Here is a 144,179-nt window from a genome sequence, read left to right as displayed (position 1 = left end):
TGTGATAAAGCGGACTCAGTACTGCGTAACTGAAGAAGGAGACCCACTGGAACACGTCCTCTAGGCAGCAGCTGGCGTTCGACGGCGTTTTCGAATTCATGGATAATAAGGACATACTGAAATCTGATGTTCTTTTTGTTTTGTTTTGTTTTTTATGCAGACGTCCTGATTGTCAGTTGGGCTTATCTAGAAGTGCTATACTCGAGGAGAGTGTGTTGGGAGGCTTGTTGGTAAGACATTATTTCGTGAACTTAAACTGCGCTGGGGACGAGACGCCGAGGTAGAGGAAGACAGGACGAATGCAGACTAACAATTCGTTTATTCAAATCACACAAGCTGCCTGTTTGAACTATGCACATGCCTAAGTTATATCATGACTGCGTGACCATAAAAGGCTCCCTCGCCAAACCCCTATCTACGCCAAAAAGTCGAGGTCTTTCTTGAAAAGATTGATTGATGGTTCGCTGCCGCACCTATCTGGGCCATATCTTGCTATCAAAAAAGCTTCGAAGGTTTCACGTGCCCTTTGGTCGTTTGTTCGCCCTAACACCTTCGTTTTCTCAAACATCGGCTTGCATTTCTTCGCACATGACCTACAATGAACTGGCAAACGCTTTCCGCTGCCATTATGTAATCAGGTAGAGTGCTCCATTCAACGATTTTTAATACATCTTCCGGTTTGCCGGACATAGAACATTCCACAGGTCAGCGGAAACTCCTACACCACCTCTGCACTACATGGTACATGCGTGTGTCTGTGTTTTATACCACATCCATCACTCTTGGCTTTATCTACGTTAGAAAGAGTGCATGAACCCTACAACTTGCACTGCGCTCAAAAAATGACATCAACACCAAATTTTCCGGCCACCCTCTTGGACATATTACTTTACCTCAAATTTTCGCCGTTGCATCTTTTCTCCTAACTCAACCCCAGTGTCGATGGCATGGTGGCATGTGGCTCTCAACAGCGGCTCAGCTATGGCCTGAAGTAGGGCCTGCGGAAACCCTGCATTGCGGAGACGTTTCACTTGGGAGAAAAAGCTAGATTGGACCTTATGATGACACGACTTGGCAAGGAATGACCTCACGCATGACACCGCAATGCCCTTTTTGCCCAGCTTAGATCGACATAAATCGAACGGCAGAAGTGCTTTATTTGAACGAGGCGAGTACCTCCAACATAGGTGATCCTTATCATCAAAGAGCAGCCTTATGTCTAAAAACTGCAAAGAAGTATTCTCGGGCAATTCAAAGGTGAAATTCAACTTGATGGCTGTGGATTTGAAAGACTGAAGATTTTATTTCGCTACCTGTTCATGATCATCATAAAAGTTAGTATTTAGATGGATTAAAAAGTCGTCTACGTATCTAAAGACATGAGCTATGCGGTCGTCAACAAACATTCGGCTAAAAAGATCTCAGTGAGTACCAGTGCCACACTTGATCCAATGCATAAGCCTCATTTTTGTAGATAAAAGTTGTTCTGAAACCTCACGATGGTTGAGGCAAGGTACACTTCCAACAACTCTAGGAACCCCCCTACATAGACACCCCTGTGTTCCATGGTAACACAGTTCGAAGAGGCACCTTGTGGGATTTCGATAAAACTGCGGACGGCGCTGACGACACGAAACTCAAGAATGAGCTAAGAAAAGCCGACGCTTTAAAATGCCCTGTGTATCTCGTCCTCCGTAAGCAGTCTGTCGTCCTATCGGCTTGAGGTAACCGGACAGCCCGACACTCAGCAAACGTCCCTTCTCGCCAGAAAAAGTGCAGTTGCGGTGAATATGTTTAATAGCCTCTACAAAATCGCGAAATTTGCCTACCGTTTTAAATGCATGAGCGCTTCAATGCCTACCTAACGAAGAAACCCGTCCCGTAAGACGATCGCCTTTAAGATAAGGTCCACAGCAGCGAGGTAATTAATTCACCTTCACGCTGTCTCTCGCTTCAGCGCGAACTACGCGGCAACATTGCAGGTCCGCGCAGCTGCGCCATACGCAGCCGCCGCCAGAGTATGGGGGCTTTCATGTGCCAAAGCTACGATTATGAGGTACGCCGTAGTTGAGGCAACCGGAAATGTGGACCACTTGGGGTTTTTAACATTCATCTAAACCTAAGTACACGGTTGTTTTCGCCTTTCGCCCCTTCGAAATGCGGTCGCCGTGGCCGGGATTCGATCCCGCGACCTCGTTCTTGGCAGCCCAACACCATGCATAGCCATAAGCAACCACGGCGGGTCCGCCAGAGTATGGTTAATCATGGTTGATAATGGTTCGACGCGGATGCATGAGGCGTTAAAGAGCGATAACAGCTTATAATGATCGGAGATTCATCAGTGCACCTGGCGCATCCACTTGAAGAAGTTTGCTTGCTCCATAATTTCACATTGCGCCGCCGTCCACCGCAGCTCGTGTCGCCGCAGCGCCGTCGTTTATACTGCTCGGATCAAGTTTCATAACATTGATAATGACACCGGGCTCCGTGGAAGTATAAGTAATCAAGTCAGTATAAGTACTACACAAAATTTCATTTTTGCAAAGCGTGAAGCGCTTTATAATTGGAGTTGCGGTTCTTTATTTGAATAGAATGCCGTGCTGCCCCCGCTAGGAACCGTAATGCTTGTTTGCAGTGTAATTTATGTATATGAAAACTACTACTTACTCTAAAGATTCATGTCGCCGAACTTTGTGAAACAAAGTGAGTGCAGCTAGCTTATGCGGACTCTTATTTTGGGAAATTTCAGCCCGGAGCTCTACATTGGGACTATCGAGAGACGCCGTAGTGAAGGACTTGCGATTATTTGGATCGCCATTGGTTCTACAATTCGTACCTAGGCCTGGCTGCGCGTGCGTTCTTGTAATTGGTTCAATGCGGATTACGGCCGTTGCGGCCGAGAACAGAATTCTCGAGCTCGTGCTCAACAACAGAACACCACATGCATTATAGTTTAGGCCATCGGTATGGCGTAGTGATTAGCACATCCAGGAGTTCTTGGTTACGCATCGGAGCATACAGCGTCAGTTCCATTCCAAATGCCGCATATGTGGCGAGAAAAAAAACTTTTCTTTGATGCTGCCCAGTGGATGGGGGACAGATATCGGGCAAAACCACAAAGGGGCGGGGGGGGGGGGGGGCGCTGAAGGAGTCAACAAAAGCTAAAGCCCATGGGTAATGAAGTTCTTTTCGTGGCGCGTTTTTGGAAACTACTATAACCGCGTGTGTTTGAAATCACAGTTGCTGCGATGGGTGCACGTGAAACAGGATTGGATCTATTCGTGCTCCTATTTCAAGTGCATCAGTTGCGGCGACTGCGATTTCAAACTCTGTTATTTTGAGCAAGGCTAATTCTGCCTGTCCGGGGTTGAAAAAGAGAAAGAAAGGAAGGAAAATGTCAGTTCGTTTTGTAAAACTTTTAAATGCTGTAAACCGTTATTCAGTCAAGAGCATTTAGACATTACTTCCCTCCTGAGAGCATCAGATTGGTCAGCATGGCATCTGACGTGCTTGATGAATGTCCACGCATATCTCAGTGACCGTGTTTCGTGATGCTGCCAGGGTCATGGCGTCTCTTTTATCCTTCACAAGAGCTGCTTACGTGGCTTCCTGTTTGTGGGTTATGGATTGCGATTAAAAAATATTTTATTCTTCGCAGTTGTCCTCTCCATTCAGTGAATAACGAGACCTCTTTTGTTGTGGGAATGCTCTTTCTTCTGTATTCATATTGCGTGCAGAACGCCTTTCTTTCATCTTTATTAGTTGCGGTGGTGTTACCCATGCGAACGAAACTTTCCGCTTACTAACGGTACGTGTTGCGAGTGGAAGAAGTTGAGCAGAGTAACTGGTTGGCCTTGTTGGTTAAACATAGTGAAAAGCTACATCGTGAGGACCGACAAAGACAAAGGAGGCACACAAAGTACAGAGACACAGCGCTGACTTTGGTGAAAAATATTTATTTTTCCCGGTGCGCAGCTTTTTATAGAGAGAATACTTGACAAAAAAATGAACAAGAACATCACGCATGCACACAAAACCTGCTCGTACAGCTGTCGCATCCTGGCATTTGAATCAAGGTAGGTCAGCTAATTTTCACACAAGGCTATCGAGTGACACCTGACGGAGTTATTTCCCGTGCGTGAAATTGCGACAGACTGTATAATTTGTCTAGTACGGCTTGATTTGTTCTTAGATATAATCTTACATTTGTCGAAGACAGGTTTACACACCCAGTCGCGACAGTGCACAACTAGATCACCTTGAATAGTGTTGTTAACATTGTTGTGGTGTTCCCTAAGCCGACCATTATTGCATCGGCCGGATCGCCCAATGTACATTTTGCCACATGAGATAGGCATCTCATATACGACACATTGGGCACACTGTGTGAAGCGCTGTCTGTGATTAGTTTTACACTGGGCCTTTCCTTGGAAGACAGCGCAAGTGTGCTTCCTCGGTGACCCCAGTTTTCTATGCGCGGAAAAAACATCAACATTTGCACTCCGGCCAAACTTCTTAAGGTTGTGCGAGATTCCATGAAGATATGGAATAACTGCCTTCTTTACGTTGTCACGACTTTATCCTTCTGCGAACTGTGTCCTTGCGTGACCAGCTCTTCTAACTTTCTTAAGTATGCCTTCCGCGACACTAACCTGCAAACATAAGACATATCCAGCTGCACTGAGGCGCGATACTTGTGACCGAAAGCTTTCTTCCGCCTTGTGCACACAGGATTGTTTCAAAGCATTAGCCAGGCAAGAAACTACAATGTAGAGTACCCAGAGGACTCAGGAGTACTCTATTCGAAACAATCATGAACAGCATACATAAACTCCTCCTATAACTATATATGAGATCAGAATGACTTTGCAAGGTATAAAACGGGGAAAAGCGGCAGGAGATGATGGAATAACAGTGGATTTAATATAAGAAAGAGGAGACATAATGCTAGGAAAACTGGCGGCTCTCTGTATGAAGTATCTATCGACTGCAAGGGTCCCAGAAAACTGGAATAATGCAATCTTTGCATTTTACCGGTGCTGACATATGGGGCAGAGACTTGGAGACTGACAAAGAATCTTCAGAACAAGTTAAGGACTGCGCAAAAAGCGATGGAACGAAGAATGCTAGGCATAACTTCAAGAGACAGAAAGATAGCGGTTTGGATCAGAGAGCATACTGGTTTAGACGATATTCTAATAGACATTAAGAGATAAAAATGGTGCTGGGCAGGTCATCTAATGTGCAGATTAGATAACCGTTGGACCATTAGGGTGACAGAATGGGTACCAAGAGAAGGGAATCACAGTAGAGGAAGGCAGAAGACTAGGTGGTGCGACGAAATGAGAAAATTTGCGGGTGCTAGTTGGAATCGGTTGACGTAGGGCAGGGGAAATTGTGTATCGCAGGGACAGGCCTTCGTCCTGCAGAGGACATAATATAGGCTGATGATGTTGATGATGAGACAACCACACTTCTTTAACGAGAAACTCGTGAAGTAGTGAGAAATAAGTGTGATGCGGCGAGCAAGTGATTAAGTTGGCCCGCAGCATTCGTCCTTGAGAGGGATACAGGCATCCCCTGATGTTTTTTATGAGCCAGCGAGTAGCTTCATTTGCGTGGCGTTGCCGAAAATTCCGCAGTCGCTCGGCAGCCATTGACATGCAATGTCATGAATACAGAGAAAATATCTAAAACAGATAGGCAATATGCTAGACCGCAATGTACCGCACGTAGTCTAACTTAAGTAGCACAAGTAGACCATAGATGACTATTTCTCGCCGGCCCCGTTTTGAATGGGAGGTCAATATCATCACCGTCCGCCATCTACGTCTCCGCTAACCCGGTAATGCCAAAATGGTAAGATGCTTGCGGGCAAGGCTGTCGTCGTCGTCGACTTGATGCTGTCGTCACACACACTCTTGCCTCAGACAAACACGCCGATACATGTGGTAACACTTTGCGGAAACCCAAACAATATTGGATAGCCACGCAACTTGCTGCGAAACGCTTTGCGTGACATTTCGCCATGCGGGAGCTCTACATAATTTTTTATTGCGATTAGTATTCTGAGGATACTTTGCCCCTTTCCGATTACCGCGTCCATGTTTGTCTGTGTCTCTGGCATCTGACCCGACCATTAAAGAAAGAAAAGAATTAAACATTGTTTGGTGCTGGGTCGAATTAACCTCGCGCCACACGGCTTCCAAAAGTGCAACAAATGGATGTTATAGCGGGGAGTGCCACAGTGTTTCAGTTTTCCTTATTGGATTTTTTCTGAACAAGCAGTTACACAACGCTAAAATGCATCTGCCTTAACGTGACTGCTGACACGTATTAAAACTTCCTGAGCACTACAAAATGTTCAAACAGGGTGATCCACTCTGCCGGATGGGGTTGATTACCGAACACCTCTCTAACAAGAACAGCATTCTACTACGTCCAGGGCGCTCGCAGGGAATGAGAGATTAATGGCTTCTTTTTCCGAACGTACACTTAGGCGCCCGTTCCTGCGTTGAACGTCGGCGTAACCGAGCGAACGAGCACTGCGAAGCATAAAAGAGCGAACGCGGAGCGTATCGAGGGAAGAAAGACGGCGAGAGAGAAGAGAGCGCGAGGAGGAAAGCGGATGAAAAGAGTGTGGTGTGAGGGTTAGGAGGAAACGAAGGGTGATAGCATCTCTAAAAAGTGAGGAGGAAACGTAGTGTCGCATAAGACGTGCTACACGGCGGCGACTAGGCATGCGGCGAGCACGTCCAGCAATACCATCTATGGAAGCAAAGTACTGACGTGGACTTTGGACCCACTGCGCATGCGCTATTTCACCTGCGAAACAGCCACTATGGACTGCGCTACGCGCGTACCACGCGTTACCGCGTTCACGGTTTCTTTCTGAACAATGTGCGGCGCAACCAGTGGAAATGCTTCTTCGGCTGCTGCTGCTAAAGAAGCTGCACGAGCGCAGGCAGACCCGCGGCCGAGAGGACCCTGTCATTCGGAATAAAATTCTTTGACTCAATATATTGCGAGTTCAAAATACCTAAACAGGTGCGCTCAGAACTCGTATTAGGGAGTGTCGTAATCGTCAGTGAACTTTTTCTAACTTCCATTAACTTGCTGCGAACGCATTCCACAAGTGCATGTCCGACTGATAAAGTGAGAATGCCCGCTCTTCTAGCCGACAATGAATAAGAGTTGTAACCCTGAAAAACACGCCTATGCAATCGCGCCGCCATTGATTTGTCTGATATGCTGAACCCTAATTATAGAGTGCCAGGGGGATAAAACTGGCTGTGGTTATGAGACCACGTTTAGGGAACATTTCATTGTGGTATAGCAAGGAGTATATGATGTGGTCCGTGGTGGCGCTGTGGTGCATGTATGTAATAATGCGATTATCATTCGTAGGCTACTTCGTCTGTAACTGATTGCGATTAAAGGTGTGTTTAACAATGCGGCTTGTTTCTACATTGTTTCTATGCTGATCGCCTTAACGTCAACAGCGATCATGAGATGGACTATGTTCGGATTTTTTTATAGTATATATATATATATATATATATATATATATATATATATATATATATATATATATATATATATATATATCTTCTGTACCTGTATCTTCTTATATATATATATATATATATATATATATATACATATATATATATATATATATATATATATATATATATATATATATATATATATATATATATATATATACATATATCTTCTCTACGATCTACGTATGCAATGATGTCACTTAAACAAATAGATATCTCTATTCGGTCGCGATATTCGCAAACACTTCGGCCAAAAATAATCGCATTCTATTAAACTCGAAAAACACACCATTCGAGTTTCGTAGATAAATGTTCTGAATATGGTTTTTTCCGCCCTGCACTTACATAACCTGCAGCTATCAGGTATAGTATTTACCCACTGAATTCTGCTCGAGCTGCCGTGATACTTTGCTTTTTTACATGATTGTGAAGGTCCCTTGCGCGAATCTCTGAGTGAGGCACACTTTGGCTCCACGTCGCGAGCGAGCGAAGCTGTGCGATGCGCCCTAGGGGAATGAGTGGCAGAATTCAAACTCATTGTGCTCACCGGCATGGAAGCGGTTGAGTGGAATGAAGCGCTGTTTCTATGACCGATCGTGATAACAGATCGGTCTTCATAATAAATTTCATTATATTTATTGCGCAGACCAATTACACCTGATTTGGCTCATTTCGGCATAATAAATGCACCCATCGCGAAGCGTCTATCCGCGTACATATAGCCCGCATCAGTCCGCGAAGCATCCGTTCATTTCGGAAGCAAGCATTTTTAAGCAAGTTTATTACCGTGGCTTCCGATTGTCGATGAGTAATCGCGACACCCGACTTCTAATCTCTACACGTGCAGGTGCGTGTCGCAGTGCTGTGGGTCGTGGCTGTCGCGATCACAACACTGGTGTGCTTGTTTCCCTACGCGTGGGATTCGGCGGCGATTCCTTACGACCCTGCCCTGGCGGCCCTGTACGCCTGCCTCTATCCCCTGCTCTGGAGTGTCTCGGTCACCTGGATGCTGCACTCTTGCATCACAGGGACGGCAGGTATGACGCGCGCGTTGCTGCGCAATTTGAATTCCCGCAGTAATAGTGAAACAGCAGAATTGATCTCGGAATAGGCTATTCATTTCGTTATGAGCGAACGTTCTCGGCGCAAGGAACACGAGTACATCGGATCCGCTGTCAGTCAGCACTGGTTCTGCCTTCGTGTGTGAGTACTTGTGTGGTCGTCTTGTCTGCGCTGAAAATATTCCTTCACGAAGCGAGAATCTCTGCTCTGAGGCCGCCCGCTTTGACCAAGAACACATGAGCGGGAGAGCTGGCAAGGCGACTAGGCAGGCTTCGTGCAGTTTGTCGACAAGTGAAGGGCTAGCGACTTTCACCGTGCCTGTAAGCGAACATATCGACCGTTGTGCTGTATTATACTTCGATTAGTACATATGTAAGCTTTCTTCCTTCTATTGCATAGCCAATGAGTTAAACACTCGTTGCTTATTTCTACCATGTTATCATTAACATTATTACTTCTAGTAGTAAAGTGATTTATTAAAGCAAACCAGCATTCACTGAAGCCAAGGACAAAATGGGGAAATTGAAATGTTTTCAAGTTACAAAGATGTTCCCAATTTACGTGTTTCGTTAAGTTTTAGTGAAAGTGAAGAAAGAGAGAAAACACGTCACCTAAGAAACCTAGCTCTCATATGCTTGTCGCGCACCATACCATGTCATTTTATGTATGCGCTGGCTCCATTGCTCTAAGTTATTGTGTGCTTCATATACAGGATGTCTAACTATCATGCACAAAGATTTAAATATATGCAGATGCTACGTAGCTGGACACAACCAAGGCAATGCTGTTTCCCGTCGGTTGGAGATACAGAGATTATTTTTTACATTTAGCATAATTACATAATTACCCTTAATTAACATTTCAACTCCTGAAATATTATAAATAGATGAAAAGTGTCAATGAGAAAATTGTAGAGCAACATGGGAAACCTTAATGCAGCTTTCTCTTGCTCAAAACATGGTACAGATGTGTTTTTTGAGCCTGAAAGAAACTCGCGAACACAGGCAAAATGCCTCGAGCGGCCAGTCACGCGTCAATTTTGCGTGCATTGCCGAGTTTCTTTCACGCTCAGAAAAACTTTTTTTTCAGAAAGTATTAAGCAACAGAAAGCTGTATCGGGAGGTTTCCCATGTTCTTGTACAATTTTCTGGTTGACGCTGCCTTTCTATGCGATTTTCCTTTTTCTGTTAAGTCTCCAGGGCCCAGGGGTATCTATTTCTGCTAGACAATCGTGCAGCGCTGTGTTCTGTTACTGCGTCTCCCATGGCCAGATCTCGTGAATCGGTTCCTGAGCATGGGAGCCTTCATGCCGTTGGGCAAGCTGAGCTTCTCCCTCTACCTCGTCCACCCTTACGTGCTGTACACCAAGTTGATCACCACGAGGCAATTCAGAGCCCTGGACCAGTGGACAATGGTGAGACATGCGAACATAAAACGAGGTGCTTTCGGAGCTTAATTAATTCACTTGTGCGGAAATTTTACACACCTCATAACGGGAGAATACACAAAAAACTGATTCGACGACACTTACTTCACTTTTCCGCTAAATAGATTATGCAGGTCTCGACAAATTCATGAGCAGGTTCCAGGTACTTTGTTCGATATTCAATTAACCAATATCGGGAAAATCAAGCGATAGACATTCTGCGGCAGTCTACCATCGTATACTGCACTGCGTGTGCGAACCTCGATAGGCATGCAACTATTTAAAAGTATTTTACGGTTAGAGATGAGTGGGCGATGAGACGCAGTGGCTTACGCGCAGGGAAAGTCTACGAGGCGCTCAGCCATGCATTTAGTGGCCAGGCAACATGTGCTCGCATCTGATTCTACCACTCTCTACTTCCCTACTTGAATTAAGATCGTGGCGTCGTTTTGTGCTGTAATTATTCAGCTATCAGGAGAATCACTAAGAGCGTAAAAAAGCAAATTCATCTTACAAAATTGTTCGTTTGGGCGCTGTATCCAAGCGCGAATGCCCACGACCATGAAGAATGACGTTCAGATGAGCCAGGTGTCGAAGAGAGCGGAGTGTTTCCTCAGGAGTAGCCGGACAGCTAGCGAATGGGATCATCTGTACCAAATATATTAGAGCGCAGCTTTTAGGCGCCAATTCCTGCGGCGAGCGTCGGCGTTGTCCCTCGTAATCGAGTGAACGAGTGCCGTTGTCAGATGGGAAGAGGACTTGGCACTCGGAGGTGCCGCGTCTCAGAGCTTTTATGTACTCATCAACCCAGCATCATTCGGTACATTGATCCCGGCGCTCCCCCTCTACTCGGGCTGACTGGGCGGGGGGCTTTGGTTCGGGCCAACGGTCCATCCCGAAAAAGGGGGCTGCTGGGGTTCAGCACAATTGAGTTACTGTACTCAACGCACAAACAGCGCTGTTTGTGCGTTTGTGCGTTTGTGCGTCCTGTAAGACCGACACGGCGCGCCGTGTCGGTCTTACAGGACGCAAGACTGACTGACCCTCGTGCTGGCTTGACACGAAAGAGGTCAAGGCATACAACCATGGAGACCACCAAAGCCATCCGCGGAGCAGCGCGACCACATAAGGGTGCGCCACGACCGGTTGTGGCTCGGATTTCCACTGAGTGAAACAAAACTCCGTGCATCGATGCACACACGGTCGAGTCGAGTGACCTTAGGAACATGCATCATAACTTAATGGAGTGCTTTCCAGCTGACTCATCAAAAATCATGGGAGGACGAGCCCACACTTCGAGAAACTTTTTTTTCGGCCAAGCGATGCCGCTCCCGCGTGAGATGAAGCCAGACCTCCTTCCGTGCTTTCGCAACTACTTCATGAAGGCCCGGCGCCCGTTCCCCGAAAACTGCATCACAGCATGCCAACCAAACTTGGTATCAGCACTCGACAAGACGAAGCACGAACTGGTTGATCGCCTGTTTAGGCAAAGGGTGCAAAAATCGAACAGTCTGATATGGAAAACCTGGGAGCTTAAAGAGACTAGCAATCCTTTGGAGAAGAGCTGCAGGAAGCAAACAGTGCGTAAAGATATCAACCGAGTCCTCGCGACCGCCACAAAGAGGGCACACTCCACGAGCCGGGACGGTTGTGAAGGGCCTGTAACTCAACGGCAGGCACCCTCGCACCAGGCGGTACATGAACCTGGCTCGCCTAGCATCGAGGAAACTGGCCTTAATGAGCTTCCAGGTTGGCTTGTGGATGGACAGATCGTACCTTTGGCAATGCGGGGTGAGACCTGGGGTGAGGATATCGACTAGTTCTTGGAATGGAGTTGAAACTAGGTCGATGGCGTGGTGAACCTTGTGGAAGCCTACCAGAGAATTGGCAGCCATCGCCTAAATGGTGAACGGTCAATCTGAGCGCGGCACTCAGTGAGAAATGTGTTCTGCGAAAATAAACGGAGTTGGGTTCTAAGAAAAAAGGAAGTAAAGCTTCTAGTCCGAGTGAAGAGTTACCTAGGTTCACCTGACGTGTAGTGCAGTAGCCACGATGCCCAGGTCAGGAATTCCGAGTACTCCCTTATGCTTGGGCAACTTGAGCACCTGCCGAGCTACTCAGACAGTTGTCCCTTTCCAGAGGAAGCGAAAAAGGACCCTCTCCAAGAAAAGCAGAGAGACCATCTGGTTCGAATTGGGAAACCTAGAATGCGCAACCGCGCTTTCAACCGCAATTCGAGCCGTCATGCTTTCATGACGTCATGTGCACATTTGTTGATAGGTGTGATATTCCACGTTTATTATTATGTGGCGTTTTCTTGTTTTTCTGCCTTTTTTGCTTTCTTCAAACAATTTTATGTCCTCATCCTTCGCCTTTACACTGGTTATTTGTTAAGTGCCATATCCGTTTTCTTCACATATTGGTGGTGTCTTCCTGTTTATTTTTTATTTTTTTGTCATCTCTCTCTCTGTGAAGATGCTGTAAAAATGGCTCATGGTTATTTTGGTGATCGCCTGTTGCAATCCTGTGTACACTGTTACCCAGCAGATAATATTTTACGTTATTATGCTTATCGGTACATGTGAGAGTGATAATGCGGACCACTGCACAGGTTCCGGAATGAAATATATGTATGCTGCTTCCTTTCCAAAAATAAACAGTGGCAGTCTTCGCTCATGGTGTGGTGTGCGCTTCTTATATCCTAGTTTTTTCGCGTATTTATAAGAAACGTATAACTGCTTTGAAGCGCCTGCTCTCTGCTACACGATGGTGCACTGATCATGACACGCGTGGAAGTAGTCATCTGCCAACATAAATTCAGTTGAAATCGTCACATTGCCCAGCTCCACACACTGTGGGTTGCGTCGACCAGCCAACGTAACAGGAATGTGTGAAGACCGCCTGTAAAATTGTGCAATCACCATGTAATATTGAATATGTCATCGCGCCACGTTTTCACGACAGAACAAAAGAGCTCAGCGCGCCTGCAACTAAACCCCCATTGATGGCCAGTACGAGTGAGACTTCGCGCGATACGGCGTCGATGGGAACGGACATGCAGACGGACCAAATCACTATTAAACGTCGCTGCGACTCGTCGGGCTCAACGTCATGCCCTACGGCACCTTGACAAGCTCCACAAACAACGGTGGAGAAAATACTGTGGCTCTCTCAACCCGAGAAAATCTCTCTCTAGAATTAGGCGAATTGTGCGAAGCCTTCCACTACCCAAACAGCTGCACCTGTTCAGTGCTATCACCATATGGCAAAGCCGCCGTGAAATTGAGGTAGCCGAAGACTTCTGCAAAATACTTCTGAGTGTCTCCAGCACTTTCTCTGAAACTGTGGACGAAGGTACAGCTGAATTATTTAGTGCCTATTTTGCCTCCATAGGGCCTAAGGTGGGTGGACAGGTACATGCTGATGCTCCTTCGGTGAAGATGCCAGGGTGTGTGAACAACACTTTTGCATTGGATGACAGAGAAATTGAAGAAATAATTACAGCAGTTAGCAACCTTTCATTCGGTAAGGCGGCAGGACTTGATGCAATATCTGTTAGGTTGATGAAATACAACATTGATATGCTGGGAATCCATCTACAGTGTAACTTTATCTATTCGCTGGAAAATGGAGTGTATCTTGATGAACTGAAGGTGGCGAAGATCATGCCTATCTTCAAAAGCGATCAGCGATCCGGCATACAAAACTACAGGCTTATATCTGTACTAAAGGCAATTAAAACAGTTTTTGTAAGGGTGCTTCGTATACAACATTTTTTAAATAGATAGAACATCATGTGTCCTAATCATCATGGCTTCAGGCCCAAAAGATGAACGTGTTACGCAGTTCTTGTTCTTACACAACTCATAAATACTGCACTTCATAATAAGAAACTAGCCATTGAAGTTTACTCAGATATATCCAAAGCTTTCGATACGGTTGGTCACACAATCCTGCACCTGAAATTGGAAACTTGTGGTCTGAGAGGAAAAACTTATGATGTAATTAAAAGCTATTTTTGAAATAGGAAACAATATGTTGTCGGAAACAACCTAACCTCACTGCCAGAAAGCATTATTCTGGATGTTACCCTTACTGCGCTTAGGGCTAAATTAAACATGTTACTGCGCCCCTTAGGGCTAAACTGATAGGCTTCATACACGTTGTTTGTGTTATATCTGGACTGTGATAGGTTCATCTGAACGAAGTTTGCTCCAAATGCACCAGGTACTTTTCGAGGGCTGCACAGGCTACAGCATGCCTATGCTAGCCAACATGGGGTCATCTTGTATGCGCACACTGGAGAGCCTTCACGCAAAAGTACTGCAAAAGTACTTGCCTAGATGCACGTCAACTGAGGGCACAATATTGGAAGCACGGGCTTGCCCAATCGATTTATGGAAGTCTTGTGAACCTGTGTGAACTAATCACCTACTGAACAGACACTCACGCCATCCTTTGTCATCACTTCCAACAACCAACCCTGAATATGCTTTGTTCAAAAGCAATTGCATGTCACGCATGCATAATACCTTCAAGGTTCCAGGCCACCAACATCCCCGAGACGTGTCTGTGCATGCTAACGAGGCCACTAGTGAGGTACCAAATACCTGGAATGACGAAAAAATTTCGTGTTTCTTCCATTGGCTTGAAACAGCTCACCCAGTCCTATATATTTACGTTATGTAGGGGGCCTGTACAAGCATATACCGATGGTTTGGTCACACCATATGCCACAACGGCCGCATTTGTTATCCCACAACTTGGCATTAGTCGGCAATTTAAATCAAACCACAAATCGAGATCTACGGCTGCAGAACTGGTCCTCAAATCGAGATCTACGGCTGCGAACGTGGTGGCAATACGGGAGGCTGTCCGTTTTATGAGAACGCAGACACCTCATAAATGGTCGGTGTTCTGCGATGGCAAACGAGCGTTGCAGGCGCTAAAATGTGTTTTAAAGAAAGGACCATATTACCTGCTCGCGCGGCTAATTGCTGAACTTCATCACAGTGCCAAACAAGGTGACCATTTGATCACCTTTCAATGGGATCGTGGTCATTGTATGCGACTAGTAATGAGCTTGCTGACAGTGAGGCAATATCGGCATTCTCTTCCTCTGATGAAGTACGGATTGCCTACTCGCCACTTGACACCAACTCAGTGATCAAGCCACTCATGCAGGACTTTACAAAGACATACATAGCCAACTCTGACAGCATCGAGAGACGCCTACATGTGATCGACCCAGAAGGTAGTTTTGTTTGCCTCCGATGGTTACGCGGAGCAAAGCATCATTGTTATGAAGGATTCAGCTGGGCGTTGCTTTCACCCGCCGCTACGCACACCTTACTGGCCACTCGAACATCCCTGATAGCGAACAATGTCAGACGCTAGAAACGTTGGAACACATATTGTCCGAATGCCCAGCGTATATGCTGGAGCGAAGGACGTTGGATAATTGCCTAGCCAATATTGGCAGGAAACCACTGTCGGAGCACACTGTTCTCAACCCGTGGTCTGACACTGAAACTTCAACGCGGACGACTACAGCGCTGTTAAAATTTCTGCATGACAGAAATCTAGACGAGCGGCTGTAGTAGGGCCACCATCTAATTTATACTTAAGCACTCACTACTTCTCTTATCATCATCATTCATCCCTGTACTTTCACTGTCCTTCCCTCTTCCCTAGTGCAGAGTAGCAGACTAGCGCGCACTAACTCAGGTTGACCTCTCTGCCTTTCTTATAAGTAAAATATATCTATCTACCTTCTATCTGAGTTCAACTATTTGAAGAAGGGAACATTTTAAACGTAGGAGGTATCGAAATGCGCCATAAGCAAATTACGAAGTTTCTGGCCATAACATGTTATTGAAATATTTTACTGCTGTGGTTGCAGCTCATTTCCAGAAAATTTACCGTTCCATTTATCCGAAGCACATTCTAGGGACGTCTTCAAAAATCAAGTTCGGACCGCGTAATTTGTCTATAGAAACAAGCAGTCTGTTGCAATGAAAACCTTGGAAGCCTGATCACGCGGCAAATGTTTTTCTTGAAACATGGCCTTTTAACTGTGACCTACGTACCTATACGACCTTGAGCTCGCTATACACTTAGAAGGTGAAATTCAGGAAAATTAAGGCTCAAACATTTTGCTAAGCGTACATTTCAATTATCGCGTAATGCAATTTCAGGCCTCTGCGTTGCAGAGTTTCTTTTTGCAGGACGAGGTATGGTGTAGAAAACAACTAATATAGTTATTCCCAACCCTCATAAATGCCTAATCAAATGCGACCACTATTCTGACAAACTTGATTGAAGTGCAAAAAAAATGTTATGACCATATGTTTTGCTTGCTTTGTCTGAAATTATATGAATAAGGTATGTTGTTTCACTTCTGTTTTCATTTATTTGCATTATTATCATTGTTTATTTTAGGTCAGAGTGACCCATTTGTACATTTTTGTCCATAATACATATCTTACTGTGTTGGACCTACACTGTTTGGATCTTAAAACAGATAATTATGTTTGTATTTCTTGTATGTATGCGTAATGCCTGTATGCATGGAATGACTACTACCTCATTGTTGTACGATGTACGAGTGGCAGGGCCTACGAAAAGCAGAATACTCTCTGCCGTTACCCTTGCCATCCGACATCTTTACTGAGTCTAAAGCAACGACAAAAACACAATTAATACTTAAAACGTTATCTACAATAGTAAAGTTTTTCGGCAATTAGAAAGCTGCGATATTAATTGCTAAAAACGCATACAGTCGCAACTGGGTGATTAACTCAGGTTCCGGAGCAGGCCTGGAGACAGTAATATAATGCTGTTTCATGGTGAGAACTTCTGAGTTTGTTACGAAGCAAAGAAAACGTTGGCGATCGCATCATATTCTGAAAATTCGTCTGCAGTCTATCCCAAGCCATGCTGAAATTGCCGGAAATGAAGTAGCGGGAAAAGTGGCTGCAGCAAAACATAATTGGAATGAAATGGCACCCATAGCGTTTTCTCCGTGAGACGTCAAATGGGCAGTTGTAAATTATCAAGTACATCATGGTACAATGAGTGGTCGAAATGGTACCTCGTGTACGACATGGACTCGAGGCCTTTGGGGCGCTTCTCGCCAAACGTGAAGTTTGTACGGGCTATCGACACAATATTACATCGCCTATGTCTTGACTTCGAGTGCACGACCAACTTTCTACGCAGTGCTTAGATAACTTGTGCTAAGCCTTCCTCATCACGCAAAGTACATCCCCATCGAATGTTCAGGATTTTACCACCATCGCGATACAGTTTGTGGGAGTCTTGATGTCTTAGACGTCTTAGATAGAAGTCTATTATCTGTAAAGAGAGGGCTTGTATCCTGGACGTGTCCCGACAAATAGACGTTATGAAACACCTACGCAATTTTCTTGCACAGTGACCTGATTATTTATTTGTGACTTCTGCTGCACAATTTGTGTGACGTAGTTTATACGGCAACATAACTTAATGATGACCTTTTTGGCAATAAATTTTTGTGTTTTCGTGGCGCGATTTGCTTTTATGAAAATGTAATGCAATGATAACTTTTTGGATTTGTCAACTTTTATGTCTTGCTGTGAACTCTACATGTCAGTATGATCAGGTACGGTGCTATTGCCTGTCATAGTTAACGCTGTGGCTTTACAATACGATTCATATGAGTATAGTACTTGCAACTTCGGTAATGTTCTTGGTATAATCGTTTTGATTATTTCTGTTCCTTTCCACATAGTCACACTGAAGATTGCTTTTATATCTATCTAGTGTGGCAATTTTGCTCACTTTTATTTTTTAGCTACGATGTTAGTATAACCAAGCTTTCCAATTTGTCATAGCTGATACACAAGAACAAAAGTACAGCAATGTCTTTACGTGCGAATGATAATGACCCTGCTCTGCCACGCAGCTCACAGATGCCATTGGACTGCTGTTCTTCAGCTTGTTATTCGCCTTCGTCTTCTACATCATGTGCGAATGTCCCATAACCAATATAGACAAGATCGCACTGGACGCCATCTTGAAGGGACGGAGGCGGGACGGAAAGAACAAGCTACCTCCGGCGAATGTCCGTCCGAACAGCATTGAGATTTCTGACTGCACAAGTCCCTGAATTAGAGATCATATAATTGTGCATCCTGCATGCGCGGCATATCTTGTGAATGCTGCTTTTTATTGACATCCTACGGATCGGTTTAAAGCATTTGTCAAAGTAGTTGTAAGCTTGCTATCATTGTCGACTTTCAATTGATCAGCCCGTACTGCACACGTTGTAAGCGTTGGTCTTCATTAAGCGTGCCTGTCTTCGCTGACTCTCGCGTGATTAAAGCCACATCTTAATTTTTATTTTATTTTGTCACTTGAGCCATCTCTCTGTTTTCTGGCACGCATTTTGCCATGTTTTGATGGGGTTGAGGGTTTTCCAGCCGTGTTTCTGGCAGCTTTGTCCTCGCCCTCTTCTATATGTTCAGTGGGAGAAAATAAAGAAACAAATGCACTGAGCATACTGCCCTTATAAATTACAACTCACTCGAACGCTCCGAAAATTTCTTTTGTGGTCGTGCTAAAAATTTTACTCAAAATGTATTGGAAGTTCGTTTATCAACAATGTGGAACCCAGTATTTAAAAAAAACGATATTTCGCTCCTCACCTACGGTTTGGTTCAAGTTAGTCGATTTTACTTTATAGTCACTATCTCAGAATTGATGTCGGAACAGCGTGTTCGTCATTTTTGAATTAATAAATTTCCTTACCTTGAAGTGCATTCGTATGTCATTCCTTTTTCTGTGACGCTTTCATACTTCTACAAGAGCCACTACAAATTGTCTTCACTTTTTTTTTTTCAAGTGTCACTTAACTGAAACACCGCTCTGAAACTTCACACGTATAAGGATGCTTGAATAAATCAGGCTTCGAAGCGAGAGAAGATGCAGGCAGCTTCAGTCTGGAATATCAATGCGGTCTGCCTTAAAGTTTGAATAATCAAACCTCTCTTTGCTTTTATGCCACATGGTTGAGATCAAAATGAAGGATTTGTAATTTTGATTAACTTTAAACATGGTCACCGTGCAGCATCGCAGTAACTGTAAAAAGATCTATGCACGAATCCCACAACAACGATTAGACAGTTTTAGTTTTACGTGCGTAGGAGCTATGCGTATGCATGCAGATGATTTCGCTTGTGTGGCATCACCGCACCACCATGAAAAATTGCGCAAAAAGAGCGCACCACTTTTGGAGAAGGAATACACACGTCCACCAGGGGGAGGAGGAAAGAGAAAAGCAGAAGGCAGGGAGGTTAACCAGAAAAACGTTTGGTTGGCTACCCTACACCGGAGGAATGGGAAAGAGGAACTCACCGCTAATATCCTTCTTTCCTTCCCTCCTCTCTTCCTGTCAAGTACACCGGGGGCACAAGGGAAAAGTAGGGAAAGGTATGCGGAGTGCGGGTGGCCAGTTTTAGACAAGCTTCAAAAATGTTGTACGCTTGCGCGCGAGAAGTATTTCCCAGGCAAAATATTCCCGACAACAGACTAGCAGAAGAAAGCAGTGTTTCTTATCAACAGCTTCAAACTCCCTTACGAACGCCAAGCCCCTCGGCGGTGGTAAATGGTTTTCAGTGAAAACACATTCCTTCTTAGTGGCCAGGTCTGGAGCATGGGAGAACTATGACATGCAACATTATGCGGCCTAATACGTTTGAAGAGACAAACACACACACAAACTATATATATATATACATATTCTTGTGATATGATAATATGATATATATATTCTTCTTGTGATATGACTATATATATATATATATATATATATATATATATATATATAACATTCACGACGCATATATCCCTAGAAAAAAACAAGACACTATTCAATTTTCATGTTTCTGCGGCAAAAGTCTGTGCAAGCATGGGTGCCCTTTGGTGCTGGAGGGCCATGTCGCCCACAAGCTTCAAGCTGCTCTCTTGGGTACTCAGCTTGCTCACACTGACCTTTCAAAGCCCTTAAAATGTGCCCGGCTTCTAGAGCCAGGAAAGTAGCCCTGGACCAGCGCTGACATTTTATTTTTCAGTATACTAATAAAGGCTACAGCACTAGCTCTCACATACTGCTCACCAATGGCTCTGTCATATCTACATAATCTGCCATTTTTATGTGGTCTCCGTCACAATGTGTTACCATCCCTGCCCCACTTGTAGAGAGGAATTCAGCCGCAGCCACAAAACTAGCTGCACTGGGGGCACCTTTTTATTTATATTCAAGATTAACGAACTCCAGCATCAGTCATCTGCACCTACTCAAGAGCGGCGCCGCAGTTGCCTAAATCGCATTGTACACGGCAGGCTCATCAACGGCATCAGACGCTTGTGCGCATAAGGTAAAAGCACTGAACTAGCTGCGCTGTGAGCACCTTTTGTTTATATTCAAGATTAATGAGCTCCAGCATAAGTCATTTGCACCTACTTGCCAACACATTTGGCGAGGAAGTGAGCGACATTTAATGAGCGAATATATTTAACACTGCATTTTCATCCGACTTCACAAACGAAACTGATATGCCACCATCTGTCCCAAATGGCCAACCGAGATCACTCATGCCACCAGTCACATTCGTTGTGCACGGCATCACCTGTATCATTGAAAATATTCATATGTCATCGTCTGCAGGTAATGACGACGTCACCAGCAAACTTTAAAAAAAAACACTCTGCATGCTTCTTCAGTCTATTTATCATTACTGTTCAGACAATCTCTCTGCATGGGCAGCATACCTAGCGATTGGAAGGGGGGGAAGGTCGTTCCGGTCTTCAAATCAGGTATGAAAGAATCACGCCGTAGTTACCACCGCATCTCTTTAACAAGTGTGCCATTCAAAATTATGGAACATGTAATCTATTCTTGCATAATGAATTTTCTTGACTCCTTACTTCATTCATCCTTCTCAACACGGCTTCCGTAAGAACCTATCTTGGGAAACAGAAGTACCTTTTTTTGTCCATGACTTGCACATGACCCTTGATTCTGACCTTCAAATTGACTCAATCTTCCTAAATTTCGCGAAATCCTTCGGCAAGGTTCCTCACAAGCGCTTGCTGCTAAAACTTTCTTGGTTAAACTTGCATCATAACATACTGCAGTAGATGAAAGAATTTCTGGCAAACCGTACCCAATTTGTTCACGTTGATGATCAAGCCTCTAGGTCTCTTCCAGTAACATGAGGCGTCCCGCAAAGGTCAGTCCTTGTCCCCTCCTATCTTTAGTATATATTAACGACCTACCAACACATGTTTCCTCTAAGGTACACATCTTTGCCGATGACTGTGTTATCTATCGCACAGTCAGTAACCCCTCTGATCAACTAACTCTCCAAAGTGATTTAACTTGCGTCCAGGACTGGTGTAACCAATGGCTCATGGAACTAAAGTACGATAAATGCAAACTCATGTCATTTCATCAAAAACGTAATCCTCTCCTGTTCCCTTATACAATCTTGCACGTCACGATAGCAATAACACAGTCTTACAAATACCTAGGTGTAATGTTGTCGAACCATCTAGCGTGGAACGCGCATGTCACTAGAGTGATAACATCTGATAACAGAAGCCTTGGATTATTAAAACGTGATCTACGTCAAGCACCACCAAACCTAAAATAGCTTGCCTACAAGCCACTCGTGCACTCTAAGCTGGAATATGCCTCTGCCATCTGGAGCCCTAACCAAAAATATCTAACGAACAGCCTCGAATCAATACAGACCCATGCCACAAGATTCATTCATTCATGCTATTCATATAATGCCAATGTATCAGTGTTAAAAGCAGAATCCGGCCTAGCATCTCTGGCTTGTTGGCACCGTATCGCTGCTATGTACTTGTTCCATAGGTTCTTTTACAGTTCACTTCATCATCCTCCCTACATGAGTCCTGATGCACGCATTTCACTCCGCATTGGTCAATCCCTTCAAGTCACCCGGCCACGTGCGCAGACTACCCCTCCTGCCTTGTCATTCTTTCCACGCTTAGCCTCGTACTGGAACGGCCTTCCAAACGACATCGCCGCAATCACCTGCTCATCCACGTTTTCGAACTGTACAATTAACATATTTGACACTGAGCACACTGGTACCTATTCATCTTGTCCTTGTGTATTTAATTGCTTTTACTTGCTACCCACCCCTTATGTAATTAATACCCCAGTCCTGGGGGTCTTTAAGATAATAAAGTGAAGTGAAGTGAAGTACGTGCAGGCTCCTGTTCAAAGCTTCCTCACGGCACAGCAGAGTAAGACCCATATATTTAAGCAAATGTAGAAAGCCAGAGTTGTTATTAATTTGTGAAGAGCTGGAAATTGAGACCGGGAAAAGTCAGAGAAAGTCACAGCTTATTAAGGTGATTGAGAAGTGCGGCGCTCTTGAGGACGAACTTTCAGAAGCATGGAAAGAGATACAGAAACGCGCTGAGAAAGCAGAAAAAGCTGAACAAAAGCGCTGCAGGAGAAAAACAGATAGCTCGCGAAATAAAGCTAAAGGAACTAGACGTGCAGTGGGATCTGGCCATGCAATCGGTAAATAACATTTGAATAAATGAAGGACGTTGAGGTCAAGCAGGAGAAAAAATAGCGGATCTCATGCCGTCGTACAAGGGAAACGATGACATTGGATTGTTTCTCGTTACTTTTGAACGAACGTGCGCGAAAAAAATGTTGGCACGGGAGAGTTGGCCACAACAGATTCTGACCGTTCTTCGTGGCGAAGCAACCGAAATAATTGCAAGGCTAACGAGAGGCGACGCAGATGACTATCAGAAAGTCAAAGCAGTGTTGCCAACGAAACATCGGCTCTCAGTCGAGGCTTTTTGTCGTTGTTTTCGGGAGGCAGAGCGGGCGAATCTTTTCAAGATTTCACTTCCATGTTGAAAGGTAATTTAATTGAGTCGCTAAAAGGGGAAAGTGTGTTCGGTTGTCACGACAAGGTTATTGAGTGAATCTGCATAGAGCAGTTCTATGGATCCTTCAGCGAAGAGATTCGCCTGTGGATTCAAGATATGTCGGGCGCAAAGGACTTGGAACGTGCTGCAGTGCTAGCCAATGAATTCGCTGCACGTCGCGAATCCAGGAAGACGCGTTTCAGACCATTCACTAAATTCAGTAAAGAGGCAAACAGGCGCCCCATTCACCACGAGAAGGCAGGAGGAGGGACAAAAGACATGTAGCCCGATAATTAAGGAGAGAATAACGCCACAGTAAAAGACGACAAAAAAAACAGAAAAAGCGTTTCATGCAAGAAAACCAGTCGTCTGTTTCCGTTGCCAGGATCCTGGGCACCTGGCGATCGGATGTCTAGAATTGTTTTTTTTTTTTTCGTGAAAGGCGGTGATGACAACTTGGCCGCCTTAGAACCCTAACTTCGCGACCTAGTATTGAATGGAATGCCATTTTTAGAGACTCAGCTGCGACAATAGACATTGTCCACCCTGCGTTTGTGAAACCTGAGGATTTCACTGGGGAATATGCGTGGATCCGGCATGTAGTCGAGAAGAATAGTGTTTGCTTGCCCATAACCAGCGGAAAAATTGAAGGGTCATTTGGACTATTGCTGACTGAAGCAGCCGTATCGCTAAATCTGTCGAAGCATTAACCCTAGATATTTTAAAATCCCTCCGGAATGGTGTTGCAGAAAAGAGCCTAAGTTTTGGTGACCTTATGGTCCAAGGTATCACGCGTTCAAAACCTCAAGCGATCACGGCAGAGATAAATCACAGCAGCGAAGCCAAAAATATGCCTCGTGACAGTGACATTCAGGAAGCACAGCACATAGCTAGTAGAATAATTGAAAAATGCGCTAGTCAGGAGGCATCCGGATCAGTGAGAATATCGCACTCAGGGCTAGCAGAGGAGTTAGAGATTAATTTGGCACTAACACATTCGGAAAGCTTTCCAGACGTACTGAAGGTTGTTGAAGAAATCGCGACGGAAGAAGGGAGCGATTACGTCGCGAAAGTAAAAACAATGACTATCCCAGAGGGCGTTCCTTCGGGAAACGAGACCAGTTTAAACAGTCCCAAAAGGTTCATGGAGGCACTGGAAAACTCCCTCGTACCTCCGCACTTGGGCTACTTTCCATAGTCGTCATAAGGGCAGGAGAATGGCAGGGTAGTCCAGCAGGGCAGGAACCCAATGCTCTGGAACTTCAGAGGTGCATTTGGCGATTGCCTGGCATGGCAAAAATTGGTTAAACAGCGCAAGATCAAGCGAGCCAAGTACTGGGCTTAACAAAAAAAAATAGCTAAAGTCGCCACACTGCAGCCCGTAAGACAAGCGAACAGGCTATCACGCAGAACTTAAAAGGGCTAGTTGTGGCGGGTGAGAAAACAAAGAAGTCACCCAACAATAAATCAAAACCCGTCTCCGCGAGTAGGGGTGTGGCTGAAAGATGCCACTGGGCGCAGATATGCGTGTGCGAACAGGACCAGGCAGACTGTCACTGCGGTAGAATGCGCCGCGAGAGTGAGGGAAAATGGAGGCTGGCAATTCCTCCCGCGTTTACGGCCTCGATTTCAGGGACGAAAATCAAGCCGCGGGCGCACAAAATGGCAGATCCGGCAAAAAGTGAAAGCATTTCCCTAGAAGGTGCCTGAGTACTCTATGTAGATTGCGTACCACACTGATAGCAATAATGCAATATTGCCGCGACGCCATCTGTGCCCAACCACGCTGACGACGAAGACGACGACCTCGAGGGTGTAAGCGAAGTGCTAGAGAAGAAGATGTCTGAACTGAGCGCTTGTTCTAGTTGTCTCGATTAAATGAATGCCGCTCTCCGCTCTTGTCTCAAGTGAGCCGTGACATTGGTGGAGGTGTTGGGTATCGCATCATTGCCTAATGATAGGGATGACTCCTGCGAGTCGCCCTGCATCCAGCCCTTCAAGACATCAATCATGCGTCGAGACACCTGTGCACTGAGCAAACCGCCGCCGCAACGTTTGTGCCCGGAATTCGGTCTCTTGCAATGAACTTTGTCAGCGACCTCCCCGACTCAGGAAATGAAGCTTGCAAGTCCAACACAGGTGATTGTCCAAAACAATCTGGTCCCCACAAGCTTCCACGGTGACACGTATGAAGACGCCGAAGGCTGACGGGACCAGTATGAACGCGTAGCTAAGGTCAATCAGTGGCATCCGGACCAGAAGCTTTCAAATGTGTACTTCGATCTTGAAGGTAGCGCATGGACGCGGTTTCCAAACGGGGAACCACATTTGACAACGTGGGACGAATTTTGTCGTCGGCTACTTGATACATTCGGAAGCACTAATCGCCGAAATAATTCACAACGCCTTCGTGAGTTGCGCATTCAGAAGCCCAGCGAAAGCGTCTCCATGTTTGCCGATGACATGTCTCCTTTATTTTGCCGCGCGGAGACTAACATGCCTGATCCCGAAGAAGCTGAGCCATCTCATGCGCGGCGTCGAAGAACAGCTATTCGCTGGTCTCGTGCGTAACCTGCCTAGAACAGTGGAAGGATTCATTAAGCCATAGCAATCGAGCGGGCGCTCAAGCAGCAGTGCCGGCAATACGAACGCCTGAATAACGATGCGCCTGCAGGCGCCGCAGTACTGACAGTGACAGACGAGACCTCGCTGCGTCAACTGATAGGAGACATTGTGCGCGAGGATATGGCGAAGCAAACTGCCACACCGAAGGAGTTTACTGTTGCTTCGGCCGCTGAAGTTGCTCGCCAAGAAATCTGGCAAGCATTTGCATCTTCTGAGCCCCTGCCTGAACCGTGTCTCGAGCCGCGCTTCGAGCCTCGCGCATATAGCTACGCAGACGCTGTCCGTCACCCGCTTTCTACCGTGCCGGTACAGAAGTACTACGAGCGGCCATCTATTGCTGCCTGGATACAAAAGGAGCCTTTCAGCTGACCCCAGCTTCGCAGGAGTGACGTATGGCGCACTGCTGATCGCCGACAATTGTGCTTTCACTGTGGCGAACCAGGGCACATTTATCGTTTTTGCCCTCATCGCCAGGGTGGCATCCAGGAAATGTAGCTTGCCACTCCGCGACAGTTTCCGAAGAGCGCTAAAGTAAATTATTACGTGTCGCCGACGACGACGTCCGCATACCACCACTATCATGCAGTCTTGTCTCCGTCAGTTGCGGATAACAGCTTAACAAGGACGATGTAGCCTAACAACTAACTGCACTTCTGTTCCATCAAGGCGTTGCCATCGCTCGGGGTATCGTCAGCCTAATCGGTGGACGCACAGAGGTACTACTGACAAATTTTACCCATGAACGCCGGCACATCAGTAAAGGCAACACTGTGGCATACTTTGACGAAATTGGCCCCGTCCAACACTGCTGCTTTGCTGTAAAAGAGGAATCAACCACCGATACGACGCCACCTGCACCCGTCATCGACGATGACCCAGGTTTAGCGCGACAACATAAACAGTGTCTCAGGGAACTGCTTGAACATCTTAAGGACTGCTTCTATACAACGTCCTGAGTCCGTGAAACACCACTGACGAAACACAGCATCAGTGCGGAGGAAATAGCAATAATCATCCGACAGCAGCCGTATCGCGTGGGTGAGAAACATCGTGAAGCAATACACCAGCAATTCAAGAAAATGCTGTGAAGATGTCATTCAGCCGTCAAAAAGTCCTTGGGCATCGGCCGTGGTACTCGTTAAGAAGAAGGATGGTAGCCTGCAGTTTTGTATCGATTATCGCAAGCTCAATTGGGTTACAAAAAAAAATGTGTGTATCCCTTACCACGCATCGACGATTCCCTCGACAGGCTACGGCATGCACGTTACTTCTCATCGATGGACTTAAAAAGCGGATCATCATCATCAGCCTGGCTACGCCCACTGCAGGGCATAGGCCTGTACCATACTTCTCCAATTACCCCGGTCATGTACTAATTGTGACCATGTCGTCCCTGCAAACTTCTTAATCTCATCCACCCACATAACTTTCTGCCGCCCCCTGCTACGCTTCCCTTCCCTTTGAATCCAGTCCGTAACCCTTAATGACCATCGGTTATATTCCCTCCTAATTACATGTCCTTCCCATGGCCATTTCTTTTTCTTGATTTCGACTAAGCTGTCATTAACTCGCGTTGGTTCCCTCACCCAATCTGCTCTTTTTTTATCCCTTAACGTTACACCCATAATTCTTCTTTCCATAGCTCACTGCGTCGTCCTCAATTTGAGTAGAACCCCTTTCGTAAGCCTCCAGATTTCTGCCCCGTACGTGAGTACTGGTAAGACACAGCTGTTATACACTTTTCTCCTGAGGGATAATGGCAACCTTGCTGTTTATGATCTGAGAGTGTCTGCTAAACGCGCCTCAGCCCATTCTTATTCTTCTGATTATTTCAGTCTCATGATCCGGATCCGTGGTCACTACCTGTCCTAAGTAGATAAATTCTCTTACCACTTTCAATGCCTGGCTACCTATCGTAAACTGTTGTTCTCTTCCCCCCTCCCCCCGACACTGTTAAACATTAATTTAATTTTTCTGCAGAATAATTTTTAGACCCACCCTTCTGCTTTGCCTTTCAGGTGAGTGAGCATGCATTGCACTTGGTCCCCTGAGTTGCTAAGCAAGGCAATATCATCAGCGAATAACAAGTTACTAAGGTATTCTCCATTAACTCTTATCCCCAGTTCTTCCCAATCCAGGTCTCTGAATATCTCCTGTAAACACGCTGTGAATAGCATTGCAGAGATAGTATGTTCCTTCCTGAATGCTTTGTTTATTGAGATTTTGTTGCTTTCTTTATAAAGGACTACGGTGCCTGTGGAGCCATTGTAGGTATCTTTCAGTATTTTTACATACGGCTCGTCTACACCCCGATTCTGTAATGCCTCCATGATTGCTGAGGTTTCGACTGAATCAAACACTTTGTCGTAATCAATGAAAGCTATATATAAGGGTTGGTTATATTCCGCACATTTCTCTATCACCTGATTGATATTGTGAATATGATCTAGTGTTGAGTAGCTTTCACGAAATCCTGCCTGGGCCTATGGTTGACGGAAGTCTAAGGCGTTCCTGATTCTATTTACAATTAACTTAGTAAATACTTTATAGGCAACGGACAGTAAGCTGATCGGTCTATAATTTTTCAAGTCTTTGGCGTCCCCTTTCTTATGGATTAGGATTATGTTAGCGTTCTTCCAAGATTCCGGTGCGCTCGAAGTCATGAGGCATTGCGTATACAGGTTAGCCAGTTTTTCTAGAACAATCTGCCCACCATTCTTCATCAAATATGCTGTTACCTGATCCTCACCAGCTGCCTTCCCCCTTTGCATAGCTCCCAAGGCTTTCTTTACTTCTTCCGGCGTTACTTGTGGGATTTCAAATTCCTCTAGACTATTCTCTCTTCCATTATCGTCGTAAGTGCTACTGGTACTGTATAAATCTCTATAGAACTCCTCTGCCACTTTAACTATCCCATCGATATTAGTAATGATATTGCCGGCTTTGTCTCTTAACGCATACATATGATTCTTGCCTATTCCTAGTTTCTTCTTCACTGTTCTTAGGGTTCCTCCGTTCCTGAGAGCATGTTCAATTCTATCCATATTATACTTCCTTATGTCAGCTGTATTACGCTTGTTGATGAACATGGAAAGTTCTGCCAGTTCTATTCCAGCTGTAGGGTTAAAGGCTTTCATACACTGCCGTTTTTTGATCAGATCTTTCGTCTCTTGCCATAGCTTACTCGCATCCTGTCTAACGGAGTTACCGCCGTCTTCTATTGCACAAAAAGTGGATGCTGGCAAATAAAGGTCGATGAGCGGTATCGCGAAAAGACTGCTTTTGTGACGCCTGATGGGCTCTATGAAATCAAAGTTTTCCCTTTTGGTTTGTGCTCCGCCACAGCCCCTTTACAAAGGCTAATGGGTACTGTTCTCTCAGACCTTGAGTGGAAGACTTGCTTGGTGTACCTCGAGGATGTGACTGTTTATTCTGCCACATTTGATGAACATCTCAGATGGCTACGGGCAGTTCTTCAAGCCATACGGTCTACAGGGCTTACCTTAAAACCTGAAAAGTGCCACGTTGGCTATGAAGAACTAGTCCCATAGGTGTCAGACCTGATCCTGAGAAAATTTCAGACGTCGGAAAGTTTCCAAGGCCTACGGACAAAAAGGCAGTCAGACGCTTCCTGGGCCTATGAGCATATTACTGGCGATTTATTGCAGGTTTTGCACGCATCGCCTCACCGCTCACCTGCCTAACCAAAGATGTCATGTTTATGTGGGGCGAGGAGCAGGAGGCGTCATTTAACGAGTTGTGGCTCCCTCTACAAGCTCCGCCTGTTCTTAGCCTCTTTGACGTGGATGCGCCGACAATAGATAGCTTTAGTACTGCGTACGTAAGATCACTACGTTCTGCAAAGTGCGCATGTGCAGAACGCAACACGAACGGTACGTGACGCGTACGTGGCCGTTGCGTACGAACGCATCCGATTCTTGCGTGCGTACGTAGGGAGCCTTGCGTGCTGCTCTCGTGGTTCTCGTTTGTTCCGGAGAGCGCGAGACAGAAGAGTTTCCCAAAATGGCAGCGTCAACCAGCGGAAGGCTGTACGATTCATGGCGTACGATTTGGCTTTGCTGCATGAAGTGAACGCGCAGAAGCCATTCACAGATCCTGCACGGTGCGAATCCATAGCAAAAATAGTAACTTTGTTTTTGAGAAAGTATTCAGTCTGTGCTGTTTGCAGTTCGTCGCAAATCACCGTGCGAGCCTCAGAAAGCAAGTACTCGGTGTTTATTTTTCTCGATATGATTCATGCATTTCATCCGTATTAACAGCATAAACGTAAAGGCTCTTAAAGGCCTAAATATATCTCGACGAAACGAGAACGCGCCCACACGTTACATCACGTTAGCGAGATCAACAGCGTCAAGTTCGACCAACGGTTCGACGTACTGGCGGACACGGCCAACGCGCTCCAACGCGCCCGGCGTCTAACGCTCGCCCTCTTATGTACGTAGGCATGTCGCAGTACTAAAAGCCCTAACGCGACACGCGTACCTATGTTCCACAAAGGACTTGCGTGCTGCTTACGTATCGTCATGACGCAGTAGTAAAACTATCTAATGATCCACACCGACGCCAGCAATGTGAGTCTAGGCGCCGTCCTTGTTCAGCGGCAAGACGGCGCTGAGCGAGTAATCGGTTACGCGAGTAGAACACTGTCACGTTCCGAGTCTAATTACTCGACCACAGACAATGAATGCTTGGCTGTAGTATGGGTATGCTTACCATGTTCCGCCCATACATATATGGCCGCCCATTTCAAGTCATAAGTGACCACCATTCTATCTGCTGGTTGACCAATATGAAAGATCTATCTGAACGTTTGGCATGCTGGAGCCTACGGCTTCAAGAGTACGACATGATAGTGGTCTATAAATCGGAAAGGCAGCACTTAGACGCTGACAGCATTTCCGAGTCACCGATCGAGTCGTCAGGCAGAGATGACGACGAATCCGCAGTCTTTCTAGGAGTTGTTGATGCGGCCACCATCTTTCAACAAGAGCAAGAGAACCTAGAGCTCGTTTCGCTAATTGATTTCTTAGAAGGCCGCAGGACAAACAAGCCCGGATTGTTCTCAAAAGATCTTTCATCATTCTGCGTACGCAGTAGTCACAGTGCTCTTTTTAGGAGGAACTTCTCTTCAACAGTGAAGAGATATCTACTGGTCGTCCCTAAAACTCTCCGCAGTGAAATCTTCCAGGCTTGTCACAATGAAGCTACCTCAAGCCACTTAGGCTACACAAGAACATTAGCACGTATCAAAGAGAAGTACTACTGGCCATGGCTCGCAGCACAGGTGAAGCACTACGTTCGAACGTGCCTTGACTGTCAGTGACGAAATGTGCCACCTGCGAAACCTGCAGCACTATTACATCCCGTTCCAGTGCCGGAAATGCCGTTTGCACAAATTGGGATGGACCTTTTGGGCCAATTCCCAGTATATGCTGCCGGAAATAAGTGGATTACAGTTGCGACAAATTACCTCACGCGATATGCAGAAACCAAGGCACTTCAGAGCAGCACAGCAGCCGAAGCCGCACAGTTCTTCACCGAAAACGTCGTCCTGAGGCACGGTGCTCCAGCGGCCATCGTAACAGACAGGGGAACCGCGTTCACGGCTGAACTTTTGTGAACTGTACTCACGCTCAGTGGCACAGCACACAGAAGGACGACAGCCTATCACCCGCAAAGCCGTGGACTTACGGAGCATCTCAACAAAACTCTCGCAGACATGCGCATCTACGTTGATGGGGAACACAAGAACAGGGAGCAAATATGACCCTACGTAACGTCTGCTTATAATACGGCTCGGCAAGAAACAACAAGAATGACGTCATTCAGTCTCCTCCACGGCGCAGAAGTGACTACAATGCTGGATGCTATGCTTCCTCACGATTCCAGCGACTCAGAGACTGACGCCGCAGATTTTAAAGAGCGCGCAGCAGAAGCAAGACAGCTAGCACGCGTTCGCATCACTAGCCAGCAAGACCGTGATGCCCGACTTTACAATCAAACCCATCGATGCGCCGTCTAACAGCCCGGCCAAAAAGTCTGGGTTTGGGCTCGAGTACACCACCGCGGCCTCGCGGAGAAACTTCCACGCCGATATTTTGGACCACACAAGGTTTTTCGACGCCTTAGCGACGTAAACTATGAAGTAGTTCCTGACAGCCCATCCTGCTCGAGGCGCCGTCAGAACCTGCCTGAGATTGTGCACGTGGTGCGCATGAAACCTTATTTTTCTGAATGACATGGACACTCTATGGTTGGCTGGACGTCGGCTGCTACCTGCCCAGCATCGGGACGATGCTCCTTCTGGAGAGGGGCAAATGCTGTGACGCCATCTGTTCCCAACAACGATCTAGAGTGTGCAAGCGAGGTGCTAGAGAAGAAGCCTGAACTAAGCGCTTGTTCAAATTGTCTCGGTAAAATACCACTCTCCGCTCTTGTCTCAAGTGAGCCGTGACAATATCATTAGAGAATATATTTCGAGAGCAGGTTTGCTTATTATTGCTGTGTAGTAGAAAGGAAGTATCTCCACAGTATAGCTGTGGAGGTCGCAAATAATGAACAGCTGAAAAAAAAGCAGTCCTGTAGGTCTGTACTAAACTGGATAGAACATTCGCGTTTTGGCAACATGGTAAGGTTGCTCTTGAAGGCGGAAAGTCTAGAGGGCAAGTCGGCCGGTTGGCTCTCGCCGCTTAGAAATCCCGTAAAGGACGCCTTGACGCCATGAGGATACGCCACTGGACGCCAACAAATAAAGACAACTTTTTTAAATTGAAATTTTCTTTGTGTCTTCCTTCGACTTTTCCACTGACGCTGTTGCAATCTTGCTTGCCGTGTCGGAGGGGTTTCAGAGCGTGCATATACATGGAAAGAGAATGGAAAAGAGGAAAATTGGTGCAAGAAACTCGTTTGCACTTTTCCATCGCGTCACATGTGCATAGTGCCTTCTGGAGCTCCCTTGGCGTCATCACATTAGCCTCTTGACAGCATTAATTATCCATGACCTCCCGGAAAAACATTGCGGAAACTGCAGCGCTTACCCTTATCCTAAAATTCAAGTCCTGAGGAAAAATACATAGAATGGTAGAGAGGGGGCAGAGAGAAGGCGGCAGACGATGGGTAGAATCGGGGGTAGTCGCGAAACGAGTGAATAACAGCTTTGCCATTTTTCTCTCGCACATCCCATACAAAGGGGAAGGACGGGACAGGGAAAAGGCGACGTGAGAAGAGAAAAAAACGTTACTACTATAGACGCGACAGCGGTTGCGGGCAAACTGAAGGCACGGTACTGTACGTTTCTGCTATTTATCAAAATTAAGCACCATGCAAATGTGTCAATTGGACAACTGACGCAGGACGCTGTTACGACTCGGGGTTCGAAGACGTCGGATCTTCTTTACTCGTGGGGGAGTGATTGAGCGTGAGGCTGGGTATGGTACTGAGGACGTTGGACAAGCACGTATATATTTAAATAAGTACAAGAAAATTCAAAGAAATATGCCGATCGTACTCTGAGGGTTGGTGGCCGGGCTATACTGAACGCATATCTCGCTTCGACACGCCATACTCTTAGGGGTGGCCGGGTCATACTGAGCGCATCTCTGTATTGGACACGCAAGTTTGTGCTGCTGACAGGTGACAACCGTATTATTGCTAATCACTGAACCCTCTCATGAACAAGGTATTCCCGGGCTGGTCATAATTCATCCCTGTCGAGAAACATCCCGACGAAGCCGTCGACCCGTACCCCACAATCGTGCGAACCATGACCGTGGGTTGTCGCGGGGTGAACGGCCGCTCACAACATCGTGCAGAGGCAAAGTCGCATTAAATCACCGTATGGTAAAAGCGGCACCACTGAAGCGGTCTCATGTCAAATCAACACTTCTGTGCCCGCCGGGCTACGGCGGGCACACAAGAGAGGGCTGGAGAGGGCTACGGAGTGGGAACCTGGAGAGGGCTACGGTATTGCTCGAGGTCGCGGGTTCGGTTGCCGCCGCGGGAGCCGGATTTCATCGGGATCGAAATAAAAAGTGGTCGTCCACTTTCATTTGGCACCATGTTAAAAAACAGGGTATCAAAGTCATTCCAGAGTGCGCCACCACGGCTTGCCCCTTGCTCCGATCGTGGTTTTGCACGTAGAGCCCCATAATTGTGCCAGCACGTCTGCCTCTATGCGATGTGCAATGTGAAGCAATGACAATGCTTAACCCTCTCATAGGTTGCAAATAAGGGCGCGCAACAACGCCTCCATCGAACACGGCTCGCTTTATGTTGTGTACTACGCAGACAAACAGCAGTAGTGCACGCAAGGTAACATTTGCATCAACTCACTACTCTCGCATTGCACTAAACGCTGAAATAATTATAGATTCGCAGCCAGCATTATTGCTAATTGTCGTCACTCAAAGCAAGCAACACCGAAAGCTTCGCTTACATCAATTCACACAGTGCGTAGGATCCACATAACTTTTTAGACTGTGAATTTATATGGTTAAGAAGTGCGCACATTTAATGTAATATTTTCATTGGCAGTCAGAAAAAGCGGCTGTCGTGTCCACGGTATAATTGATTTAAATGACTTCAATCCCATGTCTATTATATTGTCGCGGGCATCAAACCATTTACACGACGTATCTACAAGGCGTACATAAACAGCAGCTGAGAATCCCGACAGGCTGTTGCCAATTCGTCCTCTTTTCCCACCGTAACACGACCCCCTGCAGAGAAAGCACCGGGACGGGGCCGTTGGTAGGGACATAGTAAGGCTTAAGCCGAGAGACGTGTACGATGTCAGGTGATGTGGAACGGGTTGGCATGACGGAAGTCACGCGATTATCTCGTGACATTGGTCACTTGGCATAGAACGCGGTCAGGGCCTTTGTAGCCCGGAAGGAGCTTCTCGGAGAGCCCCACTCGGCAGCAAGGGGACCAAAGTAGCCCGAGAGAGCCTGGTGAAAAATATCTGTCACGATGGCGGGGATTGGTAAGCGCGCCGTTAAGATTCCCGCGGTGCCAACAAGCTAGTACTGGCAAACTAGCGCGCATGGTCAGCGTGGGCGATGGCATCGCGGGCATACTCGGTTCTCGAAGCTTGTATCAAGGGGAGTGAAGTGTCCAAGGGTAATACAGTCCCGACCGAAGAGTAAGTAAAAGGGGGAATACTCAGCAGTATCGTGGCGGGATGACTAATAGGCGAACGTGACATAGGGGAGCGCCACATGCCATTCCTTGTGGTCGGGTGAAACGTATTTCGATAGCATGTCAATAATGGTCCGATGAAGTCGCTCAGTAAGGCCGTTGTTCTGGGGGTGATAAAAGGTAGCAAGTTTGTACTTGGTAGAGCATCGGCGTAGGATATCGGCGATGCCTTGGGAGAGGAAAGTGTTGCCGCGGTCAGTAAAGAGTTGTCGGGGGGCGCCATGTACTAAAATGATAACCCGGAGTAGGAAATCTGTGTCGTCGGTTGCACACCTTGTGGGAAGTGCCCGAGTGATGGCACAGCGCGTAGCGTAACCAGTAGCGACAGCGATCCACCTGTTGCAGGAGCTGGACTCGGGAAATGGGCCAAGGAGATCCAAACCCACGCGAAAGAATGGTTCAAGTGGAATGTCTATCGGTTGTAAGTATCTGGCAGGAAGTGTTGCCGGCTTTTTGCGATGTTGACACGGCTTGCAAGCAGCTACATAGCGCCGTACGGAGCGTGCGAGGCAGGGCCAGAAGAAACGGCGGCGCACGCGGTCGTAAATGCATGCAAACCCAAGGTGTCCGGCAGTTGGGGCGTCATGAAGCTCCTGAAGCACGGTTGGGCGGAGGTGTGAAACGACAAAGAGAAGTGGAGGGCCGTCAGGATGAAAACTGCGTCGGCACAATATCCCGTCGTTGAGGACGAACCACTGTAGCGGTAGATCAATAGGAGCAGATTCCATTCGGTCAATGAGGGTCTTGAAGGTGGTGTCATTGCATTGCTCGTTGGCCATTTCCAAAAGCTGGGAAATGGAAAGAACACTTGCGGAAGCATCCGTGTCGGCGTTAGCGGGCGTGTGTGCAGGGTAACGGAACAAGCAGTCGGCGTCCTAGTGTGGGCGACCAGACCTATACACCACCGAATACGAGTACTCTTGTAGCTGCAAAGCCAATCGTCCAAGCCTCCCTCTGGGATCTTTAAAAGGATGAAATCCAACAGAGGGCGCGGTGGTTCGTTACAATAGAAAAGGGCGTGCCGTATAAATAGAATTTCGCTACTACCCACATAACGGCCAAACATTCGCACTCGGTAATAGAGTTGTTCCACTCCGCAGGTCACAAAAGACAGCTATCGTACGCCATGACACGTTCATGGCCGTGTTGAGCTTGTGTTGATGATGTGGCGCTCCGAAGCTGAAACTAGGTAGAGTCGGCGTTGAATGGGTGGATTATCGCCGGTATGTATACTATGTTTTACGAGTGACGTCTGGCCTAAGGGTCGGTTGTTCAGGTCGAATATGTCCTTGTAGTAAAGCAATAGACTGCAGAGCTGTTCAATTTCCGCATGGGTGAGATTCAGCCGATCATTTTCTTAATGTCGCAGTCAGTACATTTGGCAGACCGGAAAGGCTCACAGGAAGCGTCGATGCCAAAAGTCTCAACGCAACTAACTTCTAAAACAGTGATTGTAGCAAGGTGATATCTTGAGAGAGAATTTGCTTAGCGAGCCTGAAATTCACCACAGAGAGATACGTGCGATTGTCTGTGACCATCAGTATTGTATGCGGGGCAGTAGCGTTGTGGGTGGGCCGATGGCAGTTATGGAAGCGGAGATGTAATCACCATCGGGAACTGGCGTAGAAGGCGACAATTTGATGTATGTCAAGGCGTGTGGTGGAACGTGAACAAAATCAGTCAGTCTTAGGTGAATTTCGTGTAGTGTTGGAGAAACGTCCCGCAGAGGCTGGTCAAGACGCACAGAACTTGAGCAACAATCGATCATCCTTGAAAGGCCGGCGAGGACGTCTAGGCCTAGTATGAGGTCATGTGGGCATTGGTCGAGCACAGTGAAAAGGAAGACAGTATGGCGGCCGCAAATGCTCAGACGTGCAGTACACATTCCGACCACGCTCACCATGATACCATCGGCGATGCGTACTAACCGAGTAACAGCAGGCGAAACAATTTTCTTTAAATGGTGGCGTAGGCGGCTGGTTATAACTGATATGTGTGCGCCGGTATATATGAGCGCTGTGACGGGTGTGCCATTAACTTCGACGTCAAGAAGGTTATGTCTCATAAACAGCGTCAAATGAGGATTTTGTGACGAATCCGACATTGCAGCACCACCTCGAGGTGCCTGTTGTGATGGTCCTGGGTAGATTCGTGACGGCGAGTGGTGAAGCTGGGGCGGACATTGCTGGCGACGTTGAGGCGAGGGCGAGCGAGCATAGCGGCTAGTCGAAGTAGTGGCGTCGGAAGCGTCGTAGAAGCGACGGGGTGAAGAACTTTGGGGCGAACTTGAATTTTAGAAGGTGTTTCGAGGGGGGCGGCCAACGGCTCCGGCAGTGACGGGAAACGTGACTGACTCGGCCGCAGCAGAAACAGACCGGCCAGTCGTCAGGTGTACACCAGTCCGATGGAGCCCTGGTCGTGTAGTGATAACGAACACTGGGAGTTGGACTGCGACAGGACCGAGGCATAGGAGCAGGGCGGGTGTCAGTGTGACTCAATGAGCAGGCGCTGGGAAGACCCATACAAGCGATTTCCTGGCGAGCCACGGACTGGATCAGCGATCTCGTCTCATCAGTGTTGTTCCTAGACGTCTGTTGAGGCGAGGCAGTAAACGCTGCTTTGTGTTCGCGGCGTACAATTCGTGTCACGTTGTCGCTTGGTGGTGGCGAGCTAGATTGGTCGATGGAGTCGGTACAAGGAGAGGTCGCTGCAGTATATGGAAGCCATGCAAACTGATTGTATATACGGCGATTCTTCGGTTGCTCGCAACGGCGGCATTCCTTCATGATGGCGTGAACAGTCGATAAGTTTCTAAAAGACCAGAAGGTTGACTGCATCGTCCGCGATGCCTTTGACAATGTGTCCATCTTTGCCCGCTTCTGGCATGGACGTGTACAATTTATGACAGAGGGCTAGGACGTCCTGAATGTAGGAGACATATGACTCGGTCGCAGTTTGGGCACGCGTGGTGAGTTGTTGCTTGGCGGCTAGTTGACGACCGGTTGGATTGCCAAAAACGTCGGACAGCTTTTCTTTGAACAAGTCCCAGCTAGTTAGCTCTTCCTCCTGTGTGTAAAACCACGTTCGCGGTGTTCCTTCGAGGTAGAACATGACAATAGCCAGCATTATAATCGGATCCCACCTGCTCACCTTGCTGACGTGCTCATACATCTTCAACCATTCTTTTACGTCAACGCCATCGAGGCCGGTGAACTTGCCGGGGTCTTGCGGCTGAGGTAGAGCAACGTACTGGCTATGCGTAGCTGGCACTGCAGCTGCAGACGCGGTGCCTTCCACGTCCGCCGCGGTGCTTCTGGGCGAGGACGCGTACCCAGCACCCCCACCAAAGTGTCAGGGCTATAAAAGTATTTATACGATGTACTTACAAGGCGTACGTAAACAGCAGTTGAGAATCCCGAGAAACTGTTACGACTTCGTCGTGTTCACCATCGGCGACATTGTCTTCTTTTCCCACCATAACAATGTCATTGCCGACTTTCGTCCAATCGTAGTCGTAAAAATGGGATACAAGTGACCGGGAAATCAGGAGGTTCATGGGCATCAAGAAGGCAGAAGCTTGCACAAGACATCAGGAAGTTAAAATGCTTTTTGAGCAGCACGGTCTGGCGGCCATGCTAAGGTTTCAACATCTACTAAAAATCCCCCAATATATGAACAGAGGCCGACAAAAATCCGGGCATTTTAGGAAAGGCGAAGTCGCTGGAAATCACAGGACAGCATCAGCCTAAATGTAAAAGATGACCTAAAAATAAAAATAACATAACGCTGACAGGGTGGGCAAATTTTGGCACACATAAATTGGCCTTTGAAGAAGTTCAGCTCAAACCCAATGGTATGAAATAAGGCGAGAATGTCGGCATGCGTTGGAGAGGTCAGGCACGTGTCGAAAAAAGGTCAAGTAGGTCCTGTGGCCGACGCCAGCGCCCGGCAGCTGTCACGCGACTGCATGTATAAGTAAGATGCCTGGTCGTCAGTCGTTACAGGGTGAGTAGGGTGTGCAATTTTGGTCGCGGACTCCACCACAATAAATACAATGCAATCTGCGGTGTCATGCTTCGGCAGCTCGGGCTGATTGTCGTGCACTGAGGATGGGAACAAATTGTCACACGTACCGACTGTCACCTTCTCCGAACTGCCAAAATTCCTTAGCCGCCGCAGTTGCTTACTGGATATGGTGTTCGGCTGCTAAGCACGAAGTCACAGGATCGAATCCTAGCCACGGCAGCCGTATTTTGATGATGACGAATTGTGAAAACACCCATGTACTTACCAGAATAAAAACAGGAACAGCATAACCCAGGACGAGCTAGTAAACAGCACAGGACAGAGCGCTGACTAGGAACCAAATGCTTTATTCGCAGAAGCAGCATATAAAGGCATCACTCAATGCGACATAAAGAACAAAAACAGGCATAAGAACGATAAGCGTCAGCCACGGAGATAATCTAGTTCTTTTGTTGCGAGCCTGAGGGACCCAGAACTGACGCACGCGTCGCCACTTGTGAATATGCAAAATGCCTCAAAAGTTTCCCGCGCACGTTTTTCACTATCTCTGCCAATTATTTCACACTTCTTAAATATTGGTGTGAAACCACACGTGTTACAGTGGGCAGCAAGATGACTGTACGGGTTTCCTTTTAGTGAAGCGGCATGTTCGCGCAGGCGATCATTAATGCACTATGCCTCGTTCTATGAGTTTCGAGTGTGCAGACGAAGTACAGACGAGTTTGGAGTGTGCAGACATCTGCACACTCCAAACTCATGAAACGAGGTATCCCTAAGGCATGTTTGCAAACTGCTCTAAATCGTTCGTGTGAGCATTCTGTTCAAAAGAGCTTTTCAGCACAAGTCAACAAATTAACATCAGCAGGCTACCCGACGAGCGTGTTCTGCAGTGTTGCTCGTGGCCTTGTAAAAGAGTTAAAGAACGCCGGAAAACAAACTATGAAGTGTTACGGTTGTCGTGTAACACCTCGGGCAAAAAGGATGCTCGAAAGACCCTGCTCAACCAAAACGGAGGATGGATTCCTAATTTGCTATGGTTGGCTCGGGTGGTTGCCGGTCTGGCAGGCGCCCCGCAGTGATGTCAGGCCCCTTTGTATGTGCGTCCAAGGAAAGAACCCTTTCCACGAACTGTCCAATGCCAGTGGAGAACAATTTCCGCGAACCAAACAGGACCTGCGGGTTGCTGCCAGAGCAGACAAGACCATGCCAACTCACCTGGGAGAAGGGATCCGCCGCCTATCACCGCCCAGACCACATGGGTTGCCGCCAGAGGAGGCAAGCCCGTGCAAACTCACCTGGAAACAGGGATCAGCCACCTAACCAGACCAGACTCAGTGCAGGTCACGTGAAGTTGACGTAAGCAAGATCCCGCCTACATGTACTATTTTAGTGGGCCTAATTAAGACATGTCCAGGAATTCCAGACATTCTCCTTCGGAACTTCACAGCAACGCACAAGTATAACTCAATGGGAATTTTTTTTTTTTCAAAATTGTTTCAGAATATCGGCTGAGGATCAAAAGGTTTCAACTGACTACAACAAGAGCGTAGCTCCTTTTAACAAGATGTGTATTTTGGCCCTAAGTCAGAACATTGGTGGTGCGTTAAAGCAATTCAGACAGGGGCGGTGAAGTCCCACTACAGGAGGAAATCGTTTTGCACCCTCTCTTCAGAGGGCACATTGACTTGAAGTGCCAAATTTAAGCCATGAAACGGTTTATTACAGTTGGCATTGAGAAGGCAATGGTAGAGGGAGTGTTATGCAGCCTGTTAGCACGCGCAGGTGTTTGAGAAGCAGCCGAGATGGTACAGAGTTATGCGTGTGCATGTCTTGAGCATGCCTGGGTATGGTTGTATGCGCGTGTGCGCTGTGTGTATGGGTGGGCGGGTATGTGCCTCCGTATTTGTGTTTGCATGCACGCGAGTGCGTGTATGCGTGTGTGAGCGTTCGCGGTGTGTGTGCGCGCCTGTGTGCGCGTGTGCTTGCGATGCATGCGTGGGCACGTGTGAACGCGTACACATGCCAACGTGTTTTCGAATTTAAGCATGCACAATTGCGAACAAATGTGTGCGTGTTTGCGTGCGCATGGATGCATGTGCGTGCGTATATATATATATATATATATATATATATATATATATATATATAGTGTGTGTGTCTGTGTGTTTGTGTGTGTGTGTGCATGCGTATGACGCATGGATAGAGAGTACGTGCGTGTGAGGGAGAGTGCGTTTATGTACGGGGGAGACAGATAGTGTGTGTGTGTGTGCGAGGGAGAGAGAGCGTGTGTATGCGCGAGGGAGAGAGAGATTATGCGTGTGTGTGCGTGCGAGGGGAGAGTGTGCGCGCGTGCCAGTGCCTCCGTATCTGCATATGCTTGCACGCGAGTGCGTGTATGCGTGTGTGAGCGTTCGCGGCGTGTGTGAATGCCTGCATCTGCGTGTTAGTGCATGTGTGTGTGCGCTTGCGTGCTCGTGGCCTTGACTGGTAACAGTGATAAGAGGAGAGGGGCACCGACTGTGAGGTATTTTGTGCCGTACAAGCGAAAGACGGAATTATGATATTCACTGTCTATTTATATTCAGGTACACCCAACTGTGGTATTAAGAAGTTCATGACCACGCACTTCGCCTTTGTTAGCCGCATTGACATTGCCCTTGTGATCACCATGGGAGACTTCAATGTGGGCATTTCAAAACCAGAAAAGAAATGGTTCACTGAGCTTGTGCAAGAAGAATTTGGTTTGAATGGCGAGACCAATCGAAGCGCAAAACGTGAACAAGGTGAATGCAGGCTCCTGCATTCACCTTGTTCACGTTTTGCTCATCGTCTTGAATTTCCATCTCCCGCATTCCCCGTCTTTTCCCTAGACCAATCGAAGTAACTCAATTAAGTAACAACGGTTGTGCATAGATTCTACTTTGGCCAAGATTCTGTCTAAGGTTGTAACCGGGCCAACCCGTATATATCACACTAATCACAAGGCTATCATCACTACCCTTACCAACTCTACATGCAGGTGATTCTCTCGGGCAATCTGTGCCATCTGAATAGTAAGCTGTCTCCAGGCTCCTTGAAAGATTACTACGAAATGAGATAACCTACAGAAGAATTAACAATCGAAAGAACATACTCGCCGTAAATGTCGTGCATTCAACCGCTTTTGACATCTTGCATACAGCAACCGATTTCAACGGGATCAGAGTGCGCTCTCACATTCCAGTCGACAAGAATACAGCAACAGGCGTAATATACGATGTAGTTGTTGCAATATCGAATGAAGACTTGCCTATCCTAGTTAAGACAGCCACTCCGCATGCTACCATCATGCAGGTATGTCGGATTGGCAATTCACGGTGTGTGAAGATAGTCATTCAAGGGCGACACCATACTATCTAATGTCAAGGTGGGCCATTTTCGGCATCTCATAAATTCATTCATTCCGAAACCTCTGCAGTGGCACAAGTGCTTTCAGTTGGATAACGTCAGAGGTATTTCTAATAGCAGGACAGTACAGGCACGCTGCGCTGAGTCCCACACGAAGGAGCCCTGCCAAACAACTGTTTTTAATTGCTGCAAAGGATCGCATGAAGCCGCGTCAAAAAATTGCCCCCGAATTTAAGAAAAAGTAAAGTATGTTTAAGGAGATGGTAAAGGAAGGCTGTACGCACCGGGAAGCAGCCGACTCTGTTATAAAAACCATGCTCCCGCCACCACCACCGATGTTCGCCAAAGAACGCGAAAGGCCCCCCACAGAGTGAACCTAGTCAAGCGGCATCACCACCTTTAATTGTGGACAGTAGCCCTTGCGCGAGACCAGATGTGAAGTTATGAATGACAAAGAAGTCCAGAGAAGCGCTTATGACGCAGCCTTTCCAGCACTGTCAAATGCACGCCCACATGCTGAGCTTGAGCGGCGTACAGAACCTTCATCGAAGGTGCCGCTTGCTTCCGACAAGTTGCCTGAAAAGGATGTGCAGGTGGTTATATTGCTGAAGTGTCTAATGGCTAGAATTCGCACACTTTGGGTAATGCACGAACTTCGACAACTCTATGCGCTTTACAAGTACTGGATGCTCTCGTTCCTGTGCTTGAAAGCTTGCTTTAGAAACATGGCTCGTCCACTTCTGCAGAAGCGACCTTTTCAAGAAGTCAAGAATGCCTCAACTCTTAAGTGGAATGTGAGAGACCTGAAATCACGTATTTTCGATTTTCGTCAATTTGTATAAGTAACTCGGTTCCCGATATTGGTCATCTGTCAACCAAACGGGGAAAAAATCCTAACACTATCACGATATGGAGCTTTTGTTTCCGCCACGTCTAAAAAAAGCGGCTAGGTCCTCGTTTATGTTCGCAAGGAGCTTCCCTGCGTGACCCAGGCCGTGCCTCCCCATGACGATAACTCGTACCTGCGCCTTAGCATAATGAAGAACGGGCTTTCGTTCATGCTCGTAGCAAGCTACATTTCCCGATGAAGTCGCTTAGACTGCAAAAGGTTCGAAAATGTTTTGACGACTATCTCCAGTCCATGGATAGTCACAGGTGATTTTAATGCTCCTCGTCCAATTTGGGGACGTACAAGAACGAATTTGGGAGACAGGATGCTTGTATCTTTTGCTTCTGGCTGACCTCTGCGTTTTGAACGACGGCAGCCCAGCAATCTTGAAAGGGTCGTCATAGAGCAGATGCCATGGCCTGACTTTAGTATCACGATACCTTACTTCGAGCATCTACTGCTTTAATAACTTGGAAACACTTGGAGGTGACCATATTCCTACTTACGTTGCCATCAAAGGTCTAAACGGTACGTCTTCGCGGTTTCATGCACAGTTGATTGGCCCGCATTTCAAGCCTATGTGAACGCCGAATGCAAGGGCGGCTCTTTTCACTCACACATTTCGCATTCTGAACTTCTTGTCTTGCCGATGGGGAAGGAGTAAGCCTTAGTGAATACTACTCTAACTGGTTTGTAAAGTTTGCCGAAATCGAATGAACCAATGTAGGCTCGCTTGCAAGCGCGCAGGGCTTTTACGCTCCATCTTTTCTGCTCAAATAATTTTGTGCGTAAGCTACGTAAGCACGTCGTCTCAAGATATGTGGCTGAACCAAGCCGTCATACCGTTATCGAGTAGGGCATACCCTAGAGTCTGCTGTAAACACGAAAAAGTCTCTTGCGTTGTATACACGTCAGCACAGCTTATGAATCAACGTGACATACACAAGCTTCTTTGCCTCCCATGGGAAAAAAGACATCCTCCAAACTTGCCCTACTCATCCAAAAATTGCAATTCAGGTAAATTTATGCTTTATGTTTCGTGTAAAAGTAATACTATCAATAAATTTTAGCGTTAATATTCTCATTGATACCATTACTACTGTTCGACCCATCCCCCTCACCCCCATATTTCATTGTTCTACAGCCCGCTTCTTGTGCGATTCCCTGTGAGGGATATGTGCCATTATCTGGGATCAGTCATGGTTTGACAGAATATGTGATTTTATTGTGCAGAGCAAGCTGACTGATTTGATTTGATTGCAGACACTCGTAATTTCTCCTTAGATTGAGTGTTCACTTTAAGGACTACTTGAAAAATGACCTTTGTGGGCGCGAGTTAAAGTGGTCTTAACGCACAGTTCACATAAACCTTTCTTACTCAGCACGAGTGCATATGCGTCAATTTAACTGAATTTTTTCCTTCAGTTCAGCTATTTTGGTAGCCTTAGTACGTTTGTGTGTTTGGAATAAAGGTGCGCGCGTTAGATAGGGAAAGGGCTATCCTCCGTTTCTGAACCATGTCTTGAGATTGCCGGCTCTCCAATGTAGTTTACATTCCCATCTATATACAGGTATTACACAAACAACACATTTTTTAAAGATGCTGGTTGTATTTACTTCGCCATATTGCTAGGAAGGGTGGGGGGGGGGGGGGCTGTGGTGCACTGCTGTGCCGGGAAGGCTTCTTCGGCGCCGTGTACGCAGTAAACACGGTATGCGAGTGATAGCGGGATTTTTCATTCAAGCTCGTTGTTCCCTGCTTGGCCACATTTACGCAAGTAAGAATTCTTCAGATCTTGTCGCCGGTCTTTACCGCTGCCGCTCCCAGTATGAGGGATGCTCTCCACGAATTCTACACCCCCATAAAGGTGTTTGTGGTGAGACAGCTTCCCTGAAAAAAAAAATGAAAAAAAGAATTCGTCGCCGAGTGAGAACGGTGCGGAAAAGTTTTCTTTTGCAAACAGTGCGTCGTTAAGCTCGTTGTTTATTGTCTTGGAGGTTAGATAGATTGTCAAAGAAAGCATCATGCATTGTAGTTGCCGCAAGAACTTATGCATTCGTTCACATCTCATTTCTGTCCTATGAGCAGTATGAACAGTATAGATATATAGAAAGAAATGTTTAATGAACGAAAATACAACGAGGTTGGCCTGAGGTATATTTCTCTAAACAGCTACCTAATAATGGAGAAAGGGGAAGAGGGAAAGAACAAGCCGCATAACGGGTGATGATGTGGAGCGAAGGGAGACGCAAAACACGCAATGGGCACGGTGCCTCAAGGTCTAGAGGGCGGACCCGTACTGTTCAGAAAGTCTAATAAGGTCTGGATGGCCTGAGGACTGAATCTGCCGCAATGCTAAGGGCCCAATATCCCTTTCTCCGATACAAGTAGGCTGTCGAGGCGGGCAAGATCATGAATCGATATGGTGCGTGTAGTTATTATTTTAGTTTAGAAGTTTGTCGGGAATGACAGGAAAACTCCGAAAGTCTCTACAAAAAGTTGCGTTTTCGCCCATTCGTTTCAGTACAGCCATTCAGACCTAACTGCACAAGCAGCAAGCGGCGTACTGCCAACCGCCAAATTCATCACATCCTAACAAAGCTGCATCTACAAGTCTCACTTTGTAGCTCTCTCTACTGTACGCTGTTCCTCATAACCCACTCTGCAGTTCTGGGACGGCAAACCTCACAATTTAGGTTCACTTGTGTTGCGTTTACTTACCGGGGAGTTCTGTGTGACTTTTCTATACACGCATGTTTAGCTTCACCCTGTTTTAAACTCAGTAATTAGCTGGTGTTTCTGCGTTAGCCCTGTGATTGGCAACTAATCTTTTTCTCTTCGTCCTTATTGGCTCTACATTAACGTCCTGCCAGTATTTATTCTCTCACGACACAGCTTGCTACGTCAGTTGTCATCAACGACATTGCGCATCAGCAACTCCGACTAGGAACGTTTTAGACACTGCGATGATACGCTGCGGCAGCGTACATGTTAAGAAACGTCATAAATTTTTGGGACTCGTGTTCTAACAATAATTGCCATTTATCTTCCGCGCCGTTTCCTTTCTTTAAAACAGCCCTCCCGGTGTAAGCACCGGCGGCCGTCGTAAGGCACCAGCTGCGCCACTGCAAACAGCGCTTCAAACAGCGGCAGTGAGAGCACTGGCATGTGATGCAGACGACGCGGCAGAGGCGCGGAGCGTACCCATGGCACTTAGAGTAACTTTGCATTGCGGTTTTCAAGGGCTGAACAACTGGAAAGCGTCTTTTCGTGCATCTGCTCTCGAGAAAGGTCGGCGCTTGCACGAAGCGGGTCACGTACACGACATCAGGCAGTATAATTAAGAAAACGAGTGCTAACTGCGTTGCAAGTGCACGCTACAAACAAAGCTCAATGCGACAAGCTACGATGAGCAGCTAGATGTAAGTAACACTGAACTTAACGTTACAGCGCAAACACCTAAGACGATCCTCAAAAAGAAAGACACGACACGCATCAGCGCCAGTGTGTGTCGTGTATTTTTTTGTGTGTGTGTGGATCGTCTTAGGTGTTTGCGCTGCAACGTTAAGTTCAGAATTATGTACCAACTAGGCCCAAATGAAGTGGTAATGTAAGTAACAGCTTCTCTATTCCTACTCCAATTTCACTGTTCACAATAATACTGTCTCCTGAAAATGAAAAAAAAAATGAATGAACGTGCCTCACTTCTTTTCTTTCTTTATCTTTTTTTTGCACTGCTTCGCCGATTGCAGGTGTTGTACCTCGATTGTACTCCTTGCATGTTCCCGTTGCCTGTCCGTTTTTCTTTTCTTTTCGATGCTTCGAGATCCTAATACTTTGCCAACTGTTGTAGTCCTCAGTTTTCGCGTATTTCACGCAGCTTGACGCGACGAGAACCGTCGTTGGCGGCCAGTGCACGTGTAAAGCCGGCATCGCCGCGATGGTAAACATGCCACTGCGTTGGTGTTCGCCGTGGATGCTGAGCCAACAAACTCGTGTACCAGCAGCAGGCAGAGCTGGGGAGCCCCAGGAAAAGAAGTGTGCCCCAAAGGAAAAGGGCTCAGCCTCCGAAAAGACGGTACGTCACGTCAACATATTAGCGACTATACAACACTTTCTTGTTTCACCAGGGCCCAACGCGATATTTTAAGCCTTTGTGTGCATGCGTTTTTGATGTGACAAATGTTTTCTTACTTTTCTCTAGAAACCGATATGCCAGATAGTCTATCCTCCACGTATGTTCTGGGAAAATGTGATATCAGCTCTCCAATGGCGCAACTATCAAAAACAGAACGAAAGCGTGAGGAGCAAGGAGATAGCGAGTCAGTACTTTCTTCATGTGTCCCTGCCTATACGGCAATTATTTAGACCCGATTGCTTTTCCCATGTTGCAGACACCTCAATGTGTTCATTATAAGTGGTAGAAAAGAAACGATGTCTGGAAGTTCCACAGAGCCCAGTATCAAATTTAGTAGTGAGGTGGATGCCTTTGACAATGTACAGGCTACTTCTGTGGTCACATATAAGACACAGTGCACAACAGAGTGACACAAGGCAAGGTAGGTGAAACAGTTATTTCGAGCCCTGTAAGTTGTCTCTATATCAGTATTTTTAGTCTGGTTTTGTTAAGAGTTGATATAATGTGCGAAACAAGACAGTCGTTGGTACAGAGATGGGCAAGCCTACAGTAAACGCACTAGCCTGTAATGTTTCAATGCTTTCTCAGAGCTTGCAGAATAAACTTAATCCGGGCTAACAGAATCCTGAGCCACCGAGATCTATCGAAGACCTTGCTGAAAAGATGATCACGCAGAAGCGCATTACCACAGCTGCCATGATATTCGCATAAATCTAGAATCCTCAGGACGGCCATGGTTTGCTTATCATGAAAACGTTAATGTTCATGAGTTAGGATTTGTTCTGAAGGGCGGCCAACCAAGGCCAGGGTGTAGTCCTGATGGAGCTATTCAATGTCCTCACTTGGAAACTCAGCTGCTTGAGATAAAATGCCCTACTCGAGAAGGAGCGGGGAAGTCCCTCAAGGAAAAAAGTCTTGCTTACATTACGACGCATGTCACCTTAAGACATCCCACGAGGCCTACACGCAATTGCAGGTGGCTCTTTATACTCTCGGTATAAAAATGTGTAAATTCTTAGTGTATAGTCCCAAAGAGCTACTTCTTATCGTTGTGAAGCGCTTTCATCAGTTGTTGAGCCAAGACCCCACGATTACCTGGCAGCCTGAGCTAAGGATGGAAGGCGGGAAACAACGACGGCGACCTGGGAGTCGCATTTATTTAGACGATTGCCATGAGGCAAACGATCGCCCATCCATCAGTGCCTATCCAGAGGTCAACGCAGCGTGGACACCTACTCTTGACGGGTCGACAAAAGGTCACCAACTGCACCATTACCTGACAGCCTGAACTAAGGATGAATGCTACCGAACAACGACGTCGACCTTGCATTCACAGGTTGCCTTCTTGCCACATATTCCAAACCATAGGGCTTCGGAGGCGGGATTACTACAGAGTATTGCGAGCATGTGCGTGACATCACAACAGACCTGACGATTGTGATTTGCTGCTGGACAGTCTTCAGATTCCCTAGTCGACTCGCCTAGGGAAGACGACGGTAATAAAAGCGGAGACTTTTCGAGCAGTGGGACAGAGGGTCCTGATATAAACTCGGACGTTTAACTTGCCCCATCATGAAGAGGGCTTCCGTAACTGGAGCCGTGTAACTCGCCAATAAAGCCTTCTTCCTTCATTCCTACAACGTGACGTAGCAGTCGATGATCTTCGTGGATTCCTTGCCCTAAACGCCACCGTATAAGCCGCCACAAGCTGGTTTACAGCGGTGAGATCAAGAAGGCAGTCCTCAAGGCCTGGGATCGGTGGACCTGGGTACGTGGCTCCAAGAGACACGAACTTGTAAGATTGAGGGAAACTACGGATGGAATCGCGGATCCTGTGGATTCGGGATCAGCAGACCTCCTCTTCATAGCTCAGGGAGGCACGACCGTCACAGTAACTACGTGGAGTGTTGGATGACTCGAGGAAACTCGAAGGAAGAGCAGCAGAAGGGAAGTTCCATCATCTAGGATTGGCGGACGTGGGAACGTGGCTTCGGGAGACATGACCTTCGTAAGCTCTACGTTGGGTGGGTGCTTGAGCTACTACACTAAAGACATAAAGACAGGGTTCTATTGGGCAATAAGCTGAGCTTGATCGCCACCGTGAGTGCACCACCGGGGAATACAGGGCAAGTGGTAGTCAGCTCTTCAAAAGCATGGATATTACAGAGCTCGCTATAGAGATTAACCGTAGGTTGAAGAAGCGAGAAATTCGTACGGCGATTGACGAAATTGGTTTCGATGAGCACGAGCTGACCGAGGCCTAGAGAAAGATATGTCGCAAAAAGAAAGAAAAGGAGCGCGAGAGGAAAGAAAGGGTGGGAGAAATTGAGCTTGAGAGGGAACAGAGGAAACTGAGCATGAATTTGAGCTCTCATTCTGGCGCCGCCACAAACGGAAAGCGTGAAAATGACGAGTTTTCTTCAGCAGTACAAAGCAGGCGATGAAATCGGTCTCTACCTGATTAATTTTGAACGTAGTTGTGAGAAACAATCATTTCACCATGACACATGGCTGGAACGGTTCCTGGCATTGTTGCCGGGAGAAGTCTCGCAAGTCGTAGCCCGACTGATCGCAGCCGAGTCTGGCGCGTACAGTTCGCGAAGTGGAGTTTGCTCGCAAAATACGAGATTTCCACCGAGGAATTTCGGAGGATATTTTGGCAGGAAAGAAAGAAGCCTAACGAAAGCTTCATTGAATTTGAATGTAACCTGAAGGATAATTTTGCAGAGCGGGTGAAAGGAGCAGGGACGGATAACGTCAGTAAACTGTCAGATTTAGTCTGCTAAGAGCAGTTTTACGAGACCCTGTGGGATAACGACCGCCTTTGGGCGAAAAACACGCAGGAACGTGCATCTGTAAAGAGTGCAGCACAGCTGGCCCATGAGTGCGTGGTAAGCCATAGCTTCATGCTACAGAGCAGTACTACACTCAAATCGAAAGCCTTCCGCACGGCCACAATATTGCCCTTGAGGGCAGCAAACCACCCAAAAGGAACGAGATGCCACTAGTCGCAGTTCGGCGCGCACCGAAGGTATAGAGAAAGCATTTGAATGGGGTAGAAAGGAATCCGCAAATCAATCGGAAGAGCTCGAACTTAGACTTCAGTTGGCATTGTTACGTTTCGCCTACGACCCGTGATAAAGCCGGCGCGGATGCAACGTACGCCGGAGCTTCGTTCAAAGCGGTGGACATTTTGGCCCGTTCGGAGCGGCCGCGACGCATCCCCGCCGAGCGCGTCCCGGCATGTTCAGTGCCACGTGTCTTTGTGTGTGCGTGTGTGTGTGTGTGTGCCCACGCTTGTCAAAGCGCGGCAGCCGGGGAGAGGAGCTCCCCAAGTGTGAAGCGAGGAGGTCTGACCGGCGCCGGCCCGGCTGATGCGTCACTACACTCGTCTCTACATGTCTCAGTCCGTCCGTGCCTCGCTGTCACGTGGTGTCGTCCCGTGACCTTCCTTCTTGCCCGCGACGCCAAGAGTATAAGAGCAGCTGCCCCCGGACGCCTGGAGAGAGGCTCCGATTTCTTCTGTTGAGTAACGTGCTCTCCCGTCTCTCTACTTCGGTCGACCTGACCGCCCGCTCTTTGCGATGCTAGAATAAACAAGTTGTTCTGTTAGCAGTCGACTCATGCTTTGCTGGGACCTTCGGATGCTTCCAGTGTGCCCCAGGCCGCCAGGCCAACGCTACCCTTGGGGCTTGCGACCCATTTGCAACAACGGGCGCCAACGGTCCGATTGCAACAACGGGTGTCAGCACTGAGATTCCAACAGCCGGTGCCATCGGTGGGATTCCAATAGCCGGTGCCATCGGTGAGGTTCCAACAGCTGGTGGCAGCGGTGGGATTAAAACAGCCGGTGCCATCGGTGAGGTTCAAACAGCTGGTTGCCAGCGGTGAGATCGCGACAACGGAGGCCAGCAGCGAAGATATGCGGTTGACTGTATGCTGAGCAGCACAACGACCATCCGGGAGCAGTGCAGCGAGCCCTGTGTGATGACTGGTTGCCTGCAGCGGAACGACTGCGCTGAATTCTTGGCTGCGAGGTTTGGTGAGTGCGGGACTTTCTTGTTCTGAGTTTTGCCAGGCTTTTGTTAGTGTCAGAAACAGAGCTGGTAATTGTGGTTGTCGTTGCTGCCGGGTTAGTTTGCGGCAAGACAATAGCAGGCAGTAGAGAAAGCAGCATTCAGAGCAGCCATGGATTTGAAGTCGTTGCGCAAACCGAAATAGTTGGAGCTTGCAAGAGAGTTGGGTCTGGATGTCTCAGACAAACTCAGAAAACCAGAACTGCTAAGGGCTATTCTTGAGTTAGAAGCTGAGGATGACGAGCTGTCGGAATGTCTTGAGACCATTGAGGAGAGGGCAAAAAGACAGGAGCGTGAACTTAAAGAACAGAAAGAGCGAGAGCAACAAGAGAAAGAAAAAGAGCGTGACCGTCAACACGCTTTGGAAATGAAGCGTCTCGAGGTGGAGATGGAACGCGCTCGTAATGGAAGTCAGGCACACAGTGCAGGAGAACGAGTATTGTTCAAAATGACTGACCTAATGCGGCCGTTTAAACTTGGAGAGGACATTGGTTTTTTCCTGGTTAACTTTGAGCGAACGTGCGAGAAGCAGGGGTTCTCTCGGGAAACGTGGCCACAGCGCTTGCTCACTTTGTTACCCGGCGAGGCGGCCGACGTAGTCGCTCGCTTGGAGAGAGAGGAGGCAGAGGATTTCGACAAAGTGAAATCGAGTCTGCTAAAAGTGTACAGGCTGTCAGCGGAGGCGTTCCGTCGGAAGTTTCGAGAAAATGAGAAGGGCAAAAGTGAGTCATATACAGAGTTTGCCTACAGGCTAATGTCAAACAAGCAGGAGTGGCTCAAAGAAGAGAAAGCGTTTAGTGACCACGAGAAAGTTCTGCAGTGTTTCGGGCTAGAACAGTTTTATAGTCGGTTACCTGAGAACGTGCGGTACTGGGTCTTGGATAGGCCAGACGTTAGTACGGTGGCTAGAGCCGCTGAGCTAGCCGAAGAGTTTGTGACGCGTCGGGCTCGCGGAGCTAAGTACGGTCAAAAGGGTGAATTTGGCTCCAAGTTTGAGAGGCCGAAGTTCACGCCCATGAGAGCAAAGGGGGACACACATAGTGTGGACGCGAGTGAAAGCAGTCCGACCGAACGTTAGGAGACGGCGGCAGCTGAAGCCGAACGCAGAAAGCGGTTCGAGGCGAGGCAAGCGCGCGTGTGTTATACGTGCCAGAAGCCGGGTCACTTTTCGGCGCAGTGTCCGGAAACAAAAACAAAAGTCGTGTTTTGGTCATTATGCAGCACTGACGAGAACATGAAGCTTCTCGAGCCTTACATGCGAGACCTCCTCGTGAACGGGAAAGAGTGCCGAGTGCTTCGCGATTCCGCAGCTACGATGGATGTAGTTCACCCCTCTTACGTAGAACCCGATATGTTCACGGGCGAGTGCGCATGGATCAAACAAGGCGTGGAAGCTCATAGCGTGTGTCTGCCCGTAGCAAAAGTGCTTATTGAAGGTCCTTTCGGAGCACTTGAGACGGAGGCGGCAGTGTCATCTATGCTGCCCCCCAAGTACCCGTACCTATTTTCGAACAGGTCCGATCACCTCCTGCGCGAGAAGGGGCTTTTGTTTGGTGAGGCTAGCGTTCAGGCCTTAACCAGATCGAAGGTTCGGGAGCTCGCTGCAAAGGCGGTAGTTGCGGGGCCGACGTTGTCGAACGATGAGAAAGGGTCAGAGGCGCAGCAAGCTGATATTCAGAGCACGCCCGAACTGAATAAAATTGAGCCTGTAGCGTTAAAGGCACCAGATACTGGAGAAGAAATTCCCGATGCGGGAAAGTTAGAAGAGCTATCTGCAGATTTGCTCATCGTGCCTACGTCAGACGGACTTAATAGGTTGCTAAAAGTCAGCCGGTCGGCTTTGATAGCCGAGCAAAAGAAGGATGGCAGCCTAGAAAACATACGCTGCATTGTCAAGGAAGGTGTCGCCAAGAAAAATGCTCGCTTTGTGGAAAGAGGTGGGGTCCTGTACCGGAAGTATCTAGACCGCAGGGGAGTGGAGTTTGATCAGCTGATCGTGCCTCAGTGCTACCGTCAGGATCTGTTGCGCTTGTCGCATGGGGGTTCGTGGTCCGGACACCTAGGAGTTAAGAAAACTAAGGACCGTCTCTTGCAAGAGTACTATTGGCCAGGGTGTTTTCGGGACGCAGACCACTTTGTGAAGACATGCGACACCTGTGAGCAGGTGGGCAAACCAGGGGACAAATCGAGGGCGCCGTTGAAGTTGGTACCTATCATTACGGAGCCTTTTAGACGGCTCGTTATTGATACAGTGGGACCTCTGCCGGTAACAGCCACGGGGTACTGACACATTTTGACTGTGATCTGCCCAGCGATAAAGTTCCCTGAAGCAGTGCCGCTTAAAGAACTCAGCTCAGTTGAGATAGTCAATGCACTACTGTCCATATTTGCGCGAGTTGGTTTTCCTGCGGAAATCCAATCAGATCAGGGCACAGTGTTTACTAGCGCTTTGACGACAGCCTTTCTCGAAAGGTGCGGGGTAAAGCTGCTACACAGCTCAGTGCACCACCCCCAGTCGAATTCCGTTGAGAAGCTCCACTCCGTCATGAAGCGCGTGTTGAGAGCATTGTGTTTTGAACATCAAACTGACTGGGAGCTGTGTCTGCCTGGGGTGATGTTTGCATTACGGACCGCGCCGCATGCGGCTACGGGGTTTTCGCCAGCTGAGCTAGTGTACGATCGCTCGCTGCGATCTCCGCTTCGCATACTTCGAGACGGATCACTGCCCTCTCCAATGGCTGCAGACTATCTCTTTCACAAATGGCCGCCTCCTGCGCTGGAGCCTCGCTTTGCAACAATATTCCTTTGAGGTGCGTTACAAAAAGGGGAGTCTCAACGGTAACGCCGATGGCTTAAGTCGAAGCCCCTAACGTGGGAATCAGCCTCAAAATTGTTTGTTATTGATGTTTTTCTTCCTGAGGCAGGACTTTTAACATATTGCTTTTGTGTAGTGTTTCAAAGTGATGATGTGCTTTCTAGTGCAATTTTCCGATTTGTGGACGCGTTCTGAGTGCTGCTATAGACTACTGTAAGGAACTAGGCAGTAGTGTAAAAGGGGAAAGAGCCTGGCATGGCTTAGTGAGGGTTGTGCCGTGCTTGCTGACTGAGCGGCTGAGTTTCGGCGCAGTTCTAACGCTTGCTGGGAAAGAGAACAAAAATGGCAACTCTCCTGAAGTCACTTTGCAGTGTCCTGTGTGAACCTGAACGTGAGAACGAGGCCTTCTCGGTGCGCTGCGCTCAAGAAACGCCGAGGGACGACCGACTTCGGTTATGAGCATCATCGAGCGACATCCCTCCGGACAGCGGATGCAGTCCCCTGACCATCGGGATCTCCCTCCCCCGGCGGGGCGGTCTGTTACGTTTCGCCTACGACGCGCGATAAAGCCGGCGCGGATGCAACGTGCGCCGGAGCTTCGTTCAAAGCGGTGGACATTTTGGCCCGTTCGGAGCGGCCGCGAAGCATCCCCGCCGAGCGCGTCTCGGCATGTTCAGTGCCACGTGTCTTTGTGTGTGCGTGTGTGTGTGTGTGCCCACGCTTGTCAAAGCGCGGCAGCCGGGGAGAGGAGCTCCCCAAGTGTGAAGCGAGGAGGTCTGACCGGCGCCGGCCCGGCTGATGCGTCACTACACTCGTCTCTACATGTCTCAGTCCGTCCGTGCCTCGCTGTCACGTGGTGTCGTCCCGTGACCTTCCTTCTTGCCCGCGACGCCAAGAGTATAAGAGCAGCTGCCCCCGGACGCCTGGAGAGAGGCTCCGATTTCTTCTGTTGAGTAACGTGCTCTCCCGTCTCTCTACTTCGGTCGACCTGACCGCCCGCTCTTTGCGATGCTAGAATAAACAAGTTGTTCTGTTAGCAGTCGACTCATGCTTTGCTGGGACCTTCGGATGCTTCCAGTGTGCCCCAGGCCGCCAGGCCAACGCTACCCTTGGGGCTTGCGACCCATTTGCAACAACGGGCGCCAACGGTCCGATTGCAACAACGGGTGTCAGCACTGAGATTCCAACAGCCGGTGCCATCGGTGGGATTCCAATAGCCGGTGCCATCGGTGAGGTTCCAACAGCATGTTATCATTTTAGGCAAACGAGTCAATTCGCCCGAAACTGCCCAAACAAAAGGCCAGTATTCGCTTGCATAAGCAATCATCTGAGTAACAGCGATCTTCTAAAGTCATACACAGACTGATGTATTCGTAACTGGCCAAGAGTGTGGGGTACTCCAGGACTCTACGGCCACCATGGACGTCGTGCATACAAAGTATGTGAAAAGTGAAGATTACGCGTCCGAACGTGCATGGATAAGGAGGCCTTGAGTGAAGACTCAGTGCGCCTACGTATGGCAAGAGTACATATTGAGGGAGTTTACGGAGATATCTGAACAGTGGCAGAAGTCTCCAATGGACTACCGGAAGGCTACTCTTACCTTTTCTCAAACAGCTCGGAGTCACTATTAAAAAGGGGGGGGAGGGCACAAATTTGCTGAAGCGCAGGTCATGGCTTTGACTAGGTCAAAGCATGCCAACTGGCTCAGCAGATGCGGCACGACGAGGAACAAAGTACCAAAATAGAGGAGGAAGCAGCTAGCTCCGGAGACGTAGGAAAGTCGGAGGAGCAAATCTTTCCGATTATCTTGCAAGAACATCAGGAGAAGGGTCATGGCGCGAAGCCGCCATTGAAAAAATAAAGGGTACTAGAAAGGAAAAGAAAACAGTTTACAGGGGCCCGTGTTCGCACCGATCACGCATAGCCATTAACGCACGCTAGGTGTACACGACAACAAGGAGACGCTACGGGCGGCACAGGAAAATGACTTGACGGTAGCGGTTCTGAACAGTGGAACAAGTGAAGGTGTGTCGTCGAAAAACATTTCTTTCGATGTGAGAAACGATGCCTTATACCATAAGTACCAAGATAGGGGAGGGCAGTCTTACGATCAACTGGTGGTGCCGGCTCCGTATTACAAGGACTTGCTGAGCGTTTGTCATGACCACTCCTGTGCAGGAACCTAGGTGTAAATAGGACAAAGTACAGACTTCTGCTGGAATTTGATTGGATGGGTTGTTTCAAAGAAGCGCAGGATTTCGTCCCCACTTGTGACAGAGCAGGCGTCTAACGAGAAATGGAAAGAACCCATTGTAAAGGTGCCCATTATTTCAGAGCCCTTCCGCGGAGTTGTTCTGGTTTTGGTGGGACCGTCGCCAAAATTGTAAATGCGGGGAACGGATACATTTCCGCTTATTGCACCCTGCCACAAAGTTTTCTGAGGCATGCAGTTTCCTTAAAAGAGGCAACTTTGGTCGAGGTAGTGGATGCTCTGCTTTCCACATTTTCACGCCTCGGCTTCGCAGCAGAAATACAATCAGACTAGGGAACAGTTTTCACGAGCGCACTAACGACAATATTTCTCCAGAAATGTGACATTAGAGTGTTGCACAGCTCAGTCTAATATCCTCAGAGCAAAAGCATAGAGAGATGGCACCCCCTCCTCAAGAAAGTCTGGAGAGCGGTTTGTCATGAGAGGAAGTGCGACTAGCACTGTTGCCTACCAGACACACTCTTTGCGTTGCGCATGGGGCCACACGAGGGAACAGGGTTTGCCCCGGTAGAGCTGGTATATGGCCGTAATCTTCGAGGTCCCCTGAGGCTAGTTCGCGAGCTATGGGAGGATGATCGGGTGCCCATAAGTGGGGTGGAGTATGTTCTGGACCTGACGAAAGGTCCAGAACAGATGCCTTATTACATGAGTCTCGTGAGATCATGAAGTGTAACCTAGAGGCAGTGGAAGACGATTCAAATCAATATTACTACAGAAATGCGAGGAAGCGATCATTTAACACTGGCAACAAAGTGATGATCTTGCGGCCAAATCGTCAAAATAAACTGGAAGTCCACTGGGATGGACCCGCCGAGATAATTGATCACATTTCAGAGGTCAATTACACCGTGAGGTTACCTGGACGTAGACGTGAGGAATGGGTTTATCATGTGAACTTAATGGAACACTTCTTGGAGCGAACAGCTATTGTTAGCATAGCTATGCATGTTTCAGAGGACGTTCCTCTATAGTTACGTAGTTTTTGCGGGAAAACGGACCCCAGCGCGGAAGAAGTAATAACGCAGGCTGTTAAAAAGGAGGATGTACGAACTGAGAAAGTGGAAGATTTGAGGAGCTTTTTTCGGGAATATGTGGACTGTTTTGGGCAGAAGCTAGGAAGGACTCATTTTATACAGCATGACATCAAACTAACAACGGAGGTTCCTTTTAAGTCCAAAGTGTAACGCCCATCCCCGCGGCAGACAAACATAATGAAGGCAGAAGTAAAAAGGGTGCATTGTTTGGGGGTGAGGAAGCACATGGTGAATATTGCTCCCCTCTAATGGTAGTTGAGATACCATGGAAAAATCCACGGCCATGCGTGGATTATGGAAAGTTAAATGCCATACCGACACACCAAATCTACCCCTTGCCGAATATAGAGGGGACAGTAGAACTCGTAAGCAGCGTTGTGTGCATTTCAACCCTAGCCTTAGTTAGGGGATATTGGCAGGTGCCCTTAACAGATCGAGCCAGTCGCTACGCGGCCGTTGTAACCCCTTCAGGGTTACAACGGCCACTTACCAGCCACTACCAGCCACTTACCATGAGCATATCATATCAGACGGGGACAGCGGAAGAGAACACATAAACGACACGTTCTCTTCCGCTGTCCCCGTCTTTATTTGCGGTCAACATGATATGAAGTAAACACCAACTAGGCCAAACAGAAGTTCTGAAGTTACCATGAGCTTTTGCTTGAAGAAAGCGCCGTTCTGTTTTTCGAGGCTTATGGATCAGGTGCTTGAAGGACTAGAATAATTGGCGCTGCCCTATCTGGACGATGTGGTCGTGTTTTCTAATTACTGGGAGTCTCATTTGCAACATACCCGAACGGCGCTTGAAAGAATCCGAGGGGCGGGCTTGACAATCAAAGCCGAGAAGAGTCAGTTCGACCAGCCTCGTGTCACGTATTTGGGGTACGAAATAGGGCACGGGAAGCCGGAACCTATGAAAGCCCCAATTGCGGCCATAGTTGACTTTCCGAGGCCCGTAACAAAAAAGTATGTGCGGTCATTTCTGGAAATGCCTGGGTATTACCAGCATTATATTCCAAATTATTCGGAACTTGCCACACCGCTACCTGAGAGCCTCCGAAAGCGTGAATCAGAAGCGGTCACTTGGAGCGCCGATAGCGAAGAGGCTTTCCAGAATATGAAGAAACGTTTGTCTTCACAGCGTGCACTTGTCTCGCCAGACTTTCGCAGAGAATTATTTCGCCAATGTCACGCCACCAACCGTCATCCAGGTGTCGTCCTTGCGCAACTAAACGAACGCGGAGGAGAGCATCCTGTGCTGCACCTCAGCCGAAAACCGACACCACCAGAAGAGATGTTTAGTACCTCGAAGAAAGAGTGTTTGTGCATAGTATGGGTCATTCAAAAGCTAGAATGCTATATTGAAGGCACTAAATTCATGGTCGAGAGCGACCATTGCTCTCTTGCATGGCTGAATCAAATGTCAGGGAAAAACGGGAGACTACTGAGATAGAGTCTCATCTTGCAGGAATACAACTTCGAGGTCAAGTATGAGAAAGAGAGTCCGAATAAGAATGCAGACGGTCTGAACCGGAGATTTTAAGCAACGAACTCACAGTAAATTTTTTGGGATCGTGTTTTGTACGTATCGGTAGAGATCTTATTGAGTTAAACAACCTATTTCTTTCTTGTCGAGAGCCGACCACGACTAGAAAGGAGAAAGACAGAGAGGGGCAAAATATTGTAGAGCGATACACAGATCATAGCTGCAGTAGGCGTGTCGCTCGGACCCGCCAACGAGTGCGTGTCCTGTGCATTAAGAGGTGGACACAACGAAGCGAGGGCTGGGTCCTCGAGCTGCCGTGTGACATCAGCCATCACTACTAGAACGATCCCCGAGGCCGCGACCAAACATCGACGCATCGGGCAACCTGACGTCTGCCCACCCTCAGATCGAATCTCTTGGTGGTGGGCTTGTTTGTTACTCCTCAATACCAAAAATGCGTCAAGTGGACGTTCACCCCAAGGCAAAGAACCGCCCATCGATCAGCGCCTATCCAGCGTGGACGCATACTCGTGACGGGTCCCAAAAAGGGCTACCACCCTACCATTATCTAGCAGCCTGAGATAAGAATGAAAGGGCGGAAACAATGACGGCGACCTGGGAGGCGCAGTTAATTAGATGTTTCCCACGAGGCAAACCCCCATCCAACTATCGGCGCCCATCCAGAGGTCAACGCAGCGTGGACACCGACTCTAGACGGGTCCACAAAAGGCCAGCAACCCCACCATTACCTCACAGTCTGAACTAAGGATGAAAGGGAGGGCCCATCCAGGGCTACGAAACAACGGCGGCGACCTTGCATTCGCAGATGGCTTTGTTGCCACATATTCCAAACCATCGGGCTTTGGAGGCGGGGTTACTGTGGAGTGTGGCGAGCATGGTCCCGGTGTCGCAATGGATCCGACGATTGTGAATAGCTGCTGGACAGTCTTCAGATTCTTTATTCGACTCGCCTAGGGGAGACGGCGGTATGAACTAGAGCGTTTGACTTGCTCCTGCATGAAGTGGACTTCCGTAACTGGTGCCGTGTAACTATGCGAATAAGCCCTTTTTCTTTGATTCCTACAACCTGACGTATCATTCGGTGGACTTGGTGGATTCCTTGGCCGAAACGCCACCTTAAGCCTTAACAATTGAGTTGTTCGAAAGCAAAGGGCCGACCGTTTAGAGAAATCAATGTCCTGCCTTGATGAACTTTGGAGATATTGGAGATGTACTGCCTGGAGATTCCCATGCTGGATGAAGCACTGTACCGGCAGTATGCGTTGACGTTATTGACCGTGAGATCGAGCGGAGTCGCCGCCTGGTGGACGCTGGTGGAGCCATGGTATAGTGTGGATGGCACGTTGCGTCTCAGTTAGCCGCAACTTGTTTGCATGTGCGCGTACGGCCCCCATATCCTTTGAAGCCTGTTTATTCTGCGGTGGTAGCGCAGCCGTAAACGGTGGTATGGATTTTTGGAGAATATAGTGACTCACTTGGTTTTGCGTTGTGGTGTATGAGCTGCAGTAAAATCATTGACTACACGTGTCGAGATCGCGATGTGTGATTATCGCGCCCTCGGTGCGCAGCAATCATTCAAATTTAAGGTTTTATTGTTACTCACGCACTTCCCAAAAAGCATTCGGCGTCGCTTTAAGCAAACGAAGCGGTCACTGCAATACCCAAACGCAGCGGTTTAAGCTCCGATTCCTTGTGGCGATCATGCCGCAACCTTTGTGATACCGCGAAATATCAACGAGGTGGTGGAAGATCACTCACCAATAAAAAAGAAAATATCAAGCCCTCATAAGATGTGGCAGGATACAATTGATCTTAGGCGTATATTTGCAGATTTGTGTTAGTAGTTATGCGACCATTCTTAGCTGTTTCTGGGGCGTCCTTCTGTCATGTGGATATCCCACTACGCTGAAATATAAGCTGGTCTCTCGAGTAAATGTTTCGCGCTCTGGTACTTATAGTATCTGCTACAAAGCGGAAATACAGCATTACAAGAGGATAATGTGTAACATTGCAGTCGCTGGACCCACAGTCTTAAAAAATAAAAGTTCTAGTAGTTACTACTTAGTGCCACACCATTTGCTATCTTGGTATAACGGCAGTTGGTAACGATATAGTTAGAAGCATTACTGGCTAAGCAAGGTATCCATTGTTACTGATGGGTCTCAGGTACGAATTATAAATGCAATTAGGACCACCTGATAAACATTTTCTCACCTATGCTGCATACATTCTTCCAGCTGTGACGTATTCGACAGTGGGTCCGATATACACCTTATAGAAAAGAAACTTCTGAATCCGGTACTGCGTTCGGAATTGTCAGCTGAGGCCTATTAGTACCAGTGTCTAGCTTGTTTAGTAAGTTATATTACTAACTCTGTCATTACCAACTGCAGTTATACTAAGGCAGCAAATGGTGTGACACTAGTTTGTAACTACTACGACCTCTTTTTTTAAAAGTGCAGGAGGCCGTAAGTCTTAGTCACTGGTGGCTTTGCGCTTTCTAGCGTGGTGTTGTTAGCTTGACACAGGCAGTGGCGTAGCCAGAAATTTCGTTCGTGGGGGCTCACTTTGCAGCTCGGCCTCCCCTTTTAATTTAGTCGAGGGATAATATATATATATATATATATATATATATATATATATATATATATATATATATATATATATATATATATATAAGAAATAAATGTACGAAATGTAACCTTGTTTACATTTTCGTACATATGCAACGACCAGGGGAAAATATCAATGACGCTGTCCTTTGTTAGAATGTATTGAGCAGGAGCAGCTGTCACCGGTTGTGTATTGCGAGTAGTTTCTCGGAAATTATAGTCGCAACAGAGAACACATATAAAAAGCAGGAGTTCTGCAAAATATACGAGGGCGAGTCAAATGAAAGTGAGGCAATGCGAATATATGGCAAACGGGGTACTTTATTTAAAAGTAGTCACCATGAGTATTTAGACACTTGTTCTACTAACGAGTCGCGTGATTCCCGTCTCATAATACTCCTTGAGCTGCTGCCTCAAAAATCTGTAAATGACTACACGTCATCTTCCGACACGAATGTGGTTCCCTTGAGCAGTTTTTTTCAAATTTTACCAAATGTGGAAGACGCAAGGCAACAGGTCTGGGCTGCATGAGGGATGTTGCAGCGTTTCCCACTTGAACTTTGCCAGTTTTGTATTAACCACATCAGCGACGTGGGAACGGGCAATGTCGTGAAGCAAGATGTTCCCAATGCTCAATTTTCCACGTCATTTGTTCTTGATTGCGACACGCAGCCGATACGACCTTTCACAATATCTGAAACGATTTAGAGTTTCTCCAGGTTTAGAAAATTCGATCAATAATGGCCCCTAACGATCTAAAACGAAGTCAACATGACGGCCTTTGTTTTCCTTGGGAATGGTGAATTCAAATGTTTCCACTTTGCCGTAGTGTTTCAGGCTAGTAGTAGCGGCACCACGAGTCATCTCCGGTCACAATTGCAGACAAAAAGCCGTCACCCTCATCTGGGGTTCTTTGACGTGCACCTAAATCTAAGTACACCGGTGTTTTCGCATTTCGCCTCCATCAAAATGCAGCCGCCGTGACCGTGATTCGATCCCGGGAACTCGTGCTCAGCAGCCCAACACCATATCCACTGAGCAACCACGGCATTTTCAATTGTGTTGGGGGTGATTGCACGGTGGCTTTGGCCCGGCCATGGATCTTCTTTGTAACTTTCATGTCCTTCTTTGAACAGTTGGGGCGCTATAACATAAAACTATTCCAATATGTTTCTATTCCAATCTCCTGACGTCAAATTTGCGTAACCGCCGACGCAAGCACCGGGCGGTCACCCACAGGGTTGTCCGAACAGACCAATCAAACGTTCTCCTCGTTCATAGGAGGTCACTTTTGTTTGCTTGAAAAACGAATAACATTGTCTACACTGAGCGGCTTGTCGTATCTAATTCGCTGACAAGAGGCGAGGAGAACGCTCAAGTGGAGAGGGATTCACTGGGGCAGAGCCTGTGCACTGAAAATCGATAACCGGATGAAGAGGGTGGTGCCGGCGTCTGCGATTGGCCGGCTTTCCCTTACTTAGCTTGTGGTGGCTGGTCGAAAATCGCGGCGGCATGCAACGAAAGCTTAAGAATGACGCTAAAACTGACCCTCAGCAAAGAAGAGTTGGCAGAATGAGGTGGTAAACCTGATGAAAGGGCTCGAAAACGTTACACGGCCACGCAAGAAGTTTTATTATACGCAAATGCACCCATGCTCTCCGGCAGGTGCGAGTAGCCAGCGTCTCAGCGATCGGCGGCAGTCATCTTTTATTCCTTTCGGAACGGGGCAGCCTGCGGCTATTCCGAAGAAAATTCAGTTTTGTTCGGCATATTAATGCATCTTTATCGCGTACACGTCACTTTGACGCAGTGAGCTTGTGCGGTTTTGTGACGTCGCATGACAAGCAGGTCAAGTGGCTGCAGCCCGAAAACTTTTTACCAATAGCCGAGGGCTAATGGCTAAAAAGGGTCAAATCAGAAATGACTGTTTTTCTTTTTTCTATAAAATTATGCATAATCAGTCTGTACACATCATATCAGATGGGGAGGTAACGCGGTTTTCGTGACGTCGCGTGACAGACAGGTGAAGCGGGCGCGGTCGAAAAAAGTTTTGACCAATTGTGGAGAGCTGATAGCAGAATTGGAATAGAAAAGTTTGGAATAGTTTTACGTCATAGCGCCGTTGGCTACAACGCTTCGCAGTGGCCAATGAAACGCAATGTTCAACGTATACGGCAGCCATACGGTGAATAATTTCTTTTTGGGAAACATCTTCATTTGTCAAAAACCTCACGACATCAAGCTGTTCAACTTCTGGAATGTCCATTATGCCACGCAACCATGTTCAACCCAGTGTATGAGAGCATTAAAGAACATTTAACCTCCCCTCTGCATGTCCCTTGTAAATGAGATGCGTATGTGCTACGCGCATGCCCCGAAAATAATGAACCGAACCATTATTGCGCGGGGTGAAGATACAGCTTGATACAGGGCTAAAAATTGTCACTGGGAACAAAGTTCACTGCGCATGTACACAAAACCTCGCAACAATATATTTATATATACGTATAAGACTCCAATAAATCTACGTTCCTAAGAAAAAGTCACTATATATAATGCGTCAAACAAGGCAAATAAACAGGTTGCGCAACCACAGATTCACAGATCACCCCCCCCCCTTCCTCCACTCCCAATATGTATCGCGTGCGACGGAAGGCGGCGGGTTTCCTCCCCGCTTTTCTCCCTTGCGCACACAAGACTCATCGTCGGCTCACCCCCTTCCCCCCCCCCCCACGCTTTCATTCGCACATAGAGCATGCGGCGCGTGGTCACGATGTTATCGCCCTTGGCCTTTATTTATACGGAACATGCGGGCAACAGCAGGAATGCGCCTGGAGTCTTCATATAGCTGCTATCGCAATAATATAATAGTATCCGGCAACTGAAGCGTCCCGTGGCCCATTACTTTCCGCAAAAGAAGCACAAAAGCGAACTTTCACCATGCGACAATTCGCTGCGCCGCAACAATGTCTTCCTTTTTTTCTTTTGTGGGACGGGGGGCGGCGAAATAGAATAACGCAAAGGAACGCATGTTGGCTACAATCGAATGCCTACTTTGGGCACCTAGTGTGGCTACCGAAGGAATATCGAAAAAAAAGTGTGACGCGTGGTCCACAGAAAACCATACGCATAATGCTCGGTATCCTACACCGGCGAGACAAAATTTTCTGGAGAGGTTGCGCTCAAGCGAACTCGTTGCAATCCGTCGAGTCCCCGCAGTGCTGGCGGCGAGCGACTATGCATTGTTTCTTTTTCTCGTTTGCTAGCCAGGAAGCGTCCAAAACTCTGCCAGGCGAAAATGCAGTCGGCCAGAGAAAAGGAACGCGCATCCAAGTGCGTAGCGCGGTTGTCGATGCAGCACGAGAAAAACGCTTGCGCTCTGGCTGGATCGGCAGCCCGCGGGTTACGAGAACAAAAGAAAAAAAAAGAAGAGAAAGGGGCTCAATGTATCCTCGCGAATAAAAGTCTAGGTAGAAAAATAAATAAGAGCTTAGTTACAATGGTGGATTTAGTGTCTTGACATGGATGCTTTGGCGCAGGCGGAAAAACAATGTTCACATTCTTTTCTGTGACTTGACGGCACAAATGAACCACTACAACGCTTTGTCTCATCGGACCTCACTGCGTGCTTTGTCAACTTGTCTGATAGTATGTTGATTTGGCTTGTCTCGTTGTATGGCCCGATGTACGACTTTAGCAAAGTCGATGCACCTTCGGCGTCAAATGTTTATAACAGCATTAAACCCACAAAGTTCCGTGATTGAAAATCTAAAGCACGACCTCGGAAATGTCAATGCACCTTTCGCATCAAAATGTTATGAGAACTTTATACCCACAAAGTTTCTTAATTGAAATCCAAGCGCTCCGTAGATTCCGCGGCCTCCGCGAGATGCCGAGACGAGCCCGCTCGCCATCAAAACGCCCTTGAAATTTTGTGCTCGGTGGGGCTCCTTGCGTTACGATATGTGACTCCCGATGCATGGGCGTTGCCGCGAAATCCAGCCCGATTTCGCTATGTTCGCGCTTAAATGTATCTTTGAGCGTGAATTAAGGACATTCTAGACAAAATTGAGCATGATTTCCGGCGCCGGGAGTTGTTTTTGTCGGCGGCGCATGGCAGCACGAAAAGATTTCGAGGGGGGGGGGGGCTGAAGCCCCATAAGCCCCCCCCCCCGGCTACGCCCCTGGACACAGGGTAGCGGTAAATACATTCAGAAGTAAAGAAAACAACGCGAGAAGGTTGGCTCTTAAAATATTTTTAAATTATTCGCACTATTATCATGCACGCAATCATGCAAAACACTCGCGTGCTAAAATGCTACGTTGTTATTGTTACCACGCAAAAAAAAAAAAGTGAAGCCATGAGGTGATGCTGCCATTGCGCTGTCAGTCGTAGCGCCAGACCCTGTGTAATTAAACGTGGTAACTATCATGTATTTGACGGAGAATCTAAGAAGAAGTGAAAGGGAGTTATGCATGCTTACAAGCGGTGATGTACAGTCACAATAACTAGATACATTAACTTCACCGTATAAGATTACAGGCATTTTTGTGACCCGTGCAAAAATAGACGGAAGTTGAGTTCCACAAAAGGAGCGCCAACAAAATAGGCGGAACGCAAGCAGAACACCAAGAGAAAGCACCATGGATGTATCGAACAGAAACTGCATTTTGCACTCCTTGCATGTACATAATTTTCCATGTGTTTCGTGCAGAAATGTGGAGTAGGGGGCAATATATCATCAGTTAACTGCAGTCAACGGGTTTCATATACAAACAGCTGGCCCACATCACTCACAGCGAAGCGGCGAATTGTACATTTCAGTGCGCGCCGCCGACCGCCCATGCACACTAACGTAGCGACGGTGCGGCTACCTATAGCCCGTCACGCGCCCAATAGCGCCAGACTCCCTACTGTAGTAATTTTAGTATGAAACTCTACATATGACTAGGGCGTCGCGACCCCGATTTCTGACTGTCACCGTGGCGTGCGTTTCAATACGCAGTGGTGTCGTGGATGTAGGTTCGCGTATATTATCAACTCCTTAACGACGAGGTCTTCGTATAATTGCCGCGTCAGTGGGGCGTATACATGCCACGCAGCCACTGATAGATCTCGTTTTGCCGCAGCAATGCCGTTAATGTCATTAATGTAGACAATGCGGCTAATGTCGCCATCCACGTGTATGCATTGATGTTTGTTTGTTCACTAAGAACGTAAACAAATATGCGAGAAGACGCTATCTATGCTCTGTAAAAGAAAGGAGAAAATCACCATGTGGTTTGGGAATAGTCGAGATGATTGACTTGCTCGGACTTCTCTCTATGATCAATTCTGCCCCTAAAAAGGTGGCAGCTAGAGCTGATCGTGTGCCCCCTTCGTGATCAGTGAGGCTATACCTGTGAATTTGTTCTTGCTCAAATGGAAAGCGACAAGAAGCTAAGCGTAATCTTCGTGGTGGCACAGTAGCTATAGAATTCTGCTGCACACGTGTTCCCATATTGCGATGCAGACAGAACGCAAAATACGCCGGTGTACTTATATTCGGGTGTACGTAAACAAGCCCGACCATCAAAATCATTCCGTAGTCACCCATCATGAGGTCTCATAGTCATATGAGCGCCTTTGTGGCGCTAAGTCACACATATCATTGTGATAAGTTGTGTTCCATATGTAAAATGTAAAGTACATGATCCAATGTGAAAGAAGTGGCGCAACTATACCATCAGAAATGGTTACGTGCTAAGCGCACTTGATGTACTTTTGCACCTGCCATACCAAGTTCTTTTGGGTATAGTAATGAAAATATGCCTTAAAATCCTGGCGTGATGGCAAGAGTATTCGCATGCCATCTGTAATAAAGAAGTCACCCTCATTAGTGCTTCCCGTAGATACTTTTCGACACCATGGTCCACAAAAGGCGAAATCATGGCGTCTTATCCACGGCGGGTGCATTTTCTGCATTACAGATCTTAATGCTACTTGACCTGGATGCTGTCTTCATCGACGTGAACGCATCAAAGTGAACTTTGCATCAGTACACCTTGTGCAGAGTAAAGAAAGAATTCAGCATTGTGGTACGTGGGCGGAAGGCCTCGTGTACATCTTCTACATCAGCCCGAATTCCTGAAAGTACAGCTAAGAAAAAGACACAGTTTCGCCCGAACAATGAAGCATTGATAGCGATACAAAAGTATTAGACAAATAAGCGAAATAAGTTTTGTAATTAAATCCACGTTATGAATTGCAGTGAATATTCTGTTACTAAATAAATTAGCGAGCGTGGTGTTACGTGCGCGACGAAGCACATGAACTGGCCTCACTCGATGACCGCAAACGGTCGTTATCCCAATCTTGGCGTGACCAAGAGCGCCGGCAGCGGGGACCAAACGCTTCGGGCTACCTCCCACTTCAACGCATCTTCGAAACTTCAGAGTACGGAACCCCCGGCACTAAGTCCTCGGGAAGAGAGCAGACATGAATACATTAGCCACCTTGACTCGCCCCTTCTTTGTGCCCTCCACGGATACCTTCAAGACAGGCCATGCTGGCCGAATATGCGCTCAGCCACGCCATGCGCACCTATTGCCGGGCTGGAATAGGAGACGTGTGCTCTGCTACCACATGCTTTCTCACGATGCACACTATAAAGCTGAGTGACATATCAAGAAAAAATTGTGGCCATTTCTTCTAAGTCACTGCTTTATTCTATGAACTTTCTTAGAATTGCAACTCCCGATTTGACCAACAGTGATCTTCAGTTCAGTTGTTCTTTTCTACGTTTCCTGTTTAATTCATAACTTTTTAAAACCTAGACAGGTTTTAAAGGTCTATATGGCCCACAAGCCGCCTGAAGTGCACCAATATGTTTTGATGTGTCACAGCCAGACCTCGCAGTGTTCTTTTGTAGGATAATCTTGCGCTAACCGGCTTTTGCAACATCACCGGAGGTCACTAAGAATTGGAGCTTTCAAGCACCGCACTCACTACATGGTAAATACTCTCGCGAGGTCAGTCATTCCAAGTCACCTTTCCTATAACAAGAATATACGTACATAGAGTCAGAGAGCTGAACAGTGTTGTGACGTAGCGCACTTTCTAGAATTATGCACGGATTTACAAGGCATGCAGCAAACGCACATCAATAGGCGATCGTCAGGACGCCCAGCGCAAAGTGATGTAAGGTGAAAACTTCTTACACGCTGCTGAAATGGAGCCAGCCACCGGCGAGCGCTTGATGCGAAGTGCCCTAGATGATGTGTACCTGAGCTGTGAATGGCACAGTACCCATCATTCGTACGACAGCTACCTGAGTGGCGTACCTCCATTTGTCGGCTTCCCTAACCTAAGCTATGGTACCTCGAGACCTAGTTTCGTGTCAGAACTTTGCGCGGTGCGTTTTGTCACTGACTCTCGGCCAGCTTCTATTAAATACACCGGTGGTCGTCAAATAACCGTGGTTAAGCAGCATTGCGCTTGGTAAGCACATGAGGGAGACCACGTGAGCACGTCCACGGCTGATTGCTTTCTTTGTGCCCTAGAATAGCCTAGCTACCCACCTTGAGAGGCTATCACGGTGTTCGCGACAAGAGATGTCCCCCGAATCTTCACTTACTTTTCTTTAAGTCTCTGAGCTGTCTCTTACGTACGGAGGTTTCTCGCTGTGCGGAATCAACAATGCTGCTTTATTTTACATTGCACCGCGGTGGCGGCGGCGTTTGTCTTCGTATGTTTTAGGGTAATGGACCTTCTTTTTAATCGCTGCAAGATGGAGAGCAAGCTCACGGAGAGCTTGTGGGCGGCGCTTCTTCCGCGTTTCTAGTGTGTTACCAGATGTGGCACCAGGCCGTATAGACTCTTTATCGCAGGCATACCAGCAACAAGTTGCTTGAGCCGGTCCGCTTCACGTTGCTCTTCAACGGGTCCCTCCGGGCGGCGCCGCGGAACCACGAATGCCCTGGCGGCCTCTCCATACTGCGCATGCGGTACTCCTGCCACAACCACGTGCTGCACTTGAGAATCGGCGGCCAGTAGCTCTTCGATCTCGGCCGGCGGCACCTGCTGGTCCATGCACTTGATCAGCTCTTTGTAGCGGCTACACACGAAGATGCGGCCGTCGGCCGAGTAGTAGCCCATGTCACCTGCGGCGGTACACCCCGATGTAAAGTATTGTACCCTGCATTGTCGTGTTCCGACATACGCTCAGTACGACCTGCTAGGTTTCTACAAATGCCTGCTCCGTCGAGTGACGCTAATTTAAGGAGAAATGCCAAATTATTCCATCACAACTGGCATGTGAGGATAGACATGGGATACTATCTCCGCACTCTTCCTTCACCGTTTCTTTGACATGCCGGGAGAGCGCCCACAAAAGATAAAAACGCTAACTGTCGGGAGAGAAAGCCAGACGGATATCATAGCTAATACTTTCAAAAGTGCATATATATCTTTAGAACAGTTCTCAATATTGTCAAAGACCAACAAATGGCACAACCTGAAATCAAATTTTACTTGTGGGTCTCATGTCTAAAATTGATTTCAGCCTAATGTGACGTGAGCATATATAAAACATCCTCTGAACATGCATAAAGTGAGCAAATGACCAACATGCATGTATTCGCTTAAATTTAGATAATTTAAGTACAGGAATGCTTGTCTGCCAGTGTTACGTTTCCACAGTCTCCAATAACTAGTCTTGAAGCGTATAGTTATTCGGGAAGTGAAAGGTTTAGTTCCTGTCCATGTGTGGCTGTTAATGTCAAAATATTTTCAGCAATACTGTGACGAACTATTATGGACAATGATTACGCAAGTGATTCCCTTGGTAACGAATACTGTGAAATCCTTTTGCAAACTTTAGTAAGCAAAAGGAAAATAAAGTGCATGTGAGATTGGTTAGGGCGAGGTGAACGCGTTGCCTACAATAATTGACTATTTCGAGCGCTAATGCTCAAGCATGACAAGTTATTTTTTTATGAACACACTCACTTCAAGCATTTATTGTCACATATACAATGCGTGCTTCTTGCTGTAGACACAGACCCTGAGGATGGTGGCGTCTTTGCATGCACTTCGGAGGCCATAACAAGCAGTACTCTAGCGGACGAGGATGGAAGTATCTGCATCACACACGTGATAAGATGGCGTTGTCTTGACATGAAATTCCTCATTGTCATGCACACAGAAACACCATGGCGGTACAATAGAGGGATGCATGACGTTGATGAGAATCAGCCAAAAGATAATACATATCTGTCGATGGAGGATGCGCCATGAATCCGGCGGTTGGTGGAAGACAACGTCGAAGCCAACAACGACGTTGCAACAAAACACCACACAGTTTATTACATAGTAGCGCAGATGTTTAAAGCTCCCAATGCCCCATACGCACCACTTCAAATTAACAACGAAACGAAAATAAACAACTTTCGCAGAAACTTTATACGTGGATCTGCGTCAATGTGATCGCGAAATCAGCTGTAGAAGTTTCGGCCTCACAGTGTACTAATCCCCAGCCCGGAACTTCAAAACTGCCCATCGACCCCGAAAAGCCGGCAGCTTTTAACACAGCAACTGCCTTCATCTTCTGTGACTTAAGCATTGACCTACATAAACACTGAAATTCTACAACGGTAGAATTTCAAGGTAGAATAGGTAAATGATATAAAAGCTTTCGCAAATGCCTCGCTGCCCACACGACGGCTAGGTTGTTCCTTGGGAGTTGTCCTACAGAATAATGGAAACATAAAATATGACTCTACCACACAAGTTCTCAATATATATTACAATATCAACAAGGTAACTTTGGCAAGATAAAAAAAATAAACACGGGGAACGAAAATGATCTTGATTGGTATTTAACAGCGCGGAAGTGATCTGGCTGTTCCTAGCAAATAATAAGTCAAACTTGTCAAACTGCGGTTATGAAAGTTATGAAAGAAATTCACTGTCACGATAAGAAATGAAAAAAACAAAACACGGCGCACCGGTACGAAGAAAGCCATCTTCGTAGACGTCAGCAGTCTCTTTCGGTTTGTTCAGGTAGCCCAGGAATGTACAGGGGCCTTTGATGCAAATTTCTCCTCTCTCGTCAGGTCCCAGAGGCTTTCTGGTGACCATATCAATCACCTGTAAAAAAGGTAACAAAATCAGCTTTGCGTACATTGTGTAAACAGCGTGCGTCATAATAAACTACCCCCTTGATTAACATATTTATGAAAAGTGCTTACTGGCCAAATGGCGCTTCTGTTCGCACAGAATAGCCTTACGTTAAGCGAAGAAAGAGAGAATACAGGTTGAAAAAAAAAAAAGCTTCACAGATGTATGCCACCTCGAGCACCTCACACCTCGTACCTTGAATAAATTGAACCTGTTTAGAGTTCGCCCCCCCCCCTCCCTCACTTCCCATTCCCTTGGTGGTCTGTTCTGTCATTTCCGAAATCTGCCCAAGTCGTTGCAAAACTACTTCACACACTGGACAACCTCGTCCAGGCGGCGCTACGGCGCCTTGTTAAGAGCGCTCCATTCGTGAAACCAATTGCCTCGGTGGTCGCAGCTTCGCTAGGTCAGCAGTTCGTTTTGCGGCTGCGTGCTTTTCTTTCGTTGCTCGCGACTCTTGCTCTGTATATTAAAAAGCAGTGCGTGGACTGGTTGGTGAGCGGCAACGTGTAAACCGCAGTGCTGTTTGAACTAACTGTTGGACGCGGAATACCATTTCACGGCGGGAGCATCAACAAAGGGGAGCGTCTGCTGTACCTCACAGTTCTGCCGTAGAAGACAATGTGCACAAAGACGCGATCGCAAATGCCAAGTGAGTTTAACATGTCAGCAACATGATCTTCTGCAACATCGAGCTTGAGATATATGTCAGTTTATTGTGACCCACACGTCACAGTGCTTAGAAATGTGAATGAAAGGTGTGTACTGTTAATATGTTACAGGCCATCCGAGCACGCTAATTACATGTCTGGTGTGTGCTATTTATTACTCAGAGATGTGCATGCCTATCGAAATGACCCCTCATTTGTGTTAGTCTGTGTGAGCGCCACAGTCATGATGTTTTGTGTAACTCATTTGAAAAGGCTTTGTACACAGCAGCCATATTCCTCACTATATCCAAGGAACAGAAACTGTATAACTTTTGTTGCAGCTTGGCCAGACCTTTCCCTTGCACCATGAAAATCAATCAATTAATCAATCAATGTCCACGAAAATTGCACGAAAATTGTTTCATAACTACTGCTGCTGCTGCTGTGTAAAGGGGCAGCCACCTCGTCAAGCTACTAATCTCAGTAGCTTTTTGTGGCTGCTCCTTCCGTGTGTATTTGTTTCAAGGAGAATAAAATTCAATTCAATTCAATTCAATCAATCAAACACCTGCATCACTGACATCTTGTTGTGCAATTTTAACGCTGCGCATGTAAAAAACGCAAATGTTAAGTAGCTCGTACTTCCGACCTGGCGTTTTTCACATGGTTTGAAAGGGCTTAGGACTCCTTAGTACGAGAACGGCATATTTAACAGAATGATACATGATTTTGGTTTTGGCGCTGGTCACCTGCTATGAGGGCTAACAGTTGCAAGGAGTATGACGACAGCCCAAATAAGTGCTTTATGAGCGCCTAATGAGAAACAGTGCACAATTGTCAATTGTGAATACTGTATTGTAGTCGTTCTTACAAAATGTGGCCACCTCATGAACTCGCAGGCCGCATATACGAATCACGGAGTATTCCCATACTTGCCCTTTCTATTATCTCCTCCCCCTCCCTCTTTCATTGCTGACCGCGGTTCAGGTTTCAGGAGACTGCGCTAGACAATTACAGCGGTCAGTCGCAATTCTTCTTCCCTTCCGTTTCCTTTATTTATCTATTTAATTAAATAAAGATCCAATGAATGCTATAACTAGCCCTTCCCCAATACATGCTATCGCCTTCGCAGTGTTCTGAAAAGATTGCATTGTGCACGTAACCAAGGCAGTGTTTCTCATCGTCTGGTGCTGCATCGCGCATCATCCTGCAAGGGACCAGCATCAAGTAGACAAGCGCGCACGTACAGCGTTAGGCAGAAGGTGAGCACGCGAGTGCATGAGTGCATGGCTACGTGCTACGCTCCGCGGTGTGCGGGTGCAACCAGCGCGGCTGCGCACCTAAGGAAACCCGTGAATGTGCAGTAAATTAAAGGCGTGGCTTCGTTTTGGCTGCTACAGTGCTCCTCCACGTCAGAGTTGCATGCGATAAATCGAACTTCGCGTGCAGCACTGTTGCTCGAGAAGGGTCGTAATGTGAAGACAGCCCTGCGTTTGCGCGTCGCAAGGCAGTGAGCCCTAAGCCAACGAACCACATCAACCCCAGAAAACTGTTCTCTTTTAAGGGTAAACAATTTAGAACCTCATAACTTCAAACTATTCCACTCTCCTGACGTCTAATACGTAAGCGCCGACGCAAATATCGGGCGGTGACCCGCAGCGTTGCTTGCACCGCCCGATGGCACACTCTCCTTACTTATAGGAGGTCACATTTCAAAGCGAAGCTTTCTTTGCCTGTGCCTTCGACTTTCCCACTATTGCTGTTGCTGCTGAGGAGCTGTGGCTGCAGCTGTCTGGCACACCACGTCGGGGGCGGGGGGTTATTCAGAGCGTGTTTATACATGACAAGAGTGAGTCAGAGAGTAAAGGCGACGCGAAAACCTCGTTTGTGCCCCACCGCTTCGGATGTGCACAATGCCCTCTGGTGCTCCCTCGGCGTCGCCACATTAGACTCTTGACAGCAGTAATTGTCCGTGACCCACCTCGAAAGCATTGCAGAAGCTGCAGCGTTTCCTTTCTACTAACGTGCGAGATCAGAGGGGACGTAGATAGAGCTGTAGAGAGGAGGAAGTAGAAGAGGCAATTACCATAGAAGGGGCAGGGGGGGAGGTGACGTGAGACGGCAAGGAAAGCCAACTAATATACGACAGTGGTTGCGGGGAAACTGGATAAGCTTAAGTTCCCAAGGTACGGTACAGTACGTTTCTGCTACTACTGAAAAGTAAACACCATGCAAATATGTCAAGCCGACAAATTATGCAAGGCGTGCAGAAACAGAGCAGAAATAATTAAAGCGCACCGCAAGGTCCAGGCAACACTATTGAAGCGGTCGTTTGTCAAATCAGCACTTCTGTGCCCACCGCGGTAGCTTTGCGGCTATAGCATTGCTAGAGGTCGTGGATCTGATTCCAATCGCGGCAGCCGCATTTCGACGGGGACGAAATAGAAAACGCTCATACACTTTGATTTAGAGACATGTTAAAGAAGACCACGTGCCAAAATTAATCCGGAGTGTGCCACTACGGCCTGCCTCATAATCCGATTGTGGTTTTGGCATGTGCAGCCTGATAATACAAGTTTGATATTTCTGCCATGATGCGAGGTGCCATGTGACGCAATGACAATGCTCAAACCTCTCAGTGGTTATGAAATATGGCGCACAACGCCTCAAGTAAACACATCTCCCTGTCTGTTCTGTGTACTAAGGAGAAAAACAGCAGTGGTGTACGCAAGGTAACGTTTAACATCAACTCGCCACTCTTGTGTTAGACCAAACGTTGAAGAAAGTTGGCTTTCGTCGTCAACATCACCGCTAATTATCGTCAATCAAAAGAACAAGCACGGAAAGCTTCGCTTACATCGATTGCCACAGTGCGTGGGATGTGCATTTTTCTGCTTTTTTTTGCTTGCAAAGTGTATTGCATTCACCAAGATGATAGTCTAAAATGCGCAAGCGTTTCTTTGCCTACCCAACGAGAAAGCCCGTCCGTCCGCTCGCCAAGTAAGACGATCGCTTTCAAGATAGAGCCCGCAGCAGCGAGCGAATTCACCTTTGTGCTGCCTCTCGCCTCAACACGAACTAAGCGGTAAGAACACGGCGCACACGAAGCTATCAGCACTCGGCGCACTGTCCCCATCACAGATCGCTTTCAAGAAAGGGCCTGTGCGTTTTGCTTTAACATATATAAAGCGGCGAGAACACGGCGCACACGAAGCTATCAGCACTCGGCGCACTCTGTCTCCATCGGAGATCACCTTCGAGATAGGTCCCGCGCGGCTTTGCCTTACGCAGCCGCCAGTGGAGTACAGCTGATCACGGTCGATAATAGTTCGACGCGGATGGATAAAGCGCTAAAGAGCAGTAACGGTTTATATTTATCGGAACGTCATCAGCGCAGCTGGTGCTGCCGTCCAAAGCAGTTTGTGTCACCGCAGCGCCATGGTTTATAATGGCCGGATCAATTTTCGTAACATTCATAATGACACCCCAGGCTGCGTGGAGATGAACGAGTGGCACAATGCTTAAGCATGCTTAGACAACTCCCAGAGGAGTTTCTGCGTGTATTATTTTCCTGTCTAATTGGTTGACTAGATGCCATCAGCACACAGAAGTGGAGAGGCTTTCGGTTGGGCCGAGCTAGCGCAGTAAAAGTAGATAACCTGGGGCGGAATTCACTAAGCTACGCCCTTCGTAGGCAATTGCTTAGTCGAAAAGTTCTTACGCTAAAAGCGCAACCGAAGTGGCAAAGCACGCAAGTTACGGCATCGTATGAGAACGAGCAGAAAGGAAAGCTCGCAATAAGCGAGAAGGAAAGAAAGACCTGCGGTCTCCTTGTATCAATATTACACATTATACATTTGCAGTCGAGGCTACGGTCTCACGGCAAATCACTGCGCACACCTCTTCGAGAGCTTCCTTGTGCAAGCGTTTGCTACAGTGCCGCTAAGCCGCTCGTTCGTTCAGCGCACGATCAAATAAAAAGTGTGAATGTGTCTCACGATAAAAAGTGTGAAACGTGTTTACCTACATAATAATTAAGCCAAATAAAACTCATACCACTGCGTTATAAATAGCCGATAGTCAAGGTCTAGCGACTTAACATATCCATATAGTGTCGGTTGAGTGTGACTCGTCAGCTGAAACAATTGCCGAAACAATATATATATATATATATATATATATATATATATATATATATATATATATATATATATATATATATATATCAGAGGACAAATATTTTCTATAGCGGAATAAAACAAAGGGACGACCCCCGCAACACAGTGAAATGCCAAGAATTGCCACCCCCCCCCAAAAAAAAGAAGAAGAAATTAACGCGCAATAAGAGTTCAACTTCAACCTTGTGCCTTTCGGCACAGTGTATTTCTATACATGGTTTTGTAGCAGCACGAGTGGGTTCGTCCCGACTAGCTAGCATTCCGACCATGTGTTCGGAATGTAAATGCGTATCCTACCATAAATGTGTAGTACTAAATCGGATAGTCGGGCACACACCAACCGAATCCCTAAAACAAAGAAAACCGTAGAACTAAATCTCATATGAACCTCAATACAAAGGTTTAAGGAATGTGGGCTTCGCGAACAGGTCATTTGAGTTGTGGCTCGGGCAGACAGCGTGCAATTCTTATATGCCCTCTTTAGTTGCGTGTCCAATTCGTTTTACCGCTAGTTATAGACTGAGAATGAACGGTATGAATAAGCTCAGCTTTATTGCAGCAATCGCATCGCGCAATGTTTTGGTATCGACAGTACGTAGAAAGTTCTACTGAAAATCCAGTGGTATACTTAAGAGCGGTGAATAATACATCACTTTCTTTCGCGTTAGATTTATTATTATGATTATGCTTAGTTCGCAGAATTGCGATATCATTTTTCATAGTTGAGTTAGAGAGTTGCAAACTTCGCACTTGTGCGAAGTTTGCCATTTTATCTTTACAGAGTGCAATGGTTGCCCGGGCTCAAAAGTGTCGTTTTCGTTCAGCATCGTGGGAACGTTCTTCATCGGTGATCGTTTAGCGCAGGCGTCGTTTACCTTCTCGTTGCTGTTCCCTCTGGCACTCGTCGTATGTATGTTGCTCTTCTGGTGTACGAACTATACCCATCCCCTCCATCGATAACGCAGCGCCGATACCTCTCCTGCTCATATACTGCGATAACCTTAACGTCACGCTATTTTTCACGGCGAGCGTTCTAATCTGTTCCGCATTTTGACATCTGCGCCGCCGCACTGCACCCGTACGTGATCACACACAAAACAAACTATGAAAGCCATTGTGTATTGGTTTGTTCGAAATCGCTAAGTCCGTTTCTGTTGTCGCACGCTGAAAAAACTACGGAAGGTTCGTCATAAGCTTTCGCTCTAAAAATGAATGCATGTCTTTTACTACCCTTAACGTCTCAAATGGCCACAGGCACGTCAAAAAATGCTCCAAGGCCTGCCATTACACTTATTAGACATATCGGTGCTCGTACTGTGACAGGAGACGGCCGGTGGACGCGTGTATAACTGGGGAATGTATACTGTGCCGCGACAATTGCCCCTTCCCACAGTTGTTAAGCTTCACCGCAGTACTACACGTATACTTCTCCGCGTAGCATTACTGTGCTGAGGCAGGGCTGCCTTTCGGCAACCAGCTTAATAAAACGCGCCGTGCTTTCTAAGCTTCGAAGCCAGTAGTAGAAGTAGTAAACGACATTATTGGGGTCCTGAGAAGCTAGGCAGCGGGCCTGCTAGGTAGGTCCCTACCCAGCCGTTGGTTAGTGCCATGTCGGAACAGAGAGGCCATGCCTCTCTGCTCGTCCACGGGCCATCTGGACAACCAGGAGCGGGACGTCTTGTTTCGGGTCTGTGATGACCTTCGTCCAGACTTCTCAGTTAAAATCCTGTAACACAGTACACTGCCAAAGCATGTGACCTAATCAGAAAAATTCAGTGCCATAATCTGGGCAGAGTGGATCAATGTCCGGGTGGAGCATGTTCAGAAAGACCCTAGAGAGGTAGGACCTCGTCTGGAGCATGTGAAGCGTGCTAGCTTGTGGTCTGTTGAGCTCATGATGGGGGAAGGGAAAACTCTGCCAACTCCCTCTGTAATGAGATGCGAGTTCGTGAACAGTAAGCAGACGATCACTGTGGACGAGCTCTCCCGAACTCACCCGATACACCATCCCGTCGCGGCATATGAAACCTCGCGAACGGTCGTGGGCTATCTCATTGAGGTTCAGGTGACCCGGTGATACGTCTGGTCCCATGTGAGCTGGGAAACAGATTATGTGGTGAACAATGTCAGAGGGGTGTTTTCCGTTCAGAATCCTGCCTGCTTCTTTGGCTATCAATCCCGATGCGAACGCTCTAACGGCTGCTCCCGAGTCCGTCTACACCGTAGTGCTTTTGTGTCAAGTAATGCGAGAGGCATAGCAGCCTGTTCCGCCACGTCGACCGAGGAAGCCTTCAGTGAGGCTACCGAGAGAAGTTCTCCCCTGTCATTGAGTATTGTTACGGAAAACTTGTTGGCACTGGCATGTCGCGCCGCGTTAACAAGGGTCTCCGTTCCGCATATGCTCTGCTAACCTGCTAACCTTCGACCTTTATTGTGTTGGGAGTGGAAATTTATTGGAAAAGGGTCGGGTCTACAATAAATGAACTCCTTGTTTGAATATCAAGTTGCGTGGTATCTCCCTGATTAAAACTAGGAGGGAGGCCTCCCGCATTCAGCAGTCTTCTGCCTGCTTCGGAGTTTGATAATTCAATTATTTGTGCTGATCTGCGTGCTTCGATCACTCCGAAGTTGTGTAGTGTACTCACAAAGTCATGACTTTCTCTGTGTAAGCCGTGATTGGCCCGCCGATCACCCTTTTGACACTTTTGCTCATGAGCGTGTCTGACAGTGACGAGAACTTTAATTATTAGAGTGTCCTGAGGAACTGGATTGGCAGAAGCGAAGGCTGTCCAATCAAGTTGGTGGCTCCGCCCACGACGATACAGGGAGGTAGTGCCTCTCCGCGACGTCACGGGCCCTCTGTACGGCCTGTAGTTGGTTCGTGAAATCAGAGCTCTTCAGCAAGGCGTCTCACTTGGACTAGTGTTGAAGGTCGGAGCCCGCGTTGTACGGGCACAGCGAGAGCATGTGGTTGAAGGAGCGGCACGCGTGACCGCATTTGGAGCACGACTGCGGGAAGTTAGGGTCTATCCAACTAAGCACTCTGGGGGTGAGGTAGGATTTGGTCTGTAACAGCCTGAAAGTAACAGCCTGAGCCCTGTTCGGTTTTGGGCTGGAAGGAGGGAATTTCTTCCGGCTTTGTCTGTAATGCGACGTAATTTCGTGAAAGGTGGTGAGAGGATCTTTGAAGGGGCACTCCTGTGGGAGAGCCGGACCATTAGCTCGGGCTCGGTTCGTGAATTCACGCGCCAGGCAGTTGGCACCAGGCAGTCACCAGGCAGTCATTATGGTTGCAACCCGCTTGGTTAGGTACATCGTTCACGTGGGCCGAAAACCACACTATGGTATGACCTCCAGTTTCTTCGCCCGTAGTAAGACGAAAGGATGTGTTGATGATGCCGGCTGCGTGTTTACAAACTAGAGCGGACGAGAAAGCCCTGACCGCCGTGCGCGAGTCGGAGAAAATGGTCGTCGGGCGCTTTGCGGCTTGAAGGGCCAAGGCTATCGCGGTTTCCTCGGCCTCTTCGCGTGTTTAGTGCAGATTGACACGGCGCTGATAAGTGTTCCGCGCGCGTCAACGACCGTGATTGCAAACCTGTCTTCACTGCCATATTTGGCGGCGTCGCCGAAGAATGCATCTGCCCCGTAAGGACTGATTCGGTGAACGATGGTTTTAGCCCGCGCTCTTATGCGACCTTCGTGATATATTGGATGGATATTCCTCGGTACGGTCTCAACCTTTACACCTTCCCGAGCTAATTTACGCAGGGGGTGTCTGTCGAGCGGTGCCTGTATAGGAAGCATACTAGCTTCATCAAGAATCCTAATTCCTGGCTTACGTGACGAAAGCCTGGATGTCTGTGCATTAAACTGTGCTTCAAATAACTCTTCTGTGGTATTGTGAATTCCGAGTTCAAGTAGTTTTACCGTGCTAGAGGATTGTGGAATACAGAGCATTCTTTCGACGCCGGACCTGATGAGCGTGCCGAGTTTGTTCTTTTCGATTTTGCTCCATTTGAGGTACGGTGCCGTGTAATTATTATGTCTGATGAAGAAAGCTTGGGAGATCCTGAGTAGGTTGTCCTCCTTGAGTCCCCCCCCCCCCTTTTGCTTGTGATTCTAGCGATGAGTCTTAGTATGTTTTTCGCCTGCTTTGCGCCTAGCTTCTCTAGGGCTTTGCATTATAGCCTTTGGCGCTGAATAAATGTCCTAAAATTTTGATGGAGTGCCCTTCTCGTGTCGTAATTTTGACTGGCAGCGTTTCGAGAGGTTCAAGGTTCCTAACACCCTGCCTCGACTGTCTGTAGAGGAGCAGTTCGGATTTGGTCGGTAACAGCTCGAGAGCCACGCATGTAAGAAATTCTTCCGTTGCATCTATGGCCGCCTGGAGAGATTGCTCTAGATCGGCCAGAGATCCCCCGGAGACCAGATTGTGATGTCGTCTGCATAGATTGCGTGGCCTATTTTCGGGAGAGCAGCCAACCTTTCGGAGGGCTTATGCATGGCGATATTAAATAGTAGCGGGGATAGGACCGAGCCCTGAGGGGTTCCGCAGTTGCCCATTTCGTAAGGACCGCCCTAAATAGTGCCCAGTCGAAGGAACGCTTTCCTTTCTGATAGGAACGAGACAGTGAAATTAAAAAATTTTTGCGCTAGGTTGTGATAGAAAATTTCGTTCAAGATATGTTCGTGTTCGTAAGCCACATTATCAAAGGCCTTGGCAAGGTCGAGTGCCATGATACCTCGTACGCGCCGCACCTCGTTGTAGAATATGAATCTTTTTAGGCGGAGCATTACATCCTGTGTGGAGAGTCTCTTTCTAAAACCTGTTAGATTATGTCTAAATGGTTTGTAGTTTTCTACGTGTTCGGCGATTCGATTGTTTACTGCATGTTCGGCCACTTTGCAAATGAACGATGTTAGAGAGATGGGACGCAGGTTACTTATGTGTGGAGCTTTCCGCGGGGTGAGCACCACCTTGGTGGTGTGCCATTCCGACGGGACCTGCCCCGAGGTCCACACCTCGTTTATCTCTGCCATTAGGATTTCGATGGCCTTGTCGTCCAGGTTCCGGAGGAGCTGGTTGTTGACCCCGTCTGGTCCCTGGGCCGATCTTACATTTAAGTTGAAGAGTACGTGTTTATTTCCGAAATTGTAAAAGGTTCGTTTAATTCTGGCCTGTTTAGCCCCGTGTATCCCGCTCTCGCGTTTATGCCTTGCGAATCTTCTTCCTTGACGGGTAGGTAAGTTCATGCCAGATTGCTGACAATTACTTCATTTGTCAGCCCCGAGGTGACCTGTTTATGCATGAGTCTATCAACGGCGAGATTTAACGCATTCCTGGGCTGTTTGTCCTTGAGGAGGATTTTAAGCACATCCTACTTAATACCTCTTCTCATGTGACCCTATCCATTTCATTGCATGTATCGCCCCCTGCTGCAAGGCCAGTTGTCTGGAACACCACACAGTTTCCTTGTTTGGTGACGTTAGTTTTGCTCGTAGTCGGCGATTTAATTTCTGCATTTTCCACCTCTCCTCAAGAGCGTGTTTAGCCTCCAGGACTCGTGCTATCCGCGAGTCCATTTTGGGGGCTACAAGTTGTGTGCTGATTTCTTTGGTCGCGTTTTTGACGGCCTGTTTAAGATTGGAAATTAGATCTTTGAAGGATTCGCTTGAGGAGCCGTTTCGGCTCGAATTTGCCGGAAAAGATACCAATCGACGTATTCGTATTTGACTGGAGGTTTGTGTTTGACCTGTACCACGATTTAGAGAACATAGTGGTTACTACCCAAGTTCTCCTGGAGATTATCCCACGTGCCCTCGATATTTCAGAAGAATGCTAGGTCTGGCGTTATGTCTCGACTGACCGAATTACCCTTTTTAGTGGGAAACTTAGGATCCGTAACAAGCGTGAGGTTAAAATCGGCTGCACATCCGGCTATGTTTGTGCCCTTCTTACTGTTAAAGCCGTATCCCCATTCCGTGTTCGGAGCATTGAAGTGCCCCGCAATTAAGAGGGGCGCGTTTCTGGCTGCCCTGATTGCGAATGGATTAGTGCATTAAAGTATCTGTTCCTATCTGTAGGCGAACTGTAGTCGCTAAGAATAAAAACATTCGCGTTGCTCGATCTACTGGGCACAAGCTCGATCAGTTGTGCTTTTAGTCCGCTCCGATATATTGGAACGGTGTGCGCCACAAATGAGACGCTCTTTCTAACGAAGGCGGCGATGCCTCTCCCCATTTCGCCTTTGTACGCTACTGCGCGATACCCCGACAGAGTGATATCCTTCATTGCGAGCGTCTCCTGCAGTAAGATTGCGTTGGTGACGTCAGACTCTTTGTCCAATTGTGCCTTCCTTGGTCTTTGCCGGCGCCTTCGGCGTCGGCGTCGTACGATGTATGGGATTTGATAGCGCTTTTTGCACGTTCGGTCCCCGGTGACGTGGGGCCCGTCGCACGCCTCGTACATGGGGGTGCATCGATGTTCTTCTTCATCGTCCGCTTTTGCTTTTCCGGAACCGCGGCACTTACTTCTCTCTTCCTCGCCGCTGATGCAAACGTCGGCACGGTGGCCTCCATGGCCGCAAGCATGGCGACGTCGACTTCGAGTCGGTACAGAGAACATGGCAGCAAGGCCGTGTCGCAGATCCCGTTGTTGGGCACACGCATGCCTCTGAATAAAATCACGACTACGTGCGAGTTCTTGATTCGCCATGAGATTTCTTTCGTTCACAATCATGTTTCTAAGCGTACCTTATTACGCCTTTGCACCTATCTTCGGGGGCAGCGATGCACGCCGAGACTACGTAGGCGCCGTACTTAGTAGAGATATTATTTAGTCTCGCATAGGCCCTCGCATTAGAGGCGTGCGGGGTGGAGATGGTTAAAATATTCTGTACCTTGTTTGGGCACATGGTGTCTTCCTTCGCTTGCTGCTCAGGCAGAGCCGCCGCCGTGGCCATGGCCAGGGCTTGAGCGCGCAGTACTACGTCGCCTTTTGATAGGTCGGGGCCTCCCTTGGGGCGCACGATAATCTTGATCTGTTCCTTGGGGAGCTTCGGAAGTCGCGAAGCTGCCGTTGCTTGCGACAACAGACTTTTAGCCGGTCTCTTGGCAGTGCGGTAGCCAGCCGGCTTGTTCACGGTGCCACGTTGGCAATCTCGTAATGGTGGCCTCTTCGTGTAATGATTTTTAAGGTTGCTGAGGGCGGTGATCCACACAACACCATTGACATCTTCGTGGGTTACGTCCATACCTTCCACAGTTACGACTACGGGCATCGCTTCGCTTGCGATGAACGCACGTGTCGTCGCTTCAGTCGCACACAGAGACGGGAAAACGCAAGTGTGGGGCTTCCTGTAAAACCGCGCCGAGAGCAGGCTGTGTCCGTTAGGGCTAGCTATCTCGTCGGCGTAATCGTAGAGCAAAATCCCCAGAATATGACGAAACGTCCACCCACCGATAAAACTCTGGTATCAGCGGATTTCTTGAAACTTGGTGGTGTCGATAAGGTATATATATTCAGCGTCCTTCTTTTAAAGACAACCAAAAACATTTATGAACGAGAAGCAGACGTATACGTCCGCGTGTCTACTTTATCCATTTCCGTTTTGGTCGAATTGAGGGCCGCGACTATGTAAATGACATGGCTCATGAGGAAAGCATGGTGAGCCCTAAGGAGTATATCCCCGCCTATGCCGCCTTTCTTGTTGGACACTCTCATAATTATTCTAAGAATGTTCTCAGTTCTCGTGCTGAGATGGACTATAGTCTTAGCGTTGCAGCCCTTTGAATCTATTGAAAGCCCCAGGATTTCGATAGAGTCTACTCTCGTGATGGTGTGCCCATCTCTGGTACGAACGCTAATGGGCACCTGATTGAGTGGGGTGAGTCCCTAGCACATCCTCTAGCCTGTCTATACAGCTGGAGTTCCGACTTTCCATGCGAGAGTGCCAGTCCCATAACTTCCAAGAAAGACTCTGTAACTTCCAGAGCCTCCTGTACAGAAGCCAATCATGAGGATTACAGAGACGGGGTTGTCAGGCACTACTGAGAACGGCGAATTATTTCAGTGAAAAACATGGCACCGAACGGTAAGAACTTTAATAGCGAAGGCCGAAGCAGCTAGGCCTCGCGTTGCCGCGGATCTGCATGCGAGAGCGCCGGTTCGAGGCCACGAGATAATCAAAACGGCAGTGTTGGCTTTGATTAATGCCGTGTCGGACCTGTGGTCGCGGCAAAAAGTCTGGAAAACCGGACGGCGAAAGGTTCTGGCGTCCCAAATTTCAGACGGTCTTATACATTGAATCTATGGTGTACATGGTGATGCCCGATAATGGGGACGGCTTGTCCGCATTATTGGGCATGTCCCAAAAATTGGTCATTAACAGTAAACTGGCAACTCCTCCTGCCGACGACACGGCGTCAAAGACAAGTCGTTGCGATTTCTCTCCTATTTGACTCGAGCCAGCATTAGGGCAACTTTCCTTCCCTTTCAGTAAAATGACAACTAATTTTCCCGGATAGAAGCACTAATTCGCTGAGTTTTTTTTTTTTGAGTATTTCCAGACTATTCAAAATCCCTGAGAATTCCAGGTTTTGCCGGTTTTCCCGGTTATTAGACATCCTGTTCAAATTTCGCAATTTCAAAGAATGTTTTTAATAAATATAACATGTAAATCGAGAATGCAATTCCTAGGGCTACTAGATTTTCACTGTTTCTTCTCAATGCAGCAAACCTCATGAAATAGGTAATGTGGTTGAGGAGAAAAATGATTTCAGCTTTCCGGTGAGTTTAGATTACAGCTTCCGAGCTAAAGCCTCCGCTTAACTGCTTTTCACAGTGCCACAGAGGCACTGTGAAATTTCTTATGTATTGATATCTATAGTTCTTGCATAATTTGATATTATGCCCTCATAGGCATTGGTTTTGTCTTTGTAACGGCCCTTTTTTGTTAGTTTTCTAAGTCCTTGCTCGAACAGTTGAAACACCATTACAGGGGTATTAAAACGATTTTTTTGAATATGACATGATAACATTCCCGATTTGCGACAATAGAGCTGAAAACATGCTGGATAAACACTACTGTGCTACATGAAGCCGGGAGACTAGAATCTCTGATATTTGATCACTTGCTCTTTCCTGCAGCTTTGAAAACCCCCATTTGCAACGTCGGCGATGACGTTAAAACAGCAGCGGGGATCCAGTTATTCCCAGGGTTACCATAAGCCCAATCACTGCGCTGCGGAAAGAGAAAAAAGAAAAGAGCGACAGGGCAGTGTACTGCTATCGGCGTCGCCAAAGCTTGTTGGGGTTGGGTTAAGGGGTCGTCTACACGTCTTGTTTCCTGCATGGAATGAAAAACGGGTCGTTCACTGCTTTCAACCGATGTAACAGCCCGGATGCGTCTGTGGAGCGCCCACTCATCCAGTGCTCGCATTACGAGCGGCAGCGACAGACCCTGAGCAGTCACTCGAAAGGGCTGAAAAAATATACTGGCTTTGTGCACGATCATGTGAACTTGCATTACGATGACACACAAAAAAAGAAATCGGGAATGAAATCACGCACCACCGTCGATGCAAAATTCATGTGGACTGCTGGAACACGCGATTCTGCCAAATTATATACACCTCGCGAACGGAATGAACACACACACACACACACACACACACACACACACACACACACACACACACACACACACACACACACACACACACACACATATATATATATATATATATATATATATATATATATATATATATATATATATATATATATATATATATATATATCCAACCAATTCCAAATTCCGCCTGCGAATTTCTAAATTTCATCACCACACCTAGTCTTGCCGTCCTCGACTGCGTTTCCCTTCTTTGGCACTTATTCTGTAACGGTAATGGTCCACTGGTTATCCAACCTACGTACTTATTTACCCTACAGGAACTGCGCAACTCCATTTATTTCTTCTAATGTCAATTAGGATATCGGCTATCCATGTTTACTCTCTGATCCACACCGCTCTCTTCCTGTCTCTTAACGTTGCGCCTAATATTCTTCGTTCAATCGCTCTTTCTGCGGTCTTTAAATTGTTTTCGATCTTCTTTTTCAGTCTCCAAGTTTCTGCCTAATATGTTAGCACCGGTAGAATGCCCTGATTGTGCACCTTTCTTTTTAGTGATAATGGTAAGCTTCCAGCAAGGATCTGAGTATGTCTGCCGTATGCGCTCCAATCCAATTTTATTCTTCTGTAAATTTCCTTCTCCTAATGAGGTTTCCCTGTGAGTAATTGACCTAGGTAAACGTATTCCTTCACAGACACTAGAGGCTGACTGGCGATCCAGAACCGTTGTTCTCTTGCCAGGCTATTTATCATTATCTTTGTTTTCTGCATAATAATCTTCAACCCCACTCTTACACTCTCTCTGTTAAGTCCTCAATAATTTGTTGTAATTCATGACCAATGTTGCTGAACAGGACAATGTCACGTACAAACCGAAGGTTGCTGAGATATTCGCCGTTGATCCTTACTCCTAAACCGTCCCAATTTAATAGCTTCAACACCTGTTCCAAGCACGCAGTAAATAGCATTAGAGAGAGTGTGTCTCCTTGTCCGACCCCTTTCTTTATAGCTATCTTCCTACTTTTCTTGAGAATTACGGTAGCTGTGGAATGTTTGTAGAAATTTTCCAAGATATTTACGTAAGCCTCCTGTACTCGTTGATAACGGAATGCCTCTATGACGGGTAGTATCTCTACTAAATCCAATGCCTTTTCGTAATGTATGAAAGCCATGTATACAGGCTGATTGTACTCTGAAAATTTCTCGATTTACCTGATTGATTACATGGATGGGATCCGTTGTACAGTGCCCCTTGCTGAAGTCGGCCTGTTCCTTTGGTTGACGCAAGTGAAGTATTGTCGTTATGGGGGGGGGGGGAGCTACTGCAAATTATCATGGTGAATATTTTATACAATAGTGGATGTAAGCTAATGGACCTATAATTTTTTTTCTTTAACGTCTCCCTTTTGTGGATTAGTATCATCATCAGCCTGGTTATGCCCACTGCAGGACAAAGGCCTCTCCCATACTTCTCCAACAACCCCGGTCATGTACTAATTGTGGCCATGTCATCCCTGCAAACTTCTTAATCTCATCCGCCCACCTATCTTCCTGCCGCCCCCTGCTACACTTCCCTTCCCTTGGAATCCAGTGAGTAACCCTTAATGACCATCGGTTATCTTCCCTCCTTATTAAATGTCCTGCCCATGCCCATTTCTTTTTATTTCAACTAAGATGTCATTAACTCACGTTTGTTCCCTCACCCAATGTGCTCTTTTCTTATCCCTTAACATTACACCCATCATTCTTCTTTCCATAGCTCGTTGCGTCGTCCTCAATTTAAGTAGAACCCTTTTCGTAAGCCTCCTGGTTTCTGCCCCGTAGGTGAGTACTGGTAACACACAGCTATTATACACTTTTCTCTTGAGGGATAATTGCAACCTGCTGTTCATGATCTGAGAATGCCTGCCAAACGCACCCCAGCCCATTCTTATTCTTCTGATTATTTCCGTCTCATGATCCGGATCCGCCGTCAGTACCTGCCCTAAGTAGATTTATTCCCTTACCTTTTCCAGTGCCTCACTACCTATTGTAAATTGCTGTTCTCTTCCGAGACTGTGAAACATCACTTTAGTTTTCTGCAGATGAATTTTTAGACTAGTATAATGTTGGCATTCTTCCAGTTCTCTGGAACCTTTGAAGTCGTGAGAAATTTCATATAAAAGGCCGCAACCTTTTAAAGCATGATGTCTCCTCCGTCTTCGATCATATATATGTATATATATATATATATATATATATATATATATATATATATATATATATATATATATATATATATATACTGACCCGTACCACTGCAGGCACTTCGTTCGTTCTTGCGAAGCGCGCAGCAGAACGCTCATGAAGACGTCAACACGTTTTGTTGTTGGTGGTGTTGTTGCTTGCGCAAAGCCAGTAACATGGAATAGGCCATTGGAACACCAGATGCCTCAGGTTGTGTTCTAATACTCGCCATAGACGTCAAATTAGACGGCTAAGTGGACAGCGACCATCTTAAGTCTCGTTCCAGTTCTCGCGAAGACGTCCAAGTAGACAGCTTTGTGAAGATAGCATCGGAGTCAAAGACGATGCAGGCTACTTTCCTGGCGAACAAGATGGCTGCTGAGCAGGAGGCTTGGAAAGCCGAAAGCAAGCTCGCCCCCCCTTCGGCAAGTCAACTGTAGCACTGTGGCAGCTTTTCAACAATCGCTGGAGCCGATTTAATTACCCCTAGTGCGTTGTGCGGGGCAATTCTAAGCTCCAACTTTTCGATTAATGGTTTAATGCCGATTAATTGGTTGATGTGGCATGGGCAGAACAGGAAAGCAGGTATTGTCGCACTGCTGCATACATTTGCCCGAGGGACTACGCATGACGTTCACCACCGCTGCTTGACTAAGATTCTTGACACAGCATACTGCTTCATAAGCCACCTGAGCGTGAAGCTACCTGATCGTGAGTTAGCGAATGTTCACCTTGATTTATTTAGGCTACCGGTCAATTTTCATTCGTTGAGTTGTGCATTAGGTTTGCTGTGTTTAACCAAGGACGCATGCAATTTGTCCAATTTTTCGGGTAACTAGATATGTAAAATGCATTCTTGTAGTGCCTGGGGTTGCCCAGGCACTACAAGCCAACTCGCAAGCCAACTCATGTTCTTTGTTGCAGCTAGAATTATTTGCTTTAAATTGACATATATTTAAACCTTTACCTGCTGAGTTATATTTTTAAACACATTTCTGAAATGCCAATTTTCTCTATGTGCTTGATAAACGGGCACATTAGATAGCTGCCTGAAATACACTCAGAATAATACATTTATTTGCGGGACAGCCACAAAAATGTGCTATTTCTTGGGAAAGTCGGTTTTACTATACTGTTTGAAATTGGCCTTTTTAGCGCCAATAAAGTATACCGGAAGTAAACGTCCCAAACACAGCATCTGTGGCCTGTGAAAATTGTGGCAAAGTCGACTGTCACGTAGAATCACATTTAGCCATGTAGAAGGCCCTAGTACGGCACACATTAAACCATTGGCGTAGCCAGGTAGGGGGAGTTGGGCGATCGACACCCCCCCACCCCGAAATCTTCTGACGAAACCCCCCTTGGAGATGCTCAAACTAATTGTTTCACTCGGCCTAATCAGATAATTAGTCTTAAATATCTAATCAACTTCTCAAGTATTAAAATTAGATTAATAGTATGCATTAGAAAATTGTAGCGCTGCATGAAAAACTCCCAATACAGCTTTCTGTTGCTCAATACGGGCTAAATAAATTTTTTTCTGAGCGTCAAAGAAACCCACATATACGAGCGAATTGCCGCGCGACTGGCCGCTCAAGGCACCTTTCATGCATCTGCGGGCTTCTTTCACGCTCGGAAAAAAGCTTTTCCGTAGCACGCATTGAGCAACAGAAAGTTGTGTCGGGATTTTTTCATGTTGCTCTACAATTTTCTCATTGACACTTTCAATCTAATTATTTTTCTAATCTAATATAATCAAATTTTTTTATGAGGGTGAGCTAGATATTCACCTCCTCCAGTGCACATCTGGAGGCTTGGAGTGACGCCTGTCACCGGCAAAAGATGCCGATAGCGAGTGCGACTATACTAATCCAGGTGCAACCAAATTAGGAAGGCCCACAAAGCTTCAACAAGACGCTCCCTGACCAGATCAGGAATTGGCCTCTTTGGTGCAGTATTCGGCCGCCCCGTCTCAAATGGCTAACTGAATTACCCAACGGCCCTCAGTCCCCAGCAGCTGCGGAGCACCTGACCTAGGCGGCGGTCAGACCTGTAACACAGCAGAGGGTGTTAAGAATCTCTGGATCCGGACAGGCCGCCAACGGAAACTGAACCATGAAACGTTTAACACCCGAACCCTCTCGAGTAAGGCTAGCTTAGCAGGACTCTTTGAGGAATTATCAGACATTGTTTGGGATATCAACAGCCTTAGCGAGATTAGAAGAACTGGTGAGGCTTATACATTGCTGAATAATGGGCATGGTCTCTGCTATAGAGGTGTCCTAGCTAAGAAGCAATACGGTGTAGGACTCATGATCCATAAGAACATAACGGGCAACATTGTTCTACAGCATTAATGAAAGGGTAGCTATAGTCGTAATCAAACTTAATAAGAAGTATAGAATAAAGGTTGTACAAGCCTACGTTCCAACATCCAGTCACGATGATGAGGAAGTAGATCAATTTTATGATGTTGTTGAATTAGCGATGAGAAAAGTGCAAACTCAATATACTGTAGTAATGGGCGGCTTCAGTGCAAAAGTAGGGAAAAGTAGACTGGTGAACAAGCAATCGGAAACTACGGCGTCGATTCTAGGAACGCTAGAGGAGAGATTCTGGTAGAATTCGCAGAAATGAATAAGCTTCGAATAATGAGCACCCTTTTCAGGAAGCGTAGCAACAGAAATTGGACCTGGAAAAGCCCTAATGGTGAAACAAGAAACGAAATTGGCTTCATACTTTCTGCTGATCCAAGCAGAGTGCAGGATGTAGAAGTTATAGGAAGGGTAAAGTGCAGGGATCATAGGTTAGAGAGGGCTAGGATTCACCTCAATTTGACGATAGAAAGAGTTAAAATTGCTCAAGAAGAAACAGGTAGACCCAGCGGCAGTAAGGGTAAAAGCAGACCAATTCAGGCTGGTACTTGCAAACAAATATGCAGCCTTAGAATAGAGATGATGATGACATAGAGCTAATAAATGAAACCGTACCTAGGTAGGCTTCAGGGGCAGCAATTGAAGTGGAAGGCAAGGCACCAAGGCAAACAGTAGGCAAGCTCTCCCAAGTAACAAAGGACCTAATAAAGATACGACAAAAAATGAAAGTGTCCAACTCAAGAGATAGAATAGAATTCGCGGAACTGTCAAAACTGATCAACAAGACGAAAGTAAGGGATATTCGAAACTATATAACGTGAGAAAGACTAAGGAAGCAGAAAAAATTGACGCAGCCTGAAATCGGTCAGAAAGAAACGTGGCATAGAACAAACCAAGATGTATGCACTGAAAGATAAGCAGGGTAGCCTAGACTTGAGGGGGGAACGGAAGAAACTCGTACATAAGAAGCCGATCAATGAGTTAGCAGTGAGAGGGAAAATAGACGAATTCCAGATCACGCTACAGAAATGGTATTCGGCTTTCACTCAGGAAGAGGACCACAATGTTGAAGCAATGAACGACAATCTTATGGGCATCATTGAGGAGTGTGCAATAGAAATCGGTGGTAATTCCGTTAGACAGGATACCAGTAAGCTATCGCAGGAGAAGAAAGATCTGATGAAGAAACTCCAATGCACGAAAGCCTCTAACCCTACAGCTAGAATAGAACTGGCAGAACTTTTGAATTTAATCAACAAGCTTAAGACAGCTGACATAAGGAACTACAAAATGGATAGAATTGAACATGCTCTCAGGAACGGAGGAAGCCTAAAAGCAGGGAAGAAGAAACTAGGAATTGGCAAGAATCAGATTATGCGTTAAGAGACAAAGGCGGCTATCTCGTTGCTAATATGGATGAGATAGTTCAAGTGGCTGAGGAGTTCTATAGAGATTTATACAGTACCAGTGGCACCCACGACGATATTGGAAGAGAGAATAATCTACAGGAGCTTGAAATCCCACAAGTAACGCCGGAAGAAGTAAAGAAAGCCTTGGGAGCTATGCAAAGGGGGAAGGCAGCTGGGGAGGACCAGGTAACAGCAGATTTGTTGAAGGATGGTAGACAGATTGTTCTAGAAAAACTGGCCACCCTGTATACGCAAGGCCTCATGACCTTGAGCGTACCGGAATCTTGGAAAAACGCTAACATAATCTTAATCCATAAGAAAGGGGATGCCAAAGACTTGAAAAATTATAGGCCGATCAGCATACTGTCCATTGCCTACTAAGTATTTACTAAGGTAATCGCAAATAGAATCAGGAACACCTTAGACTTCGGTACACCAAAGGACCAGGCAGAATTCCGTAAAGGCTAGTCCACAATAAACCATATTCACACTATCAATCAGGTGATAGAGAAGTGTGCGGAATATAACCAACCCTTTTATATAGCTTTCATTTACGAGAAAGCGTTTGATTCAGTCGAACCATCAGCAGACATGGAGGCATTACCGAATCAGGGTGTAGACGAGCTGTATGTAAAAATACTGAAAAATATCTATAGCGCCTCCACAGCCACCACAGTCCGCAATAAAGAAAGCAACAAAATCTCAATAAAGAAAGGCGTCAGGCAGGGAGATACGATCTCTGCAATGCTATTCACAGCGTGTTTACAGGAGGTATTCAGAGACCTGGATTGGGAAGAATTGGGGATAAGAGTTAATGGAGAATACCTTAGTAACTTGCGATTCGCTGATGATATTGCCTTGCTTAGTAACTCAGGGGAGCAATTGATACGCATGCTCACTGACCTGGAGCGGCAAAGCAGAAGGGTGGGTCTAAAAATTAATCTGCAGAAAAACTAAAGTAATGTTTAACAGTCTCGGAAGAGAACAGCAGTTTACGATAGGTAGTGAGGCACTGGAAGTGGTAAGGGAATACATCTACTTAGAGCAGGTAGTGACCGCGAATCCGGATCATGAGACTGAAATAATCAGAAGAATAAGAATGGGCTGGGGTGCGTTCGGCAGGCATTCTCAGATCATGAACAGCAAGTTGCCATTATCCCTCAAGAGAAAATGGCATAACAGCTGTATCTTACCAGTACTCACATACAGGGCAGAAACCTGGAGGCTTACGAAAAGGGTTCTACTTAAATTGAGGACGACGCAACGAGGTATGGAAAAATAATGGTGGGTGTAACGTTAAGGGATAAGAGCAGATTGGGTGAGGGAACAAACGAGAGTTAATGACATTCTAGTTGAAATCAAGAAAGATAAATGGGCAGGGGCAGGACATGTAATGAGGAGGGTAGATTCCAAGGGAAGGGAAGCGTAGCAGGGGGCGGCAGAAAGTTAGGTGGGCGGGTGAGATTAAGAAGTTTGCAGGGACGACATGGCCACAATTAGTACATGACTGGGGTAGTTGGAGAAATATGGGAGAGGCCTTGGCCCTGCAGTGGGCGTAACCAGGCTGATGATGATGATGATAACAGTACCCAGGGGAGCCAGGATACCTCATTTAGAAACAATAATGAACAGGATACAGCAACTCCTCCTATAAGTAGCGATGACGTCAGAAGGGCCCTGTAAGAGATGAAACGAGGAAGGGCGACAGGGGAAGATGGAATCACAGTCGATTTAATTCAATATAGAGGAGACATAATGCTTGGAAAACTGGCGGCTCTTTATACGAAGTGTCCATCGAGTGCAAGGGTCTGCTCACGTGGGCATGGCGGACCATCGACGAGCATGTGGCTTAAATCATTCTGCTACCTCGTGCAGGTTAGTAACTGCTATAGCACGATTAGAAGTGATTGTCGCGGACTTGTGGTCTTGCCGCCCTTACAAAAATGACTTTAGACTGTCTATAGAAAGTCTATAGACTTCTTATAGACGACCGTTCCTTTCTATAGATTTGGACTTTTGTTGATACAAAGTCTGTAGACTGTCTATAGACGAAAGTCGATAAAGTTTCTATTTCTTTTTGTCTATACGCAGTCTATAGACGGTCTATAGAAAAAAGTCGATAAGGTGTTTGCTCTTTTTTGCCTACTTCCCCTCTATGGACTACCTATAGAAGAAAGTCGATACAGCTTCTATCTATTTTTGTCCATACTTTGTCTGTAGACTTTCTATAGACGAAAGTCGATAAGGTTTCTATTTCTTTTGTCTACTCGCAGTCTATAGACAGTTTATAGAAAAAAGTCGATAAGGAGTTTGTTTCTTTATTGTATCCTTCCCCTCTATGGACTACCTATAGACGAAAGTGGATTACGGTCTCTATCTATTTTTGTCCATACTTTGTCTATAAAATTAAATTAAATTATGGGGTTTTACGTGCCAAAACCACTTTCTGATTATGAGGCACGCCGTAGTGGAGGATTCCGGAAATTTCGACCACCTGGGGTTCTTTAACGTGCACCTAAATCTAAGTACACCGGTGTTTTCGCATTTCGCCCCCATCGAAATGCGGCCGCCGTGGCCGGGATTCGATCCCGCGACCTCGTGCTCAGCCGCCTAACACCATAGCCACTGAGCAACCACGGCGGGTATAATTTGTCTATAGTTTTTCTATAGACGAAAGTCGATAAGGTTTCTATTTCTTTTTGTCTACTCGCAGTCTATAGACAGTCTATAGAAAAAAGTCGATAAGGTGTTTGTTTGTTTTTTTGTATCCTTCCCCTCTATGGACTACCTATAGACGAAAGTGGATACGGTCTCTATCTATTTTTGTCCGTACTTTGTCTACAGACTTTCTAAAGACGAAAGTCGATAAGGTTTCTATTTGTTTTCGTCTACTCGTAGATTATGGACGGTCTATAGAAAAAAGTCGATAAGGTGTTTGTTTCTTTTCTGTCTACTTCCCCTCTGTGGACTACCTATAGACGAAAGTGGGTACATGTCTCTGTCTATTTTTGTCCATATACTCTGTCTATAGACTTTCTATAGACGAGTCAATAGGGTTTTTATTTCTTTTTGTCTACGCGCAGTCTATACACGGTCTATAGAAAAAATTCCGTAAAGTGTTTGTTTCTTTTTTGTCTGCTTCCCCTCTATATGGACTACCTATAGACGAAAGCCGATACAGTCTCTATTTATTTTTGTCCATACTCTGTCTATAGACTCTCTATAGTAGACAGTTAATAATAATAGTCGGCTAAGGTTTCTATTTCTTTTTCTCTCCTGGTGTATTGAATGTCTATATAAGAAAGTCGATAACATGTAATGCCGAGTTCCCATACTCCCCGCCCTTTGCGAAGGCGATGATATGGCACTGGTTCATGCGCGACCGGCACCGCGTGCAACCCCGGCGCGGCGGGCAAACCGTGCAGATTGCTAGTCGTCATTCGGTGCAGCTGCACCGAACGAGGATCGCGGCGGAACAGGCAACGTCCGAGTCACAAAGGTCTTCCAGGCACCCGAAGGCCCTAAACCTGGCTGCTTCCCGGACGTACACTTCGCGAGACCAGCTGGTGAAGGTCAGATGGTGATGATATGGCAAAGGTGGTGAATAAGTCGCGAAAGCCGGCAGACCAGGTGGTGAATTCACCACCTGGTCTGCCTCTGAGTTGTCGTGGTATTGCATGTCTATAGATTAACAATAGACAAACATCGTTAATCTGGGCCCAACCCGTGCACGCTGTAACCAAGCGCAGGTACCGGTGGATAATACGTAGCTGCGTTTGATATAAGCCACTGAAGTTGTATACTGCTGAGATTGCCGTAGAGCCTATTTGTAGACATTAGTATACACATAGTGTATACCTCCGCATTTGTTGACCACATGATATGATCTACGTAGTCGGTCTCGGCAATCCCAAGACAGACTTCACAGTTGTCGCATCACTTTTGCGGCAGTAGAATAAAGAAAGCAAAACGACGATCCAATTGTTATAATAGTTGTTATGAACGCCAGCTTCAGCTACAAGTGGATTCCAAACAGGCATCGAGCTAACAGCAAGGACAGTCGTAATGTTTGTAGCTGACAACGCGGACTTTGTGAATGTGCGATGAACCGATGTCGCGCATGTGGTGTTCGCGTTGTGTGTCGTCTGATTCTCGGATACTTTTCACATTTTCTTCATACCTCGGCTGCGTCACTAACATAGGGCGGTTTTTTGTTGACTGATATCCTGCACTATAAACCCATCAAAGTTTCTCATTCACTTAAAATAGGTGCCAAATTATCAGAGCCCACCCAGTATTTCGCCGGCGGTATGCCTGGGCAGCCACGCATATGAGTACCTCAATGCTGTACTAATTGCTTTGACCTATCTCCGGAACAGAACATTAGCACTAACATACGTCCGGGCATCACATTTGGTGGTACGCTGGAAGATATGCTACAAGTACGCTGTATTACTAATCGACGCTGGCAATAATGCGTCTGAAACGTTTGAAGGGCCCTGTAATGGCTTTTAAAAACAGCGCATTCAAGTTAGCGTTCCAGTCTCATACGATCGCCCACAGCGTTTGCCATACAACCTGCCAGCGCATTTCCTTCGTCCACGAAAAAAGATGAATAATGGTGATAAAGATGAATAAGCCACCCGTTCCGGCGCGCATGGCGCGCAGAGAGAGAGCGAAAAAAAAAATGAAGGAGGAAAAGGCGCTCACACTCCTCCGAGCGCGCGCGCCCTCGCGCGCGGAGCTCCTGCGCATGCTCGGAGATCTTGCGCATGCGCGGCGGTGCGCCATCTCAACGAGTGCGCCGGGCACGTAAACGGTTGTACCGGTGTGCGGTGTCCGCCTGAACGTTGGTGTCTGTGTATGCGTGTCATCTTTGTGGCATCACACGTCAACTACACTGAACGGTAAGCTTTAGCAAAGATGTTTTGCGTCAATAGCTCATGATTATGTGAGCGCATTTCGTAGCGCGAAGCGGCTGCATGTAGCGCAGGCGACTCGGGTATAGTGTCGGTTTGTCGTTGACATGGTTTCATAACGCGCTCTTGTTCTCGCTTCTACTATACGGAATGTTTTACGGCGAGCGATCGCTCGGGCTTGTTGATTTTCGCATAATAGTTTAGGTGCGTAAAGAAGGAAGATACACCATGTTTTAACTTGATATTGAGCTACCACTAAGCGGATTGTGTATGTTGGGCAGCCAGTGTGGTAGATCTCATTTCGTGGCGCTTGATCCGGCCGCGATGAATGCTGCGCCGCATGTGTAGTGAAATTCTCGTGACACGCTTTACGTATATATCTCGAAATTGTGTTAGCATCAAGAATGTTCTGACAGACACGTATAGTTAAATAACTGCTAACGTACTCGGATGAAAGGCCGTGTTTGCGGGGCATGCATCAGCAGTGTGTGCACTGCCGTTTTCGCATTGTTTAAAGGTAGCAGTATATTTAAGGTTTCTGGCAACCAATCTAAATAATGTTGGGAAGTTACCGCAAGCAAAACACGAGGCTTGAAGAAATGTCAAGCGAAAATCTCTAGATTCAACCAATCTATTTATATGCAACCGCAAACGCTTTTGGAGCATGAAACCTGCGATAAGCTCAGTCACTCGCAGCTTCGCAACTTAGCCGAAAAAATTGGAGCACAATAAATTAGTCGCTACGGGAAGCACCTTTACACGTTTCAGACTGAAGGCATTGCGTTTGACGGTAGTTGGAAGATTTGTTTTTTGTCTCTTTTTTAAACAGTTTAGCAGCAGAAGTTATCTTTCGAGCTATATGAAAAGCTTTAAGCGCCTTTCGATGCTTCGGGGTTATGCAGTTTACGTGCTCTTAATCTCTAGGCAGCTGCTGGCGCAGATTCGCATTGTGCCAGTCGTGCACGGTATGAAGCCCTTGTCGTGCGCAATAAGTGTTCCGGTTTTCATTACTGTTGCATGTAGTGCCGTCGTCTTGGACAGACTTCATACTATATGCGCTGTACAAAAGAAAAAAGAGCCAGATTATCAATTTGGTGGTCTTTTCTTAGTAGATAACGCACAGATTATTCAAATAATTCAGTGGACATTGCATTTGTTCTACCCTTATTAACACACCTAAGAGATCGTAACATGTTTTAGTTGATCAGTAACCTGATTAGTACGCCCCCATTCATGTGCATTCTACTGAAAGTGTGGCAAATGTATTCATCTCGAAGTATGAGAAAAGAGACAATGCAGACTGTTCTAAGCGGAAATAAATCGCAAATGTTAACGTGATTGTTCAAAACTGCAGACAGTATGCTGAGCATGTTCGATCGGCACGGGCACATTGCATTAACACCTGAAAAATGTGCACAGTCCAGCAGGGTATCTTTGTTTCAACAATTATTATTATAGGAATCGTTTGGGATTCTCACATTTCTTTTATTTTTATAAGTACACTGTGTGTCACATGAACCTGTCTTGAAACGAAACGTACCGTTGCTAACACCGGCGACCATTATGGTTGTCTAACTGCTTATCATACTGAAATATAACGAAACATCATAATGGTACTGATTAATATTGCCATGTAGTCTTTAGTCATAGGTAAACAAAGTTAACTAGAGGCATAAGTGGTGAGAGCAAATTATATAGAAAACTACTATTGAACCGTAAAAATAACTCATTGTATAGTTTTCCCTCACATTGTTGCATTTGTTTTACGCGTGTCTCTGTGTCTTCCGTGCTGTACTCGTGTGGCCATCAATTACGAACTTGCCGAAGCCCTTGTCAGCTTTATTAAACAAGGGATTCAAGTCAGTTGCATCTAATACTACATGTTAAGTGACTGACGTGTTATTCGTTTTATCTAAATATTATGGACTGGCACTACTTGGCAAGCATTAAACCATAGTATTTTTTATTGCACTTAAGCTGCAGGCGTCATAGATTGCCAGAAAATTTTCATGAAAACAGCCAGGAAAGGCTTGGAAAAAGATCGGGAAACTTTAAATTGGCCACATAGGTATGCTGTCTTGTTACATGTCAAAGTTTCCAGAGAGTCTCTGTGTTAAATATATTTTTAAAACGTTTCACTTCATAAAAATTGAGGGAAATTGGTTCTATTTATTGAAAAAAAAAGAAATTCAAGCAGACTGACAAGGCATTTCTTACTCAATATGTTTTTTTTGCGTTAACTAAACGTCCTGAACCTCGATAGCCTAGAAAAAATTTTCATCTTTCAAAGCACCTTAAATAATTTACTGTGATAGAATTCATTCGAACTATACTATCAGTTCTGTTTCCTAGGAGGTGCATATCTGTCGTGCCATAACACAAAGTGCTCGTGTGGTATTTCGGGTGCTCATGTGGTATACCTAACTTGGAAACCTGTTAGCATGCCCAAGAGGCCTCATTACCTGCAAGAAATTAAGGTACCATATCAATACAACCAACCCATCTGCCATCTGTTGAAGTTATGGCCAATGACCCATTCATTTAAAAGTATGAGAATACATTTCAATGTGTACTAAGCAAAATAAATTACAATCTTAGGCATGATACTGGGAATATTCCAGTCACGTCTTCTGAAAACATCCCTCTGCACGGGCATACTTAACTACCAGCCAAAAAAACTGTACAGACAGCCCAACTGGGTAACGTTTCCGCAATAAATATAGGGACCATTTGGGATAAGTACATTAATGCATCATACATGAACTTGTCATAAAAGGGAACATACTGTTGCTGACACGAGCAGCAGTTGTGACTGTTTAATTGTTCACCATACCATGCAATAGAACATTGCATAAAGGTACTGATTTGTATTGACAAGCAGCCATTAGTCATAGTTAAACCGCATTAAGTATTGACTTAGATGGTTTGAGTAAATATATTCAGCTGCTTAATGAACATACAAAGAATACACATCTGTTATTTTTGCCTCATATTGCTGCATGTACTTATTTGCAGCATACACCTGCAGCACCTTTGGGACTAATGACACAAAGGTCAAGGCCAGCCTGGCGACCATGCTTGCCAAGGAGTAGTGTAAATATTTAATCTGTTTCCATAATAGCATAAGACAAGAATTTAAGGAATTCATGTATTATATCGAGCAATAAAAACGGTTAATGCATTGCCGGTGCATTTGTTTTATTTATTGCACTGCATGATTCAGCACTATATAAATTCTTTCTGTTTATGCAACATATATGAAAGTACAGCTGGTTCAGGAGCTTTATTAATCTACTAACGGTAATGCATAAGTGCAGATGAAAAGGAACAGGTGCACATGCATAATATCTGCATTCCATGCATTTCCATGCATTTCATATCTATAAAATGAAATGAAATACATTCAAAACGTTTTGCTACCGCATGTAATGAAAAATGTAAACTAACTTGTAGATAGCCGCTATGGACTCATGGCCTTATACACTCTTTGTAGACTTGTCTATAAAATGTCTGTGTCTATAGAGTGTCTATATATTAATGAAAATGCATGTTTGTTGGCAAGTGTATGCAGAATGTCATAGAAAAAAGTGTATTGGATTATGAAGTTCTGTTTTTGTAGACTGAAGTCTATAGAATGTCTATAGTATATATATACTTGTCTGTAGACATTCCATAGACTTCAGTCTACAAAAGTAGAACTGTAAGCCTATACACTTGCCCATAGACATTATGCAGACAACTGTCTACAAACATGAATTTTAATTAATCCATAGACACTCTAGACTCAGACTTTTTAGAGACTAGTCCATAAAAAGTGTATGGCCATAAGTCTATCGAAAGTCTATAGACAATCTATAGACTCAGACGTTTTATAGACTAGTCTATAAAAAGTGTGCGGCCATAAGTCTATAGACTGTCTATAGACTAGTCTAAAGAAATGTCTATAGACAGTCTATAAACTGACTTTTTATAGACCAGTATATAAACAGTGTATGGCCATAAGTCTATAGACTGTCTATAGACCAGTCTAAAGAAATGTCTATAGACAGTCTATAGACTTCATAGACAAATGTCTATGGACTGTCTATGGACTTTCTATAAAAATTTTTGTAAGGGCGTGCCCCCTACAGTGTGGAATAACAGTCGATTTAATTAAAGATAGAGGAGACATAATGCTTGGAAAACTGGCGGCTCTTTATACGAAGTGTCTATCGAGTGCAAGGGTCGCCGAAAACTGGAAGGATGCAAATATTGTACTAATCCACAAAAAGGGAGATGGTAAAGAATTGAAAAATTATAGACGCAACACCTTACTCCCAATATTATATAATATGTTTACCAAAATAATCTCCAATAGAATTCCCTTGGTTGACTTTAGTCAACCAAGGGTACAGGCTGGCTTCAGGAAGGGATACACTGCAATGGATCACTTCCATGTCACCAATCAGTTTATCGAGAAATCCGAGGAATACAATAAGCCTTTCTATATAGCTTTCATAGATTACGAAAAGGCATTTGATTCAGTAGAGATACCAGCAATCATAGAGGCATTACGTAATCAAGGAGTACAGAACGCTAACGTAAATACCTTGGGAAATATCTACAGAGATTATACAGCTACCTTAATTCTACACAAGAAAAGCAGGAAGATACCTATAAAGAAAGGGGTCAGACAGGGAGACACAATCTCTCCAATGCGGTTCACTGTGTTCTTCACTGAATGCTTAGAATAAGTATTCCAAGCTATTAAACTGAGATGGCTTAGGAGTAAAGATCGACGGTGAATATCTCAGCAACCTTCGGTTTGCCGATGACATTGGTCTATTCAGCAACAACGCAGACGAGTTACAACAAATGATTGAGGACTTTAACAGAGAGAGTGTAAGAGTGGGGTTGAAGATTAATATGCAGAAGTCAAAGAGAATGATAAATAGCCGGGCCAAGGAACAAGAGTTCAGGATCACCAGTCGGCCTCTAGAGTCTGTGAAGGAGTACGTTTACCTAGGTCAATTAATCACAAGGAACCCTGATCATGAGAAGAAAATTCACAGAAGAATAAAAATGGGTTTGATCATATACGGCAGACATTGTCAGCTCCCGACTGCAAGCTTACCATTAGCATTGAAAAAGAAGGTGTACAATCAGTGCATTTTGCCAGTGCTGACATATCTGCAGAGACTTGGACACTGAAAAAGAAGCTTGAGAACAAGTTAAGGACTGCGCAAAGAGCGATAGCGGTTTGGATTAGAGACGAAACGTGTATAGACGATATTCTAATTGACCTTAAAATTAAATTATGGGGTTCTACGTACCAAAACCACTTTCTCAGTATGAGGCACGCCGTAGTGAAGGACTCTGGAAATTTCTACCACCTGGGGTTCTTTAACGGGTACCTAAATCTAAATACACGGGTGTTTTCGCATTTCGCCCCCTTCGAAATGCAATTGAGGACGACAAAAGACTAGGTTGAGCGATGAAATTAAGAAATTTGCGGGTGCTAGTTGGAATCGGTTGGCACAGGAGAGGGATAATTGAAGATCGCAGGGAGAGGCCTTCGTCCTGCAATCTGATGACAGACTGATGATGATGATGATGATGATGGTTCTAAACCCCAGACTAGCTGCAGTCTTCACCGAAATGACGTTACTCACGTCTTTCATTCGCTTCGTGCAATGTTCTTTCTATCTTTTGCTCATCTCGCTTAAGAAACCCTTCATAGGCATTTCTGAAGTCAGCGAAAAATTTTGCTTCCAGTCGGCGACGAGTCTTATGGCATCCCGCTCTTGCTCCGGAGTAGTCAGGTCAACATGACGGCAAGAAAAAAATTTAGCGACAGTTACGATACTCCCTAATGCGAAGTTTGAGCGCCGCTCTATACGTGTTTTCATATAGATTGTCAATATTTTGTATTATGATTATATAGGTGCATTTGTATTATATTAGGGAGATAAGGATGTGAGTAGCGCGCTTTGATTCCTACAGATGACGCGCGCAGCTCTGACGCACGTCTTGCGTAGCACTACGCTTTTTTTCTTACGCTTTCATTCCATCAACGACAAGAGCGGCCCTTCGTCGCGGGGAAATCGTGCCGCTTGTGTAAGGGGCGACGTACATCGGGCCTCACTCGCAGCCGTTCGCCACCACCCCTTGCAGGAGTAGTGATGCCCGTCGCACACACTGGTACCGCGGACTGATTAGCAGCTGACGCAGCGGACGTGTGTAGCCCTCCCCGCCTCACGCCATCTTGGCCACCCCTCGGAAGCGCAGATGAGATCGGCCACGTGGCAGCGGATGCCGTGGCCAGCGGCAACTCAGCGCATGCACAGGCCGTTTCCTCTCCACTGCTCCTCCACTTTCCGCCTCATGCTTTCACTGTAGCCTCCTCCTCCCCTTTCCTCCTCGCGCGCTCTTGTTTCTTCTATCACTGCGCTCCGCGTCCGCTTTCCAATTTCGCTGTGCTCGTTCACTCGGTTTCACCGAAGTATGCCGAAGCGTGCACGACGCTTAGCGTGCTAACTTAAACGCATCGCATCGGGAAGATCAGCATCTGCGTAACTCAAATTATGATGTCTTGTGCGCTCTCCTGGCGGCGCACAATTGGATGAATTCACTGCGTTTGTACGAAACTACGACATTTATGTGTAATCAGCAGTGCAAGTGCACATCGCATTCATTGCACTGAAGGACTGAACGAACTTCACATTATGGCAGTGGTACTTGCAGCATTAGGTTGAAAAATCAGAAGTTCTTTCATTTATGTCACACCAGTATATTTAGGTACAGACACAGCGTACGTATCCGCAAACTCTTCAGGCTTCGACTCTGCCTCAGTCATAGTTCCGGCTTCAGATGTTTTAATTATCCGAAAGAAAAGTGTTGAAATAGTTATCGAGATAGCGTTCAGGCAAGCAGACACAATCTTTCCAATGATATGCACTGCATGCTTCAAAGCAATATTCAAGCCGTTAGACTGAAAAGATAAGGAGTGACGATCACTGGCGAATAATCAACAACCTTCAGCTTGCCGATGACATTGTCCTATTCTGCAACGCTGGGTACACATTGAAACCATTGATTGCGAACCTTATCCCAGAAAGTTTTGGAGTAGGTTGACAAAGGTAGCCTTGAATAACCTGTCAAACGAAGAATTCATGATCGGCAGTCAGCCTCTAGGGTGTGTGCAGGAGTAAATTTATCTAGGTCAAGTAATCACAGGGAACCCTGATCATGAGAAGTAAATTTACAGAAAAATAAAATGGGTCGGAGTGCGTACGACCCGCATTACCAAATAATGACCGGGAGCTCACCACTGTCGTTGAACAGAAAAGTGTAGAATCCTTCCATCCTTCCCTTATTATGATACAGGCCAGAAACTCCGAGGTTCACAATGAAGCTTGAGAACAAGTTACGGATAGCTCAAACAAAGAGTGGAACAGAAAATTTAAGGCCTAACGTTAAGCAACAGGAAGAGAGTGGCGTGGATAAGAGAGTAAATGGGGACAGTGGTAGCTGGAATTTAGAGTAAAAATTGGAGCTGGGCAGGCCACCTAATTGGTAGCGACGATAATCGGTGGTCCATTAGAAATACCGAATGGGTGTTAGCATGAAAGAAACGTTGTCGAGAACGGCACAAAATTAGGTGGAGTAATGAAATAAAGAAATTGCAGGCAGAACTTGGAATCAGCTAGCGCAAGCTAGGAGTAATTAGAGATCACTGGGAGAGGCATTCGTCGTGCAGTGAACATAAATGTACGCTGATAACATTTTACAACATCCAAAATTCCTCCGGAATTTTGACGCACTGTTCCTGTTGAGCCACAGTTCGCTTCGTACTTGGAGGCCTCATTCGCATATTGACAGAATGGCGTCTGTCAACAGACCACCCCCACTTTGTCCTGGTACTATATGACTGCTCGGAACAAAGTGCCTCAGTGTCGCAAGATCAACGACTTGAACCGATTGGATCCGAAACCAGCTAGAATGTTGAACCGTTCTGTGCTTCGTGTACGGTACTGTGCATAATTCCGACATGAACTTCAGCATGTGTTTTATTGCGATAGCCATTACATGGACACTCCAAGTACATTTCTGCCATCGCCGTCAGCGTCTGCATCGCCGTGATGTTTCGTATAAAGTCCGAGGGCGATAACTTTGTCGCCGCGAGCCGTATACTGCATGTGCCAGTGAAAGCGTGCAAGGGTGAGCCGACGATGGCGACTTAATCTCGCGCGCACAAAGGAGGAAAGCGGGGAGGAATCACGCTGCCTTCTGTCGCGCGCATGGGACAGGGGGGAGGCAAGGGAGGGTGGGGGTCGTCCTATTACGGCAGCTGCTAAATATGGCGCGGCCGCCCGCGGCCACACGGTCTTTATCTTGAAAGCAATCTGCGATGAGCACAGAGTCTAGGTGCGCTGAGGGCTCATTGCTTCGTCTGCGCTGTATTTTCGCCCCTTAGTTCGCGTTAAATCAAGAAGCAGCACGAAGGTCACTTCGCTTGCTGCTGCTGACGCGCTTCTTCACGCCAGCGCTTTTACAGCGAGTTCCCACGGTCATTGACTGAGGTGTGTTCTGCGTGTGTGCGACAACATGCTTGTTAAGTAAGTTAGTAAATGACTGTTTACAAATTTATATGGCTGATAGAACTGCTATCCTTACTTCGTATAGCTGTCTACAAATTTGCTGTCTTAATCGAGGCTTCGTCTTTCGGGCGACTTTTTGTGCGACTTTTTCTTATGAGGCTGTTCAACTTATGGAAAGGTTGTTTAGATTGTTTTTGTTTATTTGCTTATTTTTTCTGGGTATTCACGTGCCAAAACCACGACGTGAATATGAGGCACACCGTAGTGAGGGACTCCTGATTAATTTTGACCACCTGGGATTCTTTAACGTCCCGCCAATGCACCGCACACGGGCGTTTTTTGCATTTCGCCCCCATCGAAATTCGGCCGCCATGGTGGGGATGTCATACCGCGACCTCGTGGTTAGCAGCGCAACATCATTGCCGCTAAGCCAGTGTAGCGGATTACGTCGGATTTCAGCTCGGAGGTGATTCTTGTACAAAGGTTATTTTTTCAACACTTCCCATTTTTTTCCCATCTAAATACCAAGCACTTATTTACTCAACTGCCATACTTACTTTAACTTCCATGAATGGCACGGGCTTGCCGAGGCTCTTGAAGTCATCCCCTAGTGGCGACGACATAGTCATGCAGCCAGCCAACTCTGTCATTCCAAGCACTGCCGAGAATAACATCGTCAAAAAAGAAAGAATGATATAAAAATTACCTTTACTAAAGAAAGCTGCTGAGAAGAGGCACAACAAGCGGAAACTATTTCATGTTTCTTTAACACCTCTTTAGTATGCTCCGCAATCACCTGAAGCCATTGCTTGAGCTACCGAAACGTAAAAAGATGCATTTAAACTATACTTAATGCTAAGGTATTTCGCGTAAGAACGATCGGCAATATAGGCGCACCTAAGCAGTGCTACTGCCACGCGCTAGATAGTAAAATAAGTAAGAGAGCGTTAGAAATGCTTGTAGCATCGGGGGAGCGGTGTAGTGGGCCTATACCTTAGGTTTTCCGAAATTTGAAATTCCTCAAAAAGCGGTAACATGTGACAGACACGTGATTTATTCGATGTTGTTTTTACCTCAGAGGCGTATAACAAAATGTGGCTTCAGGTAGAAATTTGATTGGTATTGAAGCAAATTAGACTAACTAACTTTTTAACCAAGCATGCCTGCCATTAATGTCTGTGGACGACTTGAAGCATGCCACCCGAGGAGATCATAACCTTTCCAAGAAATGCAAAACATTGACGCTGGTAATTTTAAATGCGTGAAGCATTTCTATGCTTGCCCAACGAGAAAAACCGTCCGTCCGCCCTGTAAGACAACTGCTTTCAATATAGCACCCGCAGCAGCGAGTGAATTCACCATCGTGCTGCTCTCGCTTCAACGCGAGCCACGCGGCGAGACCACAGAGCACACGACGCTGGCAGCAGTCGGCGCTGTCTGCCGTCATCGCATGTCGCTTTCATGATACGGTCATAAGGCCCTTGGGGAAATGCTCTTCTTTCGCAACGTCGAAATGAGTATACGTTAGCATTTGTCGGGGTCAATGTCATCGAAGAACACAACTCATCCCTCTAGACTTCGAATTTAGTACAAGATACCGATAAGGATGGCGATTTTAAGTCACGCCGTTTACGCATGCGTGTGTCACTTCTGCGCCTTTGATCGTTCCAGAAGCTTTTCAGGCGCTTGTCGCGTTGGCGAAGAAAAATCATCGCGTATGTAAAAAGAAGATCCTTTCAGCTTGCGTGGAAAATCTGCGGCGGACTTCACTAAGCGAGTTTACGAACAAATTTTGGCGCAGAAAAAATCTCATGAAAAAAGCATATTCACAAAGCTAGAGCTCTTCGTAAGATCAGCAAGCTTGCGATGCCCGTCGCTGCAAAGGCGAGCGCTGTAATCGAAAAAAAAAAATGCTTGCATGTAAGGGTAGCGCGGCTGAGAACTTCAGTACTTCCGCCGATAGTAAGCGTAAGTCGAATCACAAAAGGTAAACGGCCGTTGCAGATGAATTCTTAAGAAGTTTCTACGATAGGGATGTAGCAGTGCTGCGAACATAATTACTTCTATCTGCGGTGCTCCAGCTAACGCACGTATGCGTTGGAAAGCGTTATTGCCGGTGATTGGCCAGAGGCCACAACTGATAGCCGAGAATGGCGCATGGTTATATCTTTGTAGCGCGTTCTCATTTGTCATGTCAAAGTGCACTGAGCTGTTTTAATTTTTTAATTTTTAATTATATTGAACGTGCACTGCTGTGGATGGCACTAACGTTTACGCTGTGCGGCGAACTTCTGTGACTCTCTATGCGCGCAGTAGTTTGAATTTCCACACTCGCCATGGCACTCTATACTGGGTGTTAGAAAATAGAGGTGTAATGTCCGTCCCTGACAACCGTCAAGTTTGTCATTCATGTATTTTGAACACTTCTATTGTATTTCTTTTCTAGTTTGAGCTTCCTGTTGCTCATAGGGCTGCGGCTTATTTTCTTTTTCCAGCGCTTTAAGGATATGATTCTCCATACCAAATGAAACGATGGCAAAATAACGCCTAAACGTGTCGAATTATCAAACCTTGTTGCTGCTGCACAATTAGCTGCACAAATATATACTTCAACTACATATGCCTGATGTGCGTTCATGCTATCAGTTGACCGCACTTCTTACATTTCATGTCGTTTTCTCCGAGCTGTGCTTACTCCTCGCTCACATGCGGTACCGTAAACTAAATGCGCTGCCACTTCGGTTGCACCCTTATCTCAGCGTAAGAACTTTCGGGCTAAAAAATTGCGTAGGAACCGCGCAGCTTACTGGATTCCACCCCTATTGTTTATCCTTGAATATCTAAACTTGGTCATGTTGCGCCTTCGTGTTTCCTTGTTGAACCTGTCCGGCCTGTGAACACGCTCTAATTGCGAGCTTGTTAAGGAAATGTCGAGGTTATCAGAACATAACGTCAAATTTTATTTTTCTGGAGTTGCCCAATCCTCATTAGGGTCGTCTTCTACACCAAAAGACAGGAGTTGGACCGACGCATGCTATTTAAAGCATCATCGCATCTATTGGTAATTATCGACAGCTGGTTCGCCACATCGCGTGAAGCATCCACAGCCCTAGAAGCTGCGGTCGCAGAATCGTCACTGCAATGCTCGCGTTAAAACTAGCAACTAAAATGTTAATCAATTGAAGAATCTTTGTTAATTAACGAATGGGCTGCGACGGCTACTCGACATATAGTCTCCACCTGCTCAAAGAGTGAATAGCGAAGAAAACCTAATCACATCGGTTGAGTCATATCTTTAAACAAACTGATTCTCTTGAAATAGTTTACCTGCAATAATATAAAACCGGTCAGCACGCCTTCCTTGAAATAAAGAGGTGTCATCTAAGAAGTCCTCATCGGCTGCCGAGATAGAAAAACTGATCCTCATATGTCGGTAATGATTCCGAAGCAATGGAAATCTGAGAATGAGCACTACCGATTTCAAATAGATCTGTCTTCAGCAATCAATACATTGCGTGATTGCTATTTTAACATCAGTAGTTATCGTGAGATGGGTTCTGCCAGATTTTTAAAACTGAAATATTAGCGCTGAGATTCAATTTTCAGTTCAGTTCAGGTTTATTCAACAGCTGTCAGATATCTTGAGCACGGACAAAGCTCGAGACGCCTCGGCTGGGTCCATGCACCATAGCATGGCATACAGTGATATAAATTCCACACTTGTACGGGAGAAAATACATGTGCAGTAAATCAAGGAAAATTGCTGAAAATTACAAAAGAATGCAAATATATGCATAAGAGAAATCCATCAAACATAAAAACAATATGTGCAAAAAATTCATTGGGTCAGAAACAAAACAAATACAGAAATACGCTAAGTATTTCAACAAAAGGCAAAACAGTAGAGAATTATACATAGATGCTTCGCAGCTCATTCGAGGAGACCAATTCTACATCTGTGCCATTTTCGGCCAAACCATTTAGCAAGGTCGGGAATGGGTACCTTAACATTGGGTTAACGTACAGGTCGTACGAAATTGGTCAACTTTCCTTGTTTTGGGGTTGCGTGTGTGGTATGTAAGGGGATTTTTTGCAACCAAGCCACTGGTTTTAGCAGGTAATTTTTCTTATTTGTTTCCAACTATTAGTGGCACAGTAGTATGAAATTGTAAAAAAACTTGTGCGTTAATGATCTTTATTGAACATGTTCTGTGTGTGACTGAAGTAGGTAGCTTTGAAGGGGTCCCGATCACTTTTCGTGCTCGGGGAAAAAGCATAGCCTAGAGATATCACACGCTGTTGTGAATACCTCAGTCAAGTTTTGCAATCGTGTGCGGCGTGTGGAGCTCGCAAGCAGAGCGCGAAGTCCCCTTTCTCTTAAACGCTCTCTTTTCAAAAGAATCCTGCTCCTCATTCTTCTCTGCACACTCCATTGGGTAATATAGTAGTTTCCCACACGCGTCTGCTATTGGCCAATAGCTACACCAATCAAGGCGGGTGATTATATCAGTGCGCTTCTTCCTGCTGTCACTGTGAATATTTACTGATGAAGTTTAATAAAGAGGCTGAAGTAAGCAAAAATGTGCTTTCGAATTTCGATAATAATTACGTACATGCGGAAGAAGCCGACTATGGTGTACAAACGCTCGGCCGCGGTCATTACCGTGGGGATTAAACTTTGGCCACCCTGCTTAAGGCCGATCCACACGATGGACCGAATTGATCTTTTGGACCGCAGCCCGCGTATCACGTGATAGGGCGTCACCAGTTCGTGCGGACCGCCGTTGGCCCGCGCAAGACCACGGCCCTCGCGGTCCAACAAATCGCCGAGGCTCTTCCCGCTTCAGTTTTGGCGGCGGACCGCATGCAAACCATAGCGATTTTGGCGTAGCCAACGAACGTTGTCCGGCAACAGAGTGTCTTTAGCCAAATCCAATCTAGTTTACGAGTCAGCAAAAGTCAGTCGTTTCATTTCCACCGTACCGCCTACACGTGCGTGCAACAGATAATTATATTTGTTAAATACCATGTCCTCTCGGAGTCACGAGGACGTATTTTATTTTGTATCCCTCGTTGACGAGTTCCCGGCTTTGTGGGACTCGAGATGGAATGTGTAGAGTGTAGCTGGTTGGTCTACTCTGCTGTCTGCTATGGCGGTCCGCCATGGGGATGTGCTCTGCGCCTGACAGGACTGCGGCGGGCCGTGACGTCGCATCGCGTGACCGATCGGCCTGCTTAAAGCTTAAAGCCTACGCTTACTCCGTCCGAAGCGCTTCTGGCTTCCGTCATCTGCTGCATACAAGCCGTCATCTGCTTCATTAGCTAGGATGCGTGTACCCGGGAAACGGAACGAGTCATCGTACGTTGGCGCCAACGCGCTTGTTTTCTACCTTGAAAAAACATACACGACCTACCAGTGGAGGTGAGCGCAAGTTCTTGGCGACTTTACCGCTAGATCTCGCGAAAGGCAAGTGACTCAGCCCGACTCGGTTGGCTGAGAAACGGCCGAATATCAACGATAGCGTTTCGCGCGCTAGAGGTATCCGCTTGCGCGACGAAAGCGCCGGAGTGCCATCTCTTGTTCATTTCGCTGGTTAGTCATACTGCGTGAGGAAACTTCAAGACGCCGCCTTGCGTACATTCCTTTTTATAAATTACAAAGGTGCCGTTGTCATAAATTGTCATTATGCGAAAAGGCATTAATCTTGATTACAATACAAACGCAGCAGCGAAAAGTTGACCACGTTGCAGAAGGATTGCTATATTCAACCAATATTATTTCGTATAAACTCGCTCTTTTCAAAAATGATGGCCCTAAACACAATCGGCAACATCACCCGAGAGCGATCAAAATACTATGAACAAAATATTAACGTTATGAACAAAATATTTTCACGGCACCAAACGATGGGGAAGATGTGGCGATACGCATTCCTCTAGGCCGCCATTGCATACACTCTAAAAACTAGGAAGGGTATCGCAGGAGTGAAGCGGCCGGTTCACTCTTCAAAGCGTCGTTTTACTCTCGCAAAATGTCGAGGAGAGTGAAATGCATTGTTCACTCTCTCACCAAGGAGAGAGTGAAATGTGCTTTTCACTCTCCCCCTTCAGAGAGAGAGAGTAGTTCTACTCTTGCGGCAATAGAGAACAAAACGTAGCGTGATCTTCTGCTTCAACTGTAGGTGGCTGGCCCCGAACATGGCAATGTATCATTCATGCACGCTGAGCAAAGAACACATCGTTTTGCTTCTAAGAGAACAGGCCGCCGCAGTTCAAAGGAACGCGTAGCGAGCGCTCTACTTTTTCACTCGGAGTTCTCCACCGCGCGCGCGCGCGCTCAAGATCGCGGAACAACACAGCACCGGAGAAAGGTGATCTTTTATTGTGTCTGTAGCTCTCAATTTACTCATCACGGCTTTTCTTTGAATGCCTCAACCGTTGAGCTTCCTGCTTCTGCTCCTCCGAGTACATTTGTCGCCGGTTCCATGTGCCTAAAACTGGTATCTGCAGCTCCTTTGTAATTTGAACTTTAAGGATGTCGCTTTCCTTCTATTACCTCCACAGACAATTCTCTGTGACATGCGAAGAATGTCACAGAAGGAAAAAAAAAAACACTTGGCAATGTCTGCTATGTCTAGCCAAGTGTACAAATTTAAGGACTTTCCAGTACTTCTAAAAATTCTAGGCTTTTCAATGCCTTGAAAATGGCATTTTAGAAATAAAGGGTTTTCAAGGATCGCTACAAACCCTGGTTTCTAGCACCTAAATAATTTTACAAGCTTATTTTGGCATGGAGTTCGGAAATTCATGCTTTTTAGCTAACGCTGCATCATCTCTGTACATTGAAACCACGAGAGCGCAACCATTTTGGAGTAAAGAAAAATACTGAAAGCTTTTAATACCACTCTTTTTCTATGGAGCTTCGTATTGCCTAGTTAGGTTTACGAATGTGCCTGGTTTTGGTGGGCGTTTCTTCGACATTTTCTGTGAGAAGTAGATGGCTAACCCCCGTATTCAGAAATGTATATTAATACAAAGCCCATGCTTGACTTTATATAAACGACGCCTGGTGCGAACGTCCCCCAGACGCTCACTGCCTTTCTTTTGGTGCGTTCACGACTTGCGTCATTTAGATCAAGCATGGGCTTCAAGTTATGATGCATTTCTGAATATGGGGGTAAGCGTGCGCTATTTCGGGCAACGCATTGTGCCATTCACACTGAGAGGAAACGGGGAAAACAAAGTTAACGCCCTATACTCCTAAACTTTCGCGTACCTGTGGTGTGCGTGTATCGTGGAAGAAGAAACAGCGCTAACATCAGGACGAAAAAAAGCATCGACCACACCAGCGCTTCGTGGTGTTGTCCATGTTTTTGCGTCGTCCTTGTGTTGCGCTGTTTCTTCTAAAATGCTCAACCAACTAGCCGGCAAGTCTATCCTGTGCATATATATTGAACACACGTATGAATGTAGATGGTCTTCGAAGCTTTTAGAACGAGCGTTGCCACAGGATATGAGCAGTGCACGCGTAACAAGTGGACACATTACTCATTTAAACATGCGTGCCAATGCATGTGACGCGGCTATCGGCATAAGCAGTCTCCAAATGCTGGAATGCGTGCTCTTCAAAACGCTAACGATCTGCTGCTAATGCAGGACAACAGCTCACAGCGGACTGAACCAAACTCTAAACTAATGCACTTGAAAAGAACGCCTACACGGCAGCGTGAGGCACGTCGAAATGCCTGGTACTGGCATCGCAGTTGACCACATACGAATGGAACTGGCGGAAAAAATAAACAGAAATGCTCACCAGTATACGCGCGACTTAAATTCACATACGTGGATGGTTGGCACGATACTTTGTATCCGCGTATTTTCGGAGAACATATAATGCATGGACTGGAAAAGCACTCGATCGTGAGCTGAACGGCACATTTGTTATTTTCCTGGGGTGACGACAAGCCGTGAATAGTTCTCACGTCGTCGTCTACGTTGTATTCCTCCGTTAGTCGTAGCAAGGAATGGAAATGATGCAAACGCAAACGTATTCCAGTACACAACAGCACAGCACACTGCCGAGAAACTCCAACCACCGCAGCCGATTCCTCAAATACATTTGTTATGTATATAAGCTCTAAAACAACACGACTGAGCGTGGTGGCTTTGTGGTGTAATGGTTAGGATGTGTGCTTTGAATTGTATAGATGCGAGTGTACGCGGGTTCGAATCCACGTGATGTATAGAGCAATGTGGTTCTCCATAAGTGTGTGATTTCCTCGACTATTGTGTTCTAATTAGATTATGTGTCTCCTGATTGTGAAATATGCGAAGATATTTGCGGATTAAATGTGAATTAGCTTTTTTTTCTCCGCAGTGGCGTTCGGGACACATACGCATAGGCCGATTACGAGCCGTCACGACTCATGGTAGGCAGCAAATAGCCAGGAAAAATGACTTTAAAATCCTGCATAACATTGCTCACGCCTATTCTGAAGGCCGCTTGGAATCGGGCCACTGAGTCTGAGGAGCCGCCTAGAGAACGGTGTATCAGCGACCCTAATTTGATCTGATTTCCTGCCTGCATGCGTGGCCAGGACTTCGCTAAGAGGGTATTGGGAAGAGTAGTTGCACTCTGTTTGGGGGAGTAGAAGTACTCGGTCTGGTGGAGTGCCGTTACCCCTACGGTGAGAGTATTACCACTCTGCGGAAGAGTACTAGCACTCCCTGTGGGAAGAGTATTATCACTCTGCAGAAGAGTACTAGCAATCCCTTGCGGCGGAGTGACAAAACTCTGTCAACAGGAGTTGACCTACTCTCTCTCAAAGAGGGTCGATCTACTCTCGAAAAGAGAGTGAAATATGGGACAAGCCGCTACTCCCTCAAAGGGAGTGCCCGGCACTCTCTTAGTTTTTAGAGTGTATGGCTGCTCATTAGCATAAGTCGCGCGGCTCGTCGCGCCACAAATTATGGCAGAAAATCTCTGCAATGGCAGCTTAGCGCAACGTTACGCAACTGGAAATTGACGTCTACGAAACAGCCCTTCCTGTGACGCTCCCTCAAGCATATTCCTTCAGCCAATCAGCGAGCTGGCATGGCGCTTATCTTGGATCGCCCCAACATATTCGCCAAATTGGATATGCATTGCAATGGCTTCTGTACGCCACCGCTCACTTTCTTTTTGAAGCGCTAACGTCGTAATATAGCTGCCAATGACCAAAAAAATGTATTAGTCGATTAAGTTTGCAGCCCCACGTCGCCTTTCGTCATCTTCATGAAAACGCAAAATTGCAATTTGCAAAACTGCCGTTTCCCGGCACAAATTTCCAGGCACGTGAGCTCTCGACAGCCTATCACAGATTCAACATGGTGAATAATGGCGGCCGTGCATCCGCCATGCGTCTCGAGAATTGAGCCTCTGGTTAGACGCCTTGGCAGATTTCCTTTCATATGAAACTATTCATATCGCTTCAGAAATGCGCAAGTCGGATGTGGGTAGTATCCGTCGGTCAAGCTGGTGAAGGACAAAGCTGGTCCGCACCACGTAGCACGGTCAGACTGGAGCATATGAGCGCGAGCACCCACTCAAGCTCTGCCATGCAGAACGCAACCTCTATGCGTGCGCTTTACCATTGCATGTAGCTGCGTTCTGCTGCGTAGCGTAGATGCCACGGCCGCCGCGGGGTACCGGGACGAGTGCACTGGCTAAGCGCACTGTGGGTAGCGGTGGGCAACTGTCCTTAGCTTAAGTTTGGCGCGTCGTATATGTGCCAAACTCGGTAGTTGCGTCTGCGTTGACAGCCAAAATGAAGTTTGAACTGCGCGCCACGGTGGTGATCAGCAGGCAGAACCTTGTGCGCACGTCGGGCTCAGCCGTAGCATGCGCAGTGCAAGGCAGTGAAGAAGGAGCGGAAGCTCCAAGAAGCCATTTTTTTTTAGTTTGATTGCCAATAACTCCACTTCTGTTGAACGCGTTGAAGAACTTTTAGCGGCTAGGCATTTTTAAAATAACCTATGTTAACTTCAAATGGCTTCCTCAAGTTCGTTAAAAAGTGGTCCAGGGCCCGTTTAGAAACTAGGCGTTTTACACGCTTCTGAAGTGAAAGCAGTTTCTTTAGATTTTGTTTTGTTGTTCTTCCCCAAACAAGTGCATCATAATTTAGCATCGATGAAGCTAGAGCATTCTACAAACTATTGTTACGCGAACGACGAGTCAGTAAGACGAGCAACTATTTACAGGTTATATTTACAACAGCGGTTGCAGCGCTGACCGGTTAGATTCACAGCGCGAGCCCATTTCGTTCTTCCTCCTCTTTTCTCGAGTGATGGCGCCCACACGTCTCGTTCAAACAATCAAATACCACACGCGTGTAGCATAATGCCCTGGCAGCAGAAGCGACGTCCCGGAGCGTCTAAATGTCATCACTTGGAGGGTGATACGGCTTCAGTCGTGTAACGTGCATGATATCACTGGACTGGGAAGCAGATGGGGCGTCAGGGGCGACCTCGTAGGTGACGGGAGTCACAGCACGAAGTATTCTGTATGGGCCTGTTTAACAAGACAGCGGTTTTTCTGACAGACCGACCTGACGCGATGGAGACCATAGAAGCACCAAAGAACCTGGCGGGAAGTGCATGTTTCGGTGCGGCCGGTTGTACAAACGCCTTTGACTCTGTTGGGATTTCAGAGAGTGGTCACGGGCAAGTTCCCTTGCGTGGGCACAGCGGGCGATGGCGTCAAGTACATATTCACTGGTCGGTGCCGCGTGAACAGGGAGGGTTGTGTCGCGGGGCAGTGCTGGTTCTCGGCCGAACAGAAGGGAAAATGGGGAATAACCGGCTGTGTCGTGGAGCGAGGAACAAATGTGACAAACGATAAAGCGAGGTCCCAGTCAGTGCGGTCTGAAGAGACATGTTTCGTGAGCATGTCTGTGAGAGTGCGATTGAGACGCTCCGTGAGGTCATTTGTTTGCGGATGGTATGACATGGATAGCTTGCCTCGTGGCACAGGACTGCTGGATGTCCGCGATAACTTTTTACAGAAATGTCCGGCCACGGTTTCTGAAAAGTTGTCACGGAGCTCCTTGTAATAAAATCACGTCGCCTATAAAAAAATCGGCGACATCTGTGGCGCAGCTTGTAGGAAGCGCTCGGCTGATGGCGTAGCGCGTGGCGTAAGCCATGGCCACAGCGATCCACCTGTTCGCAGAGGTAGAAAGAAGAAAAGGGACAAGTAAGTCCAAACCAACCCGAAAGAATGCTTCCGCGGGAATGTCGAGTGGTTCAAGGAACCCAGCAGGGAGCGTAGATAGTGTCTTGCGTCGCTGGCATTTCTCACACGCAGTTGCGTATCTTTGAGCGCATCAAGCAAGCCCTGGCCAAAAGAAGCGTCGGCGGATCCGGTCGTAGGTACCTGACACGCCCAGGTGATTGGCAGTGAGGAGGTAGTGAAGTTCGTGGAGAACAGCCGAGTGAAGGTGTTTAGAGATCACAAGGAGTAATGCAGGGTCGTCGTGGTGAACGTTGTGGCGGTATAAGAGCGGAGCAAGAGGACGCGGAAGGGCTGTTTGGGAGCCAGGAAAACTGTGGGAAGACGCGGCGGCTTTTGGCATAGCCAACGAACGTTGTCCGGCAACAGAGTGTCTTTAGCCAAATCCAATCTAGTTTACGAGTTATGAAAGTAAAGTAATGATAAATTAATGGAAATTAAAGTGGATGAAAAAACAACTTGCCGCAGGTGGGAACCGAACCCACAACCTTCGCATGTCGCGTGCGATGCTCTACCAATTGAGCTACCGCGGCGGCGTTTCCCCATCCACTTTCTTGGGTATTGATGTGTACTAGTAGAACCCTGGGAGTGTTAGCCAGCGCCACCACTCACAGACCTTGGCGGCGGACGTGGAACGTCTTTTTTGCCGCAGGCGTCACGAGAACGTGACGCCTGGTAAGAACGTGACCCAATTGGTAGAGCATCGCACGCGACATGCGAAGGTTGTGGGTTCGGTTCCCACCTGCGGCAAGTTGTTTTTTCATCCACTTTAATTTCCATTAATTTATCATTACTTTACTTTCATTTATTAAGCACATGCAATTTCCACTATGTTGTACTTGGTGTCAGTGTTTGTTGGCTTCTCATTATATGACTAATAATTATCGGGTCCCTCGGTTAACCCCCTTTCTTCTCGTTTATATATATATATATATATATATATATATATATATATAAATTTCCTGCACTAGAAGAAACTTCGTGTGACCTCGCAGAATTGTTCACTGCAGTGACGGCCTTACAGGAGAATTCACAAGACCTCAAAATAGCAGACTTCAATTTCACAGCCTGAGTCCTTTCCCACCACCAAGAATCTGGCATCTCTCGGTGATGTAATCTTCCTTCGTATAATTGTCTCAAACTTCGCTATCACTGATACTGCTCGGCATCTCCGGCGAAACAGCAGCCTCTCTGTCTCTTTTTTCCTCTTTCTGTGAGTCTGAGTATAAGCGCTCCTGCGCATGAGTGCTGTTGATTCTGATTTTGAGGGAATGCGACTTGGCCTCTTTTTGGTTACTGAGTGAATTATACAGGCTGCCCCAACTATCATGCACCAAGACACGAAAAAAGAGCAGTTGCGTTATTCGAAGAAAATCTAGTGTATATTGTTTCCAGTACAGTGGAGTAGCCACCGGTAATTTTTTGGTACCTGAAATTTAATTCGACAATTGCAATTAATTATCTAATTCGAGAAGTACTGTCCTAATTATGAAAGTGGAAATGAGGCATTTGTAGGCGCCCACGGGCACCCCCAAATTACATCTAACTGCAGTGTTTTCAGCGACGTGCATTTTTTTCCGACTGGCACGCTAACCTCACGAAATATGAAAAATGCCACATGACTGGCGCTCCCACCCGCATCATAAAGCAGCGCCTTCAAATAACCTCATTAAAAGCTAGTGCAGTGCCTGTCGCAAAGCTGAAGAGAGAGCGCATAACCTTGATAATGGTACGGAAGGGGCACCAAACAGCAGGTTTCGTGGCTTTGCAGCTATTCCTCCCTCTCTACGTCACACTTATTATCCGTCTCTCAAGGCCGACTGATCACATTCGTAACAAAAGTCCCTTGATAACCAGGCCAATGCATCGCTCTGACCACGCACGAAACGCGACAAGCAATGTAATGTATATAGCATGTTTCGAAATCGCGGCTTTGCTCGCACCGCATCGACAGAGTGCGCGTGCTGCTATATTTCGCGCCAAAAACTTGCTTCGGGCCAAAGCCAAATTAAAGTGACGCTTTTAGTTTTCATGAGAGTGTATACATGCTGCAAAAACAGGTTCACGGCATAAAATAAAAGCGAAATAAACAGACCGGGAAGTGAGCCACGTGTTGAGAAAAGCCAAATCCTATGCGTTGAAGAAAGTAAATAACCACTTCTAAAGAAGTAGAATTGCAAACAAACGAACAAAAAATACATGAGATTTTAGTATGCCCTTATTATCTATGATCTCGTAAGCGACGTTGCACACCAGCTGCTGCCTAGCGGACGTGTTCAAATAGGCTCCTTCTACAGCTACGCAGTACTAAGTCCGCTTTATCACATCGTCAGTGGCTTTTTTAATGACCGACGCTCGCATTCTACGGCAGACATCCATTATCCTGGTCTCGAGCTAATCTAACGTCCATCTCGATCATGTAAGCAGAATATTTCATATAACCCTAAAGAAAGAAATCAAGTGGAAAGAGGTCAGGTGACCTAGCCGGCCAATTTACGGGCCCCTGCCTTCCAATCTATTGCGCATGAAAAGTCGCATCCAGCCAGTTTCGTGTGCGGCTGCTGCTGTGTGTTGGTGCTCCATCTTCCTCCAGAGATTTCGTCCACGTAACGCTGTGCAGTTTTCAGTGTGTGATCCAAGAAGATGGGACCGATAATAGCGCTGACGTAAATTCCAAACCGCACACTGAGCGACCACTTGTACTGGTGCCGATTGCGCTTTACCCAGTGTAGGTGGGAGTTCCTCCAATAGTGTGCATTATGCAAATTTACCTAGGCATTTCTGCGAAGATTGCCTTCATCTGTGCACATGATGTTGCTCAAAAATTCTGGTGTCTTATCGGCTTTTGTGAGGACCCAATTCGAGATATCTAGACGTTTCTACAAGTCCCCATTTTCCAAGCACTGGTGCCGGTTAAGGTGGTACAAGTGAAAGGCCGTCGTTTAGAATCCTCCAAACTAAGGACTTGGAAATTGGTACCTGGGCGGCCACGTCCCGTACCCTAGCATGAGGGTTTGAGGCTATAAATATTGGAACATCCGTGCGCAGGGTAGAACTCAAAGATGGAGTCCTACGCCGCTGTTTCTTGAAGCTGCCGGTTTGTCTCAGGTTTTCCTCATTTCTGATGAGTCGACGCGTTTGGTCTACCACCATATTTCCATGAATTATATATATTTGCGGCCTTCTTTTTGTTGTTATTTGTCGCTCCCAAGGCAAGGATCATTTTTACCTTCTGCTCGTTAGAGAAAGACATGGCAACTGGGACGAAATAAAACGCACTTTTAAACATTTGCAGTTGGTCAATTCGATTTTATAGTGATATGTGTTGTGGCAACAAAACCCATCCTGCACTTTATCTACGCCAAGAAAACAGCTATCACAGCTTGTTTCTAACTCCAAACACGCCATGTTACTTCGGCCAAAGCACAGCATATAAGGCAATAGCTCGATCACAATGTTTTACAGCTAAGCTCTGTATGGCTAGCTGATTCCTCCGTGTGTCCGTTTGTCGCCTGTACGCCGAAAACTCTTCCGGCGCAACCCAATGCGAATGCACGAAAAAAAAAAGAGCGGAAGAGAGGCGCGCCATTGGCTAGTCAGTAGTGACGTCATCGCTCTCCGTCGCCGCCTAGCGGGCGCGCAGCAGTTTCTTTTCGGCTCCAAAATTGGTAGGCCACGCATCATACGTACTCCTGAAGAGCAGGCAGCTTTCGATCAGCAACGCCGTGAGCAGAACCGCGAACGAGTTCGTCTACGCCATCCCGATGCTTCAGCCCAGCCACAAGAACAGGCGCCTCCAGCCGAGTGCAAGCAGCAATTGCGTACCGAGGAGGATACGGCAGCCTACCAAGCCGTTGTTTAATGAACCGCCGCGATTAACCCAGTGATAACCACCGGGGCCGCACGTTTCAGCTTCGCTGGTTAAATATGTGTACGGAGTGCTCAAGCGGTATTTTTTTTTGTTGTTGTAAATTATTAGCAGTGTTTATTTAATGAGTCGTCAGCTTTGCTTACTGGAAAGAGAGACGATACTGAGACGCATATCATTCACGTGCATTTCACACGCCGTTGACAAAAGACTCTGCCAAAGTGGTCAATAAAGTCCATGGGTTTTTTTTTTTCAGTGTCAAAAAAGCAGGCAAAGCATTTCGAAGCGAGGTGAACATACAGCAACATAGTCATTCTCTAGGCATAAGCTGGTGTTTACAGTGGAAATTTAAAACAATGTCGAAGCGAGGAAATACGGATGAGGCATTCGGCACTGGCACTTCTAGTGCACTTGGTCTCCTATTGTCAGGATTTGCACAAATAAAGCAAAGTATGAATTAAAATCCGTGCACATCCGTGCCAACAATGATGCAGTAAGCTATTAGCCACAGTAAAATTTTACGTGAAAAGGTCGAAGCAAGTCAAAAGAAACCTCAAATGACGTGGGTGACAAAACTAGCAGTCAGACGTTAGGTGGGGGAGGGGGGAGGGGATGTAGGCAAGGCTGAGCGCCCCTGGAAAACTCCGAAGGGGGCTCAAGCGCCGGAGCCCCCCCCCCCCCCCCCCCGTAGTCGATGTCTATGGGCCTCACTCAGTATTACTAATGTTTAGCTTCAATCCGTTATTTGCTGCCCACAAGTGAATGCGATGAAGTGTTTCATTTGTGTCGATAGGCACGCAACATGCGAACCGGCAACAAATTGGCTAGAATTGTTAGCGTATATTTGTACTTGGCTGTATGATGAATGTTAATAATGTCGTTGAAGTAAAGAGAAAAAAAACGAAAAGAAACCAAAATTGCTTCCATGTAAAAAACCTAAATAAGAGGGCTTTCTTGATGAAGAGTGACAATTAATCATGACAATCTGCCACCGCTGCTGCAGGTACGACAAAATGAGGGACCGAGTGCTCCTCCGAATGCCATTGTGCTGCAATTTATAATAACTTTGTTATGCTTATTATGTTGGAATGCTTTTCTGAAATCCAGAAAGATGCCAAGGCGCAAGCTATGACCTTGAAACATTTAAAGTATTATTCCTTTTTGCGTGAGCAGTGCGAGCTCGGTAGATTTATTTTGTCTGAAGCGTAGCTGCTGGTCAATTGGCATCTTGTAGCGATCAGCAAATGGAATTATACGGCTTCAAATGATTTGTTCAAAGCCTTTGTAAAAGGATGTTAGAATGGAGATTGGACGGCAGTACGTAAAATCTTTTTTATCACCTTTCTTGTAAACTGCTGTAATTTTGGGGCATTGCATTTTACGAGGAAATGTCGCAAAAGAAAGGCAATGAATAATTATATTGTATGCTTTAAGCAATGCGCGATCAAGTCAATAACAAATTTCACCGGATTTTTCTGCAGATCCATCATATCTCTTACTTTGTTGTTATTTCAGCTAGTGTAGGATGTAATACCTTCCGATTCCGATACTGGCCGCGGAAACATTTTATGTTACTAGCCCTGCTGCATGCAAGACAGGCCGTCGCCTCCAGACAATAATTAGATTTTAAGAAACAAATGAATTCATAAATGCATTTGCTAGTTCGGCCCCCTAAATTTCCACGTTCTCTTTCGTTATCTTTGTAATGGGCTATGTATACTTTGGCAAATATCGTATTTACTTTGCAGCACATGTCCAAAAAGCGTTGGCTGGAATAAGTTAAGCGGTTATAATGTCATTTGTTATTAGCCGCACGAAGCTCCTTAGTTACGTGTTTCTATATATTCTTTTAAGCACTAAACGCATCTGGACATCTAGATTCAATGAATGTTTTCTCCCACGAGCCCCATCATGAATTCAATTAATTATCTACTGCCTTATTTACTCGCTGGTCTGTGCGCCCACTGTACTGGATTAATGTTCTTACTACGCTTAAAATCAGGAGCGTACTTTGTATGATTCCTCTCAAACCGAGCTTGTTGGCGACGCTTCGCAGCAGAGATGAACTCACTGGGCTCCCTCCAGTCATCACTTTTTTGACGCTGCTGGTATCCACCTGCTCCAGTAGAGGGTGCTGATCCAACTTCAGTATGAATGTGGGAAGCATCCCCAGCATTGTTGGCTGTTCAGTAAAGGAAGAAAAGAAAGTTAACATGATGATATACGTGCGTAATTGCATATATATATATATATATATATATATGGCAATGTTAAATTAATGTATAAATTAATGGAAATCGAAGTGGATGAAAAAACAACTTGCCGCAGGTGGGAACCGAACCCACAACTTTCGCATTTCGCGTGCGATGCTCTACCAATTGAGCTACCGCGGCGCTGTTTCCCCATCCACTTTCTTGGGTGTTTATGTGTCCTAGTAGAACCCTGGGAATATTAGCCAGCGCCACCACTCACAGACCTTGGCGGCGGACGTGGAACGTCCTTCTTGCTGCAGGCGTCACGAGAACGTGATCTTTTTGGGTGAAGGCAACTGGTCAATAAACCCACATATGCTACCTGAAGGCATCAATGTTGCTGGATTGACAGCGAACAGCTGATTAGCGAGAACTTGCCTCCCCGAATCCAACCCTAAGTCGCCCTAGAGCAGTAGCTGATCTACTGGGTTGCCATGGATGCACATATACAATCTCTGCGCAATGCAATGCTTTTGCCTCCTGCCCAAGAATGGGGCAACATTTCGCTGAGCTGTTCGGCTTTGAGAGCTCGTTTTCTTTGGTCTAAAATAGTCAAAACGATCGAAAGATGCCGGCAAGATTTCGCGTGATATCTACCCTGTATTTTTCGATGGCGGGCAAGATGACATCGAAGTCCCATGTGTGCACGAGAACGACTTCGCAGCCAAGTCCCAGGTAGCAAAAAGCTGACCAGAATCCACCAACATGCATGATCGGCGGTATGGCGAGATAAACGTCGCCTTTTTCAAACACCGGAGGGTCGTTCATGTACCTGCAAAGGGCAAATTCAAGCGGGAGCTCAGGCTATGTCATTTATTACGAGGCTGTGTAGACATTTTCGACGCCTTAGACACTACGAGATACGTAAGAGCCAACCGCGTGGACGTACTGCGCCCAACCGGTGACGCTTTTGTACGATACACCAAGGAACCCGATATTTGACTGGGTCAGACCTGTGCTTTAAGCACGGCTGTACTTCCCGAGCCGCGACTGCGCTAATCTGTGTCTCCATTTTCTTTAAAGTAAACAGTGCCAGACGTAATAATGGGAACGCGGATCCAACTGCCAGTCAAACAGCGCGCGCCCGTGCTCGGCTACGTCGTATAGCACATGGGCTACATGTAGAAGGTGGAAAGGAGGGAGACAGACTGCATTTTTTAGCCATAGCCAGATGTTTAGCCTGCTACTCCATGTGCTAAGGGTGAAAGGAGAAATAAAAATAGGGTAAGGCAGGCACAAACGCACACACACATGATGAGCCAATAAAAATTATATGTAAAATACAAACAACTACATAAACACACTTTTGTGAGAGATGGAACAATAAGCTGAATAAGAAGAAAGAACGTTTCGCTAAACGAGGTATACGCCGCCAACGGAATAAAATTACCGCAACTTCCATAAGGCAGGTGCCACGTAAATAATTCACAAAAGCTGAAGCACAGCTTCAATGAAATAGGGCAGTTTAAATAATGCGTCGCAGTTGAGGTTTAAAGAAGATATATACAGCTGTGGGGATCAGGTAGAGTGGTTGGAAACACATGCCTCCTAATTCTCTATTTCGCTTGTATAAGGGCGAAGGCGCTATGAATGATAAAAATAGCTGGAAAAAGAAACGCCGGTGGACATGAAAGAATAAATATTAAAACAAAACAAACAATGCAAGACACCAAGTCACACTTAAGCACGAAATTTCAAGCACACGCGCATTGTCAGTATATTTAGGCTATAGGGTCGCACAAAACAAACCAGCATCTGCGAAGCACATGAAGCCCTCTTGGCAATGTCCGGAAAGTGCCACGGACAAACCCTAAAGAGAGTGCATAATTCACCATTACTTCAAGTTTGATGCAGAGTTTCCGCCTCTGCTGCGCATAAAGCGGACTAGTTAACAGCGCACCTAAAATGTCCTCATCTGCTTCAACAGAAGCACAAGAGAGCACCGTTTTATGCAGGCAGTCGGTGGTGAAGGCCACACCTAGCAGAAGTCGATGCAGTAAACTTTTCGTGTCTGGTTGTATGTTAACCGAACCTCTGATTCTTAGTTCAGGGCCCACTGCGCACAGAAAACATCTTTTCGCCGCATCATCGACCCTTGTCAGACATATCCATGGAAAGTTTCCTCGCCGCGATATGTGTTAGGTGGACGACGAGTAGAAGAATAAACGCACGTGTCGTCGTGTTCGTGGGCCCCTCTCACCATTTTGGTGTGTCTGGTCGTTCACCGGATTATTCATTGGGGCCGGCAACCCTCTCAACACCATGTCCAAGAGATGCTGCGCCGTGCACATATTGAACCATGGAAAGCGGGATGTGATATATCGCTTTGTGCGGACGCCGTGCACCGCATTAATCGGATACATGCGCGCGTGTAACCGAACGCAGTTCTACATGAGTGAATGATCCATCGATCACAGCACACAGGGTGTGGAGAGGAAAAATAAACGCAATAATTGCTGTCTTCCTTACCAGTGAGCTACAACATGGCTTATGAGGTTCCCGTGAGTCAGAACCACACCTTTCGGCAAACCCGTAGAGCCACTGGAGAACAGTATCGCCAACACTGTGCGTGCGGTAATGTTCAAGTTGGTTTCGTGGTCCCCAAGAGGAGTTTGCTTTAGTTCCGATAGATTCCGTGCCCCTTCACAGGCTCCAGTGGTGAGAAAGAACATCTGCAAAAGCGTGGCGTGTAAATTATGCGTGTAATTGCGGCTGCAACATGCAATGCGATCTAGCTCCTTCTTAACAAAATTAATTGTAATGACCGGTTTCAGTTTGCGTACTGCGTTCAAAAGCCTGTTTGCTTCTAACCTCAATGCCACTAACCAACTGTACTTTAGCGACATCTTGCGATGCCATTTGGAAGCACGCGTGATGGTATGGCCGCAACCGAGTGTGCGAGGTATTTAATTGCTGGCAGAGCGTTTCGTGTGAATGAAAGCAGTGGTACTAATTGCTTCCAGGTATGGGCGTTCGAATAGCGAAATTGTAGAATCGAAAAAAATGTGAATATACGGGGAGAAACGACTTTCGAATATCGAATTGAATGTGGAATATTCTCTATCATTAAATACTTTAACTGAACAGTTCCGCAATCGGGTGAAGGATGACAATATCAATGCAAAAAAGAAACAACACATCCCATACGCATGTAGTAAAGTCCAGTGCTCGCTGAAGTAGCTGAGGCCAATACTAGAGCACCGCGCATCGCTTTGAAGGAATCCATACGTGGTGAGATTGTCGAAATACTAACTAATCGAGAGAGCGAATTCGCAGGCTTTCTAAGGCGGAACATGCTTACTTGCAACTATTGCGCATAAATGACTTGCTCTGTGTGTCTGCTAACGAATTGGATTGTCCGCGCAGCAACCCCGGCTCTGCGCCAGTATCATTCAGGCGCCTCCATTTCCAACAGCACTTTGTGCCAAAGGCGCTTTAGGGCCGGAAATGTCAAAGGATAGGGCACGTTAGTGGGGCTTGCTCAAATGCTGCCGTGTGCTCACGATGCTTTGGGGCGCAAAGCTCCGACGCCTGTCACGCAGAAAGCCAAAAGCGCACCAATGGTCAAGGCTCTCACGATACATTTTCAAAGAATTGCCCACATGTGAAAAATGAGACGAAAGTCTTCACGCAAATGGTCAGGGATGGTTCTTCGCACAAGGGGGCTACCGCTAAGGTGGGACGTTGGCGTCCACATAGCAGGAGATTTTCTAGGAAATGCACTGCTATTGCTAAGGAAGCACCGTGTCCACTGACAGTCCACACGCCTCCACAGACAACTAGCAATACTAGCAGCGAGGATGCTAAGCAAAAAGCACCTAATATCACTGCCTCATGCCAGGAGTGGCCACCGTTGCCACGGCTAAACCAACCAGCGGAGCAGCAGCATGTAGCACGCTTGCCGAATCATGCTTCACCTTGAGACAGCAGCTAAGACAACGACAAACAAGTTGTCACCATGGTAAGGGCCCTTATCAACACGCTACAAGTTCTACTGACTGCCATACACACTCCGGCGGCTCGAGGTGGGCTTCAAATACTGGATGCCCTGAATCCGGTACTGCCCAGGCTTGAGAAGCGTAATGGCTACTCCTCTGCACTCGTTCCTTAGAAAAAAACTCGAGGATGCACTTATCCTCCAGTGGAATGCCCGAGGTCTTAAATTCCGCGTTTCGAACTTTCGTTCCTTTGTTTTTAAGAATAAATTTCCAATCATCGTCATTAGAGTACCAAACATGAACGGCGCCATCCGCCCATCAGGAATTGAAGCTTTCTTGTCTTCCACCTGTAGCGACCGCAGCAAAGTGATCATTTAATTCAGATGTAATTTCACTTATGTTTTACAAAAAGTGGCACCTGATGACGCCAATCACTACGTAAGTTTGACTATAAAACCCAAGAACGTCGCACTCACGCTCGTGGGTGCCTACATATCACCTTTGAGCCGATTTAAAAACGCCAGACTAAGTGCAATTTTAACAGCGACACCGGAACCATGGATTATTACCGGCGATTTCAATGCGCATCATCCGTTATGGGGAAGCCTAAACATGGATTGCTGAGGAAGACGTGTACTATCATTCGCGTCGTACCGTAAACTCTGCTGCCTAGATGATGGCAGTCCACCTTTTCTACGGGGATCGACACACAGTACAGTAGCTGCCCGGACATAACTTTTGTTTCAAGATGCCTCAGAGCCAGTGTGAGATGGTTTCCGAAAAACGAAGCGCATGGCAGGGAGCACGTTCCAACATATGTTAAAGTCGAAGACATAGGCAAGTCACACTCTACCACAGTTCTTCAGCGCATCGACTGCCCAAAATACATGTTGCTCATGAGAAGAATTGTCAAAAGAATCAGCACTGTCTACCTGGAAAATGCAGGCCATGCATGCATTTTGTCATCAGGAGCGACGTGTCCTGAGGTGCGTGCCAGACAGCAAAAAGCGGCCACACTAACCTGAAGTTATCTTCGAGCACGAGGTGTGGAGGTGTCCTCCTAGAAGTCTTTATAGTCGCTTTCACGCGCAAAGCAATAAGACCGTACGTTGTCAGAATTAACTGACAGCCTGTCACCTACTAGAAGACGCATGGCTATCTAGGAGGGATAATAGATCGAGAACTCTCCTGGAATTCTTATGTGTTTTACCTAAAGAATAAACTGGTCAAGATATTCCATGTCCTCATATTTCTTGCGTGAATGTCATGGGGTGCGTCTGCGAGGGCGATGCTCCAACTCTATAACGCACTGTTCCTGGGTCTCCTACAGTAAAGGTTTCTTATACTGGGTGGGACTGGTAAGACCAAGCTCCGTGCTCTCCAGCCTGTGCAAGCGCAAGCTCTGCGAATATGTCTTCGCCTTCCCAGATGTTCATCCATGGTAGCAACAACAGCCGTCGCGCATGACCGCCCCATCAATAGGTACAGTGCTTACGGAATGAAATGCGACAGAGTATTTAGGAGAACCCTGCATCTATGCAATGTACTCTTCAATACCATATCATGTCTCTAGGAATCTGGTCACCAAAGGTGACATGGACTCCGATCTAAGTGTACGCACCATAATTACGTAGATATGACACAAACTGCTGCCGATGGAAACGAAAGTACGCGTATTAGCTGGCCCCAAATTGACGCGCTTCATTCCATGAGCACTGGACCTTCAAGTCGACGCTTTAAGGATGCACATCATGCACTTCTTCCGACTTCCATACAATCATTTCGCCTCCCTTCATGCCGGTCCACCGCGTTCAGCGTTTAGCAGGATTAGGGCCGCCAACCGTGGAATTTGCCATCGAACTTCACACCTGCAGCATGAACATCTCTACCGCTACCGCTGTGGTGTCTGCATCCACTCCAAGCCCTTCTTGCCATTACCGGTATCGAAAAAAAAACGGGGATGTCATCTTTCGCCCTTAAACAAACCATGCTTTCATTCCTGCAGCAGAAGCACAGCAAACGCATCCATATTTACACGTACTGTACTGCCTCCTCGAAAAGTGCTGCTGGAGCAGTAGTAATGCACTCGAAATCGGTCACCCTCCCCTTCAAGACGTCTCATATTACATAATCGATGGCTGCAGAACTCGCAGCTATACGTGCTGCTCTCGAGTTTGTTGGTCAGAAATCATCACAGTCATGGTCCATATTTTGTGACTCGAAGGAAGCTGTCCAGTGTCTGCTGTCCCCTTTCAAACACATGCGCGCAATTAGTGCAATTAGTGACCTAACGTGCAATTAGTCACCGCCATCCGCCTACTCCACCATCACACAATCGACAAGGAGCACAACATCATGTACAAGTGGACAGCAGCTCACTGCGGAATTTCGAGAAATCAAACTGCGGTTGACACTGCCCGATCGGCCCACAATCGTGTCCATATTATACCCATACCACTATTCAGAACAAATGCAGTCACATGGCTTCACTCCCTCGCACGCGATTTTACGCAGAATGTGTGGAACACCAGTGAATTTACAAATGCACGGCTCTACAGATTGGATCCTCGTCTCCAATTCCGTCTTTCACCAGAGTTACCACGAGCGGAAACAACACTTCTGTGCCACCTGTGGCTCAGCGTGATATTCATGAATGCCTATTCATTCCGCCCTGTAATGGCCGATAGCCCTCCTTGCGACAACTGTGATAGCGGGGAGACGAGCGAGCACTTCCTCCGGGACTGTACCCGTTACAATGTCTCAAGAAAAGTGCTCGCGACTGCGCTCGAAAAACCGGACGATCGTCCCTTCACAGAAGGAAAAAGATCTAGGACACTGGCCCAGACGGGTTTCGGTACTTATGGCGTTCTGGGCTCCCCTCAATTTATTAGGTGCTTGCGAATTTCGCGACCAACTTTGAAAATTGTAGCGCATGGCGTCGCGTTATTGTGTCAATTTTTTTCACTTTATCTTCTAAGTTTGTTCTTCTTTCACCTTTTACTTCCTTTATCCCTTTATCCAGCACAGGGCAGCCAGCCGGTATTTACGTTAGCGAACCTTCCTTTCTTTATTACAACTGCGCGTGGAAAGAAGTGAAGAGTTTTCTTGCGTTACGAGAAATGGGGTACGAGGCAGGTTAGTCAACTGCCCACCAACCATAACGTAGCCATTGCATATTAGAGGATTGATTGCACAACATTTGGACGACACACACCAAAGAGAGACACACACTACCAGAGCGCTACTTGCAACTATTGTTTTATTCCCTTGTCAACGGAATAAATACAGGAATACACTCGGGGGGTGGGGGAGGAGGGACGAGGGTAACAACGAAAAAAAAAAAAACAAAAATTTCTTTACAAACACGGCCATCCACCAATGCCAAGCCGGCTTTGTCATGTCATCATTTTTACTGCACTTGACATCGCAAAAAAAGGAAGAATACAAAATCTCAGATTAGCGTATGATGAAATCTATTTCCTTTGCACTTAGGGATACCGATGGCATGGCCACGCATATACTTCCCAAACGCGCAATCTCAGCGGCTACGATTATCTCTCAAGTCATTTGGCAGCCATCTTTGCATACAATCTTGCATTTCTTAAAGAATGGCCGACATCCGCAATCTGTACAATGTATCCCAAGGTGTCCGGTGACTGCTTTTGAAACGTTATAATAATACTCCTTTAATCTTTCATTTAAACATCGTCCAGTCGATGCGACGTACTTTCTGCCGCACTGAAATGAAAGAGAATATACCACTCCATTAGTGTAGTCGACGAACTGTTTTCTGTGGTTTCACAGCCTAGTTTCTGTGTGGCGCCTGGATTTACCTTTGTACACGTGCTCAGAAATTTCTCCGGTGCGGAAAACACCACTTTTACATCGCATCTTTTACCAATTTTCTTTACTCGTTGTGCGATCGAATGAATGTACGGCATCCACCATTTTTTCTCGTGTGCTTGGACCGCAAGGCTCCTTCCCAGATAATGATACCCTGGTTCCAATTTCCTTGAGCAAACATTGTGCCACAGATACTAATACATGAAAAGGATAACCTGCCTCCGTGAGCCTGCGCGTTGGCGCCCGAAAGCTGTCAGCAATGCTATGATGGAACGATTTGCGCAACACGTTTCTGTAACATGATTTAACTATGGCTCGTTTTACGACTTTCGAATGCGCAGATTCGAAAAGCAAAAGAGGCTTATTTGCAAGTGGTTCGTATTGCCAACAACAATGACTGAAGCCCAGACTTAGCTTTAAGTCAAGAAACCTAATTGACCCACCATCTGGCTCTTCACTTGTGATCACCAATGGCTCTAGCCCTTCTTTGAAAATTCTTTCTAGGTGTGTCAACGGCGACTGAGTCTTCTTTTAACATTTTCCACTAGAACTAAATATACATCAAAAAACCTAAACCCACGAGCGACCCATCTATTCATCAGGCGCGCCACTATGGTTCTGTCAATGTTGGCTAGGAACAAGTCGCTCAGAATCGGTGCGATAGACGAACCTATACATATTCCTTGTTTCTGAAGAAAAATGTCTACATTCCAAGACACGTAGGTGGATCGTAAATACAAGAACAACTACTCTAAAAAGGCTTCAACATGCATCTGTGAATCATTTTGAAAGGCAACGTTTCCGTAATTGTCAATACATTGTTCAATGCACAGCAAGAGCTCCTTGTGATTAAAGGAGATTGACATTAAAGGAGCATGATTATAACGTTTCCAAAGGAGTCGACGGACACCTTGGGATACGTTACAGATATTGCGGATGTTGGCCATTCTTTAAGTAATGCAAGATTGTGAGCAAAGATGGCAGCCAAATGACGCGAGAGATAATCGAAGCCGCTGAGATTGCGCGCTTGGGAACTATGTGCGTGAGCATGCCATCAGTATCTCTTAGGGCAAAAGAAATAGATTTCCTCATACGCTAATCTGAAATTATGTATCCTGGTTCCTTTTTTGCGATGTCAAGTGCAGCAAAAATGATCTCGTGACAAAACCAGCTTGGCATTGGCAGATGGCCGTGTTCGTAACAGTTTTTTTATCGTTAATTACTATATTACTATTACTATATTCAAGCTGGACTGCAGCCCTCTCTGTGTGTCCTTACTTAAATTTAATTTGTTATGTAGTTTGACAAGAGTGCGCCTTTGACAAGTTTCTAGCTGTTAATTAGAAACTGGGTGCCGTAGGAGTCGCCACAGCACAAGCTGATGTGCACAAACAAAAATGAATACAAGATTATTGATCCACAATTTTTTCAGGGCAGATGATGTGACCAAATTGCAAGACTAAGAAGAAGAGAAATACTTCATACTACTTCACCACTGAATCACTAAGAGATTAGGAGAACAATAATTCCTGCCTTTTGTTCGTCTTCTACATAAAGTGAAGCTGCCATATTAACGCTCGCCGCTAAAATGGATTTTTTTATGCGAAAGCGTTCAGTATAGCTAGTTATAGCCATATTTGTCGCATATAGGAAACGCACGCACGCACGCACGCACGCACGCACACACACACACACCCACCCACACACACACCCACCCACCCACCCACCCACACACACACACACACACACACACACACACACACACACACACACACCCACACCCACACCCACACCCACACACACACACACACACACACACACACACACAGAGAGAGAGAAAGAAAGACATACACATTGACGACGACATGGGCGGCAGTTCCAAATGATTTATTTAGGTTGCAGACCCACGAATGAATGTACAAATACACGCATGCTCACGTTAATCACAATATTTGTGAAAACCAGCGGGTGAAAAATCTAGTCTCGGATTGATATAATGGAGGCTATGTATCATTTACGCAGCTGGATTCTTTCTTTCGTAGAGTATGCTTCTATTAAATCACGTGCGGTCCGATTCTTGCTTCTGCCGAAAATCTTTATCTCTCCTAACTATCAATCACAAATACAGGCGTTGCAGCTTACGGGCAAACGCGCCCCGCCATCTCTCTTGAGGTTGAGGTCGTGGTAAATATTCTCGGCAGAAACAAAAAACAGAATGCGCGTGATTTAATGGCAGCATACTCTATAATATGATAAGAAGTACAAGCTTCATGAGTGATGCACGGCTTCTGTTATATCAATCGGAAACGAAATTGTGTGACCGCTGGTTATCTTACGTATCGGATTAGCCTATGTTTATTCGTGGGTATGCACCCCAAATAATCAATTAGATGTGCCGCTCATGTCACCGTCAAACTTTCTTTTTTCTACACTGAAGCTGTAGCAAGAAGAAAGTTTGCAACGATTACAACTGCAACAAAACTGGGAAAAATGGTAAGAACACGCATTGAGCGCACGGCCGGAGAACAAATTCAGTACGAGGAGAGGCGTTGACAGCAGAGACGCGACTATAACTAGCGACAACGTGCCTGTGCGAACGTGGAGAATACGGCCAGTGACTTTGCCTCCGAAGAAACGACACGAGAGTCCAATCGTCATGGTCGAGCGCAAGCTACCCATGACAATCGCGCGCTGGAAGCCGCTCGTAAGGTATAAGCTAGATCGTTCGAGTCTGCGTTCAAGCGGCAGGAGCGTTAGTTACTACATGGTTAGAGTTTGGAGTGGGCCGAATTCCAAATTCAAGAGAATGTTTCTGGACGTGGAGTTTGGCCATAGTTTTTCGGGCTGCGATCGACAGCTTCGCCGGCTAATTCACCACCATATAAATGGCTCGGCCTGATTTTTTTTTTGGGGGGGGTGCATCCTATTCTTTGTCTATTTGTGTGTGTATGGCATCGATACCAGACGTCATATTTCAGTGATTTGTTCTTTGCATAATATCTTAGTGGGAGATTTTGGCAGTTTACCTTCACCGAAGCAATGTATTCGCAAGCATCCATAATTTTCTTCATGTTTTCAATGTCAAAGAAAACAAACTTCGGTTGGCATTCCATTAACTGATGACGAGCTTCTCCTGAAAGAAAAAAAAATAGAATGAAACAGCGCGTTGGAAGTTCACAGCTGCTGGTTATCTAAAGCACGCTTGTTTTAAAAGGAATTACCATGCACATATTGTAAACACAAGTAATTAGCCGCTGTGGAACATTCTGCAGCTCTACAAAATGTGTTTAATAAGCAAACGTGCCAAAAGGACAAAGGAAAGCCTTGTCTGCGAGTAATGCAGGAGTTGTTTCTCTCACAAGAGTGAGCGGCGTCTGCTTTCTCTTACTTCCAAGCTCGAAGAATAACGAACTAATCAACCAACAAATAAACAAATCGCACACAAAAAAAGAAAGAGAGAAGAGGTCATCCCTATGTCTGTCACAGACACAGGGACGAAGATACGCCGTGCTTCAGAAGTAAACAACATGCCTATACTTCATCTCACAAGCCGTTTGCATCGTTGTGGAAGCTGCAGGGCTCCTTAGCCAATATCAAGGCCGAATGACCCTCGAGATGTGCTCACCCGCGCCGCGTCGTCTGCTCAGCCCCACAGTACTAGCGGTAAACGACGTGCACGCGCAAATACCTTAACATATCAAGTATGGCTGCAGCGTATCATGCGCCAAGCAAAAATAAATCACTCTAATCCCGCCAAGAATCCAACACTTACGCCCGGAACTGTGTTAATTCCGCTGCGCATGGATATTACCTGTGTGCGCCTCGTACCTTCGGCAGTGATGCAACCAGATCGGGAGATGGAGTATAAGTAAGGTACACACAGGAAGAGTGGGAACGACGCTTAGAGTTGGCGAGGACGCAGATAGAACTCGCTGCTTGAACCCACATACGAAGAGTGGTGGACCGTTCAACTTCAAGCGCTGGGACGCTTGGCACGCATAGCATTTTGTTTCCGGCTATGACAGCATAGAAGTGTTTGCCTTTCTATTCTTGACTTGTATGCTATCGCGTGACCGTTTCTCGTAAAAAGTGCGAAGAAACCACCAGATTGGCAAATGTTCTTTGTGCGGATGTCACAGAAAGATTCGAAGACAGCATGATGTGTAAAAAATAATTGGTCTCAAATAAACAGTTGAGCCCCGTTTGAATCGCAGGATGCGAAGTTCCGTATACAACGAGGCTTGTGTGTTCTTTGTGAAAAAAAAAAAAAATTCGAGGCCACTTAAGCACTTCTTATGAATTGTGAATGCGAAAGCAGTAATGGCCAAATGAACGTTGCTGAACGGTCCTTCGAGTTCAGAAGTATTCGCGGGCAAGCGAGCGCGTTGAGACGCTTGGCCAGTGCCTCCTACATAGCGCAAAACCATTGTAATTCGATCCCTGTCATCATCTTACGTTGCCCGACTGCACAAAATCTAATGAGGACGCTCCCGAGTAAGCCGCGGTGATTTTGACGTCAGCGCTTTCATTACACCGAGCTTGCCAATGGTAAATTCGGTCCATGAAGTCATGAAGCAGAGTGCATAGGCCTCCTATGGAGGTGCTGCAGGTTCAACCCAGTGGGTAAGACACTCGGCTTCTGAGCGTGGGGTCGTAGGTTCGAAACTCATTACCGTAAGAATTTTGCATTTCAAATGAATTCTGCTTCTCTATATAGTAATTTCTTTTCGGCGATTAGCCAGGCGAAGTTAGAACGCAGGCGAGAGCTTGCACGGACCAGGAACACGCGGATAACATAGGCTTCCGAGAGCGAGACCGAGTGTCGTTCCGTCGGAGCGATGTTGCCCCTCTCCCCTCACGCAGCACCTGGCGCAGCGGAGGCGAGAGTGCAGCCGAAAGTGGAGGAAGTAACTTTGAAGCTCCACCAGATGGCGCTCACGTTCGCAAACCCTGGGCAGTGGCGGCCCTGGCCGTGCCGGGGAAAGGACCATAAAGGACCATAAGGGTCGCCTTCGCTCGTAGCATTTGCCGCAAGTGTTTCCCGGTAAATATTATGGCTGCATAAGCTGCAGTTCCTGAGAAGCGGCAACTGTACGGCCGGTCTATATATCGCGTCGCGGCGTCGCGGGTCTGCTAGTTGGTGCTGGGATGGGTGCGATGCCTCAACATATCGCGAAATGAAAGCACGCATAAAGTTACGTTCAAATTTCGCACTGGGGAGTATGATAAAGGTAGGTGAATTGTTCATTTATCTTTCTAATTGCGATCGAAACTCAAACGACTTAGCAGTAACATCAATTTTCGGGGGAAGCAAGAATGGACCAATAAAGAAAGAAACGTAACCGTCTATTTGAACCAAGACATTCTCTTAATTAATCCGGACTGCAAAGGCCGCAGCACATACCTTCGTTGAGACTTGTCTTTATCAAACAAGTGATGCCACCAGCAAAATATGTCCCACACATGGCGACAATTAGCTCGCAGCTGTTAACGCAGTGGAATGCAACCACGTCACCCTTGCGCAGTCCGTACTTCTGCAGGCCGGCAGCCACCCGGTGGCAGGTGTCCAACAACTCACCGAAAGTGTACCGCATGTTCAACCTGACATCGGCCTGTAAAAGGATAGAAAAGTGCCCACGTCGCAGAGATGGAGGACCGTGGTTGATAGGCACATCTAGAAATTACGTGCGGAATAGATAAAGGTTTCTCTTTCTTGTGTGTGCGTATTGTTTGTGATTAAAAAGCAACTAGCGCAAACGGATAAAAGCTCTTTTTCTCAAGTGTCATAATTTATCTCCTAACTATCATGCGTGGCTCAATGCTTCGTTTTGCTTCATGCCCCCCCCCCCCCCCCCCCAATGGCACCCCGGCCTTTGCAAAGCAATCTCCACGTCTAGTTTCTCTATAAACAGAGACGAGGCACTCTGTGAACCCTCCAGAAACCTCCCAACTCGGCCGCATATCAAACTCTGTTAGTAATAACGAAAATACACACTTAGTAGTCTTATATGGGAAGTGCGTGTGCTTTTCACCGCTGTCCTTGGACCCGTAACGTTAAAGTTGTGACGACTGTGCATCGCTACTACAGTTTACCATGTGCGTGGAATATCGCTAAGCGTCACAATCAAGACCAACAGTCACATACGAACTCGCAAATGCCAGAAAGAGGAGAGAGATCTCATGGTTCCATGTTAATTAAGGAGAGTTACTCGGGACTAAAATGCGAAATTCTAAGGCGACGTGCTTACCAGCGCTTTTTGATCTGCATGTTTTTGCCAGACATCACTGAAGAAGGTTACAAAGTCGACGTCTGGAACGACGGCGTTGGTCACTCGAGTTTTCACCACGAAACCTTCAATGACAGTGGATACGTCTGAGGCCATGTTTATGCCTGAGGTCATGTTTATGTCTGAGGTCATGACTTATCCGACCACAGGGCTTGTGATGACGTCACCACAAGTTAGCGTTCCACGTGGCAGAGCGTGCTTTGGGCGGAGAACGAGCAGCTGGAATCCCCCTGTAATGATTCGTTAGAAACCACCTAAGCTGAAAGGAAAAGTAACAACAACAAAAAATCAGTACACACATTTCCCTTATCTCCCATGAAGCACACCGATAGGGTCAGGATTCATTAAGGGCAAAGCTTTACCATAGGAGCTCCTATAGAAATGCATAGGAATGAAGAAATCTCGGCAACCAATGCATTGAATTTGATGAAGTTTGTTGTGTACGAACACATGACCGGAGGTCGAATACAATTTGTTAATGTAGATCCGAACACAAAAGCACTATAGAAACAATTTGGAAATACCAGTGTATCCAAATGGAAACGATCATTTCCTATTGGGCCGAATGTTATCACAAGCAGGACCATTTGGACCAGTTAGAATGGCCATTTGGTTGAAACGGAAACACTCACTTCAAATTGGACCAGAGTGTCCAACAGGACCATTTGGGTCAATCTGAATTGCCAAACGGTTAAAATGGAGTTATCAAAACCATTTATATTAAATTTATTTGCGAAGATCTTGAAGTAAATACTTGTGTGCACGAAAGTTTCAGATTTCTTTTTCTGCGGTTTTATATGCCAAAACCATCACCTCATTATGAGGCAGGCAGCACTAGGGGACTTCGGATTCATTTATATCACCTGGGAAGGTCGTTTAGCCTGAACCCAAGGCACGGTAAGCGGGTGTTTTTGCATGCCGCCCCCATCGAAATGCGGCCACCGGGGTCTGGATTTGATCCCGAGCCCTCATGCTTAGCAGCACAATGTCAAAGCTTCTACGCCACCAACGCGGGTAATTGACCCAGACAAAAGCAACAGTTAGTCACATTTTTCCAAATGATGTTTTCCGAAAAAAGAATTGGCGTTGGTGGCATGTAATGCCCCTAAAATATAACGAGAGGCTAGAGTATAGCATTGCCAGGAAGCTCCATGGCATATGTATAGCTAAAGCACAGATCCCGGGTTGCACATATGTTTATTAGTACAGCACAAAAACAAAAATGCACAATTATTTCCCCCCGCTTGCACTACGATGAAAGAGACATGTTAATAACAGTATTCCTTATAGTCTTGCACAGAAAATGGTTTTCAGAGATTAATTTTATGTTTTGTCACCCATGCCATCGCTATAAAGTCACTCAAATTTTTCTCAATCGTAATGATCATAAGGCGACTCAGCTCAAGCTATGTTGGAAAGTGACCACGGCGGCCACATCTCGATGGGGGCTAAATGCAAAACACCCGTGTACTTAGATTTTCCCCAGGTGGTCAAAATTAATCCGAAGACCCCCACTACGGTGTGCCTCATAATCAGATGGTGGGTTTGGCTCGTAAAACCCCATAATTTGACTTTTTTATGTTTGTGATACTTGCTTATCTATCTTTTTGTTATGTTAAAATAATTCGCCTGCCGTCAAATTATTGGTTCAATTCACCTGATTGCGTACGCAGCACTGTGATGCGTGGCTGGCTGTGGGACCTCACTCTGGTATACTGGAGTGGCTTAAAATGAAGCTTGGCTATAAGGCTCGATATGGAGCCCCCGCTACTGAAGGAACTACGCATGCAATTGGGAGTGCCACAGTGCCAATCAAAATAAGATCGTAGGAAAAGGGAAGTACGACGGCAGCTTCATTTTGCTCCATGCTTTTGCATTACACCCGTTGGAGAGAGAGCTGCGCTTCGCGGTACCGCGTGTTTAGTCAGGTTAAGTGAACGAATAATTTCACGCCTGTTATTTGGGTCTACATGGCCATATTATAACGTAGAAACGTGGAACTATACTTGTACGACGATTCCCTTGACCTGTTCAGTACAAATATGCGTCTAAAGGTTGGCAACTGGGAATGTAATGATTCTAATTAGTTTGCCAGTAAAATGAGCGTCTTTCTTTGCTTGTGCAAATAATGTACGCGTGGGCAGAGAACTCATATGTAGTAACGCAATTCTAGCCACTTTTGTAGGCATTTTTTAGTGTCTTCTGTCAAAAAAATAAGACGCACTATAAGAGCAGAAGCATAAGCGTTGCATCATAATAAAGTTGTGACCTGTGCAGCGTATAAGCGTTGCATGAGATTACACATTGCATCATGTTACATAAAGGACAATTGTACACATCGTACTTCGTTATGCGCAGCATTTAATTACCTGGTCCGCGATCGTTTTGAATCACATGGACTACAACATACGGTTTGGATCTACATATTCTTTGTTTTGTTTAGCCCAAACCATTCTGCAACAATCAGTGAAAACTGAAAAAGGAAAAAAAACTGAGGCATCAACTCTATCTCTCAGAAAAAGAAAAGACAATACCTCAATTATGAGAATGCCCCTATTCAGACATCTGAAACGGACAAAATTTCTGTAATATACGTTGCTCTGAAATGTACTCAGAATTTGTGAATAGGAGATTTGCCAAACCCTTACAAACATTGTAACAACTTCACGTAAGCCGTAGGCACGTATATTAAATCTTTTCCGTTTCAGATACTTCAGCAGACGCAGTTTGCAGGACTGCGTGCGATATGTTTTCGGTGCAGAGCAACAGATTTGCTAACTATATACGGGCTTCAGTGTATTTTTACTTACTCATTTTGAGCAAGAGAGAGGAATACAGGAAGGCACGGATGTTCCAGTCAATAGTCTGATTGGCTACCCTACGCTGGGGGATGGGAGAAGGGAAGCGAGAGAAAGGAGAGCGCTCAAACCAGAAGTTCTGAGAAAACACAAAAGTGCCTTCACTGCCTTCTGAGCCGATGATCGGTTGCGACGGTGCTCTAGTATTGTCTGTTCGCTCAGAGGACGATCATCTAATTTCCTCAATGTGTTGGACAAAGGTTGTCTTTGTGCTTGAAATTGAGGACAATGGCACAATAAGTGCTCAATGTTCTCCTCGCATCCGCAAACATCACATGCAGGACTACCAGCCATTCCAATTAGTGCTGAGTAGGCATTCGGGAAGGAAACTCCAAGCCATAACCGACACAGAAGAGGCGCTTCACGTCGGTGCAGACCGGCTGGAGGTCTGAGTTGAAGTGACGAGTTTAGTCTGTGCAGTCTTGTGCGCCTTGTATGTATGGTATTCCACTCTGCTAAGGAGATCATGCGTGCTAGAATGCCAAGTTGTCTCGCGGCGTCGGTCCTTGAGAGAGGAATGGGGACGCACAGGTCTTCTTGGTTTTACGTCCGAGCTGCCTTATCGGCGTCATCATTTTCAATGATACCGCAATGACCTGGTATCAACTGAAAAGAGATACCATGGCCTTTTTCTCTTTAGTGATGGACAAGTTCCGCGATTTCGCACGTGAGCTGATCGTGAGTTTTATGTCGGAGAAAAGACTGCACATATTGCAAGGCCGGCCTTGAAGCGCAGAAGACTGCCCATTTTCTCGGACTTTCAGCATTTATCACTTGAAGCGCGTCGCGGAGAGCCGCGAGCTCTGCAGCTGTAGACGTAGTGACATGGGAAGTCTAGAACCGCTTGGTTATTCTCATTGCTGGTATAACTACAGCGCCACCGGAACTGGTTGATGTAGTTGATCCATTAGTGTAGACATGTGTGCAGTCGCTGTATTTCTCGTACAAGAGAAGTAAAGTTAGTTGCTTGTGCGCTGATGATGGCAAGTCCGACTTTTTCTGAAGTCCTGGGATTGTAAGATTCACTTGAGTACGGTGCATACACCATGGAGGAATGGAAGGCCTTGCCGCATGTGTGTAACCTGACCTGAAAGAGGCATGGTGCGCGAAGACAGTCTCCCTGAATGTCGTGTGGGGCCTATCTACTGGGATACTTGCTACGTAGTGGGTAGGAGTCCGGGCGGAGTGTCTTAGGTGAGCACGCATTGTTTCAATACTAATGTGCGTTCTAATAGTAGAATCTTGAGCGACTGCAAAAATTTCCGTCTTTGACGCTCTCCGCGGTAGACCAAGACATATCTTGAGGGCTTGGGCTTGAATGGTTTGGATTATATTCAGGTTAGTTCTGCAGGTGTTGGACATGACCGGTAGGCTGTACCGCAGGAATCCAATAAAGAGGACCCTGTACAGTTGCAGCATAGAGTGCACTGGCAATCCCCAGGTCTTTCCTGCAAGGAACTTTAACATATGGCAAATTCCTGTCAGGCGTTTTTTCACATAATTCACATGAGGGGTCCAGGAAAGATTTTTGTCAATGACCACCCCCAAAAATCTGTGACTCGTGCTGTACGAGATCAGTTGTCTGTCGACGAATATCACGTATGGAGACATTGATTTCCTGGTAAATGCCACCACTGCGCACTTTTCGTATGATATGTGAAGTCCTTGTTCTTGAAGGTAGGATGATGTTAAAGTGGCTGACTTTTGAAGCCGCGCGCGAAGCTGCAGTCGTATCACAGTCGATGTCCAAATGCAAATGCCGTCAGCATAGATGGAGAGCCTAACGGTGTCTGGCAAGAGGTCGGCGAGTGCAATGAGTGTTACACTGAAGAGCGTTGGGCTGAGTGCTCCGCCCTGAGGCACCCCGCGGTTACTGTAATGCTGGGAGGTCGGGCCATCCTCGGTAAGTACGAAAAAGGATCTCTTATGTAGATAGCTACTTATCGGGAAATAGACTTTGCCGCCAAGTCCTACTGCCTCTAACGCGTTGAAAATTGCTTCGTGCGTTACGTTATCGTGCGCTCATTTAACATCCGGAAACAGGGCAGCAGATAATCTTTTGCAGGACTTCTGATGCTCGACGTACGTCACCAGGCCGATAACATTGTCTATGAAAGAACGGTCATGCCTGAAACCGGCCACCGCATCTGGATATACCTGGTAATGTTCGAGGTACCATTCTAGCCGTGCTAGAACCATCCCCTCCATTAGTTTTCCGATGCAACTGGCAAGCGCGATTGGTCGGTATGATGCAATGTCTACAGGCGACTTGCCAGGCTTGAGCAGTGCAATTAGGCGACTGGTTTTCCATTCCTGGGGAACCGTACCTGTCTGCCAGGAGCTGTTGATCAAGAGCAGGGGCACTTTCCGAGCCTCTTCGCCAAGATTACATAGGGCACGGTAGGTTATACCGTCAGGTCCTGGTGAAGATGAATGCTTGCACAAGGCCAGTGCAGCTTCGAGCTCGTCCATCAAGAAAGGACTATTCATGCGGGGGTCGCGTGAAATCAGTGAGTGGTGGAGTGTCGATGTTCCAGCGGAACTGGTTTCACCAGCAATCCTCCTGCAGAAAGCTTCCGCTACGTCAATCTCGCTGCATTGTTGGTGAAGGGCCAACGACTCAAAAGGGTGGCGCTGCTGAGGGGTTCCACGAAGACCACGAACAGTTCTCCATATGTAAGACAAAGGTTTTCGTGGATCCAAAGATTCGCAGAATGACTTCCATCTTTGCTATGCAAGTTTGTCCATGCGACGCTGAATTTTCTTTTGAATTCTTCTGGCCAACCTCAAGTCACGTACAGACGTCGTGCGCCTGTCTGTATCTTCGCTCTGCACGACGACGAATTGCACGAAGCTTCTCTAGCTCAATGTCGTATTCGCTGCATGTATACGTTCTCAGAAACGAATGTTTCGCCGCCTCTAGGGCACCCTTTATGATGTCCTCTAGGCTAGAGGACAAGTCATCACGACAGCTGTCTTCGACAATTGACTTGAACATTGGCCAGTCGATACATTGTGTGACACCGGCTAACCTGGAGTCCGTCAACCCTTGAACCCTAAGATAAGTGGGTTGGTGGTCACTTCCCCGCGTTTCAATATCCGGAAACCACCTGACCTTTCTAGTGAAGGAGCGTGAAACAAAGGTGCAGTCTAGGCTGCTACAGTAGGCAGTTCCACGCAGAAAGGTGGGGCTTCCATCATTTAACAAGCACAGTTCTTGTTCAGAGGCAAATGACACTAATTTTCTGCCTCTCGAGTTTATCTTAGAACTTCCCCAGAGATGGTGGTGGGCATTGAAATCTCCAGTAATCACCAAAGGCTGCGGAGTTGCTTTCGCGATTCGCCGTAATGTCTCGCAGTCCAACCGACTTGAGGGCGATATGTAGGCTCCAATTAATGTGAAAGTGAGCTTGCCTTTCTTCACTGTCAGACATACGTATTGGTTTTCTTGGTCAGGTGACACTGGATGATGCTCATACGTAAGATCACGTCGCATGAATACGATGATCTTGCTGCATTCTTCGTGGGTGGCGGACATGAAACACCCATACGCGGACAGTGTGATGTTATCTGATAGGGGCTCACGGATGACGATGACTAGGAACTTATTCGTGAACACAAACTGTCGAAAGTCCGACATGCGTGACTTCAGTCCTCTGGCGTTCCACTGAAATATCGACGCGTTCCGGACTTCGCCACGAAACGACGGCTTCTGGAGAGCCATGATTTTAACCAAGAGTTGCAAGTACTGGACTCAAAGTGTCCTGCACCTGTAGCGCGCTTTGCGCAGACGAATGTTTCATGTTGGTGAGTATAACGCGAATCGCATTCATGAGCGACCGCAGAATGTTGATGACATGGAGGTCATCAGCCAGCGTCGCTTCAACAGTTGCCGAAGCCGTTGAAGTCGGCGCGGTTTGAGGTAACTTATCAGGCAGTTGTGCCCTTGGTAGCTCAGGCCATTCTTCATGACTGGTGAGCCTCTCCGCTTTGTTTGCTTTCCTTGTATCTGTCTTGGTGGCGCTGTGCGGTGATGCGGCAGTCCTTCTGACGGTAGCTGGCGCGTTCTTATTTGCAGTTGCGGTATTTCGTGAAAGTTTTCGGTGTC

At 46.6% G+C, this 144,179-nt stretch overlaps 2 protein-coding genes and 1 long non-coding RNA gene across 3 annotated transcripts in view; 2 read left to right on the top strand and 1 right to left on the bottom strand.

Annotated features, from left to right (window-relative positions):
• The window catches only part of LOC135920084 (nose resistant to fluoxetine protein 6-like), a 25,605-nt gene extending 6,955 nt beyond the window's left edge, over positions 1–18,650 (top strand). Inside the window, exons 3-5 of the mRNA XM_070528373.1 lie at positions 8,416–8,605; positions 9,902–10,044; positions 18,002–18,650. Of these exons, the coding sequence (XP_070384474.1) occupies positions 8,416–8,605; positions 9,902–10,044; positions 18,002–18,205 (537 nt within the window). The 3' untranslated portion in view covers positions 18,206–18,650. The remainder of the gene's footprint in view (positions 1–8,415; positions 8,606–9,901; positions 10,045–18,001) is intronic.
• Positions 18,651–44,820: 26,170 nt separating this feature from the next.
• Positions 44,821–137,454, bottom strand: LOC135920067 (luciferin 4-monooxygenase-like). Its single transcript, XM_065454115.1, has 10 exons — positions 137,175–137,454; positions 136,331–136,538; positions 133,953–134,059; positions 125,615–125,817; positions 123,743–123,917; positions 122,904–123,075; positions 106,314–106,414; positions 71,617–71,758; positions 69,505–69,771; positions 44,821–45,059 (listed from the first exon to the last, which is right to left on the bottom strand). Exons 1-10 carry the CDS (start codon positions 137,343–137,345, stop codon positions 44,905–44,907), a joined length of 1,701 nt encoding a protein of 566 aa, XP_065310187.1. The 5' UTR covers positions 137,346–137,454; the 3' UTR covers positions 44,821–44,904.
• On the top strand, positions 97,038–100,363 carry LOC135920068 (uncharacterized). The gene is made up of 2 exons (XR_010570160.2): positions 97,038–97,165; positions 100,193–100,363. It is a non-coding gene; the product is annotated as an uncharacterized lncRNA (long non-coding RNA).
• Positions 137,455–144,179: the final 6,725 nt, after the last annotated feature.

This window comes from Dermacentor albipictus, unplaced genomic scaffold (genome assembly GCF_038994185.2).
Source record: "Dermacentor albipictus isolate Rhodes 1998 colony unplaced genomic scaffold, USDA_Dalb.pri_finalv2 scaffold_11, whole genome shotgun sequence".
Lineage (NCBI taxonomy): Eukaryota > Metazoa > Arthropoda > Arachnida > Ixodida > Ixodidae > Dermacentor > Dermacentor albipictus.
Note: the sequence above shows the minus strand (reverse complement) of the source record. Positions and strands in the feature narration are given on the sequence as shown.

What these genes read in the sequence shown, in the direction of transcription:
- LOC135920067 (XM_065454115.1), bottom strand. Translation starts at nt 137,345, where the DNA reads ATGACCTCAGACATAAACATGACCTCAGGCATAAACATGGCCTCAGAC. An exon ending in AGCCATGTTGTAGCTCACTG is followed by an intron (nt 123,918 to 125,614) that starts GTAAGGAAGACA and finishes TGCCCTTTGCAG; the next exon opens with GTACATGAACGACCCTCCGG. An exon ending in TTTGAGAGGAATCATACAAA is followed by an intron (nt 106,415 to 122,903) that starts GTACGCTCCTGA and finishes TATTCTCGGCAG; the next exon opens with TGCTTGGAATGACAGAGTTG.